Source organism: Fundulus heteroclitus, chromosome 12 (assembly GCF_011125445.2).
Source record: "Fundulus heteroclitus isolate FHET01 chromosome 12, MU-UCD_Fhet_4.1, whole genome shotgun sequence".
NCBI classification, from domain to species: domain Eukaryota; kingdom Metazoa; phylum Chordata; class Actinopteri; order Cyprinodontiformes; family Fundulidae; genus Fundulus; species Fundulus heteroclitus.
Genome location: NC_046372.1, coordinates 28,329,562 through 28,473,740, shown reverse-complemented (window position 1 = coordinate 28,473,740; position 144,179 = coordinate 28,329,562). Strand labels below are relative to the sequence as shown.

General features: G+C 39.0%; 5 protein-coding genes and 1 long non-coding RNA gene across 6 annotated transcripts; 2 read left to right on the top strand and 4 right to left on the bottom strand.

Moving 5' to 3' along the window:
- Positions 1-26,589: 26,589 nt before the first annotated feature.
- Positions 26,590-27,367, top strand: LOC118564710. Its single transcript, XR_004931998.1, has 3 exons — positions 26,590-26,620; positions 26,771-27,047; positions 27,337-27,367. It is a non-coding gene; the product is annotated as an uncharacterized LOC118564710 (long non-coding RNA).
- A 30,666-nt stretch (positions 27,368-58,033) lies between these two features.
- LOC105925501 (hyaluronan and proteoglycan link protein 1) lies at positions 58,034-71,703 on the top strand. The gene is made up of 5 exons (XM_021315815.2): positions 58,034-58,132; positions 58,201-58,327; positions 67,446-67,772; positions 69,867-70,169; positions 70,254-71,703. The coding sequence occupies exons 2-5, from the start codon at positions 58,240-58,242 to the stop codon at positions 70,541-70,543; spliced, it is 1,008 nt and encodes a 335-aa protein (XP_021171490.2). The 5' UTR covers positions 58,034-58,132; positions 58,201-58,239; the 3' UTR covers positions 70,544-71,703.
- Positions 71,704-74,426: 2,723 nt separating this feature from the next.
- LOC105925441 (versican core protein) lies at positions 74,427-87,069 on the bottom strand. Its single transcript, XM_036144397.1, has 8 exons — positions 84,566-87,069; positions 84,362-84,475; positions 84,164-84,277; positions 81,380-81,538; positions 81,043-81,125; positions 77,561-77,705; positions 75,528-75,710; positions 74,427-75,425 (listed from the first exon to the last, which is right to left on the bottom strand). The coding sequence occupies exons 1-8, from the start codon at positions 86,820-86,822 to the stop codon at positions 75,268-75,270; spliced, it is 3,213 nt and encodes a 1,070-aa protein (XP_036000290.1). The 5' UTR covers positions 86,823-87,069; the 3' UTR covers positions 74,427-75,267.
- Positions 87,070-92,749: 5,680 nt separating this feature from the next.
- LOC118564784 (mucin-5AC-like) lies at positions 92,750-96,527 on the bottom strand. The gene is made up of 4 exons (XM_036143855.1): positions 96,336-96,527; positions 93,314-94,895; positions 92,948-93,136; positions 92,750-92,795 (listed from the first exon to the last, which is right to left on the bottom strand). The coding sequence occupies exons 2-4, from the start codon at positions 94,630-94,632 to the stop codon at positions 92,750-92,752; spliced, it is 1,554 nt and encodes a 517-aa protein (XP_035999748.1). The 5' UTR covers positions 94,633-94,895; positions 96,336-96,527.
- A 3,184-nt stretch (positions 96,528-99,711) lies between these two features.
- On the bottom strand, positions 99,712-106,722 carry LOC118564783 (mucin-5AC-like). The gene is made up of 4 exons (XM_036143854.1): positions 105,954-106,722; positions 104,031-104,513; positions 100,784-102,590; positions 99,712-99,757 (listed from the first exon to the last, which is right to left on the bottom strand). The coding sequence occupies exons 1-4, from the start codon at positions 106,171-106,173 to the stop codon at positions 99,712-99,714; spliced, it is 2,556 nt and encodes an 851-aa protein (XP_035999747.1). The 5' UTR covers positions 106,174-106,722.
- A 9,210-nt stretch (positions 106,723-115,932) lies between these two features.
- On the bottom strand, positions 115,933-133,187 carry LOC118564782 (aggrecan core protein-like). The gene is made up of 8 exons (XM_036143853.1): positions 132,982-133,187; positions 131,718-131,781; positions 129,560-129,943; positions 127,488-127,662; positions 127,254-127,381; positions 124,980-125,273; positions 120,723-121,901; positions 115,933-115,952 (listed from the first exon to the last, which is right to left on the bottom strand). The coding sequence occupies exons 2-8, from the start codon at positions 131,779-131,781 to the stop codon at positions 115,933-115,935; spliced, it is 2,244 nt and encodes a 747-aa protein (XP_035999746.1). The 5' UTR covers positions 132,982-133,187.
- Positions 133,188-144,179: the final 10,992 nt, after the last annotated feature.

The following is a 144,179-nucleotide window of genomic DNA, read 5'->3' as shown; positions in this document are numbered from 1 at the left end:
GTCTTCTTTGTGAATGTTCCCCAGTTTAACAACCGACATTAAATTTCAAAAGAAGTGGCCATGAAATTTATCATTACTTTAGATAGAGAGAATGCATAAAATGCAAATACCAATAAAAATGTTTTACCAGTTCATTGCACGTGCAGTGCTTTTATATGGCTGGAGCTGGAGCTGGCTCCTCAATCTGAGTTCGTTTTCAGTTTGGACTGTGGAGCCAAACATATGCGTTGCATCCAAGTGTTGCTTCATGTCCCACACATAATTGGTAAATTCTCACCGCCTCCAGCCATGAATTGTGTATGTCTCTAAATGAGAAGCCAAAGACACTGCCTTATCAGCACTCTCCATATCTGGTGAGGGGAAAACATCAGAAATGTTGTTACATTCTTAACCCTGGTTTTTGTTCTTTTTTTCCCACATTTAAATCCTTTTGTTTTGTTGTAAGTAAAATCCCATAAAGACAAAATCTTGCTAAGCATTATCATCATTATTGTCATCCTGCCACTTTATCAGTGGTTATGTGAATAACCTTAATAAGTTGTCAATTGAGATACTTTTAAATTTGGTTTCTTAATTCTGAAAATCTGTAAAAAACAATGTATTGTCCTCCTAAAAACTTGGCAGTTAAAACTGAAGTCAATGTGTTTGCAAGGATGCTATTGAAATAACTAGAGGATGAAAAGACAGGGGAAATCAAACATCTGATCTTATCACTAACTCCATCTGGTCCTTCAGTCATGCTGAGCAGCTCAGTCAACGTTGGTGTTATCACTGCACACAAAAACACGCCCTTTCACTTATCACCCATACTTTCCAGCTCAGCGTCTCCTCATGCGCCAAGCTAAACCCCTCATCATCTAGTGTACTGGTGTGTGGCAGCATTTGAATAATGACTCATCTGTAAATACTTGAATATTTAGGTTGGAGTTTGTCTCTCTGCCTCACACTCTTGTGGGTGGTGTAGAAGTTAGCACACCGCCTTCTTGGAGTAAGAGTTGCCAAACTGGTGTGTCATAATGCTACCCATTTTTTTTCTTTGTCAGTTCTTAACAGCAATCCAGGTTCCACAGATGGCACATTTATATGCCTTTCACAAATCCTGCACACAATTGAAAAGCATGCCTCTTTGTTACAGAAAGTGTAAACCTGCACAAGTTTGAATTAAAAATGAAATTAGACAAATATGAAAGTACATAGATACTTAGTGTGCCTTGCAAAACCGTTAGCACACAAAAGTGCTATATAAATAAACTTGCCTTGCCTATTACGTTTTATGTTTTTTATGCTGCAACCACTAACTTCAATAATTCTCGATGGAGAAACACCAAATAGTGCATAATTGTTCACTAGATGCAAAATACTTTCTGCATTTGAATTAGTTTTACAAATAAACATCTGGAAAAAAGTTGTGTGAATATGTAATTCAAATCTATTCAATTTTATTTATATAGCACCAATTCACAACACGTCATCTCAAGGCACTTTGCAAAGCCAAATTCAATCAAATCATACAGATTGGTGGAAAAGTTTCCTATCTAAGGAAACCCAGTAGATTGCATAAAGTCTTGACAAGAAGTATTCATATGGAGCTAAACCAGTGACTGCTTGCATGGATATTGAAAAGAGATTTGGCATTGTAAAAGCAAACATTACAAAATTAAACATTGAAAAATCACTTGCAATGACATCAAAAAAGAGATTTGGCACTGAAAAACTAGACATTGAAAAGTCAAACATTGAAAATACAAATATTGAAAATATATACATTGAAAAGTCAAACATTGAAAAGTCAAACATTGTTAGAAAGTAAAAACTTATGATGCTATTCTCATTTTAGGCTGCAACTTTTTTTCAATGAGAGATGTTTTCATTGTCACTGCAGAGTTCCTTCGGCTATGATGTCACTACAAGCTGGCACTGTTTTGCTATCAGGTGTGATAGCAAAACAAAATTGAAGGCTCCTTCATTGGCCGTTTTTCCGGTACTCCTCATAAGTTTTTTTTCAGTAATATTATCTTCATTAGCTTATACAGCTAATGATTGTAGTGACATGAAAATAATACTCTTTTTTCCTATAGCAGCATAACTACATACATAGCCAAGGTTAACCTAAGCCACTCTAACTAAAAGCTTTGTCAAAAAGAGAAGTTTTAAGACTAGTCTTAAAAGTAGACAATAGCCCTATTTACACTACCCTTTTTTAACCGATCCATGCCAAGTCCGGACCGAGCTTGGATCAGTTAACCGTGCCGAGCTTGGTTCTTACGACCATTTACACATCACGCTAGCACAGTTCCTTGCCTCCTAGTGACGATCTGCGGTACTACTGCTCTATAGGATTGAAGGAGGGTATCAAGCAAATAAAATGCCGGCACCCATAACATTCAGGAAGTTATGCTTGGTTATATTTGTGATATTTTGTTGTTTCCTGAGAGTCAGGTGAAGAAGGCAACCTTTGGTAAATTTATTTGACAGAGTCGGCTTTTGGGAAGTGGATAAGACAAACGAACGTCTAATCAGGGCTTACAGATGCAGGAAACAACGACAGATGTTGAGGTTCATCACACTGCTAAGCAGAAGCATCACTGGAAATCGTGTGGCACGGTAGGGAAGCTAGTATTTTTATGAATGTCTGAAACCGCAAAATTAGTCAGCTGACTGTAAGGAGTTGACACGGTCTGCTCATGCGCTCTTTGTTATCAGAGAACAGAGCCACTGAAAAACGGGGCTAGAGTGTCTGCCTCACGGACCAAAGAGTCGGTTCCACAGGAGAGGAGCCTGATAGCTAAAGGATCTGCCTCCCATTCTACTTTTAGAGACTCTAGGAACCACCAGCAGACCTGCAGCCTGAGAGTGAAGTGCTCTGTGAAGGAAAGCTAAAATAAGAGAAATATGATCCCTCTTGTGGATTTTCATTAGAACTTTTGCTGCAGCATTTTGGATCAGCTGAAGGCTTCAAACTGCATTTTGTGGATTTCCTGATAGTAAAGAACTACAATAGCCCAACTTTGATGTAACAAATGCATGGAATAGTTTTTCAACATCGCTCTTGGTCCAAATATTTCAAATTCTGGCAATATTCCGGGGGTGAAAAAAGGAAACCCTGGAAACCTGTTTAATATGGGATTTAAATGACATGTCCTGGTCAAAAACAACACCAAGGTTTTTTACTTTATTACCAGAGGCCAAATTGATGCCATCCAGGTTAAGTGGTTGATTAAGAAGTTTATTTTTTCAGGACTATGGTCCAAAGATTACAAATTATGTCCTTACAAATTACAAAGTTAATTACAAATTAAAAATGACGAAAGCATTAAAAACATATTTTTATACATATTTATATATATTCAAAGGTTTAAGAATATTAGCGAGCAAATAGCATCATGAAGACCAAGCAATGCAGCAGACAGGTTAGGGATCACGTTGCAAAAAAATGTATGCAAAATGCAAAACCCTTTAAAGACATAATCATCTTCAACCAACCTGCCAGACCTGATGAGTACTTATTAGAAAACCACTGATAAAATCTCTTTGTTGCAGAGATTCCAAGCTCAGGTGGGAGAATCTGTCAACATGACAATTGTTAGTCATGCACACCACAAATGTGGCATTAATAGAAGAGCTGGTTCAAAAAAAGTAATTTTAAGATTTAAAATACATTAAGGTTTGTGGTTATAACATGACAAAATGTATACAGTTTAAGATTTGAAACGCTTTTGCAAGGCACCCTGAAACAGCAAATCATTGCAAAGACGTGCCTTTCTGTTTTTTTCCTTTTAGATCTTTTCCCCATTTCATTTAATTCAGTAAAGTTCTGCCCATGGACACACCCCCTGGGCGGGCAAAGGTTGCAGGGTTTAATTGCGCTGACATTCCAGGCAATTGTTCTTCCAATGTAAAGTTCTATAAGCATTGACATCACACACTAGACTTGAAAGTCATGCTCTGGTGAGGGTGAAACCCGATGAATAAATCCCACCACCAACCCCCGATAGAACAAAGTGGTGAGAGAGAAATCTGACATCAGGAGAGCAACAGTGTGACATCGACTGACCTGCGCATTGCAGAGAGTGACTTCATGGTTTAAGCAGGATATTGGATGGTGTGCTTATTGATGTGTGGTGGCACAAAGAAGCTCTTTGGTCTTTAGAGGGAAACGTTTCACAATCTGTGCTACTTAGGCTTATAGTTTAGGGTTGCAGCTAATGGAATAATGTATTTCCTACCCTGAGACAAATAAGTAACAAATAAGACCAAATAAATCAAGAGGAGAATAAACAAGTTTAATTTGCTCCCTATTGTAACTCATATTTTTCCATTATATGAATTGGGGCCTTGAACTCAGCATGACTGATGTCCAAAGAATCTCTTTGAAGCTAATTAATAAATATCCTGCCTGCTTGTTGCAGAAGGATCCCAACCGTGTTTTAAATCTTGCTTGTCCCCTATAACTGATCCAGTTTCTGCCACTCTAACCCACTGTCTGGCTCTCTGGCCTTTGGCGCAGTGTGTTCAATAATACAGAGCTAGGAGTCAGCAGCCATCCTGGAGCCGGAGACGGAATGGTCAGGATGAATTTATAATGTTCCTGAACATCATTTCACTCCTGCTTTGGAAAAAAAGGACAAGCAAGAGGTGGAGGAATGAGGCTGGGGAGAAAGGAAATCTGAAGCCTCAATGTCCCCCAAAAATGGAGTGAGTGAAAGCGGGAAATATATGGCTTTAGGTTAAAAAAAAAACATACTACTTTCTCCTGTGTGTCGTCCTGGTTCAATGGAGGGTGTCTATGAGGGTGCTTTTAAAATCAAGCCAACCGTGTACATTTAATATCATGGCCAAAAAGAAGTAATTTCCTCTTACGGGTGAGAGCGGGGGCTTTAGCTGGAGCTTGCTGACCTCACAGCTGGGTTGAGCAGCAGGGAAACTTTTCGGTAAAGAATGCTGAGCATTGCCTTATGCCTTTCCAAACTGACCAAAGACCCACAAGGCCTAATAAACACCATTATGCAGGATTTTCACAGCAGCAGACTGACTAATGGAATTTATAATCACCATGTTTTAACACTGTGGCAGGAGACGTGCACTTTCAGATACATTTGAATCAAACTGGTTTGCTAGCTCTGAATAAAAAGGTTTAATCAAGTTTTTTTGTGGATTTAGTAGTTTTGATTGATTTTCATAGGAGTAAAATAGCTCATTTATGAAATCTCAGCTCATTTTAATTTACTGAATAGCTGCGCCCAGCCCACTGGACCCATCTTAAAATAATTTATATTGCTCTAAATATCTAAATTCACTATTTTAGCCTCTCTTGCATTCATCTTAAACCTCCCTTCAATCTTCAAACACATATTACGTCCATCCTAGTCATCTATTCAAGCTCTCTTTCCCGTTCATTAACTCACTATAAGTCCTTTTTCATTCAGCTTATTGTTGCTCTTTTCAAATAAACTCATTAACTGGATCTTTTGTTGAGTGGTCTCTTTAGCCAGAACAACAACGTGATACAGTCCCAGCACGTCCCATGTTATATCTAAAATTTGTCCTGTGAAAGAATGAAAAGTCATCTTCTATCATATGAAAACAGTGAAAATAAAATTTTGTCTCAAAAGGCAAAGATCCATCCACGCTGTTAGTGTCAAGGTCACCTTTTTCCATCTTCTTGTTGGTAATAAAGTGGATTCAGGTAAAAGCTATTACCTCTTAAGAATTTTACTCATCAAGTCTAAAGTATTCAACGCTGGACAGCTGAAGGTAGAGATTTATTTTTCTTTTCAAAAACACAGATTTGTGAAATAAATCTTTATAGGTACTTCTGCTGTGTGGTTATGAAGGACTGGCTCTCATTTTTAAATTAAAGTGTAATTAATAAAAAGTTTATATTTTAGCTGAATAAAAAGTGGATCCGAGTTGTATCCTAGAATGTCAACTTTCGAAGAAGGAAAACTGGGAATGCAAACTATTATTCAGTAAGATGCTAAGCACCATTTGAGCATGATCTTTTTAATTTAAAGCTCTCACATTCAGAGGCGTTCGCCACCCGTAATAAACAGTTTGACAGATTCTAGAGTAAATACTTCCCAGGTGAAAAAGGGGCTTATGTTGCATTCCTTTTTGCCCGGGGGTCTGAAACTCACGAGTCGCCGATTACATCATCTTTGCCTTTTTGCCTTCCAGTTTCAAAGCAAAATGAACTTTTTTACAGTTGTAAAATGTTTCATATTTGTGACAGGCCACAGCCAAACCAGGAACAAGTCTCCCCAGGGCCGTTTTGAGTCATATACAGATTCTGAAAGAGTGGAATCTTAGCTTTCCAGATATATGAAACTTGTGAAAATCAACAAAGAATTGAAGAATATATGACCATTTGAATGTTGGCACTCTGCAAAGAAGATTATTGAGAAAACAGGCCTCAAAGTTTCTTTAGAATAAAAAAAAGCTGTTAATTTGAATTACTTTGCATACTTTGTTGCAACACCTCCCACCCCTTTAATACCTCTCAATAGAGGGTCCTGATCAACTCACAGCACTATTTTGTTGACGTAAAGATAATTTACAGCTCTGCATTAACATATTTGTTTTAGATATGTGCATGGAACAGACGTCTTTCAAGTATTCAAAAAATTGCAACACTAATTTTAACAGTAACACACACACACACACACACACACACACACACACACACACACACACAGTCAAACAGTTTAAGTTTTTTATTTATCTCTGCATGATTTTGAGTCAGCAAGTTACATGATTCACAATGGTATTGTTGCTTTTTAATTGCTTGTTCTGTTCAAAAAGCACTTTATGGACACTTTTTAACATAATATTACTCATTGCCATTACAATTAAAAAAACATCAAATGGAGCAATCTTATAGCAATATAGCAGCAAAAGAATACAAAAGAAAAGATTATCAATTTCTAGCTGAAAGACCACAGTTTAGGGATTGGTGATGTGCCTGTCTGCTGATTATGCAGATATGAATAGAGATGTGCACACCTATACACTATGTTTTCTGTAATATTTAGCTAAACATACGGATTAAAACGTGAGAAATATATATTTTTATGTATTGTGTTACATTGAAAACACATAATAATCTGCCAATTAAATCATGTTTTAATATTAAAAATGGAAGCTTGAATGATATATCGCTTTAATTTCAGTATGATGCATAGTTTCTTAATCTTCTCAAACTCACCCCATGTTCGATGAGTCCCATGTTCTCCCGCTCTCTTTTTGTGGCTAAATAATCCGCACATTTTCAGGAGAACGTTTGCGGTTCAAGACTGTGTCCAAAGTGTACAAATGCACCGGAACAAACTCTGCCGACCTGTTCCTACTTTTGCCATGGCAAAAGTAGGAATATTTGTTCCCTCATTAACAGACTGTATATTTAAGTTATAAATGTTTTAACAAAACTTTACCTCAATATTTCCTAGCTGCCCCTTTAGGTAAGAAGGAATTGAATGTATAAAAGGCAAAACAGAGGTGTAACCCTTGGCTCTCTGACAAAGTAGTAATCAGACTTACATTTTGGCCATTTTTTGAGCTGTTGTAAGCATTTAGATCAAAATGGATTGTGACAAACTTAACCTACTTTTTCATCTAGAAGTTAATTAAGAGTGTGACAGAGAAAGTAAGACAGAGGTGTAACATCATCACCTGAGGACCCTTATTGAGTTGACAAATGTTGTCATCATTTAGGGAGATTGTGTTTTTGTATTTAAGATAAAAAGAGGAAAAATAAAACACTTAGATGTTTCTGAAAGTGAAATTAACTCACACCCACTCATCTGAAGTTAGTAATGATAACACAATGTATCGCTACCTTTTTATTATTCCATAAACACCTATAATGAACAATCCTGGCATTGGAATTTAATTTAAATATTTTGTCACATCATATCTCAAAAACTGTGTTCTATCCTTGTGGTTAATGTTATTGTATTTTATATTAAGCTTCTTTAGATGTTATATAGTAGTTACTTTAGCAATGTATATATGTGTTATTATCACATATGAAACAAAAACTACAGCATCCACCGTCTGTACCCACTTATCCTTGAAGAGTTGTGAGGGGGCTGGCGACTATCTACAGCATTCATTGTAGACAGGTGAGAGGCCAGGCAGACCCTGGACAGGTTGCCAGCCCATCACAGGGCAACATATAGATAAAGAGGCCAAGCAGCCCTGCTCACAGACACTTGTACCAAGGGTCTATTTAGAGAAACCCAAACTTAACTTAACATTCATCTTTTTGGACTGAGTATGCCCAAGGAAACCCAACCATGCATAGGGAGGACATGCAAACTCTATACAGAAAGACCCCAGTTTGGGATTCAAACCCAGGACCTTCTTGCTGCTGGGCAACCAAACTACCAGCTGCTCCATTGTGCAGCCCTGAATTACAATAGGTCCCTTAAAATAGCATTTAGGTACAGTACTTGAGTAGAGTAGTATTATGGTGATTTTCATCACTGTCTTCTGGAAGGAAAAATCTGCTACATAAATCTGCATTTCTGAACTGCACTATTCAAAACACTGAGCCGCAGTTGAACCAACCAATAACAAAGAAAAAAAAAACATCTGAGGGTGTTTTTTTTTTAGTGTATGCCATCATACTCAGGCTTTCTTGCAGCATTGTTACAGCATGCACGCATCTGTATAATGATACACCCAAGTATAACATTATGCAATGCACCACATACTGGTTGTCTTCGGTGCGTTTGATAAGTGTACGCCCCCTCCAAAACCCCTTCCCTAGCAGCCTCTCTTTTGTTTATTTGCCTTTTTGATGTACTCTTATTTAGATTCTTATAAGAAAAGACACAAGCTGCAGGTGCCAAAGAACCTGTTTTGAGAGGGGTACTCCATATGCCTGCTCTTTCTTTAGGTTGGAAATAGAAAATGCATTAAGGTCAGGGGAGAGACACCGGTACATGCACATAATGAACATCCAGAGAGCACTGATGGCATCCACCTACACCTTCCAATCCACCTCTGCACTCAAACACATTGGGAGTTAGAGAGAGGTAAAAAGTGACATGATGTGTCCAATGCCCCCATCTGCTGTTCACTGCAACCCACTGCAACTTTTTTACAGTTTTTGTCTAACTATTGCTTATGCATGATTTTGGGCTCAACATTTTAAAACATTATACACAATTAGCAGAATCACACACAATATGCAGAACATCTCAGATCCTGTGCAAAATGAAAGACTTGTAAAAACTATAGACACATTTGTAAAAACCATATTATGTTACCATATGAAACACACACATTTCATTAGACTTAATTCTGTTTGAACCAGATACACCCTGCTGTGTTTAACTTAAAGCACTTTTAGCAATTCTACCTCTTAGTGATTAGATTACTGTAGAAGTTTACTGAGAAAGTAAAAATACATACCATGGTAAATTTGCCAAACACAACACAAAATAAGGCTGCAGACTATTGAAAATATGACTTATTTCTCTTCATATAACTAAAATCAGTCAAGATAGACAATCACAACAAAACATGCCCATACACTGTAAGCCCAGAAAATAGACAAATGAAAATACTGCACTACCGGTACAGGTTAAAAGTACTGAAGAGTAAAACAAGAAAAAAAAAATCTGAACAACATAAATTACAATAAATACTAAACATCTCTTCATCTGGATCTGGGCTGAGAATTCCATCAACATCGAAGACAATATCCTCATTGGCAAGACAATATGGGAAGAACTGTCTTGATGTCAATGATGGATCCATCTTTGCACAGCTGATAACTTTGGTCCTCTTCGTCTTTGATGACGTTCTCCTCCTGTTTCAGGTCTTTCTGTTCCTCTGTCATTATCTCCTGTTCGTCCTCCATGGATTCTCCCTCTCACCTTACTCTTCTTCCTCTGACTTCTTCCATTTAGGTTGAAAGCAGGTGAACTCACCTGCTGCAATTTTGTGGTGCTCAAACCTGACTGGTGTGTGTCTACAATAAAGCAATCATGTATTTACAGACTAGATGTGTGTTTTTAATCAACTGGCTCATTGGTGTGGAGATTTGTCAGTGGTTTGGAATTGTAAGAAAGAGACATCATGATATATTTCTGTGTCTAACATAGACAAAGTGTGTTTTGCAAATCACTGTGTGTATTGTTCTGCAAAAAGTGTGCGGCTGACTTTGTGTTTTGTAGCGGTGAGAATCTGGTCCATCGTTTTGCTCCTTGAGTGTAAGGTGTTGATAATTATGTAATTTGTTTTTTAGAGTTCATGCAATTGTAAAAAAAAAAAACTTTAAATGCAGACCAGGATGTATAAATAAATCTAACTAAAGATGTTTATTCAGTATTGTTAAGATTGAAAACCCGACTTAAAATATGCACCATTATTGCTCTGCAGAGGATTCCAGACATTTAGGAAATAACTTATCCTGAAAAGCTTTTTCTGAATTAATGTTATACAAGTAAAACATTGATTTATTATAAATATAAATTCAATGTTAATTTATTGGCTTCTGCAATAAATAAATAAATAAAAACAGAGTAGAGCTTCATATCAGTAAAGTGGAATATTATTGAAAGTTATTCAGTTTAGTAATTAAGTTCAAAAAGGGATTTACCACCATGAAAGTGGTATTTTTCTTCTGGGTTATGGATAATGGAAACTCAAATTCAGTTTGTCATAAATACATAATATTTCAGACCAGTAAATTAAGATCAGAAGTATCGTTTGTGTATCTATTCTGTATCTTTGATCAGATCAAAGATACAGAAATATCTCCCTCCTGAGAAGTATGTCCATGTACAGTACAGTATACTGTGGTGTAACTTGAAGCACAGACGTGGCAGTCCACAACATGTTAATCTCCATTAAACTCTTAATCATTATCTTTGTTTCAAAATCCTCTTAAAACTGTGGTTGTCCTGTTGCTTGGTCTACTTTTCCTATCATATTTTTCCTACCACATAACTTTCTTCTGATGTCTTGAATACAGCATTATGTAAGCAGCTGCCTTCTTTAGCAATGATCTTTTCTGGTTCAAACCATCACCCGTCAGGTCCAGAGTCATCCCCATAGTGGTGTAGGCCATAAAAAAATACTTCTGATGTAAAATCTCTGTTATCGGATCACTGCTATATTCATAACAGCAAATATTTGAGTTGTCATTAGCTATAAGGCAATGTCATCAAAATGAACAAAAAATGTTTTACATATAAAATTCAGTTTTTAACAACTCTATATAATATGAGTTTCAAGAAAGTAAGTTTTCAACAGGATTCTTATTTATTGAGATCCACATATAGACAAGTTATGTGATTTCTTAAGGATTTGCTGTTTTTCTGAGCATATAATCTGTACAGACAGCTCCACCTGCTGTTTAGATTTTATTCACAAGTTACAGGTTGAATGCCAAATGGGGCAGAGTAAAGCTTAATCTACTGGATCCAACTTTTTGTGGAGTGGTTTAATGTGTCATCTCCTTTACAAGTATGAATGGAGCAGCATCCTTTAATCCTTTCAACAAATAAAAGAATGATCCTCTTTGAGTGGGTTGACAAACATTTTCCACAATGGAGGACATCAGTTCTTAACACAAACATACACAGATCGCTTCATGGTCCATCTTTCATCTGCTATCTGTCTTTTTTTATGATCTCTTACATCTCAGTATGTTAATGTGAGAGTAGTCGCACTCCATTACCAAGAAGCAGAGACATTATCCCTGTGGTGACACCTATAACAGAACTGGCCATTACCAGACAAATGAGGGGGAGGGAAAAAGAGAAAACAAAATGAAATAAGGACTTGTTGACAGGAGTGATTGATGGCACTGTGGGGTTAATGTGACTTCAAATCATAGCTCAATAAGTCTGACAATAAACGTCTCAAGCATCTTTCTGAGTGGGTGAGAAAAGGAGGATGTCCAAGGCTAACAGTTCGATGTGTGTGTGTGTGTGTGTGTGTGTGTGTGTGTGTGTGTGTGTGTGTGTGTGTGTGTGTGTGTGTGTGTGTGTTTCCTACATGTTGACAAGCAAACCCAAAGTTTCTTTTCTGCAGCAATTATAAGTCCAATGTGGACTAGCAGAGCAAAAGACAAAAAAACTGCAGATTGCTTCCTGCTCTTATTTGGCATTTAACCCGATGGATGTCAGCTATTTTCTTCAAACCTTCAATCACTTGATAATGATTTTCTTCTACAAAAGCAAGTTAAATACAGCAAAAATCTCATATTCTACTTTAACTTTTCCAGCAAGAAGAATTTATGTGCACAGAGAAAGTAAATATCGACTCAAGCCTGCAGCTAGTCATGTTCACTCAATGTGTAATTTTCTGTCACCTTTGACCCGAGTTCCAGTCTGTTTGATGGGTCATGAACCCCGAGAAGTGTGGAATTTTACTGTTTCAGGAGGCGAACGTGCTTCTGACTGACGTCATCTGTAACTTAAACATATTGAAAGCTGTTACACAGTGACTAATTTCTGTGTTTAATATATAGAATCAATATTCAAGGAAAGCACCCTGAATCTAAAAGTTTATCAAAGCAGAGTAAATAGTTAGAAATCATCATATGGATGCCAGCAGGGTGGATAACAGCTGATGGTGTGTGTGTTTGAATATCCACAGGGTTGAGAGGGGTGGTTACCTGTTCATCTCGGGACAAATCAGTAGCGTCTACTTTACTCAGCAAAAACAACTTTCTTTGCGGGTGCTGATGTGTTTGATTATAAAGAGGTTCGAGCTTAAAATCTCTGTGCTGATCAAGCTTAAAATGCTGGTAATAGATGATTTCTTGGCACATCTCCACCTTAAACCATGACTCATTATTTTTCAAACGAAGGTATTTGATTGCATTGGGATTCTGTATTAATGAAAAAGATTGTCTATTAAATATAATTAGGTGAATTTATTTAATCATTTGTTAATGCTACACACCTCTGTCCTCAGTATGCAGCACCCAAGTTCAAAATGTTTGTGTGTGTGACTTTCGACCCTTAGATAACAGCAAGAGCATGAGGCCTTTCTTAAAAACTGTTCTGCATAATGCATCTTGTGCTTTGCTCTCTGATCTGCCAGATGTACATGCATGCAGAAGCAAATGTTAGTGTGGAAGCCAAGCATCATAAGAGCAGTTGAAGCTCAAGTTTAAAGTGTTATCATATTACTTTTTTTTTCTTGAGTTTGGCATGCTGCCAACTGATGAGGGAATACCAAAACAAGCAGTGAGGGAGTCATTTATTTAATGATCTACTGGTTTTCTGCTCATAGTTAAAAAAAAAAAAATCTGTTTAGGTTTTTGTGACAGAGATTGTTTTGGCAGTGTTCTACACACACACACACACACACACACACACACACACACACACACACACACACACACACACACACACACACATGGTACTGTATTGTAAATTTCAGTCCCAGGGAACTATTGTAGTCTTTGATGATAAGAGTGTTCACAGATGCTGTCTTTGTAAACAAAATAGAGCAGTTCTGCACAGTCACCCTGTCAAAGACCTGAAGCATAACCAACGATGATCCATGTAAGAATTCACTCAAAATAAAGATGGCACCGTTCTTGTCCCCTTAATCCGAGACCCATGGCGTGTACTGTATTCTCTTGTCACTCTCCACTTTTCTTCCAAATCATCTACAGACAAAAAAAAGTGCAAAGTGAAAAAAGGCCTTTTGACATTACAACCTAAACTAACAGAGCTGATAGCAGATGCAGTTTCTGTCTGCCTTTTTATTTATTTTTTCTCATCTCATTAAGTTGTTTCCAGAAAACTCTGCAGCTCTACAGTCCATGTAAATTCTAAAAACCAGAGCCCATCATCAGGAACACACATGGGAAATCAAATGCTACCCTGCAGTCTCTGCTGCTTCCTTCCTCGGTTTGAAAAATGTGTACAGGAGCCTCTCAACAATCTGAAATTACTCCCCTGAGTGGGCAGAGAAAAGGCAGTCAGCCAAAGCATGTCACCTGGATTCCTCTCAGTGTTCCCTCATTTGTCATGACTCTGCTGCAAGAGCCACGCACAGCGTTCAGAATTTCCATTTCTTTTTTTGTGGTACATCACAAAGTCTTTTTGCTAATGCACTTTCTTTTATTATGTTTAGAAACTGTTATGGTTGCTTTTCCAATTACTACTATAATGGGAAAAGTAGCACCAACAACTAGATAACCACAGCCTTAAAGGAACAATAAGTAATAATGACGCCTACTGGTCAAAATCGGAACAACACACACAAGGCCTTCAACAGATACCCGCCATTTACCCAACGGTCCTGCGGCTGTGAAACTCTGCTGAATTTTTACTAACACAGAATAGGTATATGATGTATCCTTTTCTATTTCTGGTCTGCTTCTCTTACTGGCTTCCATGTTTGCAGGCTGCTACTTTTTTGTCAAGATAAAACATCAAATGCAGCGCTGTGTAGGGAACCCTGGGAACTCTCAGGAACCAGAAAGAAAACACAGGCTGCTCTCTGAAACTAAGTAGTTCTGGACCGTACCTCTTGGTTTGAAAGGAGAAAAAACTAGACAAAGACATTGTTGATGGAGAGGACCGATTGTTTATAGCAAATGTTAATCCATCCTGGGTGACAAATGAAAATGATTTTGGCCACCATTTTGCTTATGTCTATCACGTCCATTCTGCTTTTGCTCACAAGCTTTTGTGTAGTTTTATATGTAAATAGCTAGATAAGTGATAGTTGGAGTTTATTGACTCAATTATTATAACTTTACAGTAAGATTATTGCATTGAGACATTCTGGTGTGATTTAAGGAAAAGTTGTTTATGTTTATTTATTTATATTTGTGTGGTGTTTTCTGATTGAGAATGCCAGTGTTAAAACTCATTCCCTCTCAAAATGGGAGGGAATGAATTATTTGCTCAAAAATACCACTCCTCATCCAGGCAGATATCAATCCATCCATCCATCCATCCATCCATCTATCCATCCATTTTCTTACTCGCTTTATCCCTCATGGGGTCGCGAGGGGTGCTGGTGCCTATCTCCAGCATTTCAATGGGCGAGAGGCGGGGTACAAGTCTGTCGCAGTACAGGCAGATACTGTATATTCAGAGCAAGAACTTACTTAGCCTGGAAATCTTTGGCTATTGATTCCTCAATGGTGTCCCAACTTGGTCATTACAATCCCAAATTCTTTGTTTTTTTAAGAAATGACTTTGGATATTTATTAATGGCCATTGATAATCAAACAGGGTGATGATAAGTAATAAGTAATTAGATTTCAGCCATAAAATCCCTTTCCTTAACTTTCTTATCATGAAGGCCATACACTACAAAATCTGGGGTTAGTTATTTTACCTGAACAAAAACAGAGTAACAATGTACACAGGAGGTACTTCACAGTTATTGGCTGGTTTATGGGCAAAGCATGTGTCTGATTTTCAACAGGTCTTATAAAGGGTATTTTGAAAGAATCAGTGAGAAAACAAAAAAAGCATACTGATCCTGTATGTAATCTGAAATGCTACTATATATTACAATCTTTAATTTTCAATATTTTTTTATTGCAACATACATTTCCAATTAAACCTGTCCTTGTTTTTCATGTAGTTATTTTTGGTACTCTTGTTGATTTGTACTGCTTTTAAAAAACGTTTTTACCCATTACCATTGTGCTGTGTTTTCCAAAGATCTGAAACTCTCAGTCGACATCCATGTTTCATAACACTCAGCAACAGCGATACGTGTGATTTTTATTTTCCTGTTCTTGTCCATCCAGGACAAACATATGCTAAAACCATGAATAAATCTATCAGTGTTTTTCCCCCACAGTTTTTTGTGAATCAGTTATGTATCAGTCATGCCTGCGTCTCTAAACCCAGCCAAGCTTTCTGTGGGTGTTTTGTTGGCTGTCACTCCTGCGATCCATCTTGTCTCCTCACCCAGCTGCTGATAGGCCACAAGTTACAGTGGGAATTTGCTCAAGGAATTACACGGGCGTTTAGGCCAGAATCCTTGACATATCAGTTGTGATGACATATCAGTTATGAAAGATGCATTCAAATGTTGTGTTCAGAACAACATTTTTAGGAGAGAACAAATTTATAACAGTCATCATTTTAAGATTTTGTAAATTAAAAGTAATTACTGCCATGTGCAGAAATGTATCACATGGGCTTGTCTTTTACAAAGAAAGAAAAAGAAAAGTAAAATTAAGCAATTTGGTGGGATAAGTGAAAAATGTAAAGCCTGTCAAATAATAAAAAAGTAAAACTAATTAATGTTTATCCAACATAAAATACAGGGTAGGTTTCTTACCATTGCTTCATAAAGCGATAAATCCAATAGAGAGGAGGACAGGGAATAATCAAATCATTACAAAACATTGGCTGCTTGAGTAATAAAGCCTAAAGGTATATAGCCATGTTATATGCTTCAAAAAAGACCAAAAACAAGTTTGGTCATGATTAAATAAGGTTATTTACACCAAGCCTTGATCCTGATAATGTTTTGATGATCCTTTTTGTGGACAGAAATAGCCCCGGCACCGGGCGCGATTGGCAGAACTATCATAATGCTGGTTTGATGAATTAATAAATCAAAATTAAGTAATGCCGTACCAAGCCTGACTCTGCAATACTTCACAGTAAAGCGGCAGCTCGGCATGATCAAAGACCAACAGTTATTAATTAAATAAATGATCTAACAGCAGCTTTAAGAGCTTCATATCAGAACATTTGCTCACATCAGTCAACTGTGTGGTAAAATCTGAGCAATCGGCAGGTTTAACATCCGCTTCAGTGAACACCAACATTCGTATTATATTCCCAGCAACATTTCATTGTTTTCCTTCTTATAATTATTTATGTTTTTGCGTTTTTTTCCCCCACTAGATGTTGGAACATTCTTCATTGTTTCGCATGGAGATGCTAATAGTCGTTAGCCGCTTCCTAGTTTTAACTCCTGCTGTGCATGTGCAGTACATACTTCCATTAAAATTGTAAATAAACACCAAAGGCTTTACTTACTAACAAATTGAGCAAAAACAAAGCATAAAACCCCCAAATAACAACTAGCAGGACGTGATAATCTTTCATAAAAACTTTGTATGCAACCAGAGTGAGCTACTGACGTTTAAATGTTAAAAAAGTCAAATAACTATGCACCTTTAACATCCTCTTCTATGTAAGCCTTTAGCGTTATTGGTCTGTAAGGACTGCAACATACATTATAAGGAACATGGCTGCCTGTCCCAGAACAGCAGGGAGGATGATGCATCTGCCATATTTTCACCTCTGAAACTCTAAAAATGTCACTGATGCATTTTATCACCATTCAAAGGGAATAAATGCATCTATTCTTTTTTTCTTTGTGTCTTATTTATGGATCCTTTGAGTAGCTATGTATCAGTCTTTTTCCACTTCATTTTGAGTGTTAAAAAAATTTAAGAAAAAGAAAGGTTAAATTTCTGTGAATCACATTGTTGTTCACTTTATTATTTTTAATATGTTGCAGGATATATGAAAGAAAATAAGTATTTAATTTTACACAAATATTCAGGTATGCAACTACCTAATACAATTCAAGACTTCAGCTTTCATGGCAGCACTTGTGGCGGGATGACTGACCTGGAACGACACATGCAATAGTTTTCCTTTGCTCTGTGTTTTGCATTATTTTCTCAATGTGCACAGGTTGGTTGAGAATACTGGCAGACCAGAGGCAGAGAGGTAACGAGAAATGTTTTAACGATGAAATAAAGAACTTACAGTTTATAGCTCAAAGAGAACAAGACAGGGAACCGGTGTTAGCATAACAGAAGAACCCAGCACAGAACAAAGGGAAATGAGGAGCCTAAACACTGATGCAAGGGTGGAGAATGACAGATGGACCAGGTGAGCTCAATCAGAGGGAATCCAGAACAGCTGTGGCAGAATGAAAGCAGGGAAACTTAGGGAGGGAGACTAAGGCCTTGTACAACATGTAGGTGGGTTTTCATAAAAAAGAAAATATCCCCCATATCATGTTTTAAAATAATACCATACACTCGGTTGCTTTTAGAAAAGTTTTCATCCACACAAACCTGTGTAAACCATTTTTTAAACATGGCAGGTGGGGCATTGTAGCAGCAAAGCTAAAACCAAAGTCAGCTTGTCAAAGTCCTTCAAAATAAAAGCAATGTTGAACAGCTTTGTGCCTGTGTAAAACATCTGACCTCCAAGCATTTTTCTCTTTTGCACTTAATCGTATTGGAGCAGCTGGGTTGTAAAAACAAATAAAAAAATAGCATCTGAACCAACTGTAATGTTTATAATTTTCCATGTATGCTTCAAATTTGATGTCTCCATACTGAGGTGAAAACAGGAAATGCTGTGCCAGCAGGGTAATGCCAGTTGGAAATAAATGACCAGAGATGCTGTAGGTTAGTGAGTTTGTCCAGTTTAAACTTGATTAGAGACGTGTTGTTAACAGTCAATTACAACAGCAACGTAAAAATCAGCCCCCTCTTTGACATCCGTTATTTTTACTCCACTGTATGGCCAAGTCTATAACAATGGCTGCACATTTGGCGTCAGCGCCTTCATGTCCCAGACCCTAAAACTCTGTCTTATGTACATATCCTCAACGAGTTTTTAGAAACCTCCACTTTGGCCGGAGTTTTGACAATCTTTAGTTTTTAAAGCGCCATTTACATGTGTATAAAAGGCCTAACCCTATAAAAATGTTTCCTTTTTTCCCCAGATATCCACAGCTGAGTGTGCACTAGGCCTAATTAATACAGAAAAACCAAAGGGTGCTGAACCAAACATAAACGACAACACTTGATAAAAAACAAAAATGCAACGAATAAGATGTGACCTAATCACAATAAAGATCATAGAAGAATAAACAGATTAAAATGACAATGATAAAACACAGACAAGATCAAAAAACAAACACAAATCAAAACCAAATGGACCAACACCAATGGATCATGACAGTAATTCTGTCGACAGTTAAAAATATCCTGAAATTATGTACATTACCAATAAGACTTCTCTATTACCCACGGGAAAAGGCACCATATTTATTTATTAGTATCTGAGAAAGTCGAGGCATTATTCTGTTATCTTTAGTTTTGCTATAGAAACACACATATATGGTAATAGTTAGGGGATGTTAATTTGATTTTAGATGATTTTAGGTGCCTCCTATAGCAATGAATGGAAGGCAAATTTCCACATAACAAGGCATCTTTCTAAAGTGTTACCAAAGATGTTTAATTATTTGTATTAATTTGGACATTCACTATGGAATGAGATACTCTTCAAAATAATTTACTCAATTCAATTCAATTCAATTTTATTTATATAGCGCCAAATCATGAAACATGTCATCTCAAGGCACTTTACAAAGTCAAGTTCAATCATATTATACAGATTGGGTCAGATTATACAGATTGGTCAAAAATGTCCTATATAAGGAAACCAGTTGATTGCATCAAAGTCCCGGCAAGCAGCATTCACTCCTCCTGAAGAAGCAGAGCCACAGGGAGAGTCGTCTGCATTGTACATGGCTTTGCAGCAATCCCTCATACTGAGCAAGCATGAAGCGACAGTGGGGAGAAAAACTCCCCATTAACAGGAAGGAAAACCTCCAGCAGAACCGGGCTCAGTATGACAGTTATCTGCCTCGACCGACTGGAGGTTACAGAAGACAGAGCAGAGACACAACAAGAGAGACAAAAAAGCACAGAAGCACACATTGATCCAGTAATCTGTTCTACATTAGATGGTAGTAGCAGATGAGCCGTCTTCTCTGGATGATGTCACAGTTAACAGAACGCCAGACCAGGTGTACCTACTATGAAGATAAAAGAGAGAGAACAGAAAGTTAAAGCAGAAATGACAACACATAATGCATAATTGTACACATACAGTTTTATACTGTATGTGTATGATTATTTCAACAGCAAGTTTTACATTTCCTATTGTACTTACTGCAGCAGTCAACAAGGGACAAAGTTGAACTTTGAGATAATCAAAAAGATGCTCTTCAAAGTAAGAGACTATGTTTAAACATGTTGCATTATCAGAGGATGACATTTCAAATAACCAATAAGCTGAAGCCAGCCATGAAAATGTTTTATTTATTTAGACTTTCAAAATCAAATGTACATATATTCTTCAGAATTAAAGGTAGAATCTGTGATATTTCCAGAAATGTAAGTAAGAAAAGTCCCATTTTACCTGCTCTTCTGCTCCTCAGGGAGATCATGTGAAAAAGTCTCCCAAATACACTCTGGTCTTATTTCCTTCCTCTGAGGCCTTGTGGGAGTGGTGGCCTAGTGGTTAGAGCACAGAGCTTTGGTCCCAGAGTTTCTGAGATCAACTCCCACAAGCTCCCATTCTGGGTCCCTGTGCAAGACCCTTAACCTCCAATTGCTCCCCAGGCACTGCACAGTGGCAGCCCACTGCTCCCCAAAGGGATGGGTTAAGATGCAGAAGTGAATTTCTCCATTGTGAGATCAATAAAATTCTTTTTTTTTTATCTTCTTCTCATAAAGTTGTAAGAGAGTTTGCTTCTTGCGACTCTTAGCCTTTTTCAAAGTATGTGGTGAGACCAGCTGAGCTACAATGGCTAACAACAAAGCTAACTGGATACATAAACACTAGAAATGCCCATGCGGAAACTACCAAGGAGCATGCACGCGCATTGGCGTTACATGAGTGCATCACAATTGGCATGTTGGACAACCAATAGATGAGCTAGAGCAGGGGTGTCAAACATACGGCCCGCGGGCCGAATCCGGCCCACCGAACAATTTAGTCCGGCCCTGTGGCTAAATGCATTATCATTATTAAAAATTTTCTCCCAGTGTCCTGTCTGGCAATGTGGCAATAAGAATTAACTTGTCTTATTGCCAAAAAGAGCTCATCAGATTTGACTTTCACAAGTGGAGCAGAACTGCTTTTGCCATAGTGCTCCGCTTGACTTATGAATGTAAATAGTTTTATTATGATTCACGTGGGGAATATCTCAAATGATATGGACACTACAATGGGAAAGTAGGAGAGGAAAGGAAGAACAAGAAGAAGAAAAACAAAAGGTGAAAGAAAGAGGAGATAAGAGGAAGAGAATGATGAAACAATTATTGAAAAAAACATGTACTTCGTTTAATTGAAAATATGCAGTTCCTATATTGTCCACGAGGGGCGCTGTGTTTAATTAGCAGATTAAGCTTCAGGCGTGGAAAAATTTAAATCACTTCTTAATTTTTATCTGTTTTATGTATTTTGTCATGTAGGACAGTGTTTTTAAGTTCCAAAAAATGTGAATAAATGTTTTTCAACATTGTATAATCACTGTGATCAGTTCTTATGCATAATGCACAAGTAAATGTTTAACTGAGTAAAAGTATTGTTGAAATTGCACATACTTTTCTTAAAAACGCTGAGGTTATTCATAATATATTGTGTAAAAGTGAAATTAATTTAATATAAAAATCAACAACAAGTCCACATTTATTAGTTCTATTTAATCTTGCAATGAGTTTACTCGTGTGGCCCTCTTGAGATCAGATTAAGCTGAATGCGGCCCCTCAACCAAAATGAGTTTGACACCCCTGAGCTAGAGGGATAAAATGCCTGCTTATTAATGCTATTCCATCAGCCCAGGTAAGATTTGACATCCATTTCCTTTCTTTCCATTTCCTTCCTTTTTCTTTTTTTTGTTTTACAACTGTCATTGCACATAAACACACACGCACACACACACACATACTATCAAATAACTTACAGCTTTAACTGTAAGTTAAAGCTGTCTTGGAAGCAGGGGCAGAAACTTTCACTCCACATGTTGTGCACAAAATCTAAATGAATCCACATGGCCTACATAGAATTCTGGTCTTAAATGGTTTAAGGGCCTTAAACAAGGCCGTCAAAGTAAAGCTTAAAGATTAGATTTAAAATAATAATTTTAGTCTTTCGTGGATAGAAGTACCAGGGATTGACAAGGCATTGAGCAGTTGCTGATTGTTTTTTTATGTATCCTTTAGAAGAAAACGATTAAACAAGGTTGGACCATACACACCAAGTGGCAGGCACCTTAAAAATGTCCTCAGTTTTTTTTCTTGTATTTGCAGAACAATTCTTCAATACAGTATAAAGATTTGACCGAATTTCAGTCAGTGGATGTCAGTAGCTTCAGTGGTGTAATATTGAACAATGTTTAGTGTGGTGACATTCGTGTTGACCTGGCAGCCCGAGATCTTGTTCAGAAGTCAGATAGCTCCAGTATATACATTAGTGATGCATGATAAATTATTTATGAGGAAATGACACAGCCGGCATGCTGCAATATGTATGAGAAAACCCCCAGGAGAGGCGACGGGAAAGATTTACGACGCACTTTTGGTGTGTGTCATTTTGGAAGATGGCATATTTGCACATTCAGAGCAGATTTACTGGAAAAACTGTGGGACAGGTATATGCTAAAAACATTTCAGTGCAAACAGCATTTACACATGTACAACTTTCTGTAAGTTTCAAAGTTTTAAAGATTTTGTACAAATTTAATAGTATGTACTTCTCTTACCTTTATCAGCATAATGTTGGGCTTTCTGTTTAGTGAAATGAAGCATCTAAATTAAAGGTCTGACAGTGAGATGGAACTCAATTTTAGGACATTTTAAACCCTTTTGAGTTCAGATGATATAAAGCATTTCTTATTTATCCTCACTAGTATAGAAGAAAAAATCATTAATATTTCTACATCTTTCCAACTAAAGTGGCCTTAATGAGAAATACCTGGTGGCTCATCCAGTGTCCAGTATCCGGCTAATTACTTCAAAGTCTGTATTTTCCAAATCCTGCAAATCCTGTTGTCTGCAGGCTGTGATTAAATGAGCATTATGAGCCCAGGTTATCAAAGAAGAAAGAAAAAAAAAAACAATCTACCTTTTTAGTGATGTTTCATTCCAAATTTGTATCATACGTTCTGCAACAAATTGTTGTGGCTCATTGTAGTCATACATTACATTTCCTTGTCTGAAATCCAGTCATGTATAAAAAAATGTGAAATGGAGAAAGTAAACACAAGGAAGCCAAGAACACAGTTAATGTTGCTAGAGAGTGATGACATTTGGTTTGAACCACAAACCCCAGGCATGAATGCTTAACCCAATGGCCAAACCAAGACACAAATAGAAATAGCAAAGCCAACAGCTCAAAATTTAATTCATAAAGGGAATAGTTATATCGTGATTTATCTAGTATAAGCTGCGATAGACTGGTGACCTGTCCAGGGTGTACCTCGTCTCTCACTCGTTGACAGCTGGAGATAGGCACCAGCACCCCTCGTGACCCCACAAGGGATAGACGTGCTAGAAAATGGATGGATGAATGGATGTTCACAGATTGGCATCAGAGGTGTTTCTCCCAACAACTTTGTCATGAAAATACCTTACTTCTTATAGTGAGCTGTGCCATCAATGTCTACATTACTTTTCTCCGCATAATCTGTCCATGTTGACCCTACTTGTTAGGGTTTAACTGCACCACACTAATGCCGCTCACACCACCTAAACATCTATAACATTAGGTTGAAGTTAAATTGCTGGGAATTTCAATTTTACCAGAGTAATTATTCTGCCCATTTGTAATGTCATGAACACCATGAAGAAAATGGTTGCTGCAGTTTATAGAAGAAGAGAGGAATTTGGTGAATGCTTATTTTGCAAGCTGATTTGAATAAATTTCTCATTTCCTTTCAGAGCAGTGAAAACAAAGAGGAAACAACATATTCTGTATTTTTTCTGTATTGGTAAGAAATAAAAAAAGGTATTTGAATCATGGGACATTTGGTGGAAAAGAAGCTAAAGTGACTAAAGATTCACTTCAAGCTAATGCTACACGTGTGGTTGTTGAAAGGAGAATGATGGCATCTGCAGTCAAATGTTCAATCTTTCATTGATCTCATTTGACTCAGAGACTAAGGAAAAATAATGTTGGTACAACTCATTATTATGGATAAACATGCAGGAGGAAAGTTTGCAAAATAGGGTTATTTATTTATTCAATAACTCAATCCACATTCATAAAATGTTTTATACTAACAGATGACATATAAGAAATTAAAACCACAGCAAAATAAGTATTTTCTCATCTGATTATATATATGGTCTCAAACAACACCCACAGTCCCCCTGGAGGTCTGGCTGTTAACTTTGTTCTAGTTATGTCAGAAGTTATTGAATGCACTGTGTTGTTTCCTCTTTGCTTTATTTTAGGTTCTTACTTCCTTTAAATCCAGAAATTATGAAAGATAATGTTCCTATTTTGCCAAATGTGGTCACATATCCATTCGACATTTTCTCGTTAAAATTGTCCTTTTTGTCAAGAAAACAATTTGTTCTCCAAAAATCTTATGGAATTTCCAGATGGTAAAGGTACAGACTTTACTTCAAAGTAGTAACGTCCATACCATACCATATGGTATGTTAACACTCAAATATGATAGTGCTTATGCAGTTTAGAGGATAGGTCTTAAAGGTTTTTGTTTGCTTCAGAAAACTGTGTTTTAACATAACTCAATTACATCAGAATTTGATAAAACGTAGATTGAGGCTTTGTTCACACTAGAGGGAAATGCGACACAACTCTTGTCTTTCTCACAGCAGTGTCAACGACCCAATTCCAATCTTTTCACCCCCCAAAAAATGCCCCACTCACTCCAGACCATCTCGTCTCATCTCTTATGTACTGCTGCCATGAATCCTACCAGTTCCTGTGTGATCAGTCAGCTGGGCTCTGTGTCTAAGTTCATGTGCAGTCCCACTGATGTTTGGTTCCAGTGTCTGTGTGCTGCTCTAGTCTGCTTTGCTCCTTGGGAGATCCAGCTGTTTGCTCTGCCTGTCCTGGTGGTTCCTTAAGTGTCATTTACACTGGTCAGTACCTGCCTTCATCCCGTGTCTGGTTGGTCAACGCCTGCATCTTCTGTTTCCCTGCCTGCCTGATCTGCCAGAGCTCTACTCACTTTCCCAAAAAACCTTTTCAACGTACTCTGTGTTGGCTGAATTACGGGTTCACATCTACAAACGTGGTCTTAATATTATCAGCTCCTGTTCCAAAACAGCATACTAATAAGAAGAAATGTCAGCCAATATCCATGTTTTTTTTTATTACAAAACCTAACTGAACACTTCTAGAAACAATTACAGGGGTTGGACAATGAAACTGAAACACCTCTCATTTTAGTGTGGGAGGTTTCATGGCTAAATTGGACCAGCCTGGTGGCCAATCTTCATCAATTGCACATTGAACCAATAAGAGCAGAGTGTGAAGGTCCAATTAGCAGGGTAAGAGCACAGTTTTTCTCAAAATATTGCAATGCACACAACATTATGGGTGACATACCAGAGTTCAAAAGAGGACAAATTGTTGGTGCACGTCTTGCTGGCGCATCTGTGACCAAGACAGCAAGTCTTTGTGATGTATCAAGAGCCACGGTATCCAGGGTAATGTCAGCATACCACCAAGAAGGACGAACCGCATCCAACAGGATTATCTGTGGACGCAAGAGGAAGCTGTCTGAAAGGGATGTTCGGGTGCTAACCTGGATTGTATACAAAAAACATAAAACCACGGCTCCCCAAATTACGGCAGAATTAAATGTGCACCTCAACTCTCCTGTTTCCACCAAAATTGTCCGTCGGGAGCTCCACAGGGTCAATATCCACGGCCAGGCTGCTATAGCCAAACCTTTGGCTATAGCAGCCTGGCCGTGCCAAACGTCGGTTTCAATGGTGCAAGGAGTGCAAATCTTGGGCTGTGGACAATTTGAAACATGTATTGTTCTCTGATGAGTCCACCTTTACTGTTTTCCCCACATCCGGGAGAGTTACGGTGTGGAGAAGCCCCAAAGAAGCGTACCACCCAGACTGTTGCATGCCCAGAGTGAAGCATGGGAGTGGATCAGTGATGGTTTGGGCTGCCATATCATGGCATTCCCTTGGCCCCATACTTGTGCTAGATGGGCGCGTCACTGCCAAGGACTACCGAACCATTCTGGAGGACCATGTGCATCCAATGGTTCAAACATTGTATCCTGAAGGAGGTGCCGTGTATCAGGATGACAATGCACCAATACACAGAGCAAGAATGATGAAAGATTGGTTTGATGAACATGAAAGTGAAGTTGAACATCTCCCATGGCTTGCATAGTCACCAGATCTAAATATTATTGAGCCACTTTGGGGTGTTTTGGAGGAGCGAGTCAGGAAACATTTTCCTCCACCAGCATCACGTCGTGACCTGACCACTATCCTGCAAGACGAATGGCTTAAAATCCCTCTGACCACTGTGCAGGACTTGTATATGTCATTCCCAAGACGAATTGACGCTGTCGCCAACCTTGCACTCAAAATATCATTTATAAATTTTCCTCGAGCACAAAACGGTCTCTGCTCGCACAAAACAGCCTCTGCTCGAATACGAAACAATCCCACTACCGCTGCGGTAAATTTGAGCCAAAAGTCACGTGATGCATTGAGTTGTTGTTGTTGTTCAGACTTCCCGACAGCAGGGGGCGCACCCAAAAGAAACTGAAACGCGCCGGTTTGGCTAAAGAAGAAAAACGTGTTATCACAGCTAACAGCATTAGCACCCCACAGGTAACTTTCAAAGCTTTCCCGGTGAAAAAGGAATAGCTCACTGATAGATCATGTAAAGGCACTGTTTAGTTTTATCTCTGATCTAAAAATGCTGTGTAACGGACTTTTGAAATATAACGTATTTAAACCATGATTTAACTCTCCTTTCAGAATTCAACGTGTTTGGAGAGACGTGTGGTGCGCAGGAACAAACATATACAACAATGTGCTGCACTCAGGAGAGGACAACAGTTTGCTTGAGCTGTCAAACATGTTAGATAACTTCTGTTGTCACTATTTATTTATCCCAAGACTACAACTAAGTTTTCACACCATCAGCAGTGGCTGAGATGACCATTCACTCAGAACTGAGAGGAATCTGACACTCAGTCAGTTATGGGAGATGGGAAGCATCCAGCATGGTGTAGTAGAACCAGAAATCACACAGGTAAGATGGATTTTTTTTGTGCGTGCTATTATACAGTTTCTCACAATGCATATATTTCAAACCAGAAATGAATTTATCTGATCATTCCAATACAACAAAACATCGAATACATCAGAGAGGTGGCATTGAAACTGTTTTCTTTGAAATGTGTTTATTATTAAAATAATTAATGGATTTTGGAGTCTTTTTTTCAATCCTTAGCTCCATGAATTAAATTATATTCAGTAAGTTGTAGCAACACAATCATGGCCTCTTTTTTATTCTCTATATATCTCCATCTTTCTTACAGGGACTCTGCCTGCCTCATATTGACAGTGGACTGCTGGATGACCCACACTGTGGGGTCACTATTCCTGAAACTGGCAATGTGTTGAGCCCCGAACAACTGGTAGCACTGAGGGCAGCCATGGATGCACTGGGACATTCTGAATCACACGGTTCAGATACATATATATATATATATATATATATATATATATATATATATATATATATATATATATATATATATGTTGCTACTGTCCAGTATGACCAACACTTTACGAGTTTAATCTTATTTTGGTTACCATTGTTGCAAAGGGTTTTCAAGTAATAAAATCTAGCCAGGGAAATCTAACTAAGTTAGTGTATTCACTGAATAAAAATGTAGAATTGCTAGGATTGTGATAGTAAATGTGTAAGGTACTGTATAAACCTTTTGAAAATGCTGAGGTTATTTTTACTAAAACTGAGGATGCAATCATTGTGAGACAATTAAACAGTCCTTTATTTTCCACATTGCATAATAAACATACCCTTTGATAAACTCTTCATTTCCAATTCTTACCAATATTAATCAAAGTGAATACACCTTTTTCACAAGGATTGCTTTTATTGTTGAAATTAAGACTGAAAGAACTCCATTAATTCTCCAGGTTTTTCCCAGTAAACAATCCATGTATTAACAATAAAACGGGCTGTATTAAAAAAAACTGGCTGATGAAATGGATGAAGCCAAAAACAGGACTATGAAAAACAATTTCTGCATGTAAGACTGTCAGGAAATTTAGAACAATCTCAAACCTGGCCTTTTTTTTCCTAACCCTTTTTTTTTTAGCCTAAACGGCTCCACTAAGAGCTATGAAGGACATGCTGCAACAGTTACTGATCAAAGTAGTTAATACTGGGAACTAAAACGGTTACATATTAAGTTATTTCTTAACAAGCCCAACTCCTCGTGTGTTTAAAGATTCCATCAAATCCTGAATTGTTCAAGTCTTGGTAGTCTCGTGATGGAAGTCGACCTGGTAGACTACCAGAGTTTATGTAGGAGCCTTCCATCCAGCCCAGAACTTTGATGGCCTTCACCTCATCAGTGGGTGCTGGAAAACAGATATGTGTTATTGTTATGTAAAGGATAATACTGTTAAAGAAAAAAATAAATCACCACATCGATGAAAACAAACTTTTCAAGAAAATATCTGCTCATGTGGCTAATTCCAGCTGTGGTTTTTCCCATGGCCAAACCAATTTTATTAAGTGCACAACACATATTTGCAATTGGGCACAGATGACCTCATTTTTACTTTGAAGAAATTAAGGAGTTAGAAAGGTAGTGAGATATAATCTAGATCTGCTGCTATATGCTTTACTTGTAACATTCATATTTATGTTAGAAAACGCAATTTTTAATTAATTTCCTTACCAATTTTCATATAATCAATATCCACTCGTTGCAATTATTTTAAATTCATTAAGAATTCGTTTTGCACATAAGCATACATGCATTAAATAAATTACCAAATCCAAACACCAATTTAGATTTACACCAATAAGAACAATAGACAGTCATTTGAAAACAACACAAAAACCACATGATAATCTGTTAACAATGCATTTATCTGGGTATCCACTCAGGTACTATTTATTTGACATAGCACAGCAAAGGAGAAGCCAACCACAGTGGCTGCATTACAAAGCAAAAGTTGTTTTAGCATGGCGTTCAACCTAAGGCAAGCTTTCATGTTATTTGCTCTAAAAAGTAACATGGTCCCTTACTGTAACATAGCAGGGCCTTTAACTGAAATCTTACATCATCTATCACCATAGTGAGCTATTACTTTTTCACCGGGAAAGCTTTGAAAGTTACCTGTGGGGTGCTAATGCTGTTAGCTGTGATATCACGTTTTTCTTCTTTAGCCAAACCGGCGCATTTCAGTTTCTTTCGGGTGCGCCCCCTGCTGTCGGGAAGTCTGAACAACAACAACAACTCAATGCATCACGTGACTTTTGGCACAAATTTACCGCAGCGGTAGTGGGATTGTTTCGTACTCGAGCAGAGGCTGTTTTGTGCGAGCAGAGACCGTTTTGTGCTCGAGGAAAACTTATAAATGATATTTTGAGTGCAAGGTTGGCGAACAGTTTGCCAAACAATTTTTTTGTGTGAAACATATCTTTTTGTGAGCAAACAAGTTTTGTTTGTGTGCAAAACTTTTTTTTGTGTGCAACGTTTTGGCAGAAATTTATCTCCATACCCAACACCATACTAATGAATTATTGTGGTCTAAACCAGGTGTTTCAGTTTCATTGTCCAACCCCTGTACATTCACCATTACTTCCGCAAACAGTGCGCTGCTCTGAGATGTCTCCTTCTGTTATCAGAGCATACAGGACGATTGGCGGTCTTGAACCGTTCGGACAGCAGTATGGTGGCAGTCGCGTTTAATAGAAATATTAACGGCCCACCTTAGCAAATAAATCAAAACTGAGCATCAAGACCTGCTGTGTGAACATAGCAAATGATTAATTTTTGTACTTTAAAGATTTTCAGTTTTCACAAAAGTTAAATACAAAAAAAAGGAACATAAAACAAATAACATAGTTTAAAAAGTGCATGTGCATTCAGCAGTGTTGTAGTACTCGAGTCCGAGACTCGAACTCGAGTCCGAGTCATTAGCTAAATTTAGAGACTCGTGACTTGACTTGGACTTGAGCACTGATGACTCGAACTTGGACTCGGACTCCTACATTCAGATCATTCTGACTCGAAGATTGAGAAAAAGACTCGACTTTTTTTTATATCATTAGGCTATAATTTTAATATGTCATTAGAATATTATTTGGTGTATGATTTTAATATCTAAATGTCGTACCGCGCACGTGACGTCACCATCTCATGAGCAACGCCCCTTGCCGCTAAGGAAGGGCAAACAGTGTGAGAGCGCTCGTAGCAACCAGCCGTTACACGTGCAGCAGATACAACGATATGACCGACTTTACAGCTGTTAAACTTTCACAAGAGGATGTCCAGGCGCCCAGTTTGATGGTAGAACTGTGGAACAACATACCAACGTTCAGCTCAAACGATGGCTTGAGTGTCGAGGGCTCGGGAAGACTGGGAAACGGGCTGAGTTGATAGAAAGGTAAGTCGATGTCTTTCTCCTGCTCGGTGTTCATGGCGTGATCGGCCGTTTTTTTTTTTCTGTTTGTAGTCACCGTCCAGGAATCGGTATAAATTTTCCAGCCCGCCGAACAATTTAGTCCGGCCCGGTGGCCAAATGCATTATCATTATCCAACGGCTGTATCTCCTCGCTGCATCGACCGATATGCATCAGATTTGTTGTGAGTCATGGGGGAACGCTGCCGAACGCGTTTGTGGGAATCGCCCGGTGGACGGGCGAGGAAAATGCGTGACAGCATCTGCGGTGGCGGGCGGCCGGCGGTGCGCGAACCCCGCCCGCCGGCCGGCACCGCGGCGGTGTGCGAACCCCGCCCGCCGGCCGGCACCGCGGCGGTGGCCAATAGGCCGGAGTGCGCTTGGCTGCGAGGGCCGATCGACGCCGCTTGCGGCTTTAACATCCTTCATATGCGGCCTATCAGCGTACCTCGAGTCGCTGTTGCACGTTCCATAACAACAATGTTTAAAAAACATGGTTAGGAGACGTCTTAGACTTGGAAAAAGCGGTAGTTTTACCGAGTAAAACCAAGGGTAACTACAGCGAAAGAGTTATTAGTGCAATGGAATGTTACTGCTTCATGTCATACATCACACGTCAATAGTGACTCGACTCGGACTCGACTCGGATGAGTAGTGGACTCGACTCGGACTCGACTCGGATTTTTTTTTTAATGACTTGGACTTGACTCGGACTTGAACACTGGTGACTCGAACCTGGACTCGGACTCGAGGCATAGTGACTTGACTACAACACTGGCATTCAGTACCTGTCATCCACCCCTGGTGTTAACAGGCGGAATTCAGGGCAAATACTAAAGAGTTCATTGTCCTGATGGCCTGAGGAAAGAAGCTCTTCGACTGTCTGGATGTTCTGGCCTGGATACTCTACAGCGTCTAGAGGGCAGGAGCACAAAAAGGCTTTGGGAGACGTAAAAGGGGTCCAGCATGATATTTGTAGCCTTACTGATACATCTGTCTTTATGAATGTCAGCCAGGGTAGGAAAAGGGGCCCTGATCTTTTTTATGTATCGAGCAACAAATAAATCTCATTCAATATTAATCTTTAAGGGAATTTATTGTAAAGGGCAGAATCAGAGAAAGTTGAATGTTTGCAAATATCCAAACATCCAAACACAGCTTAGTTATACTATTCACGAGCTTCAAATGGAAAAATGCAATGTTTAGGAAAAATCCACAGTAATTAAAGTGAGAGACAAAGAATTGTCTGACAATACATGAGTTTTTCATTAGCTTGCAACTTATATAGTAATGTGATGGTGAACAAAGAAAAGCAATAAACTTGCAAGAGCTGCTGGTGAATTGTAATATTCAATTTGTAAAAAGATACTAGTACCACTGGAGACTGTTTATATTACAGACATGAGAATTAAGTGGTATAAAACATTCATTTGTAACCCCTAATGCTGCTACTTGCTGAAGCCTTATCAGAACTACATCCCCCATGGAGCAATATTACAATAACTATCTCATGTTGCTGTTAGAGGCTTTGAGATTTTGGAAACATGTGGGACTCCTCAAAGATAAGTGATACCAAATGTTTTAGCCTACCGAGTTTGGTAACAATGGAGCAGTGTTGAGGTAAATCACTCACAGAAGTGCGTCAGAGATCCCTTTTTCCCCTTTCTTAAGCATCCTGAAGAAAAGTTTAAAGAATAGCTGCATAAAAGGATTTGTCCATGTGTTCATTTCCTTGTGAGACATGTCTGAATCATTGGAAATATATAAAAAATGTCAAACCAATAGCTTCAGACAGTAGCTAAATGTAATTAATTTGTATCTACTTTTCTCAAAACAAATCATAATGTGGTTACATTTTTATTCCCCGATATATTTTAAAAATTAATAATCAAAGAACCGAGTTTGCTTAAGTGTTTCACCTCATTCTTAACTGAAAACAGGGTATGACTACCACAAGTAAAAGAGTGGATAATATTGACAAACCGCTGGGTTGAGGTTTGCTGAGATCTGCGTTGCTCAGTATATTTGAGTTTTCTTCAAGGTTATTCAACAATGTTAAGATGGATCTGGATTAGACAGATACAACTGTGAGGTCAGTCCCTGCTAAATCACTTTAATGCTCAACAGTACAGGAGAGTCCCAGACTCTCCCCTCAGCTGCTGTGAAAACAAGTATCCTTTCTCTCACTGCTGTAGATGGAAAAAAATTAAAAACATGTGTTATCTAGACTAGCTTACCACAACCTGATATAAAGAAAATCTCCAGGCTTGTTTGTGTAAATTTGTTTTGTTGAAGTAGAGAGGTAATAAAAAAGATAAATCCTTTCTCTTGTTTCATTCTAACTTTAAGTACAAATATGCAAGTCTGTAAGATGTAAAACCTTAGAGTAATTTCCAGCCATAGATGACAGATTTGAGACCGAAAGAAATTTATAAACGGACTTCAATGCTTTGGTTTTTAGCAGTAAATTCTACTTGTAATTCCAAAAAAAAGTAAAAAACAAAGCAACTGGACTTGTTTTCCGTAGTTTGAAGACGTTTTGCTTCCTTTCCAGGAAGCTTTCTCAATTCAAAAAGGTCTGGTGTAATGTGGATTATCAAGCTTTATACTACTGCCCAACAAAGACCCTGTAATGGCTTAGATAACATGCAAATTTAACAGAAACAGGTCCACCCCTTAGTAATGGAAAGTCGTTAAAGTCATTATTGGCATGGCATGCAGGAACGATGCCCTGATCACCCATATTAGGGTGAGAATTGAGGTGATGATTGGCCGGAATTAATCCTATACCTGTATTACAGGTTTTTGAGAGTTGGAACCTAAGGCCTCCTCCTGTGTTTAATGTTGTTTTTTCTCTCTTAACGTAGATGGCTTCCTTCACACCCCTTTCAAACCATCTGTCTTCTTTGTCCAAAATCTGAAAATTTTGGTTCTCAAAAGAGTGTCCTTTGTCCTTAAGGTGTAGGTGGACAATAGAGTCTTGTCCTGAGGAGGTAGCTCTCCTGTGTTGAGCCATTGGTCTGTGGAGAGGTTGTTTGGTTTCTCCAATATAAAGATCAGAACATTCCTCACTGCAATAAACTGCACACACCACTCCGCTCATCTTAGGTTTGGGGGTTTTGTCCTTGGGATGCACCAGCCTCTGTCTGAGGGCCCTGTTTGGTTTGCAATGTACTGGGATTTTGTGTTTGGGGAAAATTCTCTTGAGTTTTTCAGAAACTCCAGCAACATATGGGATGACAATGTTTTTGCGTTTATTCTTCTCACCATTATGTTCTGCAGCGGGTCTTTTGGATTTTCTTGCTGATTTGACACAAGCCCAGTTAGGGTACCCACAGGTTTGGAGGGTATATTTGATGGGTTTCTGTTCTTTGTGCTTCCCTTCTGTTTTAGTAGTGACATGCTCGTCCTGGTGTTGTAAGGTTCTGATGACAGAACGTTTGTGCTCCAGTGGGTGGTGTGAGTCAAAAAGAAGATATTGGTCTGTGTGTGTGGGTTTCCTATACACTTCAATGTTGAGGTTTCCATCTCCTTCCATGTTCACCAAACAGTCGAGAAAATTATTTATTATTGTCGTTGGCATCCTCTCTGGTAAACTTGATGTTGTTGTCCACCGAGTTGATGTGTCTTGTGAAAGCTTTCACTTCTTTTAACTGGATTTTGACAAAGGTGTCGTCCACATTTCTAAACCAGTGGCTTGGTGGTGTTCCTCTTAAGGTTCCCAAAGCTCTCTTTTCCATTTCTTCCATGTAAAGATTGGCTGCAATTGGTGACACTGGAGATCCCATGGCACAACCATGCTTCTGTCTGTAATGATTTTCTGAATGGATTACATGCTAGTTTGGAGAAATGTAACTTTATTACAGAACACTTATTTTCAACCTTTAAACAAAAATATCTGTTAGCAATATTTCAGTGACGCTAACAAATGGGGAAGTGTTAATGAAGACATTCTGAATGCATTACAAGACCAACAGAGTTCACAGGCACAGCTTTTTGGTATGAATGCACCCTCATCAACCATTGATTAAATCATGAGAGGAAAGTTTCAACTGGTGTGAAGAAAGCTTCAAAGCACCCAGGAAAGTGTCAAAGGGTTCAGCTAAGGTGTTGGGGCAGAGCCAGTGCAGCATTTGCTGGGGCAGAGTTTCTGGAAGCAAAGTGTGATGACTTGGATCTTGACCTGGTGTTAAAATGGGCAGCAAAAAGACACTTCTCTCATAGTAAAACTATCAAAGACAGACTTGCTTCATCAGGAAATAACAGGATTGGACCAGAGAGGACTTGAGAAGAGTTTCTTTAGTTTTTTATCTAAACAGGAGGTCCCTTTCATACTGTTTAGGACAGCTGAAAAAGGTGGACAACACCACGAGTTCGTTGTCCTGAGACGGTTCATTGGTTGGGTTGGCTTTTTTTTTTCCAAAGAAGCGAGTTCACTCACACTTTTACACAAAAACATTTCACAAATAAAGAAAAATCCTCAAAAGAGCAACATTGTTCACAAGTGAAGAAACCATTAGGCGATGAACAACGTTTTCACCTGCCCAGTGAAACACCATGTCACAATCAGAATAAAAAGAAATTCCCTTTCAAAATTTGTGATCCAAACATTGAAATTTTGATTTTAAGCTTATCACCAAAGATAAGTAAGTGAGCTTGATTATCAACCTTGCTTAGACCTTGCTTAGAAGCATCGGTGGATTTATGTAATTATTTTTTAAAGTTCTTTGTTGAAAACGTTATTGCCAACAGGGGCTCTGATTATCCCTCCTGATTTAATTATGACTTTCAATATCACTTTTAACCACTAGATGTCAGGACTGTTCTTGGTCACATGGTGAAGCTAGAATGTATATATGAAGAGGAAGAAATGTTTAAAGGAATCCAAGGTGTAGCAAACAAAGCGGTGTCGAGTAAGACATTTTCCCTTCTCTTCTTAACGGAATACAACATGGTGTCAGGAGTGAAGTGAGCGGAGTAAGTCAATACAAAGCAAGAGGCATGGATGCTTTGAAGCCACCGGAAAATTTTAAGCTGATTGGCAATGTTGACAGCAGTTGGCGGAACTTTAAGCAACAGTTTCTCCTGTACTGTACATGGCAGCCATGGGACTGGATGCAAAGCCAGACAGCAGCAAGGTAGCACTACTGCTGACCATAGCAGGTCCTCAAGCCATAGATGTGTACAACACATTTGCTTTTGATAATGACAAGGACAAAGACAAGTTGGATAAAATGCTTGACTATTTTGATGCACACTATTCGGCAAAGAAAAATTAAACATATGAGAGATATGTGTTTCGCTCTCATGTGCAACAGCAGCATGAATCTTTTGATGGCTTTACAACTGATCTTAAGCTGAAAGCTCAGACATGCAAGGTTGGCACACTGAAAGACTCCATGATTCGTGACCAGATAGTGCTTAGTGTGGAGGACAAGCAGATCAGAAAAAGGCTGTTGAGAGAAACAGAGATTATCTTGGAAGGCACTATAAAGATTTGCCAAGCCAGCGAGCTTTCCCCGGATGCACCTGAGAACTTTCAACAAAGTGGACAATGGACCAACTGGTGCAAGTGGAATTGTAGCAGTTGGTGTAGTTTCTAGCAAGTAAACAAAATCGGCATGTGCAGCGCTTGGATGATCAGATGTTCAGCTGCAAGCTTTGCGGCAATCGACATAAACTGAAGCAATGTTCTCTCAGTTGAGAATTTCAACTGATAAGGAAACACCTGATCATGGCTGATGCACTGTCACGAGCGCCCCTTAAGGACACTGTGAGTACTACTGCAGATGAGGTGGAAATCTATGTAAACATGGTGTATGCAGCTTTACCTGTCTCTAATGCAAAATTTAGACAGAAAGTAGCTGAAACAAGAGATGCAGAGCTACTGCGTGTGATTTATCACATGGAAAATGGATGGCCAGCAGAATCATGTACATTGTTCTACCACATCAGAGGTGAGTTGAGCTATGTGGATGGACTACTGCTGAAACAAAACAGAATTGTCATTCTATAAAGCTTGCAGCAAGACATTCTCAATAGAATACATGGAGGTCATCTTGGTGTTGAAAAATGCAAAAGAAGGGTGAGAGAAACAGTCTTCTGGCCAGGGATAAACAGAGACATTGAGAGAGTGATAGGAAATGCGAAAACACGGAAACAGGCAAACTAAAGAGCCCTGATTATTACGGATAGGCCTATGGCACCATGGCATAAAGTAGGGATGGACTTGTTTCATCTTCAAGGCAAATATTATTTGGCTGTCATTGACTATTACTGTAACTTTCCTGAAATGGCTTTACTGTTAAGTTCATTGTCAACCTGTGTAATAATTATACATACAAAATCCATTTTTGCCAGGCATGGCTTTCCATACTCGGTTGTAAGTGATAATGGTTAATGTTTTCGTAGCCAGGAGAGCAAGAGGTTTGCAGACCATTGTGGATTTGAGCACATTACATCAGGTCCACTCTATCCCCAATCAAATGGGAAGGCTGAAAAAGGAGTGCACAATCTGAAACAGCAATTAACAGCTTTGCTCAGTTATCGAGCATCCTCAATGCAGTGTGGATTGTCACCTGGAGAATTGTTCAACAGAAAATGTAGCGAAAGCTAAGATCCCTAAAGATTAAACAAAAATGCGTATGACAAAACAGCTAAACAGCTTCTGCCTCTCACCAGCCATGACACTACCAGGATTGAAGATCATGGTGGATGGATGTCTAAAGTTACTGTTCTTCAAGAAGTTGCGCAGCGATCTTTCACAGTAAGAACTGAGGAAGAGAAAATCATAAGATGTAACAGATGTAGTTTGCTTAAAACACAGGAAACTGTTAAAGAAATTGAAGGGAGGAGTGTGGGAGCGAACCCAGCCTGGGTTTCTATTGTTGTATGTGGTGTGGGAGTTGTTTGAATGGTAGTGTTGGGGTGGGTTTAATTCAATTTCTTTCCCCGTTGGGGAGGTGGGCAGGGGATGCTTGAAGGGCTCTGTGTCTGGCTCCTTGTCTCGGTCCGAGTTCATGCCGGCTCTCGGTGCTGGTTCCATCTGGTGAACAGGGATCTGCATGGTTCAGGCAGGCTGGCTGACCAAAGGTCCGGAGGGCGGGCGGGTGGGTTGGAGTGGTGGTATTAGTCTCAGTTTGCTGTTGGCTCTCGGAACCTGCCACTGACTCTGACCCCAATTTTACTATATATCTTAGGAACTTTCATTTATAACATTTTCTCAACATACATATATGTAGGGCATTAATTGGGGCACTAGTGGGTAAAAAATGGCGCTCTACACACCAAGAGGAATCCTACCTAATCTGGATGGACAGTCTATTGTTGTATAACAAGACCCTTCGCAGAGTTAGAGCAGTATATCTATTCGTACTGAGCTATTTCAAAATGCCATCTCAAGGACACTTATATATACCTTAAAGGAGCAATAAGACAAATTTCATGATTTGTAGATATAAAGAAGATATAATTTATATTTGTAGATATAAAGTTTTCAGAAGAACGAAAGGTAATATTTCAGATGGACTATGGTATGAGGTCACACACCATCTCTCTGTGTTCTTCCCCAATCTCTTGTTTACATAGCCGTGCTGGCTGTACATGAACAGTTGCTAGTTAGCACATAGCCCCTCCGTACCCACAAAATGCCAATGCCAGAGCGGTGTTGTGTATAGCACAAGATGAGCACGCCCAGTGGATCAAACTGTTCTCTTGCTAACAGCATTATAAAGTTATGAGTTACTTACATCTTCACTAGCCCGGTTCATCCAAAAGGTGATGCTGTTTTGCTGTGTATTTATCCTTGTAAATATGCGCATACGAGACAGCAGGTAAGAAGGTGAGGATAAATGGGTGCCAGGTTGCAGCTAGAGTGGAGGTAGGGAGAGGCGTGGCTTAATACACATCTTGTTTTGGTCTACATATAGTGCTCAAGCCCCACCTTTTGGTGAAAAATCACTTAATGCTCTTTTAAGTTCATATCCAATAAAATGGAGTTATCCAATTCTTCTACTACTGGTAAGAGTTCTGTTGTTTTCCATGTTTTACATCATTAAACAAATTATATTATCTGTCGTAAGTAACCTGAGTATATGGAAATGTGGTAAATATTTCCAAGAGGAGCCAGACCACTCATCCAGGTAGTTACAAAAGAAGCCAGAACATCTGAAGCATTACAAGCTGCATTTGTCTCAGCAAAGCCAAATGTTCATGATTCAATAATAAAACGAGATTGTGACAAAATGACAGCCAGGTAGTTTTGGTTTCAAGACCAAAACTACCACTGATCGAATAGAACACAGACATTCAATTAAAATTTACCATAAAGCATCTTAATGAGTCCCAAGACAATTGAAACAATATTCTGTTTAAAAAAATAACTTTTTTAAAGCTCTGTCTCCTGCTAAAACTATGGTTTCACAACCTTGCAAGCTGCAGTTTTCTTTCTTCTCTATAACATAATTGAAGTAAGTTAGATTACATAATTAAAATCTTTCTACCACCATTGTGTCACATTTTAATCCATAGCAGTGAAGTGACATCAGCACTGGGTTAAAAGTGAAGAAACAGATAATTGTAATATTTATACCAGATTGTTGGTTCCACTTACTCTTTGAATTGACTTCATAACCAACACTTGAATTTGCCACAGAATTTTGTCAAGAATGTCTCTGGTGGACCTTGCCATAGTACAACGTTTTGGGCCAGACCTCAAATATTTAATGGCTGTCACGACTTCCCATGTCTGGGAGATTGCTCTGCTTGATGGCAGAAATGAAGAGCCAGATCATTGGGAACTGGTGGATGGGGAAAAACCGGTGAAGAAAGTGAGAGGAAACAACTGCTGGAGGCGGTATGCTTGGAAGATTTCTCTGTGGGAATATGAAAAGTTACATACTTAACTGGTCTGGATATTATTGCTGGACAAATCCTGGATCAGAGTTGTGCCATGTAGATTGTTACACTTTGGAAAGATGTGACCTTACTTTCTAAAATAATAAATTAAAAAACACTGAGAAGCAGCCATTTGTCTGCCTTACATTTTTGAATAAATATTAGTGGAAGAACATTATTTTCATTGGTGTTTTGAAAGTAGACAAAACCACATTGTACAGTATAGGTCGGTGAGTGTTGCTGAACATGGGAAGGAAGTAATTGTGACCAATTTAAAGGTTTCCATTAAACCCACATGTTGCTTGTGCTTGAATCCAAGGGGACCTCACTAGAAAACAGAAGCAGCTGGGCACTGTCCTATGACACAATCCCTGAGTCCATTTAAGAGTTAGGAGACTGTGTGTGTGTGTGTGTGTGTGTGTGTGTGTGTGTGTGTGTGTGTGTGTGTGTGTGTGTGTGTGGTGGGGTGCCTTCCTGTCTGGGTTGTTTCTTGCCTTAGAAATGTGGGGTGGTCCTGATCCTGAAATGTCGACCCCCATAGTTCACCACTATTCTCAGCACAAGGACAAACTAAATGCTGTTTAAACAATGTTTATACTTTGCATGAGAACAGACAGAAGGTTTATATATATCTACAGCGACATAAAGAGTATTTATGTGCTGATACCCACAAAAACAAACCATTCCAAACAGTGCTTACTCATTCATTAGGGAGGATATATTTGAGATATCCTGCTGAACACTGAGTTACTATTCTTCCCTTGAACATTAACACGTCAAAACTGTTTATGAACACTTTACAGGGAGTAGTATTCCTTCAAGATCATTATACTTTCTGAATCAGTGACCTCCAGCCAGTATGTTTAACTTTAGAGTGACAACAACCTCACAGCATATACATTAAGAAATGTACTGGTGAAGTATTAGTTTTAAACCTGCAAAGACAGAAACTTTGTATTGCACATTCTGTTAATATAGGGCTTTCCAAAGTAATATAAAATTTGTACCCCTTTTCCTGCTACTTAGGATGGTATTAATTTCTTATGTCATGTGCTTTTTTCTACTTTGAATTGCAAATGTCTTAAATTCTTTCCAGTGAAGAATCCCAATATGTAAAATAGCATGTCTTGCGTGGGAATTTAAACCAACATGTGGCTTGGAGAGAGACAGAAAAGGGTGGATGATTACTTAGGCAGTGCTGGGGGATTAATAGGGTTTACAACCCTCACTCCATCCAAGGATTATTCCCTGTCAAACAGGGGTCTGTTCAGTAGGATCGAGAAGAGGATGGAACAAATCCATTCTTCTCCCACTTCTTCTCCCTTTTCACACTGCTTACAATCCACACAAAGGATCCTCTGTGAGAGAAGATGGTGTGTGGCAGTGGTAGGGGGTTGGGCAGGGAGTTGGTTCTAGAGGGGCCTGTTATAGATGGTATTGCACTGCTAAGCAAATAATATACCAGTGACGCGCACCTCCTAAGCCATTGAAAATAACTTCTCAGACAGTTTGTTTTAAGGTTCAAAATTTAGGAATGTCTAACGGACTCAGAATATGATTCACTAATTTCACCTAGCATCTTACAAATACGCATTCATTTTTGCTCACATGATTTCAGCTATACCAACACATTTTATATAGTACTGAGATCGGTGCTTGAGATCATTACTTTAAAAAAGTTGAATATGTTGTCCTTCAGTCACTCTGTAACCAATTTTATTGTGTGTTTAGGGTCTTTGGCCATTCAAAAGATCCTTTTCAGTCAAACATTAATTTCGCTGGCTGATGATTTTACTACAATATTTTTTAAATATGGCTTAAACAATGATCATTATGGGCACATGCTTAAATTGTTGTTTCATCAAATCACAGGTCTTCAATTCACAAAGCCTTTGTCTCTGTTTACATTTTCAAACTGTAATTTAACTTTTTATGCTACTTTTTGGGTAATGACCTAGTCTATGTGTTGCCTTTTAGACTTTGCCAATACAGGAGTCATGCCTCTGTGGACTGTGGATAACAGTCTTGCCAGCTCCAGCCAGCATCTTCACGTGATCTTTTGCTTTAGTTTTGTTTTTATATATTAACACATTTCACACTAAAGTTAAAGTAATTTCTTGGACAAAGAGCTGTCTTCTCCAGTAACAGTATGATGGCTGGACATTTCACTGGTGCATATACTTAAGATATAATTATTTAAACAGTTGAGCATGAAACCTTTAGGCATTGGAAAATTGTAGCCAAGGATGAACCAGACTTTGAACCAGGTTTGCAGTAATCTTTATGACATATTGGATGATTTTTATATGATGTCACACAAGGGAGCAGTGTGTTAACAGGTATCCATCCATAGCTGTGCCTCCATTTTGTTCAGATATTTCTCTAGGAAATTTGACATTAATGATTTGAATAAATCACAATGAAAGCAAAACACCACATAAAGATACTTTCTGGTGCTGTAAAGATTTGAGCATCATCAGGTATGTGCACAGACTTTTTTGGGGGGCAGGTGCTCATAACCCCCCAAAAAATTTTTTTTTTATTAAACTTTTATTTAACCTGATAAAAGACCTGTTGAGATCAAGAGCTCTTACACAACAGACACCTGGCTCAGAAAGGTAGCAGCAGTGGTCACAGTGGACTATGATTATTTTGTTTGGAATAACAAAATAACCATTAAAAAATATAAAGTGTGAGCAATTTGATGTTTTCTTGGCAAAAGTTAATATTTTATGTAAAAGCCTTACTCTCTATCTTAACACTATCAATACACATCTAATCAAATTGGGTAGCTCACATTATCAAACTGAATTCATGCATGAATAGCAGGAGGAAAAACTGACGGAACAAGACCATAACGCCTCTTAAAGTGTACTTTACCCCGATGTAAAAGCAAAATGTCAGCCCCAGACAAATTTAGAAAAATGCCACCAAAGTGGGTGGTTCCAAAAAACACATGGCTAAGTGTCGGGATGAGCGATGGGGTGGGGGTTAAAGGTGGCAGAGCTACTGATGTCAGTATTTCTGGGTGATGTCACAATATCTTTTAAACCAATACCAATATTGTTTAAAAATTCAATGCAAGACACTTGTTAAACCTCAGAAGAGCACCACATAGAACATTTTAGACACAAAAGCTGGATTTGAACAAATATGCAGTCATTTGTCAAAAATAATGACCGAGATATGTAGACAGTACTTTAAGACACCCATGATAACAATTAGCAGGAAGTAATTTAATTTGGGGTTGAGTTATTATTTAATAACCAAACAATATGTTAAATAATTATCAAAAACATTGTAGCATAAAACTTATCAAGATTGGGCTCTGGTAAATTGAATTAACATAAATCATTCAATATACTGTATAAAATATGTAGGAGACGAGACTCTGTACTGTGGTGAAGGGAGCAAGTTTGTTCAGGATTGTAGCATACTTTTCAGCAATTTTAAAGCAGGGCTATGGCAAGCAGTAGAAAAAACAAACAACTTCTTTGCGGTTCAGATGGAAAACTCCTGCGTCTGGACCGGAGTCTCCAAATAGCAAACCCCTGTCAGATCTCATATCTCATTTTATGAAAAGGTAAACATTTTTAGGGGGATAATTCTTAGCACCAGTGTGACCAAATGGTGTCAACTAAGATAGTTATTGCCTGTAAACGTATATCAAATTTCTAAAAGAAAACAGGTTTTCTCCTGCCCTTCATCATGTTAACAGCAACAAATTGTAAAATGTTGTCTTTTTTCATTTACATCAGTTAATTCATAAACATTGAGTTTTTACAGTTATAAAATGGAGCCAATTAAATTAAATGGCTACAAGAACTAAAATACACTGTGACATGTTAATGTTGGCTTTGGTTTTGTTTGAAAGGTTCTGCTACGATCTAAATATTTGTCAAGGCTGTCCTCAGCAGAACTCTGCTTTGTGTAGAGGATTATCATCAGTTTCCACAATTCTTGGCTGACTGAATGGGTTTTATGCCTAATCAAATAAAAATGAAGGATCTGGTGTTGAGTAATTACAGATCTTGAGTAAATACAGGTCTTGAGATATGGCTAGTTTTTTTAAGCTTTTTGTCATTCTGTATGTAGTTATTCCATCAGTTCTAACTTCTATTTATGTTGCACAGCCCTTCACATTAAGCCCCCAATAAAATATAGTTTTACACTTTTACTGTATGGCGGATTGGGAGATACCAGCAGTATTTTACTTTAAGAATAACTTGCTCCTCCAGCTACACTGTGATGAAACCTCTCTGCAACGGATGATGTACTGATTATTCACACCACCCCTCTTAACGCAGATTACGTGTCATCCTTACAGGACTTCCACCTTTTAAAACAAAATCTGATTTTGCGTTTTTGTAATTTTTGGGATCAATCTTATTGTGTTTTTTAAATTTTTTATTTGTTTTTTTTGCTGCACTTTTGTGTAAGGACAGCATCTGTTTCCAATATGAAAACAACTGTAAAATAAGCTTGCTTTCTTCCTAAACTAGAAGCAGATTTGTTTTTTAAAGTCTGTGATGTATCCGTTTATGCACTTTCATAAAAAGAGCATAATGGTGTTTCTTAGCTGTGTGCCAAATACAAACATCATAGTAGAAGCTTAATTTGATTTCTGTTATTCACAATGCCAGGTGGCTGAGGGACTCCACCCGTGTCCTTGGATGAATCTCCTGTTGGGAGCCTGAAGTCTGTCCAAACTGCACGATTTTCTAACGGCATCTTAAATCTGTCAAAACCAAAAGGAACAGGAGACTTTATGTGTGCTTCTGGGTTAATCATTATATTGTTACGGGTAAAATAATACACCATCTACACATCAGTCTACCCAGTATTTCTTTAGGCTTAGTCCTTTAAGATCTCAATTGTAATTGGATATTATAATACTCTCTATCTACTTTGAACCACTGTCTGGCATTTACTTATAGTCTATCACTACAATCTGGTATACCTAATCTATTTGAAATATCTCTCTCCCTCTCTCTCTCTTTCTCTCTCTCACTAAACATATATCTATGTATAGATATATATAGATATAGCTGCAGATATACATACTCTTACAGGCTATAAAAGGAAGCTAAAATGACTTTTAACAAGTCACTCTATTAAACTTAACAGTTTTTGCACTTTTACCAGAAGAAAACTCATTGCAGGTCGGTTTCCCCATTAATGATCTCTGCTGAGCACACTCATTTCTCAGTGCAACTGTAAATTTCTCTCTCTGGGCCATTGTGGGCTATAAAAGCAACCCAAAGGGAAATGTGTGGGCTTTGAAAACATACAGCAATTACATCAAGTTTCCATGGATCCCTTCTGTTTTTCTTTATGTACAGTATCTTGCAGAGTATTCATATTTATTTAAGTTGTTTAAACTTTTGTCAGTAGCTTATGAGATATGCCAACCCAAATTAGAGCATAATGGTAAAAAGAGAAGAAACTGGAAATGTTGTTTTATTCTTTTTCCAATAAAAATTGAAGGTTTGGCAGACATTGGTATCATTTGCTCCTATTTTCCTGAATAATTGATTGCCACCAGTTGCTCACAGAAATAACTTAGAAGCAAAAAGAGTCTACCTGTGTGTATTTCATTCTCAGTAGCAGTCCTCTCAAAACCTCCATAGCTTTTTAGCGTGAACAAACAGCATCACATAATCCAAAGGTCAAAGTAGACAGGTCTGAGACAAAGTTTTGGAGAAGTTTAAAGCCGAGTTAGGTTATATAAAAGAATACAGTGTGGCACAAATGCAAATTTCTCAAGACATGATCATCTGACTAAACTTGGCTATGCAAGGAAAACATTATTGACGAAGGAGCCAGAAGGCTCAATAAACTGGAGGGGCTACAGAGATCCTCAGCTCAGAAAAGGAGAGTCTGCTGAGAGGAAAACTATTAGTCGTGCCTTTCAGTTATCTGGCCCGTATGGCTGAATTATATTCAGTCCAATTTAATTTTATTGATATAGCGTCAATTTACAACACATGTCACCTAAAGGGACTTTGAAAAGTCAATTCAATCAAATCATCCAAACATATTGGTTATAAAGTTTTCAATCTAAGGAAACCTAGAAGATTGCATTGATTCATTGACTGGCAGCATTTAGTCTTCTTAATAGCATGTGTTGCCACAGTGGACAGGCGCTTGCATTGTGTCATCTTAAATCTGTCAAATTAACAGTAATCCCTCACAGCGAGCATGCATGCAGCGATAGTGGAGACAGCTGAGTGACAAGAAGAAAGAATGTCATGTTTAAATTTTCCACAAGTCATGCAGAAACATGGTAGCCATGGAGAAGAAGATTTTTCTGGTCAGATTTGGTTAGACCAATAATAAACACAATGACTTACATGGAAAATGTAGTGGCATGATAAAAAAATAAAGCTGCAATCACTTTGAACATACTCACCACTGAAATATAGTGATGACAGTCTCATGCTGTGGAGATTCTTTCCTCCAGTAGGGTCATAAAAGTTGGCCGTATTTGACGGGAAAATGGATGAAGCTAAATGCAGGAGAAATTGTCAAAGAAAACCTGCAAGAGGTTGTGAAAAACTAGAGACTGGGAGAATAACCTTCCAGGAGGACAATGACTGTAAGGATGAAGTTGGACTTACTTTGGAATAGTTTAGATGAAAGCATATTAATGTTCTCTAATGCTACAGTCAAATTCTATAGCTAAATCCTGTGTATCCAGTTTTACAAATGAATGTTCTACATTCAATCCGAATGAGCTTGAGCTAAGATTTGCAAAGATGAATAGACAAACTTTTTAGTTTTTAGATAAGCGAAGGTCGTACATACATGGAAATCTTGTTCCATAATGTGTTGTGTCAGTGAGGTTGAATACAATGGCACATCTTTAGATTTTTATTTGTAAGCATTTTTAATCATGCATCAATTTGCTTTCACTTCAAGATTGTATGGCACTTCGTGTTGGTCGTACAATTTCAGTAGAGACAGAAGACAGTATGTGGTGGTAAAGTGACAAACTCTAATAAAGGCCAAAGGGTGTAAATACCTTTCCAATGAACTGCGTTACCAACCACGGTACTCTACTTACGGTACTCTACTTAGTATTAAAAAGAATGTTCCTTTACAGGTTAGACCACAGCAACTTTAAATCCATTTTAACTCAATTTACAGCTGAAACAGTAAATGGGCTTAATTCATGAAGTGCTTTTCTAGTCATACTAACCACTCAGAGCACTTTAGACTCTAGTCACTTTCACTCAATCGCATTCACAGTCATACACTGATGCTCATATCAGTAGTCAACTTGGGGTTAAGTGCCTTACCCAGGGGCACATCAACATGTGACAGGTAGGATAGCTAGAATTGAACACACAACCTCCCGATTGCTAGATGACAAGTCTACCCACTAATCCACAGTTGTTAGAAACAACTTACATCAGAGAATAATAAAAAATTAAAAGAAACATGAGGAAAGGCAATTCCAAGTAACATCACTTCAGTCTGAATAGGTTAAGTAACCATCTTTCCCATTTAGACATTTTTGTTTCCAAGTATTACTCCAATAGCTAACCTTTCATAGGTCAAATAATATAGCTCACATAGGAGTTGAAACCTAGTCCATTCATGTCTGTGAGACATGACTCACAAAATGTACATTGTAATAACTAATTAAAGTATCATTGGTGTGTGTGTTTTCAATTAGTTTCCAGTCTCTCTGCTTTTTGTAAGAGCCAAGAACCTCTACGGTCTCCATTGTGGAGTGGCTTGAAGAGGTGAAGAAAGCTTTTTCTGGCTAACAAATGTCTATACAGTCGCTCAATGTGTCAATGTGGAACAACCACCTTTGAAGACAAAGAATAATATTACCAGATTTTCATAAAGTGCTTGATTGCTCCAGTCGTGTTATGGAGGTGATTCTTTCTCCACTCCTTGCAGCTGTGGCTGACTTGGAGTCATACGCCCACGTGCCCCCTGGTGAGAGCTTGGCTGCGAGCAGCAAAAACCAAGACCAAAGCCAGATGGTGGCAGGGAGGAACATGGTGTGACTTAAAAACACATGTTTATGACAGCACAATTCACGTTTTGAGTTATCTAATAGAAAACTTTTAAAGATATGCCTACATACTTAAGCTGACTACGAGTTTATGAGCTAAGCTTTCACTGTTTTACTTTTATGTAGAGTTATAGTAATTACATGGTTAGATTTATGATATAATCCACTTGCTGTGGTTATACAGTTGTCAGAGAAACTTTGGCAGACTGCTAGAATCTCATGAAATCTGAGTGCTCACAAGAGAATGTATTTTTGCCAGACTTCAAGCTGCCCATCTGAGGCCACAACACAAATCTGGGGCCATTTAGTATTCTGTTGGTAAGGGTTTGACTTGAGGAATCTTGGATTGTTTCAAAAACGGTTATCAAAAAAAAAACAAAAAAAAAAACAACAGAGCTCTACGCCTGCGGGATGGAGACCATCAACCTGATAAACAAGAAAATTAAGACACTTGTATCTTTATCATGCTTGTCTCACCAAAATAATTCAAGTTTTGGACATAATGCGATCTTTAGTACATTCTTTGAGTCAAAACCTTTCCATGTTGGAGAGCGTTATTAGTTAAAATTAGAGTAGCATGATCCACATTACTCAAAGTGCAGGACTCAAATGTTCCGTTACTGTAGGTATCTTGGATGCTTTACTGATTAATTATCTCCTAGGCTAGCCCAGGCTGTCAGTTCAGGTGGATGACATGCTTTCATTTGCAGTTTTGCCATAATCTTTTCATTTTCAAATCAATGACTGAACAGTACTCATCTAAGTAAAATCTGTATGGCTTTCTAAATCATTTTTTAACTTAATCCTGCTTTAATCTTTTCCACAACCTTGTTCTTCCTCAGTCTGGTGTGCTCCTTGGTCTTCATGATGCTGTTTTTGCCCTAATGTTCTCTAACAAACCCTAATCCTTTACAGAACAGCTGTAATTATAAAGAAATGAAACTGCACACAGGTTTACTGCCAAGCCAAATGAAGCCAACTTTATTCATAAAGCACTTTAACAAGAGCAGGCACGGACTAAAGTGGTTGACAAAAAGAATGATTAAAATAAATAAAAACATTAACATTTAAAACAAATAAAATGATTAAAAGTAGATATAAATAATCTAAGTAAAAGTAGCAACATGAAAATACAACACAGATGAGAAGAAAGTAAAAATGTATTAACATTAAAATGTGTATTGAAAAAGTCTATTAAAGAGGCTTTTTTATAATTTGCAGCAGCGTAGTGTTCCATAATTTGGGAGCTGCAAGGGCCAAACCTCGATCTCCCATGAGCTTTAGCCGTATCCTTGGTACCTCCGACCACAGCTGGTCAGCTGATCTGAGGGACTGAGAAGAGGTGTGGAGGTGCAGTAGCTCAGGGAGGTAGGGAGGGGCAAGACCATTTAAAAACTTAAAAACAAATGTAACTATTTTAAAAAGAACTTTAAAATGAACAGTAAACCAGTGCAGAGAGGACAAAATGGGAGTAATGTGCTCTCTCCACCACGTTCCAGTTAAAAGCTGAGCAGCCGCTTTTTGCACCAACTGAAGTGTGGTAAGCATGACGTACTCCAAGATACACATAAACTAATCCAGCTGAGATGTATCAAAGGCGTTTGACAAGAGGCTTGTTATGTTGGCCACTTATTTTGGCCACATGAAAAAAGCTGGATTTCACTACTAGAAAGATGAGCCCATCCAGTTTAAAATCACCATCCATTTTAAAACCAAAGTTTGTGACAACTGGCAGACTGACAGTCTGCCAAGCATCCCACATCTATGTGAGAAGAGGACCCACCAGTGACGTTAGAACCAAAAAATCATCACTTTAGTCTTATTTTCATTGAAAGTCAAAAAGTTAAAAGTCATCCATGCTTTTAATTCCACAACACATTTATTTCATCTTTGTCTGCAGTACTCACTGTAATGTTAAGCTGACTTTTGGAGGGAGCTCTACATTTTTTTTGAGCTATAAGAGGAAAGGGGGCTGATTACAAATGCATGCCATACTCAAGATTTTGTGTTTGTAAAAACAATTAAAACTAGTTATCAATTTTCTTCCACTTCACAATTATGCAGTTCTTTGTATTAGTCTATGACATAAAATACAAAGATTTCATTGATGATAGCTGTAAAATGACAGGTGAAATTTTTGAAGGGGATTATATTTAATCAATGCATGGATACCAAAATCTTTACACAGTTGGAAAAAAAAAACTAAAGTAATCATTTTTGGACCAATGGAGGATAGATCTAGAGTTAGCTTCAGTTGCTTTAGCTAGTTACCACTGATCAGGCCCGAAATCTGGGTGTAGTGATGGACTCCGATCCGAACCTTCAAACGCATCTAAGGACAATTACAAGGTCGGCCTTCTATCACCTTATGAACATTTTCAGGGTTAAATAACTAATGTTTCAGCAGGATCTGGAAAAAATAATCCATGCATTTGTCTTTAGTTGAATCGATTACTGCAACGCGGTTTTTACAGGTCTGCCTAAAAAGTCAATCAGACAGCTGCAGCTGATCCAGAACATTGCTGCCAGTGTCCTTACTAAGATTAAAGTCCTTACACTGGTTCCCTGTATCTCAGAGAACAGACTTTAAAATACTTTTATTAGTCTATAAATCCCTGAATGGTGTACCACCAAAATGCATCACAGACTTGTTATCGGTGTATCAACCCTCCAGATCCCTCAGGTCTTCTGGCTCAAATCTACTCTGCATACTCAGAATCAGAACCAGACATGGAGAAGCAGCATTTAGTTTTTATGCTCCACTTATCCGGAACAAACTCCCAGAATATTATTAAAATGCTGAAACCTTGAGTTCTTTTAAATCAAGTTTAAAAACCTTTTTGTTTACAGTTGCCATTAAATGTTAATGTTGAAGTTTGTAGTCCAACTAGTCTTATATCTTAACCTACTGCTACTATTACATTGCAATGTTCTTTCATATGTAATGTTTTGTTTTCCTATGTTCTGTTCATTTACGGCACTTTGAATTGTCCTGTTACTGAAATGTGCTAAACAAATAAACTTCCTTTGCCTTGCCTTGGGTTAATATGAATGGTATACATACGTATCCTATCCAACAAGAATATTGCACCTATTTTGACACCACTGACAAGAAACAGCATTAAGTGAAAAAATAAAAGACAGAAATTGTTGGACATGATTGTAAAGATTTGCTAAATTGCCTACACCTATTCCCCTTTGTATTTATGTGTCTCAGCCCTAAATTGGATAACATATTTTGACAACCAAACACAGAATTATTCTGACTCAGCCTGACTCTGTGGAGCTCTTTCAAATCCAGATCCAATGACAGAACATTTAATTTAAAATGTAAATGATAAATTGTTTTACTTCCTACAAAGGAATAATATGACAATGATGGGTCCACAGCACACCAGTTACATGGAGTCTGATCTACTAAGCTCACTTGGTGTCTAATTCCACTAAGACCATGCAATGTCATATTTGTTCAGTTTGATGTCTCATTAGCAGGAACAAAGAGCACTCCATTTCATCCTGAGATATGTTTCCACGTTCATTTACATATAGTTCTGTTGCTTTCAATGAGAAACACATGTTGGGCGGTTTCTAAAGTGAATGTGTTTAACATCCGATGACTTGCGCTTTTTCAGTTTTGACCTTTTCCTGTCCACTGCTATGGGGAAGTTTATATATGAGGTCTCCCAAGGCTCCTGACAGTCACTTTTCAGATGCTACACAGAGTCCTCAACATTCAAGGCCCCAAAGTGCTGATCTATGTTAACAAGAATTATACCACCTGGTCAGTGGCTGGGACCTCAGCCAGCACAAAGCCAGCTGTGAATGTGCTCATGGCCTTGAGACTTGGCCCCAGCGAAACAGACATACGTCAGAGTCTCACATTGGGAAAGATCTGCTCAGATTTGCATAACCTTAAGCATATTGTGTTGTATTGGAAAGGCATAAATAATGTTACCTCTTGGTTTGTAAGTCGTTTTCTTCCTTTTTTTGACCCACCTGCATATTATGTATGTTGTTTATGTTTGTAGATCTGAGGAAAACGTTTAATGTGTTTAATGGATAATTCCTGATATTGTGGATAAGGGTATCCACAATAAGGCACAACACAGGAACAATGTTAAAGTTATGTGAAAATGTTTGGTGGTACATGGACCTAAAATCTTTGATCATAAAGATTTTTTGCTGCTTGTTTAGTCTTAGTGTTATGAACTTTTTGGGATTTGAACTTAACCTTTTGGACACACTGTCCCTATCCCTGCCACCGAATTTCCTGAAGGACAGCTGCTGCACCTGCGACTTCCTGGCTGACCACCAGAGGGTTCTCTGCTGCTCTCGTCCAGATGGTTCCTGAATAGCCCTTTGGACACTGAAACCTATATAAATGCCATTCAGGCAAACTCAAAGCAGTTTGAAGCCTAATGGTTAGTTTTTGCACCTCTTCAAGCCAACACATTGATATTTCATCCCAATTTACTTCCATTTTGTACCCATAAACAAACAATCTAATTTCCATGTACTTTACCATTTTCATGATTTATGGAGAAAAAGATCCTCAAAATAGTTGTAATGTATACTTTGATTGTAGTATTTGCAATATATCCTTCTTAAATAGCATGTGTTGCACCCTAGTTCAATTAAAACCATTTTACTCCCTATTTGGAGCTGTCAGCTCTTGACATATGAGTGATCATGACCCCTATTCAAACCAGAATAACTGGGAGAACCTATCTCCTGCTGCTAGATATCCATTTCAGTCACATGAACAGATTTCCTTTTAGCACACTATGAGCGTTCTATTAAAAAAGACAAATTTAAATATTTGGTTGTCAATGCAATTAAAACATATCCAACGGCTGGATACAGATTGGTTCATCGCCAGTATCAAATCTCTTTTGGAAGATGATTCCATTTAGCACCCATGAAAATCTAGCATGATATGTCCAAAACCAACTGATAAATTTAGGCACAGCCCTTTGAAAGGGTGTGGTATGGTAATCTTTGTTTGTTAATTTATCTTTTATTTAGTGCCAATGTAGGTGCTAATCATTTTTGCCCCTTAGCACTTTCTAAATTTCTTGCTGTTTAGATCATTTCTTACCATACTCTTTGGGTATGAAATGAAGCAATCATCAACTGGAAGCTTTGTACCAACTATGGGTCCATCACCAACAGCCATGGGGCTGTTTTAGACCCCCCCCCCCCCCCCCCCCGACCATTTACTCAAAGTATTATTAAAGGGAATTACTTTGTAATGAATAAAATTAAGAATAGCTACCAGTGGATGCAATATTAACACCACATAGGTGTGAAAGTGGGTGAATAGACCAGCGTGCCTCAGGGTTCTCAACCGTTTACTTCCAGTTCGATTAATTAGGACTGCTTTATTTGTTCATTTCAGATTGTTACCATGCCTTGTTAGCTGTTTAGATATGTGGAAAAAAACACTGTTTACTACGCCATGGAAGAAGAATATGTGTATGTATATATATATATATATATATATATATATATATATATATATATATATATATATATATATATATATATATATATATATATATATATACATGAATAAGAAGACAATGGAAGCATTGTCTTCTGCTTATTCCCAAAATGGTTGCATGGAATAACATGTCCATGAAGAAAACCCAGAAACCGCTCTCTCCTGTAAATTATCCAGCTCATACTGCAGTATCTCAAGAGGATCTCGGTGAGAATGGATATATACTTCCTTATGCATATGTCTCTGCTGTGCCTTGATATCTTTTTGATGTTCCTCTGGGAGGCTTTCGAGAGGCATCCCAAACAGATGCCTGAACCATCATGTATCTAAGGCTGAGCCCAATCACCCTACAAAAAAAAAAGCTTTTTTCATATGTTTATTACCAAAATCTCATTCTTTTGGTCATAACCAGCTTGGGGTTTTTGTCTATGAAGCAGACACCCTCTCTTCTTTTGAGAGTAGGCTTTTTGATGAAGCGTACAGTTAATCTGAGGTTATCCTGAGCTATCTCTGTAGTTATGCTTATATGGGCTTTTGCTGCTGAAGAACATAATGACCACTTTTCCACATTTTGTCACATTGTCCTACTACTGTCCAATTGTGCATTATTTACTGTTATTTCAGCTTTAAACGTTATGTTCTCTCTCTGTTTCAGCCATTCTTTTGAGCTGTGACAGCTTCCTGAGAGGGGGAATTAAAGGACCTACAACTCTATAGAAACTACTGAATCAGAGCATCTGTGTTTCTTTTTTGTGTGTTTGCCCTGTCTTCTGATACGGACATTAGATTGCAGCGTATGACTGCTGAGACTAAGCCAGGTTCTGCTGGAGGTTTATTCCCATTAAAGGGGATTTTCAGACTAAGAACAATTCAAATATCATACGGAAAGAGGAGATCATATGTTGTTTTACCTCACCTGGAACTGGGGGATAAGGGCACTATCCTGGAGACAAGCCAGGGTGGCCCTCGATGGTCAACCTTCAGTCTTGGTGCTAGGCTACTCACAGCTCTAAATGAGAGATAGTGACACATCTATGTGGCCCCACCACATGCATATGAGGTGAGTGAGAGCTGTGGTATAGAATTGCTGATTCTAGATGTCTGAATCCAACTTTTGGGACAAAAAAAAAACAATGTAAAAAACAAATCTAGCTAACTGTTCACTCAGCTTGTCTGTGTCTCTCAGTCCCATGGTGTACTTTATTTCTCATTTTGAATAAATGAATCTGACCAGGGCTGTCAGATGGGCTTGTTAGCATTTGGGTGGGCTAATGACCAAAGCATTATCTAACATTTCACCACTCCCATTCAATTAAAAGAAAACTGAGAATGTGGGATCTGGGCTAAAACCCCACTAAGACACAAACTAAACTCTCTCCAAACACATGAGCTCAATGTAAGATTAATTTGCCAAACTCCTTCATGTTGAATAACAATGGTTATTGTTATGCACAAAATAGAAATTGGTTGGTGGGTGACCAACCATTATTGGGCCTGATATATTCTGATAAAGATCCTCCTATGTTGCATGCTTTAAAAATGTATTTTATCACAATACTTTAAAGCAGTATGCAATTCTTGCTGCACTGCTTTTGACATCCTTTGATGATCCAGACCCAGTGCAGTAGGTGATTACAGCGGCGTTTTAATCTTGTGCTCTTTTGGACAAAATCTTGCATCAGTCTCCCATCAGAATTATGCATAATCATTGTTCAGCCCTGTATGCCGGACATGTGGCAGTCTTGTTCAGTTGTTGCTTTGATTGGTCCCTTTGGTTTTGGCCCCTTACCTAGGATTTGTGGATTTAACCTGTAAGTTGGGATGTACATGTTTATGGGAAATGGATCATGGATCATGGCCCACCATGAATTGTCCTGTCATCTCATCTGCTCTGGGATCAAAGTACTGACAGATGGGCCAGAGGATAGATAGACTAAAAGAAAAAGAAAAAAAACATCTCCCAAATGTAATAACTTCAGTATGGAGCTGTAATAACTCCAGTATGGTGGAGTGCAGAGAGGCAAAACCAGTATTCTGTTCCATTTGGAGCCTTGTTTTCTTTCAGAGACCACTGCATAGGCTGACAAAATCTTTAGCCAAGACCACATAAGCCATATAAGTCCAAGTTCTACCTTCCCTGAGCTCCCTTCCTTGAGCAATGGATGTCCTTGCTTCTGCTCCACAGCATCAAAAGAGACAAAGGGAAACATGGTCATATCATTTACAATTACTGTAGTGATTGTGGCTCCAAGCAGACTTTTCTGAATATGTTCTTGGTCCCAGGTAATCATGATTAAAGCTGGAGGGAGAAGAAAGAAAGGGGAATGAAGTAAACATAATGAAAGAAGCAAAAGAGTTTAAGAAAACGGTTTAACTTTCAAGTAATTTTTATGACACCCTTATTCTTAAAAGGTTTCAGTGTAGCTATATTTTTATTAGTAAGACCAAACAGATGCAGAATCAGAGTGTGTTACATTTGCCACTGTTGTATACACAATCAAGGTTCTTAACTATGGTTGCTCTTAGCCATCTAATAAAGCTTCTTGCATATATATATATATATATATATATATATATATATATATATATATATATATATATATATATATATATATATATATATATATATATATGTATATATTCAATTAAATTTTATCTATAAAAGCGCCGATTCATGAAACATGTCTTCTCAAGGCACTTTCCAAAGTCAAATTCAATCAGATTACATTGATTGGTAAAAAATATTTCCTATCTAAGGGAACCTAGTTGATTGCATCAAAGTCTTGACAAGCAGCATTCACTCCTGAAGAAGCGTAGAGCTACAGGGAGAGTCATCTGCATTGTCCATGGCTTTGCAGCAATCCCTCATACTGAGCAAGCATGAAGCGACAGTGGAAAAAAAAAACTCTCTTTTAGCGGGAAGGAAAAACCTCCAGCAGAACTGGGCTCAGTATGAACGGTCATCTGCCTCGACCGACTGGGGGTTAGAGAAGACAGAGCAGAGACACAACAAGAGAGACAAAAAAGCACAGAAGCACACATTGATCCAGTAATCTGTTCTACATTAGATGGTAATAGCGGGTGATCTGTCTTCTCTGGATGATGTCACAGCTAACAGAACGCCAGACCAGGTATACCTACTATGAAGAAAAAAAGAGAGAGAACAAAAAGTTAAAAGCTGAAATGACGACAAGCAATGCAAAATATGAGAACAGTAGAAGAACTCGGCAGAGTGAGGAAAATAGGCCCTAATGTCCTCCAGTAGCCTAAGCCTATAGCAGCATAACTATAGAAGTAGCTCAGTGTAACATAAGCCACTCTAACTATAAGCTTTGTCAAAAAGGAAAGTTATAAGCCTATCTTAAAAGTAGACGGGGTTTCTGCCTCACAGACCAAAACTGGGAGTTGGTTCCACAGGAGAGGAGCCTGTTAGCTAAAGGATCTGCCTCCCATTCCACTTTTAGAGACTCTAGGAACCACCAGCAGACCTGCAGTCTGAGAGCGAAGTGCTCTGTTAGGAACATACGGGGTAATCAGAGCTCTGATATATGATGGAGCTTGATTATTAAGGGCTCCAAAGGACAGACTGTTGTTTTTATAAGAATACCATATTAGCGAGAATATACCCAACATATGTAGCCAAACCTGAGCCATGTGATACCACAAGCATCCATGTTGTCCCAAAGGACCCAACTGTGTGATAAAAGTGGGTGAGATTGGTCAAACTAAAAGGAATTCACCTTTCCTTTTGTGTCTTCATACAGAAAAGAATCATAATTAGGACTGTTTGACTAAATTTTGTGAAAACCTATTGTCACTTAACTGATAAAGATTTAACCATTAAAACTCTCGACAATGTGAATATTGTTCATATCTGTAAATAAATTTCTGCCTCAAGGAGGAGCCATGGTGGGTCCCTTCTTATACAGAGTAAAATGCAATATGCAGGAAAGTAAAAAAAAAAAGAAAAAAAAAAGGGAAACGAATTGTAGGCACTATACATTTTTAGACTTTGGTGGTTCTTTAGGACTGCAAGTGTTTGCGACTTCCTGTAACACAGCAAATGTTGCAGTAAAGCAGTTTGTTTTTGTACCTAATTCTATGCAGTGAGTTCTCCGCTTACAGCACAAACCTGTCACTTAAAGATGGTAGAAAAGCACAATTAATGTGCTCTTAGTAATTTAAAAGCAGTATTGCTCTGCTTGATATTTCATTCTTTGTCAGTATCAGTGGAGTTAACAAATGAGCTAAATGTGCAGGATTCAGTTTCTTCAGGTCATCCTCCCAACCTTTAAAAGAGGAAGGTCGATTGGTTATGATATTATTCCATGAAAGTCTGAAAGTTGATACTCCCACATATTCCAACTCCTATTTCTTTAAAAAAAACTGAACTGGTATGTGTATGTATGTGTAAATAATGAATGCAAACTATTAAGGATTATATGATTAAGGTGGAGTGCTTTCCTTTCTTAATATGGTGAGAGAGAGAAAAAAAAGTTGATTTCAATATCACCTAACAACAAATCTTTTCAAAACATAATTACTAAAAGTTAGTGTTGCACAGATACCGATACCAGTATCGGACGGGCCCAGATCCAGCACTAAAATGGTGGTATCGGTATCGGCAAGTACCAACAAATAGGGAACCGATACCATTTTGATGTTTGTATGTCACTTGAACGCAGCCTTCTCTCTCCCGACTAGTATTATACATGTTATTTAAATTCATGAAAGTTGCACTATTATGGCATTTGAGAGCCAAAAATGTATTAAACTATTGTCACCGACTCCAGGTAGGCAATAAAAAGTTCTACTACCCTCAGTAGTATACAGTTCTTCATATACACACACACATAAATTTCAAAGTAATGGTATCGGTATCAGCCAATACTGCACAGCCAGGTATCGGGTATCGGTATTGGGGCCAAAAATGGCATCGGCGCAACACTACTAAAAGTTCATAATCTGGCATGCCAGTTGCTCTGGACCATTTTCTGCTGGTTAACTTTCCAATCTGTAGCTGTCTCTCTATTTCTCCCAGGGGGAGAGGAGGGGATTTTTTTTCATGCAAGAAGTGCCAAAAGGGAGCCGGTAAAGAGCTGTGCACGGTGATGGGCTGAGGGGAGGAGGAGTGGTCTCTACCATGCTAGGCCACAATAAAAGGCATTTGTCTGGACCTCTGAGGAGCCCAAAATTTCCAGTAGCACTACAGGCAGCTTCTGCACAAAAAGAAAGATAGGTAGATAAAATAACTTTCAGCAAATTAGATTTTTGACTGTAAATTTTAAGTTTCTATTTCTTTTTCAGGACAGTTTTCACTTGCAAATAGAGGGAAATAGAGAGAAAATGATAAGTCTGCTGTGCATCACAATAATCTCCCTGACTCTCGCTGGCAGTACATACTGTCAATCGGCAAGTCCTTCCTCTCTTACAGGTGAGTTAATTCTGATATAAAAATTTCTTCCAATTCAATTACTTCAGTTTTAATGTATCTCTTTCATGTATGCATGTGTTTATGCAAGTTTGTATATAAAGAGGAAGTGCAGGAGGATGAGCTGTGCAAGCAATTTGATTTAACTGGTACCACAGTATAAGTATGAGTAACAATGTGTTCATTGTAGAAGTGTGTAACAGATTAGTCTCTGGGGTAACCCACACACCCAGACATTCTGTGACTCACCATTGATGACTCAGTGACTTGCATACAGACCACCATAGTATCCAGTGGCTGGTGAATAAATCACACTGTCATTCACTGCAACTAACTGTTCACTCTGCTGCAAGGACATTTCACTACTGATTTTCACTAATACTACTAATACCAGATGTTGTACCTTAAATAGTTCATAATTAGGTCATAATTTCATTACAGTCTGAAAAAGGGACTATTGGAGGTTGTTCTTTTTGGTGGTTTAAATGCTAAACTGCAAAAGCATGACCTTTTGTGTTGGTTTTCATTTTAACATAATTTTACTCTGTTGCAGAAAAATCAATGAATCAATAGATAAATTAATTCATTAACCCATTTATTCTAAAGATGTGTCTGTGAAAGTTTTCAGAAAATAACAGTGGATTAAATGTACATTTCTATGAGGGATTTGAGCATTTTTCTGACTATTTCACTTCATAATGCATGCCATGGTGGTTCAATCCATGGTTGAAAAATGGTTCTTCTGTGGGTACTAACTGGAAGTACAAAGGGACAAAATGGCAACATGCAAGCATGTAACAGGAGTACAAAATGGCAGGGGGTGAATTAACCCATGGCCATATAAATAACATTGCCAGAGATCCCATCCAAAATAGTCTGTCAGAATTTCCAATTCAGACCAGTTTGCCAGATGACACTTTGATTTTACTGCTGTAACCCTGAGTGCTGAGTTACAAAGCCCTATACATCTACTGCTGTTGAGCAAGGAAAAACTGGGCAAACCAGATAACCCCTTTTTTATATGGCTGAGTTATATTTAATGCCTTTTCAGCAGCCCAGCAAGCTGACTCAGTAGAGGTAAAAGTAGGGGTTTCTCAGTGTTTGTCTTCCAAGCAGCAGAGGAGACAGCCTCCCTGTCGGGAAAGGGGTTATACACTGTAAGGGGATTAAACTTTTTTCATGCACTCATTGAAATTTCCCTCACAGTCCCATGATGTCATAACAGCGTGTGCATGATCCTATGTGCACCTAAACATTATTAGATTAAATTTGTTCATCTGAAGCCAGCTCAGGGAGTATGCTGTGGACCGTTTTTTTCATAGTAAGAGCCCCTTGTCTGTTCATTGGGGTGTTGCCTGCTTCCTCACACCCTCTGACTCACTCTAACATTGGGATCTTTTGGAAAGGAGCCATAGCAACAGGCAGCCTGACAAGAGTAGAGTGAAGATTAACGACCCACAGCCAAATGTATAGAGCCTGGCGTTGAACGGCAGCCAGATGACTATGTCTTTTCCTGTGAGGTAATAGTCTGGTAAGTCTAATGCTTACTGTGGCTGTTGGTTACCAAGCCGGGGCCCAGTGGCTCGAGTTTGGTGGGAAAAAAGGGGCTTGGCTGAAAGTGGGTTACGGTCGGGTTGAAATTGTTTTTAGGCTCAGAAATGAGATGTTGATGGAACCACATTTGATGTTCCGCATTCGTTTTCGTTTGAATGTAGTGAAATTCAACAACTAACAGCTGTTGACTGCACATGTGAGCTGATGATTGCATCCCTCTGCTGAGATGATCACTCACTTTGTGCACAGAGACACGTTGTGTTTGTGCTTGCCCTGCAGGAAAGGACACAGGAAACACTTTATTGAAATTAGTGTGGGGGAGTGGGCCTTCTGTGTTTGTCCCAGCTGTGCTTGTTAATCCTTTCTCCGCACTGACACAAATGGGCCAGCGGCAGAGAAAAGTAAAGCTCTGGGATGTTGTAAGCCATCTCCTGAGTTTCTTCTCTGACCGTAGGGTGTGGCAAACTGCACACACTCTCATATAAACAAAGATATGTTTGATCTGCAAACTTGGGTGCTTTCTCAGAGGGGGAATTTGGGCCTGATTTGGTCATTCTACTGCAAAATCCAAATATTGCACCTTTGGAATATAGCAAAAAGATTCGATTTGGAACTTAGCAGCACCAGTAATGTAGCGTTTAGTGTTGCAAAGAAACAGATGGTTCCAATTATGTGCTAATGCAACCTTTTTTACAGAGTGAGAGATTTGTGCTTGGTAATAAAATGGGAGCTGGTCTTGGCTGTTTTATTCTTTGATGGATATACTCACTTAGTTCTTTGCTGCGTCTTTATCAGTAATTGCATAAACAACTGGTTTGTGCTGTTAGACCACACATTTCTCTCAGAAATTAAACAATTTAGGACTATCACTGACTTAAGAGAGTTAGGTATAATGTGTGTTGGAAAAAAGAATGGCTCGCCTTCCGCTGCAAAAAAGAAGGTACACCCTTACAGTGCTTTACAAGCAAAACGTGCTTCACGTGATCGGGGCAACATTCTCTGCAGGGGTGACTTCAGTAGCAGCAGAGAGTGTGGAATTACTTTTAACGTCCCCGTCTCCTTCCATCTGCTACCACCGCCTCAAAGGCATTACAGCCTTCAACCTTCCGCTTGAATTAGCACAATGGGGAAAATAAGGATTGATACACGTCAAGGTTTTTCTCAGTAAATATTGTTCTGATAAGGACTACTGACATGAGTTTCAAACCAGATGTCAGTAACGACTAAGGTTTTCAAAACATACAAATAAATCAATACAAGTGAAGTCTATAAATTAAGGTATATGTACAGAAGTGGACAGATATAGAGAATAAAGAATGAAAACACTTACTGAAATGTATTTGATATCTCACCTGTAAAATGTCTTGAGATGAATGCGAAAGATGTCATGTGCCTGGCTAAAATGCGTTTTAGACCCATTTTTCATAAATAGCCTTCAAATCCCGAGGGTGCTAAATTACTCTTTTATCTTTGAACTTCTGTCCTGTGATGTACATAGAAGTTTGATTGAGAGGTCCATTTTGACATCTATATTTTCTTTTATGCTAATTGGGTTTTCTTGGCTGTATGTTCAGAATCAGAGCCGGTCCATGCATAAGCAAACTGATCCACTTCTTAGGGCCACCAAACCATCAGGGACCTCCCATAAATGCTTGAATTTCAACACAGGTCATAGAGCTAACATTTCTATATTTCCTTATTGAATGAAAATACTATTCAATTGGTGATTTGAATATTGATAAATTAAAATATTTTTAATTGTTTAAAATATAAATTCAAAATTTAAAGGAACTGGCAAGTTTATGTTGTAAAAGAGCAAAGAATAAGCTCCATTATTAAGTTACTGTGCTAACTTACAATCTGATGCCCTAAGTTTAATCGTTTCTTTGTGTTTGAGCTCAGTTTGTTCACAACTACATCTCAGCAAAAAAACAACCAAATATTTATTATAACTTTTAAGTGTTGCCAGTTAAACTTGTTGGATTCTTGCCCAGATCCCACCAAAATCTGTATTGATGTTCGGTAAGTGGTGTTGATGTTCCTAACAGGAAGATGGGCCCAAAATCAAATGGTCAACAACCCCCCCCCCCCCCCCCCCCCCCCCCCCTCAAATTGGATCTCATTTAACCAGACAGATGTTTATGTTGAAATTATATGGTTTCCACATTGGGATTATTTACCCAATGTTATTAATGTAAACATTCAGAAATTTAGAAATTAATCTGTAACATCACCTTTGGATTCTTCTTGTGTAATACCTTGGTAGTAAAACATCTTTTTACGTGCAATAAACTGGGACTAACCCAGCTGATATTAATTTTCACTGATATAGGATAGGTTTTTTACATACTGACAGATTTCAGGTGATTTCCTTATATTGTGTGTCATTTGCAGCTTCCTTTTTCTGTGTTTAATACTTAATCCCTTTCCCAGTCCCATTTATTAAACCTAATCATTTGAACTATCTATTATGTTTGCATTACTTATGAGAATGTCATGTTAAGAGCTCCATTATAAATGCATTTACTTAGAAATAAATGCTTTTTCCACTGGTATCCTTCAAAGGGACTTTTAAATGTGCATGTTTTCAGTACAATATGTCTCAGGGCCCTGACTAAGCTTCACATTGATGCGACTATCATGCTCCTTGCATCTTATGTTTCAGACTTACAAACCAGATGCAAAAGCTGGTTTTCTGATTTGAACTGAACAGTGTGCTTCTTTGTCTGCTCTTTTTTTCATCAAGTCTTGAAAATGTCTTGGCAGTAAAGTTAGTGGTGAAGTGATGCAAACTAGCATCATGTTTTGGTAGAGCTTTAATGAGCCAGTTAGTCACTCTGGATTGTTCAAGGTTCAGTCACTCCACATGCCACTGCTACCAATGCAGAGAATTTATGAGGTAGGAGGAGTTGAGTCATTTCTACCTTACAAAAAAGCCAACAGCGATCCTCATCCAACTTGTAAACATTGCACGTCTTTGAAAAACATCAGTAATAAGCAGCTGCAAGAAGGCTCTTAGCTCATAAAATGCTTGCCTTCTTGCTGAGTATTTGCAGTTTGGTAAAAGAAGCATTCACTGGTAAACAGAAGTGGGTTGAGTAACCAAAAATTGTACTCAAGGAAGAGTAGCACTACTTACATATTTTTACTCAAGTAAAAATAAAAAGTAGTCAGAAAAGAAATTACTCAAGACTACTCAAATATTGAGTAACTAATCATAACAGCTGATCATTTAATATTTAAAAAAAAAAAAAATGTAATCAGGTGAACAAAAATATAAGGTTACATGCAAATTCTGGTATTTTAAAAACAGAAATGAAAAAATATGCAAAGAATAACATAATTGTAAAATAACAAATTCAGGCAGAACAAACTTTTCTAAATACCTTTTTTTAACATAAAATTAAACTTGAAATTATTACTTACAGCAATTAAGGTATATACACTATGTTAGAACAGTGCAAACTGTATCCCAGGACAATATCCACTGTTTACTGTACACTTATTTGACATCCAAATGGCTCAATGAGCTCAGCAGATTGCAAATAACATTAAAACAACAAAGCTCATGTACAAATAAGAAGTCTCACCTTAACATAAACTCTAGGTTTTTGTCTCTTTGGTGCATTATTGGTTCAAACAAGTATGTCCTTTATTCACAAAGTCGCTTGCAGTGGGTAGAGTAGCCAGATTTTTTTCTCAACTAAGAGGAGTGATACTTAGTAATAATTTGCCTCAAGGAAAAATAAAAAGTACAGTGCTGTAAAACTACTCCTAAAAGTATATTTTATTCAAAAAACTTACTCAATTATATATGTAACAGAGTAAATGTAACTAGTCACTGCCCACCTCTGCTGGTAAACCCAAATTTAGGATTGAAAAAAAGGTTAAAATGTGTATAGTTGGATTTTATTTGTCAGCAGTACCCGTACTTGACATTTGTCAAGTTTCATTTAATACTGAAGACCATAGATTTTACTTTAGTATTATTGGACTGAAATATGTTGGGGAATTGGGATAAATTATATCTCCTTAAACTTCAAGGAACAGGACTGAAATTCAGGACACAAACCAGGTCAGAACAAAGAATAAAACAGATAAGGTAAAGAAAAGAAGCTTCAGGATACTGTGGTCACTGATTCGAAAAATTGGATTTTTGAATTTCCAAGCCAGATTAACCAATTTAATTAGAGACAATATACAGATAAATTCAGACAACCTTAATATTTATGCACACACACAAAAAGAAACATTCACACTGGCCATCTGGCCAGCATCTGTCGCTATTAAAAACTATGATGAATTTGGACTTACACACAAAAAAAACTCGAACAAACCCAAAAGGGAATGGGAATGCAGAAAAATCAAAAGTCAGACAAATTCTATGAGAGTAGGGATGGGATGATCACTTTGTATGTCATAATTTATGTTTACTGTGTCTACACTTTTTTCTGCAATTTTGTTGGAGGCAGCGCTATTAGCAAGTAACCACGGCTATAATGAATGGAAGCAGAGTACAAAAAATAATAAAAACATTTCTGCACCTCCAGCTTATTACACCTAAAGGTTATCTGCTTCACTCCAACTAGTTTACTATGCATACTAACCATGGATAATAAAATATCATCAACATACAGCTCAACCAGATTGTGAATATAATGCATTCATTCAAGCCAGAAATAGTAATTATTGAAGGAAATTGTTTTAAGGAAAAAGTATGAAAGAATGGAGTTAGGCTTAATGGTGGTTTAAATCCCAAATGTTAAACATCTGTTGTACTTTGGTGACTTAGTTTTGTTAGAGGACAAGGTATGTTGGCCTTGGTCCAACATACAATGCTAAAGCAATAATTGGACCGACACGTATACCCTTTTTGACTAAGAGAGAGGGAGAACATACAAGGGAAGGAAGGTTAATGAGACCAAGATGAAACATATCAAGGCTGCATAACAGTCATAAAGCCGAGAAATAAAAGCAAATCTTAACATAAGACATCAGAAGCTAGTTTCAAATAAAACGACAATGCAGAAAAACTTGGATTAGGGTTGTATTGGACGTTTATTCCCTGTCACTCAGTTCTGCATGTGTGTGTACGGTGAGAAAAGTTTATGAATTGAGCAGATGAATTAAGAAGGCAGAGAGCCAGTGGCTTCTTTTCTTTCCTGTAATGTCCAGGAGGAAACAGTTCATTTTGCTGTGAAGAGCCAGTGCGACAGTGTTCCAGACATGGTTCTGGTAAGAAACGTTAAGATAGATTCTGGCATCATCATAATGGAAGCAGAGAACAAAACTAATCAGATGCAGACAAGATTTTCTCTGTTTATGAGTGAGTGTGTGTGTGTGTGAGATTTTGGAGCAAAGCAGAGGGTGGGTTCACAGGGGGACGATGGTGGGAAGAAAGTGAACCATCTTTCCAGAAAAAAGTTGAACGCACAAACTCTGCTGTTTTGTATATCACAGATCCATAAAGCTAAATAAACAATTTTCAATTATCACAATTATTACAGCATGCACAGATGTAGAATCTTTCTTAGATTTGCAAGGCTTAATGTTACGGACTTACTAAACTTGATGTGCACGTATTTGTTTGGGGTAAAATCAGAAGTCCGCTACATCTGTTCATCCATGGCTCGTAAGTTCTTGGGTCAGCCCAATACTTGCTGGCTGGGGGCTTCTTACGTCAGCAAGCCCTGTGAGGCCTAAACAGCGAGGCCAAGGAGATGATGGGGACCCATGGTGAGACAACCATGACCTACGATTTGGAGCTTTAACGGTGGCATTGATTGGACAGCAAGGATTTAGAAGCAGTGCTCCAAGGAAAGGATTTCTGTTCTTCATTAGATATTTGATACACTTAACACAACTCAGATGGAGTGCATGAAAGTAAAGCTTTTCATTTTGAAAGTCAGTGCAGATGAACCAAATGTTTGCAATTGCCAAAACTGACAGCCTCGGGAAGGAGACTGAAGCAGAGGATGGATTACAAGGCTGCAAACTGCCTGATGCCCAGTGTAACTTTTATTGAACCACACTCCAGAATCGGATACTTTTTTGCGAGATAAAACTTTTGAATATAGCAACATACTTTGTGCTTCTGTAAATTTATATTTCCACAGTTGACGGTGCATGTACATTGCAATGTGAATATTTTTCTCTTGAACCTTTCCAAGTTTTGTCATGTTACAACCACAGACGTCAATGTATTTTATTCAAATTTTATATACCTGACAAAAACAAGTGCATTATTGTAAAATGGGGGGAAGATGAGAATGCTAAGCTTTTGATTTAATATTTTGTAAGTCTTTTGGGTTATGTCTTTACATTAAACTTTAAACATTTAGACACAGTGTTTGCCCATTCTTCTTTTCAACGTAGCTCGAGTTAAGTAAGATTTGATGGGGAACATCTGTGAACATCAGTTTTCAAGTCTTGCACCAGTTATTGGACTGAGAGCTGGACTTTAGGGCCAACCATTCTTATATGTAAATATGCTTTGAACTAACCAATTACACTGACTTGTCCTGTCTCAACTCCTTTGCAGCCTCTAACAGGTCTTCCTCCAGATTTTTTTTCTTTAGCCCCATCCATTTTCCACCTAACTTTAACCTGTTTCCCTTTCCTTACTGAAGAGAAGCATCCACAAGGTATAATGCTTCCACCACTATGTTGGTGATGGGATGGGTTAGGGTTAACAAACACAAACTTTGACTTCTTACAGCTTTCTTTTATCAATAGGCATGTTTCCAACCATGTTTTATGCGCATTTTGGAGTATCATGTTGGAAAAGGTAAATGCAAAATGCAAAATTAAAAATAACTTCCTCGTTTTCGTAAAAATGTTTTTACGCTCGCATGGTTTTCTGCTTTTCTGAAAAGAGAGTTCCTGTGCAAAACGGGAGATGGAATACATTTTTGACGAAATTACGCTTTGTGTAGCCTGGTCAATTCACACCCAAACAGTGGATGGAAACACTTCTAATTCACATTTTCTTTTTTGTCTTTCTTTTTTTTTATGACATTTTAAAAGTTTGTTCAAAATTTGCATGACAACTGGATGGAAACATAGCTAATGGCTTTCTTTTTCTTACTCTTTTGAGCTGTAAATCCTTGTATCTCAGTCATACTAAATGACCATGGGCTGCCTGACTGCTTAGCTAATTAAAGTTGCACTTGCACAGCCTTTCAATTTAGCTGGATGGCCATCTTTTGATAGGTTTGAAAGGTTGTCACATACACTCAAGAAGCACATTTTTTAACAGTGCTTCTTGAGAAGCTTAAACTTCCTCATAGGTTGAACCCGATCTGTCTTTTGTTGTTCTTAATTTCACAATGTTTATGAATGCTCTCTTAAAAGCCTCTGAGGCTTCATAGCTGAATTTACACACAGATGGTGTCTGTTTATTAATTAGGTGATACTTGAGGCAACTGGATGCAATAAATTATTGATAGGGGTTTCAGACGAAGGGGATCAGAACAGACATGCATTGCAAACGTTACATTTTTTAAGATAATGTTGAAGCTGTGACAGTAAAAAGTAACATTAATTATGTTTTTTTTCTGTTTTCTAGTCAAGACTGAACTTGGTGGAAATGCCACCCTTCCATGCAGACTTGGGTCATTAGAGGACCTTTTCTTTGGGAAAGTTACATGGATCAAAGTTGCTAAAGATGAATCAGAAAATGAGGATGTGCTTGTAGATATGGGTTTACACAAAAGGACCTATGGAAACTTCGAGAATCGGGCCTCTTTGGTGGACTTAGATGTTGGTGATGCCTCCTTGGTGTTAACTGAAGTCTCCATGGAAGACATGGGAAGGTACCGGTGTGAGATCATTGATGGGATGGACGACATCGTACAAGAAGTCATCTTAGAGGTAGAAAACGGTCTCACTGAAGGTAAATACTGTTTTAGCAACACAATAAATTCACTTAAGCACCGGTAAACCATTGACTGTAAATTGTTTATAATGTTTGTCCAGAATCTGGATTTACGACTAACTATAAAGTCGACATTTTTTCTTGGTTTTGGTTTTCATAAAAGACTGGAATACATTAAAAATATTAAATACACTTGCTGTAAATGCTGTGCTCCATTTGAACTTGAAGTCAAAGTTTCACAGGCTTTAAGCTTGATAAACCTACTGGAATTAACCTGAATTTGGAATACTCAGTTGGAAAGTTAGAGGTTTAGCACGAACCCTCAATATGGCTGCCTCACATATAAACAAAAATTAAAACTGCACTAACTATGTCAGCACTTCTGTCAGTTTATTTGTCATCAAGTCAGAAGCTTTAGACAATAATGTAAAGCTAACCTTGCCTGCAAGTTGAATACTTGTGGTAATTGTGTTTTCACAAACATACAATAATCCATTGTGTTCCACTCAACAAGTAACTACTGCTAAAAGGGTCAGCCAATCATGTTGCAGTATTATGGTTTAAGGCAGGACATACCGCTGTGAGGAAAGCAAGTGCTGTCGAACCCACACCCAAACCAAACTATTCATGGCAGCTCAGGAGGACGCACATGTAACTATTGCATCTGTTTTGTGAGAAACTATGAATTCATCTTTGAAAGAAGAGCAAGAAATGCCTTGACTAGCTTACCTTGTAGTGTTAACTTATGGCGCCTGCTGCTTACAACATTGATACTGTGATTGACTAAAACCAACCTTTGGTAGGTTGGCACTAGGTGTCACTTCACCCAATCAGCTCTGCGAGTACTGCTGAATGTCCCTCCTTTCCCCAAACGGATTCAGTGGGAGCAGACAGATTGATAATGTGTAGAATGTGCTACACATTTTCAATGTAGCCTGCCACATTACTGTAAAGTTTTCATTAATAAGAATTAATGTTTAGATGCACAGCATCCAAAGTAATCTTATTTTTTACAATCTGCATTGCCATTAATAGTTAGCATAGTCATACTTAGCATAATAAAGAATAATTCCCACTGCAACATTTGATGTGTTCAATTTGGACTCTGAATTTTGGTTTTCCAACTGAAAAACCAGAATCCAATGTGGCTGCACTGCACATAAAATGTTCCGGTAACAAGCTAATGTACTTCTACCAGTGTACACAGTAAAGTATCAACACAAAAAAGCAAAATCCATTTTAACTGAAGTTACCATCCTTGCACTTTGTTTCAGCTCACACAGCGTTAGGAAAGCAACATAATAATTATACCTCTAAAGTGCAGTTACACATGCAACTTCATGGCACACTTACTTCCTCCTTCAGAAATGATCCAAGTCTAAGATATCCCTTAGTGGTTTGGCAGTGTGTGGTTGGTACAGTTATTCAATACACATTTACTATAAACTGTAAATGTAAAAAATATCCCTTTTGCTGCCCTTCCAGTGCAAAAAGATAGATGAAGGCCAATACTATTCTACTCCAAACAAAGTCAATTGCTCACAAACACAGCATGAGCAAAAAAAAACTAAAGGCTTTCTTTCATTAACCAAGCAGCTAAATCTTAACCTGAGCTAAATCTATCTTTGACCTATCAAAGTATAATAGAAGCACTGAAAGCATTGGAGGCACCATGGCGAACCCAACATGCACATTTTGAATGAAGCACTTTTAAATATTTTTCAATTATTTAATACTTTGCTATCTATGGCTTGTCACAAAGACAAATTCTTTTAACTTCATCAGTTTGCTGTACCAATTCTAATATTCTATTTTCCAGAATTTAGGATCCCGTACATTTATCAACTGATGGATATTAATATTCGGTACTTCAGATGCCCTAATGCATAACTGATTGCTGTTTGAAAAGCTTTCAAGCATTATTTGAGAAAAAGGGTTCATAAAATAATAAGATTTGACACAACTGTGGATTTGAGAACTATTTTGTGACATTAACTCTTCCTGGTTAGTCTGTGAGTCTACTAAAAAGTGTACATGAACATGAAGGATTAACAAAATACAGATTAATCTAGGTTAGACATGTTTGGCTAAAGCATGTTCTGTGTCATTCAGGTGTTGTATTCCCATACTTTCCCCATCATGGGCGCTACAACATGAATTTTGACGATGCTGTGCAGACCTGTGCCAGCCAAGATGCTGCAGTTGCCTCCTATGATCAGCTGCTGGAGGCCTGGAAAGATGGTCTGGACTGGTGCAATGCTGGCTGGCTGAGTGACGGCACAGTTCAGTATCCCATCACCAAACCCAGACACCCCTGTGGTGGCGCCAACAGCAGTCCTGGTCTCAGAAGCTACGGACGCAGAAACAAGCAGATGAGCCGCTTTGATGTGTTCTGCTATGCTTCCAAACTCAAGGGTACATTTTTTTATTAAAACTATTTTATAATTTTATATTTTCAGATAGTATTTTGTTTTAATTTGTTGCTTTCTGTGCTATCAGGTCATTTCTATTGGTTGGTCCAACCGGACAGGCTGAGCTATGACGAGGCTGTGCAGGCGTGTCGCGACGACAACGCAGAGATCGCAAAGGTTGGCCACATATATGCTGCCTGGAAGCTTGAGGCCTACGATCGCTGCGACGCCGGCTGGTTGGCTGATGGAAGTGTCCGCTACCCTATCTCCAGGCCCCGCAAAAATTGCAGTCCGACAGAGGCTGCAGTGCGCTTTGTTGGATTTCCAGACAAAAAGGTTAAGTCTTATGGCGTCTACTGCTTCAGAGCTGACCAGTGAGAGTATAAAAAAAACACATAGGGAAAATATAGCCACCAAAGAGCAACAGCAACAGCCATAAAAAATCAACAATTGAGCATGTGAGCTTTGTATTTTGACCAGTTGAAATGTGTTATCTTGCTGATGCTAAAATAGCTCTCATATAAGGGTCATAGGATGCGAATCAACTTGCAATAAACTACAAAATATAAATAGCGATTAGTGTTTGTTTTTTTTTTCAGCTGTGCACTCTTTGTTAAGACTAGTAAAGGGCATAAGTGGGATTGACGTGGCTGAGACAATAATTTAGGGAACAGCTAACATCTAAGTTTAGTTTGTCTTCCAGAAATTTGGGGTTTGACTGCAATTACTCTCATAGAATGTGTGCTGCTTTCAAATGTGTCTTTGTTCAATGCTATTTTTGATTTTTATAAGCATACATATCAACTAAAACAAACTGATTTCAATGTAATATCAGATGTCAACTTGAACTATTAGTATGCACACATTATAGTGCAAGAAGAAACCACATGGATTCATTGCCAGTGTAGAAACGTTTTTTTACTGTTCATATACAAATATGTATCTCCTAAACTGCAAAAAGATATCTTTGAACACAAAAGCTGTGAGCAACTGCAAAGAGAATTGAAGGAAAATACTTCATTTGTTTTTTTTTTTTTGCATTTCAGTTTGATTAGCTAAAACTACGAATGTCTGAAATACGTTATGTTTAAACCTTATGCATTGTTTCTTTGTTCTAACATGAAGATTTCACTTTTTTGACAAGTTTGTCACAATGTTGTCACATTGTTTCTTTGAACGAAATAGTACAAATTGTGTTCTCATACTTGCAATGTTTTCTTTTTTATTATGTTAAGATTTGTCATTTTCTTTTCTCCTCCTTTGATCTGATATACAACTAAACTTAAAACTCCTAAAGAAGTGATAATTATAGTAATCAGTAGTCATTAAAATTTGTAGTTGTTTGTTATCAAAACTAATTAAAATGTTTAGCTATTTTTTGATAACTTGTTATAACTTTGATCACTGACATTTGGTACCTACCGTAATTTGTATTTGTCCACAGTTCTGTATACAAAATATCAAGGTATTTTTGCATGATACCATGTATCTTTTTTTACAATGATGCAATAAAAAATAAAAAATGCAACTGTCAAAAATGCTTTCTTCATTGTTTTCTTTGTAGAAAATAAATTATCACCATGTTTTATCTGAGAATACAGATGAAAATATAATAACAATAATGATAATAATGATATTTTATTTCAGGGATGTTTTTTAAGTTACAAATAAAAATACAAAAAGTGGTGTTAATTTGTATTTAGCCCATTTCACTGTGATGGCACTTAAGAAAATCTAGTACCAAAAACTGAACTTCTTTGCCTATAAGCAAATAGCTACTGTATCTGGGTAAGAAAATCCAATAGAACAAATCACAATAGCATCTTCACATATAGGGCAGAAAACGTCACTTGTGACAGAAGGATGTTCATCACAGCAGAATCCTTGTTTGCTCACTTTGCACATGAAAGGTTTGGAAACAAGCAGCCAGCACTGCACGAGACAGATCCTCTGGCTTTTATGAACAGCTTTACACACTCCTCCACAGGTACTTTCACCTGGTTTACAATGTATTTACAATCTGCTGCAACAACAGTTATTTAACATACCTCTGAATGATGTTTACACTATCTGCTTACTTTGATCATTTTGCAATCCATCCTTTATCCGCTGTTGATTCGTAGTGCTGTCTTTTTGGTGACCAATGAATAAGAAAAGGCCACTGACAGGCTGAGGTTAGACTGTCCCTTGTCTGAAGCTGGTTAAAACAGATCAGCTGAGATCAATAAAAATACATTTCATAGCGTAGAATAACCTCTCCAAAATGTAACTGAATGAAAAGTAGTCACGGCAATCTTAATAGGTGGTGGTCAACAAAACCACAGCGGCCCACTCGTTCACTCTACTCCTGATACTCAAGCAGGTGGGTTACTATGTCCAATTACAAAATCTCCTCCTATATTTAGTTGACCATATTGGTAAAAGAAAAATAGGACAATTATAACAATTCTAAACCCAAACAAATGATTATCAGATAAATTACTTTAATCTAATGTATGGCTCCCACGCTAACCCTTTTATTTAGTTTGATTTGATCAGATTTCAGCAAACCTGCTGATACAAAGATTCCCATTAACTATATACATGGCAAACATGCATACAGAAATGTTATCATGAATGACACAATAATGTATCTTTACTTGCCTCTAATGTTGGTGTTGCCTGTCAACACCAAGAAGGCAGGGAAAGGCTGCGTGCCTGTCCTTTCTAAAAAAAAAAATTAAAAGATTGATATACCGCAGCAAGACCTTCACAGGCTGAGAGGCTCTTGGATTTTCCACAACGACATCTGCATTTCATGAGTCCAGATTGCCATACTGACACTCCCTGGGGTAGCTAGGGGAAGTCTTTGATCACAAGTCAAGTCGTGTTTAGCAGCAAACTACAATCTTCCAGTGATGAACATCAGTTCTGATAGCTTCTGAAAAGTTTGCATCGACAAGTTTAATGGTATTTATTCAGTAGCGGTGAGCTGCAGCTAAAAAGTACTTTTATATCAGAGGGCAGAAACAACTGCTTAAATATAATGATGTCCAAATGCATGTCTTCCCCTCTAAGGTGGTTCTGATTCCTTTGTGTATAATAGTATAGAGTGCAGCATAGATTTGCACTGTTTGAAATACAATTTGATTTTAAAGACACTGAAATGCTGTAAAAACTACCATTGATGTTCTTTGAGTCATACAAAATGTAACTCCCTTAGCGCATGTGTCCCATACTGTGTGGGTAAGTGTGCTGTGCAAGAGAAGAAGCAGAAGGATTTCATTGAAATAGCACTACCTGCTGGTAAAACCCCAGCAGGCACAGGGTCTGTCTGATCCGCTCTACAAGAACGCAGCGAAGAACTGTAAGACAGCTGATCCCAACAATGGTGAACAGTATTGAAAGAACCAAACAAAAAAACTTAAATGTCTATATATTTATTTGGTTCTTTGGTGGGTTAAAGCAGGAAAAACAAATTCCTCTCTCAAAAATCAAAATCAAAAGGATCCCATACATTCACATTGTAAAGTAGTAGAAAAAAATAAACAAGCTGTTATATAAATATAAAATAGTATGTGCACAGTAGGGCAAAACACACCACAACATTCACAAATGGACAAAATAAAACAACATATCACCAACAGTTTTTGCCATGAGACATAACAACACATGTGTACAAATATTTTGTCAATATTACACAACACATTTATTGCTTATGTTGCCCTCCATATCCCTTGGTCCAGTCGTAGTAAAGGTTGTTAAAGAACATGTAAACTAACTATATTGCATAAAGGGAGTACATTTTTATTTTTATTGCATCAGGTTTTGACATTTTGAGTGTGTCTTGTTTTCTCTTAAGTATACAGAAACACACACATATGAAGAGCACTGCTGGGACCAGTGACATCAACACATTTTGCTTGTCAGTATAAAACACACAAGGAGATAAAAAAGCAGCTTGAAAATAAATTATTTGCATCTCTTCCACCCTAAAAGCTTTAGTGTTCAAGTCTCTGAGTGTTTCACAAAAATACATTCTCCCAATGGCTGATTTGTTGTAAAGCTGTGAAGAGCAGTAAAAAAAAAAAAAAAAAAAATCAAAGAAAACGCTTAAAAAAAAGAAACATTTTAAGATTAAACAAAACTAAAACGTGAAAGAAAGACTCCTTGGCGTGTTACCGTTAACAGCATAACAGTAATGTAAACATGCTGCACCAAAGGATTGTGAGCTGCATAGAAAAATTCAGGCCGCTTGAGATACATGTGCTGTTTTTTTTTTTTTGTTTGTTTGTTTTATATTTTGGAACAAGACATCAGTCTCTATCTGTGTTTTAATGTTTCATCAATAAGTACTTAGTGAGGAATCTTTCAAAAATGGATCATACAAAAGGGAGCTCAATAACATTTGAAAGCACAGGAGATACATATGTCTTGACAAATGTTTTCCCTGCTGAGAACTGCGCTATTTGCTGTCATTGTCAGTGAGAAAGTGTTCAAATACTTTCCAAGCCTTTTCGGTCTCTAATGCATTGTATTCATCATCAGCCCTTTTTGCAAGAGTTAGAACTGATCAGAACTGATCACATGTAATGGATTTCAATAAAATATAAGGACTTATATTTATATATCTAAATGTGTCTATGTATTCCAGCATTAAATTGGAAAAGAAAAGAAATTATTTAATTGTGACATGAGCTTTATCATTTAAAATTCTTTCTGTATATATGGAACACTTGCATTGACTTTAAATAGCACAGTTGGTGTAAAGATGCATCCGACAGCAATGATGAATGTTTCAAATTATCATCAACCAATAAAGAATATAAAAAATCTTCTGCTTAGAACAAAATAAAACAAGAGAACTCATTGCGTTTCCAGAAGCCAGCTGAAAGAGTTTGTCTCACTGTGAGTGTAGTAGTCTCTCTTGAAACGAAACGTAAAGTAAAAACATTTCAAAGGCACTTCATAAGATTCTGTCATCACCCACAGTGCAATAAACTTGCAGGTTATCCTCTTGGTTTTCTAGATGAGCTTCTTTTAGCGCTTTGTTAAATGTGCTTTTTTTTCTGGTCCTCATTTCTTACAACCATTGAGCGAGCATTCTGAATCTCACTTCAAAATCATTGCTTTCTTCTCTTATGTACAGTTCTGTCTCTCCTTCCCCTGTAGCGCTGATAATGGTGCCGCAGGGTCTCATCCTGCCATTTTCTGAAATTATTGACACTGTAGAGAGTATGGGGTTGGTGTCTCCTCATGAAGGACCTTTGATAGCTCGATGCTGAAAGGAGAAACAAACGTCTTTAATGTCTGGGAAATAAGAGAATTTTATAAATGTTGAGCAAAATGTTTATTTTGTAGGAGCAATAGCTGCTGTACTTACGGTTTATACAGCTGATTTTAGGCGTATCCCATCGTCCATCGCCACGGCAGCGGATGGTTGGAAGATGCCTCTGAATGAAGCCTCTTCGACACTGGTACCTCACCAGCGAGTCGATTTCATACCGCTCTCGTTTTCTACCAAAGGTGCGCGCGTTTTCAACCACAGGGGGCTGGCTACAGGCCACTGTGAAATACAAAAGATAACATAGAAATGTATACATGAAAAATATTTAAGAATATTTGCTTGCACATGGCCTATGCAAATAATAACAATGTCTCAGAAACTGATATATACTAAGCGCTGCATTCCACTGGTCAGCTGCTTAAGGAAGGTTCCAGCACTTTTTGAATCACAAGGAAACTAAAGGAGCACAATCCATCACTTTTACCAACATAATATATAGCTACTGCAGTTGATAGCCTGACTAATTAGCTGGCTAATTTCAACTTGTTAGACTCTCTGTGTTAGTCTACAAGGTGTAAAAGGTCACAAAAGAATCATAATATATGATGACACACAAAAAAAGCTACTACTCAATATAGTATTTATTTATATTTATTTTCTATACATTTTCAGATTAAAATAATTCTTATGATATTGATAAAATACTATAGAGTTTTTAATAGTGCATCTCAGCAAGCTGGAATAGTATTGAACAGGTAATTTATTTCTACAATTTCATACAAAAACGTGAGATTCACTATACACAGTGATACAGCTCAAATGTTTGTGTTAATTTTGAATAACAAATAATGAAAATGCCCCATTTAGTGTCTCAGAAAATGGGAACATTACATAAAAAGCATTTTTAATACAGAAACATTAAAACATGGAGATGTTATGATCCACACAATCATGAGTAAGGCTGTTGACTAGATAGTTATGCAGCAGACAGTCATTAACACATGTGGATGGTAAGCCACAAAAGGTTATTGCTAAAGAAGCTGGTTGTTAACAGAGTGCAGCGTACAAGCACATCAATTGAAAGCTGGAAGGAAGACATGCGGTAGACAAGAGTTTAGGCGATAGTCACAATGTATGAACTGCCAGTGGAATCAGTGCTCCAACAGCCATCACACAATGACAGATCCACGCCACGGGCTACAGTAGATGAATTCCTTATGTTAAGCCACTACTGTACCAGAAACAAAGTCATTGGCATCTAACTTAGGCTAAGTAGAAAAAAGTCTGGACTGTTGCTCAGTGACCCATAATTCTCTTTTCAGGTTTAAAGTACGTTTTACAGCTCCTTTTGAAATCAAGATCCCAGACTGTAAAGGAAGAGTAAGGAGGCACGGAAATAACGTTGCTCAAGATCCAGTGTGAAGTTTTAACAGGCCGTTAAAACTAGAGGAGTCATGTCATCTGCTGGTGTTGGTCCACTGTCCAGAGTCAGTGCAGCCATATGCCAGCAAATTGTAGAGCACTTAATGCTTCTATCTGCTGAGTAGCTTTATGGAGATGCTAATTTCATTCATCAGCAGATCTTAGTAGCTTGCTTCACTGTCAAATATACCTAATTTAATGACCATTGTATCACTGTGTTTGACTGTGTTTGACCTAAACCCTACAGGTATTTATGACATGTTGTCAAGAGGAAATTACAAGAGATCAGACCCAACAATGTAGACAAGCTGACAGCCACTATTGAAGCACCCGGAGCTTCTTTAACTCTCCAGCAGAGGACAGGCCGATCGTCTCTATGGGACTCAGCATTGATGGAATAACTCATGAAATATGACCAACTACGACCACGTACAATGCTTGAATGTTTTGGGAGATGACAAGTAAAGCTGAAAAGATTAATAGTTGCAGGAAGGTTAATTATAAGTTTTCTGTCTTGAATAAAAACACACTAGATAATATTATACATTATTTTTAACATGTCTGTGCAAATTCCCATATATCCGGGTCATTACTACATCAAACAGGCTTAAATCAGAGGCAACCAAACTTTCACTCACTTCTTTCTGATAATTATGGTTGACATTTTTTGTGTAAGTTGTGTGATATGAAAAGCTTTCTTTTATTACCTGTGCCTTTTTTGCATGTGAACGTTAGGTGGTAGTTGCAAGGGACGTCGTTCCACTGGCCGTCCTCATGCCAAATCATCACTACACAGTCTTCTCCAGATGAAAAGAAGCTATCAGGCTGGTTGGGTCTCCAGTTTTCATATTGCTGAAAATAGAGCAAAGAATATCACGTGATGCTTTTGTGTTTTTTTCTGGTCTCATTTTAACCTCCCAGTATCTACAAGTCAAACATAGTATCTTCAAGTCAGTACAAATGATTTTTGCAAACAGTGTGTGGACTTATATACTTGGTGATGGCATACATTTTTGTTACAAATTCATGGCGGGGGGTTGTTCTGCTGTACTGTTCATGGAGAGATCATGAGGTTGTTAAACATATCCCCTATCTAAACTTATGAGAACCAGCAGGCTTGTTTAATTAGACACACAGCTTGATACCCACCAAACTTGCAGATGTGCTATTACGACCACGCATACACACTCTTCATTATCAAAGACTGCTTCCTGAGCAGCAGTTTAGCATCAGTGCAATTTAATTAATGTCCACAAGAGGGAGAAGCTGGATCTCTGTGTGAAAACTCAGTAACAATCCCAGCAAAACATCTGAATGAGCCTCCTAGACTCAGCAGAACTAGAATGTGGTAAAGGAATGTCTAATAATTTCCTAAATTAGCCTTAAAATTGTTTGTTTTACAAGTCCTGTACTTCGGTACAATATTTAGAAAAGATTCATATGTCATTCTCAACTGAAATATCCCCCACAGCCGAAAATCATCCCATTATGATTTCACTTTATCTCCACAGCATGTTTTGTATCCTTGTTATTGCACGGTGCATGTTTTTGTGAACTCTTGTCATCAGGCAGTTTGCATCACTATATGATTAAAGTGTACCACTGCCAACAAAAAGCAATTCACGTACATATGAGCTTCCATGCAGCATACACACAGCTGCGAAGCTGTGGGCCATTCAGGCTGCAGTCGATGCTAACTGTAGTCTGTCAGCGTGTTCTAGGTTCAAACACTTTCTTCAAAGCTGTGACCCCCCTCCACCCTCTCATACACACTCTCCTGCCATCATGCCTCTAGGCTCCAGTGCTCTGTCATTATGGTTAACAAACATACCCTGACTTCCTGCTCTAATCACCTCAACCCAACAAATGGTTGACCCCTCAACTGCCTGACAAGTCTGTGTCTCAATGAGAATATTCAAAGAAACTCTCTGACCCCATCTAAACACGCATTCAGATATTTCAACAAGTGTCTTTTATGTGCTGTTTTTTGTTAGCCTTAACAGATTTTCTCAATGGTTTTCACCAGTAAATGCTACTTGACAGTTTAAAATCATCTTATTTATTTGGATTCAGCTGAGCTGACCACCCACCTAAACCCCCGGGGTGATTTTAGAGACAGTGTTTTTTTTTTTTTTTTTTTTCTCCACAAGCTAAAGCTGAGCACAGGTGCTGTCCATCTGTGTGTCTGTTTGGAGGCCCTTCCCCCATGTGACTGCCTGCTGGCTGGGTTTTCTCAGGAGGCAGGGTGGATAAAGAGGGACCGTAAAAGTCCACTCCTGCCAGACCCCTCCGCACAACGTCATTCACAACCTCATCACCTCTAAATTGGTCTGTGCTTATCTGCTAACCCCCAGGCTTTATTTCGGCTTCCTCTTTACCGTTCTTCTGGGGAGATCATCATATCAGTTCATACAACACGGATGGAGACTGTAATTGGGCCTTATTCTGTCAGGTGAGGAGCGTATTCAGGAGCAACAAGCATCACAGTAAACATGCACTTAAAATGTCTTGCAAAACGTATTCATACCCCTTGCATAAATTTTGGAATTTAAAAAACACAAACTTCGGTGTGCTTTGGTAAATTGTTTGTGACCGCCCAATCTAAAGTAGCACACATATTTTTGCAGACTAAAATCATAAAAGTGTAGTGAAATTTATAGCGCCCAAAGCTAATATAGCCACATTTCAGTCAAATTTTAGGTCAAAATAAATCTGCAAAAAATTTTAATGGTGCTCTCATCTGACCTCAGTGCAATCTTCCAAATGTTTGCTGGGTCTCCTACTTGCCCTATGGCAAACTGCAAATGGGGCTGCTTTTTTGCTTTGTTTGTGGGCTTTATTCCAGCAACTCTTGTATAAAATCCAGATGGGTTGAGTGCATAGATTTTTTGTATATTACAAAGTTGTTTTTAATTTTTGCCATCTATCATCAAATAGATGTTGGTCTGGACTTTGACTGAGCCACGGCAACACATTGAAATGTTCTGACCTTAACATTCCATGATGCCTATGGCTGTAGGTTTAGGGTTGCTGTCTTGCTAGAAAGTGATCCTCTGCTCTGGTTTCAAATTATTTGCAGCCTCTGGTTTTCTTCCAGGGTTGCCCTGTATTTAGCTCCATCTATCCTCCCATCAACTCTGACCAGTGTCCCTTTCCGTTTTAAAGAAAAACATCCCCACAGCATGATGCTGCCATCACCACGATTTGCTGTGGGGTGTGTGCAAGGTGAGGTGCAGTGTTATTTTCTGCAACACATAACATTTTGCAATTAAGCATGTGGCTGCTTCTCTAAATAAAGTTCTCCTTCGCCAGGCTGCCAATTTAGGTGAATAGCCATGTCTCTTCAGGTTTGTCATAGTACCATAATCTTTCTTTTCTTGGGGAATAATTTGAACATGGCTCTCCAAAGCTTGGGCCATTGTTTTACAACCTAATCCTGCTTTAAACTTCTCCTCAACTTTATCCCTGACCTATCTGCGATGTTCCATGGTTTTCACAATGTTGAGAAGGATGCTCTCTAGTAAACCTCTTAGTCATTCAACAGAGCAGCTTTATTTATACTGAGACTACACTGCACAAACATGAAAAACATTTAATTTTTAGGTTAATGAAGAAAATTGCCTCACTGGATTTTATTTAGGGGTATCAGCATAAACAGGGATGAACATAAGTTATATTTTTATATATTTTTCCCCCATTTCTATTTGTGAAAAAACTTAGAAAATGATGTACAATTTTTCTTCAACTTTACAACTATCTACACCTTTGTAAGTATTTACTACATAAATTCCTAAAAAAAAAAAAAACTATGTGGGGTTTGTGATTGTAATTCACAAAATTTAAAATATTTAAAACACAGTAATGCAAGGCACCATGTAAGCTGTTTTCTAAAACCCGCGTTCATGAAAGATGAACGCGTCACTGAAGCGACTGATTTCCACACAGTGGACTAACAATCACAGAGTGATTTAGCGGTGCCCTACAGCCTGCTCTACATCAGCTTTACTGCCAGAGTAATCACAGGGGCGGAGGGGTACAAGGCGGAGGACAGTGCGTCATGAGAAAATCACCAGAGCTCACTTAAAGGAGCAACTCTCCCTAGATGACCACATCCGTCATCTCCATCACTTCCAAATATTTACACTGCCATGCTTGGGGAGACCAATATACACTAAAAACAGCATCTTACCACAGGGCTGCCATCAGTCCAGCGGAAGTCGTTGTCAAACATCTTATCATTCAGACCAACCCACTGGTAGTCTTGTCCAAGACCTGCCATTTAGGACAGAGAAAAGCTGATGACATTCCTCTTTTATCTTCCCCTCATTTTCAGACTGTGCAGTTACAAGAAGTAAATGAGAAATCAAAGAAATCACAGGCATTTTTACTCTCTGAATCATTTCCCCGGAACTGTTTGTCCCACTATTATTTTGATTTTTGCATCAAATAACAGCTACTATCACGATGAAGCACATCATATTCCTGTACTTATTAGGCATTATCTACAAGAACAATTATTTGCTCACGGTTGACATATCGTTGCTCCTCATGGGAAAGAATGCTGGTGAGATGAGCTCCCTGTATGCGGCACTCTCGCTCTGCGGCGTCCCAGCCTTTCCTCTGGGGGAAGAACTTGTAACAATGGCCCTGGAACTTGTGCCAACCAAACTCGCAAGTTTCAGTGTCTGACAGAAAAGAAAATGAGATTGAGTATTAGTGTGCAAGAATTTTAAGAAGTATTATTTAACTGTGTCTTTCAACCAAACATCAATCACTCTCATTACTGTTTGTATATAAAACAAAAATAATCTCTCCTATGCAGTAGTAAAAGGAAATGCAAAACAAAATATTCCAATAAAGCATCAAAAACCTCACATAAAGAGAAACATGCATAATATTTGATTTCTCTCACAGCATTTCTTTTCAAATCATAGGCAGAAAAACTACAAAAAACAAATCATGATTACAACTTAAACTCAACAGTATGCTAGTGTCGCATGAATTAGTGAGTTATGGACATATTCAATTCATGTAAAACTAAAGAAGTAAGTATTAAAATGTATCTTGTTCCTTCGCAAAGTATCTTACCAGTTTCCTCTTGTTTTACTGCTTTTCATTCATTTTGGAAAATTGACACTGATTGTTTCTATTTACCATGATAGAGGGGAATCTTTTGTATTCTTCTCCTGACTGATACCTTTTCCTTTACCATTTCCAATTGCTTGTTTATAACCTCTGCAAATTCTGGTCTCAGCTAAAGGAATCAAAAGACTAAATGCCAAGAAATCCCTTCTTTGACAGATGAATACTATTTCATGCTTATCGGTTTCAGTACAACTGATGACAGCTGTAAACTCAAGACCAAACGCTCAAATTAAATGAAAAGGTCCTTGAGAGAAAGTTAAGTTTATGAGTCTCCACAATTACTTTATGCAACCAGATTAGCCAACTTTTTTGGGTATTTTTGAATTCCCTCCCCCAAGAGATTTGTTTCTTTTTCAATTAAATTCTACAGGATATGACACACATTAAAGGTGGAAAAGGTTTGGCGATCATGATCTAAACTATTTAAGTCCCAAAAACTGATCCCTCGCACCCCAGTCACAGACTATTTCAGTCACTTCCCTCTGGCAGGAGGTTGTGGTCCATCAGGACCACAGCCTCACACCACAAGAACAGTTTTTTCCCATCTGCTACCGGCCTTATGAACAAGGCCAAGAGCCAACCGGGAAACTGGACACTGTCTCTCTCTTCCGTTCAGGACTTACAAGCTTCTGCGTTACACTGACGCACAGTCTGCTGAGTTTATACAGCTTCCGTGTATATATCCTTTTTACTTCTTATTTCACTGTATTCTTAGTTTTTTGTCTGCACCATCAACACCAAGTCAAATTCCTTGTAAGTGCAAACCTACTTGGTGAGTAAACTTGATTCTGATTCTGATACAGCTGTTTTGGGTACATTACATGGGTGGAAATCTCAGAGGAATCCGTACAAAATTTAGGGTGTTGGCTAGCTAAAAAATAGGCCATACGCGCTTTTTGTTTCCTTTGAACAGGATGCATTATAAAGATTTACATTAAAACCCAGCTAATACTCAGTAGCTTTAAAATAATTTTTAAGTCTAAATGCCCAATACTGATGTATTAGGGTGTCAATGACCAATGAACCAATTAGTGTTCTGAAAAAACATAAATCATCCTCTCCAAAATTCATAATTCAGAAAAATCACCCAGTAAGCCATGAACAGATAAGCATGTAAAGTGCTTAACGGGATTCAATGCCAGAAAAAAAAAAATATTTTTGAAAGAAAAGGAAATTATTATTTGTAGTTACAATACTGATGTAATGACTAATCTTTGTGTTGATAACAAAAGACCAGGGGGCTTGTTGTAAGTAGGAAATGTTAAAATTAAAACTTCTTGAGACTTTTTTTAAGAAGGATGTAAAGTCCTGTCCAAAGTCTGAACCAGTAATATGTAAAGATAACTAAATACTGCTTGCTATTATAATCACATGGTCTGGTCGTTGTGACACTTAAAATTCTAATGTCAGAGACAAAGGAACAAACTTATCAAGTATTGATTGGTGCACAGTTATCTTGCAAGGACACAGCATGTTGTTTAACGCAGAAAAAAAGAGAACATGAGGAGTAGAAACTATGCACGTCACATCTTTGCTTGAACTTTGTAATGATTGGACAAGCCTCTTATTTCTTTAAAAAAGAGCTACTTGAATTGTTACTGTATACTTTATGTGCTTTACAGTTTGTCTTCATGATAATTTACTCTTTTTTCCTGCATCATGGTCCCTTCTCCAATTCACATTAGAAATGTTGGTCTTCTCACACAAGACAATTTTTAGGGTACACAAACAAAAGAAATCTATTATTTAGATCAATTAATGGACTATTTTGAATTAACATGTCTGGGTGTATATATAAAGCTTAAAGCTCTTCAAATAATATTATACACAACAAACCTTGAGGCAGTGCTTCAATGAGAAAAAGGGGATTGTGATGATAAGATAAAAAGGGGTGTTTTGTCACTCAGTTAATCCCCAAACAAGATGTAAAACAGTCCTTAGGTCAGTGACATGTCTAGAATCAGACTGACTAGCTTTTCTGATTAATTTAGATGGACTTAGGTGCAAGAGTAGATTAAGTTCCAAAATATGACATTAAAAGAGTGTTAAAATGTGCTGTGCTAAATGCTTTAACAAATCATGTCATGTTAACCTCAGTCTAAACAGTAATATGAGAAAACCTAGACAGAGAAAAGGGTTTGAGATACACACTCTTATAAGCTTACCTTCCTCACAGTAAAGCCCAGAGTAGCTTGGGAGACACACACATGTGAAGGAATTCAAACTATCGACACATGTGCCTCCATTATGGCATGGGTTCGATTGACACTCATCAATGTCTGTGGAAAAACATAGCCAATACATAGTAGTCAAATTTTTCAGTTTATGTGATACAATATATCCAGTATTAATCGACATCATACCTGTTTCACACTGCTGACCAGTGTAACCAGGAGAACAGTTACATGAATAGATGCTGCCTCTCTTGAAGCAAGACCCTCCATTTAGACAAGGGTTGTTTTCACAAGAATAAATTCCTGTTGAGTAAAAAATATTAACACTTAGTAAGAGCACTGATCATTAAGACTTTGCTGTATTTCATAAAAAAGACCTTGAATAAAACATACCAGGAATGTCCACAGGCTCGCCAACCACTGTGTGGCCCTGGTCCAGTCTTATTGGGGCAGAGGTGGTTGTTTCTTGTCCTTCTACTGATGTGTCTCTTCCATTAAGGGATAAAGATGTTGATATTTCACTTTGCTGTTCTTCTTCTTTCTCAGAAAAGGATGGCTGTTGGGTAGCTAAAGTTCTAACCAACTCTAGCTGGTTCTGTGCTTGTGTCGTAGATGTTATTGGGAGTTTTCCATGGTTACTCATGATAGTTTGAGTATCACCTTTACTGATGTCAGTGACTGTTCTTCCTAAGTTGCTTTCAAGATCAACAGTCTCCATCTTTGACGTTGATGTTGTATTTACCTTTATTTCTTCTGGAAACAATGGTTTATTTTTAATGTTGGGAATCTCTAGTCCCTTTGTAATCTTCTGGTCTACTGATACACCATCAGAACTGGATGACATAGTTTGATGGCTGGCTGTCTCGTTTTGTTTAATTGTGCTCAAGTTAGACAGCAAATCATTTTTGGTTAACAGCAGCTTAGTGGTGATGTTCTCAGCTTCATCCCCATCAACGTTATCTGTACCTGCTGCCATGCTGATCTTTGAGCTGTTGACGCTTTGAGAACTATTTTCAGAGCTGGAAACTGAAACAACATTGACGGGACTCATTGTCGGAGCTTTTTGAGCTTCTGAGATCACAGGTGGTATAGTTTTCTCTCCTCCAGTAATGCCCATTAGTGGCTCCAAAGGCTCATTTGTAGATGCTTTGGAAACTAATAGCGTGGAAATAACCACAGCACTATTGTTCAGTTTGGGGGTTTCATTGTGTTGAGGAGCAGATTCAACAAAGTTAGGGTTTTCTGCATCATAGTCTGGGGTTGGATAATCATTGCCAATGTAAAAACTACCATGTGGAGATCGTGGTATTCCAACATTTGCATCAGGAGATAGATTTGGCAGGACTGTCACATTACTTTCCAAATCAGAACCTGCCTTGGTCAGAGAATAATCACCAGAATGAAAAGTGTTTGATTCTGCACCCTCACTTTTTTCATGACTTACAGACATAGGGTGAATTGTTGATTGTGAATCTTCAGTGGAAGGATCTGGTTTGGGGCCATGTATCTTGGTTATCTCTGATCTCACTTGTTCATATGACTTTTGAGAAGTTGTTACAGGGGAAACAGTTGTGTGGAATTGTATTATATAGTCAGGTAAAGCTGAAGCTGAAATGTCTTTGGGAGTAGGGCCAAAGGATACATGTTTACCTGAAGCTTCAGTTGCTGAAGATTTATTATCATCCAATAGTTTTCCACTAGATGGCCATGGGATTTTACCAATCATGCCATGAATTGTAGGTGTTTCTGATATATATGATGTAGTAAGTGATTTGTTTTGTTTAGTTTCAGCAGAAACAGTATTTTGGGCTGTGTGTACACTCAGTAATTCCTTAGAGTTTGAATGTACGGACTCTGTGGTTGTTTTAGTCGCTGACAATGACAAAAAGCCAATTTTTTTACTCAACGTAGAAACACCTTCAAAGGGGGATAATGTTGAAGTGAGTGGGGGATAGTTTAAAGATCCTAACATAAAGGAAGAATGGGTGGCTGAAACTGGTTCTGCAGTTACTTGTGAGTTAGTTAAAAAAAGAGCACTGAACGATCCTGAGCTATCGGGTTCTTCTTTTAAGCCCACCTCATGTGTCATTGTGCCTGTTGATGTACTGTCAGGAGTTTCTGAACCACGGTCTGGACTATGCATTTCCTTATGCACGGACATTGATGAAACTGAGCTAACAGTACTGCTCAAAGAAAATTCAGCTGGCTTCTCAGTCACAGTAGTGGGAGATGTCCCCAATTCCAAATATAATTTTAAGGGGGAGAGGGTAAATGTGGCATTAGCAGCATCATCAGTATCAGTAGCAGTAGCAGTAGCATCTGCATCGATGTTGAGAGAATATTTTGTTTTGGGTTTCATGAAAGGATTTGAATCTGATCCAAATCTTGATGATTCTTCCTCTGTCTCAACTGTTTCCGCCTCATCTGTTGCAATGTAAAAATCCCTCTGAGATGCTGTGGTAAATTCAATAGACTTTGTATCTGATGAGGTTGTACTTTTTACAGGGAAAGGGAATTTAAGAGAGGATTGCTGAGTCACTGTTTGCATTTCCATGGGAGTTTCATCTATGTCCCCAGATGCGTCGTCTTCTGGACTTTCCACGTCAGCAGAATCATCATTTTCTAACTCATACACTGAAGGTATTACCATTTTATTGGTGTAAGAAAAAGAGAAAGTATCTGTGAATGATCGTGTTGTGAGATCAATTGATGGCTGGGATGAGGCCTTTGATGTTTCAATATGAGATGAGGATGCTGTCAGTATTGGTCTTAATCTGCCAGCAACTAAACTAGTTCCAGCATGTGTTTTAGGCTCCTCTGTGGTAAGAACTGATTGAGTTTTTGACGGGAAAGAACTGTAAATTACTGGAATTTCATATTCCACAGAGGTTTTATGAGGTACTGATGTTGGTTTTGCTGTGCTGCTGAGTAATACATCTGGGGTAACAGCACTTTTTAAAACATCTCTTGTTTCAGATGTGTATGATGCTGACAATAAAGGTGACTTTGTACTTAGCGTTGGATAATCTGCTGTTGTCTTTTCAGTCACATCAGAGAGTGTTTGCCCTGAGGTTTCTCCAGCTGGGACAATGAGAGGGGCAGTTGTCTCGAGTTCAATATGTGATCCATTGGTTGACGTGACAGACTCTGCCACTGTAGATTTTTGATCCAACTCTTCATACTCATCATGTGGAATAGTAGATGATGACACAGATGGAGTAATTGGAGTACCTGTTAAAGGGTTTACAGGTTTACCCTCAGAGACTGGAGAAACTGAATGATCTTGTGCAGCAGAAGATAAGAGTGTGTCAGCTGTTTGAGGATCCTCTGTGGAAAGAAGTGACTGAGTTTCTGACGGGACCGGACTGTATTTAGCTGAAATTTCATATTCCACAGAGGTTGTCTGGACATACATAGTTTGTGTCTGGGAAGAAGAGCCTGTTCTATCTATGGTTGAAATGGTGGATTTCCCAGTTCCTTGCGAAACAGACGGTAGAGGGGAGGATGTATATTGTTCTGGTGCTCTTGAACTGCCCTCAAACAGATGTGTAGTAACAACATGTTCTGTTTCAGGAGACACAGGGGTTGATTTCACTTCACCATAGTCTGATGAAGCTGTGAAGACAGTTGTTTTTGAAGTCTCACTTTTGACAGATGTATCTGATGTTGGGATGGAAGGAGACCCTGTAAACAGTGTTGGGGATGTTGTGGCAACGGTTACAAATGTCTTGTCAGTAAAATCAGTAGAACCTTCTCCGGAACCTGCGGCCTCTGTGCTTATTAGGACTGCTATTGCTTCAGGAGACATCCTTGTCTCGTTAATGTGAACAGATGAAGATGTTCCTGTACCAACAGAGACTGTTGTGAATGTGTCTGGAGTTTGGTATCCTGTAGAGCTTTTCTCAACTGGAGAATTGGCAGAAGAACTTCCTGTTCTGGCTGTGACTGTGGAAAGTGAAGGTGTCATTGTTTGACCTGTTTGGATACTGTAAAGATCCTCAAGGTGGATGGGCTGTTGTCTTCTCTGTGCTGAACAATGAGGACCCTGTAGGAGATGCAATGTGTATGCTAGATGTTTCCCTTGTGGGTTGACTTGTCCTCTCGTTGTCTGTTATTGGAGATGCTGAACCTTCCTCTGACACTGGCGACTTTTCCTCGAAACCAACAGTGGTAAATGTCTGATGTGCTTTGGGGGACACTGATTTTGGTTCCTCTGTGCTGTGGAGTGCTGAAGAGGAAGTAATAGCTGTTTTTGAAGTATCAGTGATATCAGCTTTTCTTGATGTTGACACTGATGAAGACAGGATATTAAAAGCAGAGGAGCCAGTTGTATCTTTGGTGACAGGTGTTTCTGTAGACGTAGTGATGTTTTCATCAGAAATATCCTCCTCTGTGCTCACGAAGGTTGATGATGCTTCAGGGGATATTGTTGCTGTTGTTGTGTCAATGCTATACAGGGTTGAAGATGTACCGATGACAGTAACAGTGGATGCAAACTGTGCTGTACTTATGGTTCCAGAACTGCCCTCTTCTTCAGTAGTGAGAGGATATGCCCCTGCCTTTTCAGTAGTGAATGAAACTGAAGGGGTTATTTTCTCTTCAGTGGAATATGTATCAACTTGCTCTGCTGTTGTTGTCTCTGTACTAATTAATGAGGAACCACTTGGAGATGTCATCGTTTTTCTGGACATTTCACTGGGGTGTTCACTGGTATATTGATCTGTGCTCCCTTTAGCTGTCCTGGCAGATACTGAGGTATCCACGGATGTTGCAGATTCTTCATGAGCATGGGTTGTGGTAAGAGTCTGTTCTGTTTTATGAGGTACTGATGTTGGTTTCGCTGTGCTGCTGAGTAATACATCTGGGGTAACAGCACTTTTTGAAACATCTCTTGTTTCAGATGTGTATGATGCTGACAATAAAGGTGACTTTGTACTTAGTGTTGTATAATCTGCTGTTGTCTTTTCAGTCACATCAGAGGGTGTGTGCCCTGAGGTTTCTGCCGTTGGGACAATGAGAGGGGCAGTTGTCTCAAGTTCACTATGTGATCCATTGGTTGACGTGACAGACTCTGCCACTGTAGATTTTTGATCCAACTCTTCATACTCATCATGTGGAATAGTAGATGATGACATGGATGGAGTAATTGGAGTTCCTGTAAAAGGGTTTACAGGTTTACCCTCAGAGACTGAAGAAACTGAATGATCTTGTGCAGCAGAAGATAAGAGTGTGTCAGCTGTTTGAGGATCCTCTGTGGAAAGAAGTGACTGAGTTTCTGACGGGACCGGACTGTATTTAGCTGAAATTTCATATTCCACAGAGGTTGTCTGGACATACATAGTTTGTGTCTGGGAAGAAGAGCCTGTTCTATCTATGGTTGAAATGGTGGTTTTCCCAGTTCCTTGCGAAACAGACGGTAGAGGGGAGGATGTAGATTGTTCTGGTGCTCTTGAACTGCCCTCAAACAGATGTGTAGTAACAACATGTTCTGTTTCAGGAGACACAGGGGTTGATTTCACTTCACCATAGTCTGATGAAGCTGTGAAGACAGTTGTTTTTGAAGTCTCACTTTTGACAGATGTATCTGATGTTGGGATGGAAGGAGACCCTGTAAACAGTGTTGGGGATGCTGTGGCAACGGTCACAAATGTCTTGTCAGTAAAATCAGTAGAACCTTCTCCGGAACCTGCGGCCTCTGTGCTTATTAGGACTGCTATTGCTTCAGGAGACATCCTTGTCTCGTTAATGTGAACAGATGAAGATGTTCCTGTACCAACAGAGACTGTTGTGAATGTGTCTGGAGTTTGGTATCCTGTAGAGCTTTTCTCAACTGGAGAACTGGCAGAAGAACTTCCTGTTCTGGCTGTGACTGTGGAAAGTGAAGGTGTCATTGTTTGACCTGTTTGGATACTGTAAAGATCCTCAGGTGGATGGGCTGTTGTCTTCTCTGTGCTGAACAATGAGGACCCTGTAGGAGATGCAATGCGTATGCTAGATGTTTCCCTTGTGGGTTGACTTGTCCTCTCGTTGTCTGTTATTGGAGATGCTGAACCTTCCTCTGACACTGGCGACTTTTCCTCGAAACCAACAGTGGTAAATGTCTGATGTGCTTTGGGGGACACTGATTTTGGTTCCTCTGTGCTGTGGAGTGCTGAAGAGGAAGTAATAGCTGTTTTTGAAGTATCAGTGATATCAGCTTTTCTTGATGTTGACACTGATGAAGACAGGATATTAAAAGCAGAGGAGCCAGTTGTATCTTTGGTGACAGGTGTTTCTGTAGACGTAGTGATGTTTTCATCAGAAATATCCTCCTCTGTGCTCACGAAGGTTGATGATGCTTCAGGGGATATTGTTGCTGTTGTTGTGTCAATGCTATACAGGGTTGAAGATGTACCGATGACAGTAACAGTGGATGCAAACTGTGCTGTACTTATGGTTCCAGAACTGCCCTCTTCTTCAGTAGTGAGAGGATATGCCCCTGCCTTTTCAGTAGTGAATGAAACTGAAGGGGTTATTTTCTCTTCAGTGGAATATGTATCAACTTGCTCTGCTGTTGTTGTCTCTGTACTAATTAATGAGGAACCACTTGGAGATGTCATCGTTTTTCTGGACATTTCACTGGGGTGTTCACTGGTATATTGATCTGTGCTCCCTTTAGCTGTCCTGGCAGATACTGAGGTATCCACGGATGTTGCAGATTCTTCATGAGCATGGGTTGTGGTAAGAGTCTGTTCTGTTTTATGAGGTACTGATGTTGGTTTCGCTGTGCTGCTGAGTAATACATCTGGGGTAACAGCACTTTTTGAAACATCTCTTGTTTCAGATGTGTATGATGCTGACAATAAAGGTGACTTTGTACTTAGTGTTGTATAATCTGCTGTTGTCTTTTCAGTCACATCAGAGGGTGTGTGCCCTGAGGTTTCTGCCGTTGGGACAATGAGAGGGGCAGTTGTCTCAAGTTCACTATGTGATCCATTGGTTGACGTGACAGACTCTGCCACTGTAGATTTTTGATCCAACTCTTCATACTCATCATGTGGAATAGTAGATGATGACATGGATGGAGTAATTGGAGTTCCTGTAAAAGGGTTTACAGGTTTACCCTCAGAGACTGAAGAAACTGAATGATCTTGTGCAGCAGAAGATAAGAGTGTGTCAGCTGTTTGAGGATCCTCTGTGGAAAGAAGTGACTGAGTTTCTGACGGGACCGGACTGTATTTAGCTGAAATTTCATATTCCACAGAGGTTGTCTGGACATACATAGTTTGTGTCTGGGAAGAAGAGCCTGTTCTATCTATGGTTGAAATGGTGGTTTTCCCAGTTCCTTGCGAAACAGACGGTAGAGGGGAGGATGTAGATTGTTCTGGTGCTCTTGAACTGCCCTCAAACAGATGTGTAGTAACAACATGTTCTGTTTCAGGAGACACAGGGGTTGATTTCACTTCACCATAGTCTGATGAAGCTGTGAAGACAGTTGTTTTTGAAGTCTCACTTTTGACAGATGTATCTGATGTTGGGATGGAAGGAGACCCTGTAAACAGTGTTGGGGATGCTGTGGCAACGGTCACAAATGTCTTGTCAGTAAAATCAGTAGAACCTTCTCCGGAACCTGCGGCCTCTGTGCTTATTAGGACTGCTATTGCTTCAGGAGACATCCTTGTCTCGTTAATGTGAACAGATGAAGATGTTCCTGTACCAACAGAGACTGTTGTGAATGTGTCTGGAGTTTGGTATCCTGTAGAGCTTTTCTCAACTGGAGAACTGGCAGAAGAACTTCCTGTTCTGGCTGTGACTGTGGAAAGTGAAGGTGTCATTGTTTGACCTGTTTGGATACTGTAAAGATCCTCAGGTGGATGGGCTGTTGTCTTCTCTGTGCTGAACAATGAGGACCCTGTAGGAGATGCAATGTGTATGCTAGATGTTTCCCTTGTGGGTTGACTTGTCCTCTCGTTGTCTGTTATTGGAGATGCTGAACCTTCCTCTGACACTGGCGACTTTTCCTCGAAACCAACAGTGGTAAATGTCTGATGTGCTTTGGGGGACACTGATTTTGGTTCCTCTGTGCTGTGGAGTGCTGAAGAGGAAGTAATAGCTGTTTTTGAAGTATCAGTGATATCAGCTTTTCTTGATGTTGACACTGATGAAGACAGGATATTAAAAGCAGAGGAGCCAGTTGTATCTTTGGTGACAGGTGTTTCTGTAGACGTAGTGATGTTTTCATCAGAAATATCCTCCTCTGTGCTCACGAAGGTTGATGATGCTTCAGGGGATATTGTTGCTGTTGTTGTGTCAATGCTATACAGGGTTGAAGATGTACCGATGACAGTAACAGTGGATGCAAACTGTGCTGTACTTATGGTTCCAGAACTGCCCTCTTCTTCAGTAGTGAGAGGATATGCCCCTGCCTTTTCAGTAGTGAATGAAACTGAAGGGGTTATTTTCTCTTCAGTGGAATATGTATCAACTTGCTCTGCTGTTGTTGTCTCTGTACTAATTAATGAGGAACCACTTGGAGATGTCATCGTTTTTCTGGACATTTCACTGGGGTGTTCACTGGTATATTGATCTGTGCTCCCTTTAGCTGTCCTGGCAGATACTGAGGTATCCACGGATGTTGCAGATTCTTCATGAGCATGGGTTGTGGTAAGAGTCTGTTCTGTTTTATGAGGTACTGATGTTGGTTTCGCTGTGCTGCTGAGTAATACATCTGGGGTAACAGCACTTTTTGAAACATCTCTTGTTTCAGATGTGTATGATGCTGACAATAAAGGTGACTTTGTACTTAGTGTTGTATAATCTGCTGTTGTCTTTTCAGTCACATCAGAGGGTGTGTGCCCTGAGGTTTCTGCCGTTGGGACAATGAGAGGGGCAGTTGTCTCAAGTTCACTATGTGATCCATTGGTTGACGTGACAGACTCTGCCACTGTAGATTTTTGATCCAACTCTTCATACTCATCATGTGGAATAGTAGATGATGACATGGATGGAGTAATTGGAGTTCCTGTAAAAGGGTTTACAGGTTTACCCTCAGAGACTGAAGAAACTGAATGATCTTGTGCAGCAGAAGATAAGAGTGTGTCAGCTGTTTGAGGATCCTCTGTGGAAAGAAGTGACTGAGTTTCTGACGGGACCGGACTGTATTTAGCTGAAATTTCATATTCCACAGAGGTTGTCTGGACATACATAGTTTGTGTCTGGGAAGAAGAGCCTGTTCTATCTATGGTTGAAATGGTGGTTTTCCCAGTTCCTTGCGAAACAGACGGTAGAGGGGAGGATGTAGATTGTTCTGGTGCTCTTGAACTGCCCTCAAACAGATGTGTAGTAACAACATGTTCTGTTTCAGGAGACACAGGGGTTGATTTCACTTCACCATAGTCTGATGAAGCTGTGAAGACAGTTGTTTTTGAAGTCTCACTTTTGACAGATGTATCTGATGTTGGGATGGAAGGAGACCCTGTAAACAGTGTTGGGGATGCTGTGGCAACGGTCACAAATGTCTTGTCAGTAAAATCAGTAGAACCTTCTCCGGAACCTGCGGCCTCTGTGCTTATTAGGACTGCTATTGCTTCAGGAGACATCCTTGTCTCGTTAATGTGAACAGATGAAGATGTTCCTGTACCAACAGAGACTGTTGTGAATGTGTCTGGAGTTTGGTATCCTGTAGAGCTTTTCTCAACTGGAGAACTGGCAGAAGAACTTCCTGTTCTGGCTGTGACTGTGGAAAGTGAAGGTGTCATTGTTTGACCTGTTTGGATACTGTAAAGATCCTCAGGTGGATGGGCTGTTGTCTTCTCTGTGCTGAACAATGAGGACCCTGTAGGAGATGCAATGTGTATGCTAGATGTTTCCCTTGTGGGTTGACTTGTCCTCTCGTTGTCTGTTATTGGAGATGCTGAACCTTCCTCTGACACTGGCGACTTTTCCTCGAAACCAACAGTGGTAAATGTCTGATGTGCTTTGGGGGACACTGATTTTGGTTCCTCTGTGCTGTGGAGTGCTGAAGAGGAAGTAATAGCTGTTTTTGAAGTATCAGTGATATCAGCTTTTCTTGATGTTGACACTGATGAAGACAGGATATTAAAAGCAGAGGAGCCAGTTGTATCTTTGGTGACAGGTGTTTCTGTAGACGTAGTGATGTTTTCATCAGAAATATCCTCCTCTGTGCTCACGAAGGTTGATGATGCTTCAGGGGATATTGTTGCTGTTGTTGTGTCAATGCTATACAGGGTTGAAGATGTACCGATGACAGTAACAGTGGATGCAAACTGTGCTGTACTTATGGTTCCAGAACTGCCCTCTTCTTCAGTAGTGAGAGGATATGCCCCTGCCTTTTCAGTAGTGAATGAAACTGAAGGGGTTATTTTCTCTTCAGTGGAATATGTATCAACTTGCTCTGCTGTTGTTGTCTCTGTACTAATTAATGAGGAACCACTTGGAGATGTCATCGTTTTTCTGGACATTTCACTGGGGTGTTCACTGGTATATTGATCTGTGCTCCCTTTAGCTGTCCTGGCAGATACTGAGGTATCCACGGATGTTGCAGATTCTTCATGAGCATGGGTTGTGGTAAGAGTCTGTTCTGTTTTATGAGGTACTGATGTTGGTTTCGCTGTGCTGCTGAGTAATACATCTGGGGTAACAGCACTTTTTGAAACATCTCTTGTTTCAGATGTGTATGATGCTGACAATAAAGGTGACTTTGTACTTAGTGTTGTATAATCTGCTGTTGTCTTTTCAGTCACATCAGAGGGTGTGTGCCCTGAGGTTTCTGCCGTTGGGACAATGAGAGGGGCAGTTGTCTCAAGTTCACTATGTGATCCATTGGTTGACGTGACAGACTCTGCCACTGTAGATTTTTGATCCAACTCTTCATACTCATCATGTGGAATAGTAGATGATGACATGGATGGAGTAATTGGAGTTCCTGTAAAAGGGTTTACAGGTTTACCCTCAGAGACTGAAGAAACTGAATGATCTTGTGCAGCAGAAGATAAGAGTGTGTCAGCTGTTTGAGGATCCTCTGTGGAAAGAAGTGACTGAGTTTCTGACGGGACCGGACTGTATTTAGCTGAAATTTCATATTCCACAGAGGTTGTCTGGACATACATAGTTTGTGTCTGGGAAGAAGAGCCTGTTCTATCTATGGTTGAAATGGTGGTTTTCCCAGTTCCTTGCGAAACAGACGGTAGAGGGGAGGATGTAGATTGTTCTGGTGCTCTTGAACTGCCCTCAAACAGATGTGTAGTAACAACATGTTCTGTTTCAGGAGACACAGGGGTTGATTTCACTTCACCATAGTCTGATGAAGCTGTGAAGACAGTTGTTTTTGAAGTCTCACTTTTGACAGATGTATCTGATGTTGGGATGGAAGGAGACCCTGTAAACAGTGTTGGGGATGCTGTGGCAACGGTCACAAATGTCTTGTCAGTAAAATCAGTAGAACCTTCTCCGGAACCTGCGGCCTCTGTGCTTATTAGGACTGCTATTGCTTCAGGAGACATCCTTGTCTCGTTAATGTGAACAGATGAAGATGTTCCTGTACCAACAGAGACTGTTGTGAATGTGTCTGGAGTTTGGTATCCTGTAGAGCTTTTCTCAACTGGAGAACTGGCAGAAGAACTTCCTGTTCTGGCTGTGACTGTGGAAAGTGAAGGTGTCATTGTTTGACCTGTTTGGATACTGTAAAGATCCTCAGGTGGATGGGCTGTTGTCTTCTCTGTGCTGAACAATGAGGACCCTGTAGGAGATGCAATGTGTATGCTAGATGTTTCCCTTGTGGGTTGACTTGTCCTCTCGTTGTCTGTTATTGGAGATGCTGAACCTTCCTCTGACACTGGCGACTTTTCCTCGAAACCAACAGTGGTAAATGTCTGATGTGCTTTGGGGGACACTGATTTTGGTTCCTCTGTGCTGTGGAGTGCTGAAGAGGAAGTAATAGCTGTTTTTGAAGTATCAGTGATATCAGCTTTTCTTGATGTTGACACTGATGAAGACAGGATATTAAAAGCAGAGGAGCCAGTTGTATCTTTGGTGACAGGTGTTTCTGTAGACGTAGTGATGTTTTCATCAGAAATATCCTCCTCTGTGCTCACGAAGGTTGATGATGCTTCAGGGGATATTGTTGCTGTTGTTGTGTCAATGCTATACAGGGTTGAAGATGTACCGATGACAGTAACAGTGGATGCAAACTGTGCTGTACTTATGGTTCCAGAACTGCCCTCTTCTTCAGTAGTGAGAGGATATGCCCCTGCCTTTTCAGTAGTGAATGAAACTGAAGGGGTTATTTTCTCTTCAGTGGAATATGTATCAACTTGCTCTGCTGTTGTTGTCTCTGTACTAATTAATGAGGAACCACTTGGAGGATGTCATCGTTTTTCTGGACATTTCACTGGGGTGTTCACTGGTATATTGATCTGTGCTCCCTTTAGCTGTCCTGGCAGATACTGAGGTATCCACGGATGTTGCAGATTCTTCATGAGCATGGGTTGTGGTAAGAGTCTGTTCTGTTTTATGAGGTACTGATGTTGGTTTCGCTGTGCTGCTGAGTAATACATCTGGGGTAACAGCACTTTTTGAAACATCTCTTGTTTCAGATGTGTATGATGCTGACAATAAAGGTGACTTTGTACTTAGTGTTGTATAATCTGCTGTTGTCTTTTCAGTCACATCAGAGGGTGTGTGCCCTGAGGTTTCTGCCGTTGGGACAATGAGAGGGGCAGTTGTCTCAAGTTCACTATGTGATCCATTGGTTGACGTGACAGACTCTGCCACTGTAGATTTTTGATCCAACTCTTCATACTCATCATGTGGAATAGTAGATGATGACATGGATGGAGTAATTGGAGTTCCTGTAAAAGGGTTTACAGGTTTACCCTCAGAGACTGAAGAAACTGAATGATCTTGTGCAGCAGAAGATAAGAGTGTGTCAGCTGTTTGAGGATCCTCTGTGGAAAGAAGTGACTGAGTTTCTGACGGGACCGGACTGTATTTAGCTGAAATTTCATATTCCACAGAGGTTGTCTGGACATACATAGTTTGTGTCTGGGAAGAAGAGCCTGTTCTATCTATGGTTGAAATGGTGGTTTTCCCAGTTCCTTGCGAAACAGACGGTAGAGGGGAGGATGTAGATTGTTCTGGTGCTCTTGAACTGCCCTCAAACAGATGTGTAGTAACAACATGTTCTGTTTCAGGAGACACAGGGGTTGATTTCACTTCACCATAGTCTGATGAAGCTGTGAAGACAGTTGTTTTTGAAGTCTCACTTTTGACAGATGTATCTGATGTTGGGATGGAAGGAGACCCTGTAAACAGTGTTGGGGATGCTGTGGCAACGGTCACAAATGTCTTGTCAGTAAAATCAGTAGAACCTTCTCCGGAACCTGCGGCCTCTGTGCTTATTAGGACTGCTATTGCTTCAGGAGACATCCTTGTCTCGTTAATGTGAACAGATGAAGATGTTCCTGTACCAACAGAGACTGTTGTGAATGTGTCTGGAGTTTGGTATCCTGTAGAGCTTTTCTCAACTGGAGAACTGGCAGAAGAACTTCCTGTTCTGGCTGTGACTGTGGAAAGTGAAGGTGTCATTGTTTGACCTGTTTGGATACTGTAAAGATCCTCAGGTGGATGGGCTGTTGTCTTCTCTGTGCTGAACAATGAGGACCCTGTAGGAGATGCAATGTGTATGCTAGATGTTTCCCTTGTGGGTTGACTTGTCCTCTCGTTGTCTGTTATTGGAGATGCTGAACCTTCCTCTGACACTGGCGACTTTTCCTCGAAACCAACAGTGGTAAATGTCTGATGTGCTTTGGGGGACACTGATTTTGGTTCCTCTGTGCTGTGGAGTGCTGAAGAGGAAGTAATAGCTGTTTTTGAAGTATCAGTGATATCAGCTTTTCTTGATGTTGACACTGATGAAGACAGGATATTAAAAGCAGAGGAGCCAGTTGTATCTTTGGTGACAGGTGTTTCTGTAGACGTAGTGATGTTTTCATCAGAAATATCCTCCTCTGTGCTCACGAAGGTTGATGATGCTTCAGGGGATATTGTTGCTGTTGTTGTGTCAATGCTATACAGGGTTGAAGATGTACCGATGACAGTAACAGTGGATGCAAACTGTGCTGTACTTATGGTTCCAGAACTGCCCTCTTCTTCAGTAGTGAGAGGATATGCCCCTGCCTTTTCAGTAGTGAATGAAACTGAAGGGGTTATTCTCTCTTCAGTGGAATATGTATCAACTTGCTCTGCTGTTGTTGTCTCTGTACTAATTAATGAGGAACCACTTGGAGGATGTCATCGTTTTTCTGGACATTTCACTGGGGTGTTCACTGGTATATTGATCTGTGCTCCCTTTAGCTGTCCTGGCAGATACTGAGGTATCCACGGATGTTGCAGATTCTTCATGAGCATGGGTTGTGGTAAGAGTCTGTTCTGTTTTATGAGGTACTGATGTTGGTTTCGCTGTGCTGCTGAGTAATACATCTGGGGTAACAGCACTTTTTGAAACATCTCTTGTTTCAGATGTGTATGATGCTGACAATAAAGGTGACTTTGTACTTAGTGTTGTATAATCTGCTGTTGTCTTTTCAGTCACATCAGAGGGTGTGTGCCCTGAGGTTTCTGCCGTTGGGACAATGAGAGGGGCAGTTGTCTCAAGTTCACTATGTGATCCATTGGTTGACGTGACAGACTCTGCCACTGTAGATTTTTGATCCAACTCTTCATACTCATCATGTGGAATAGTAGATGATGACATGGATGGAGTAATTGGAGTTCCTGTAAAAGGGTTTACAGGTTTACCCTCAGAGACTGAAGAAACTGAATGATCTTGTGCAGCAGAAGATAAGAGTGTGTCAGCTGTTTGAGGATCCTCTGTGGAAAGAAGTGACTGAGTTTCTGACGGGACCGGACTGTATTTAGCTGAAATTTCATATTCCACAGAGGTTGTCTGGACATACATAGTTTGTGTCTGGGAAGAAGAGCCTGTTCTATCTATGGTTGAAATGGTGGTTTTCCCAGTTCCTTGCGAAACAGACGGTAGAGGGGAGGATGTAGATTGTTCTGGTGCTCTTGAACTGCCCTCAAACAGATGTGTAGTAACAACATGTTCTGTTTCAGGAGACACAGGGGTTGATTTCACTTCACCATAGTCTGATGAAGCTGTGAAGACAGTTGTTTTTGAAGTCTCACTTTTGACAGATGTATCTGATGTTGGGATGGAAGGAGACCCTGTAAACAGTGTTGGGGATGCTGTGGCAACGGTCACAAATGTCTTGTCAGTAAAATCAGTAGAACCTTCTCCGGAACCTGCGGCCTCTGTGCTTATTAGGACTGCTATTGCTTCAGGAGACATCCTTGTCTCGTTAATGTGAACAGATGAAGATGTTCCTGTACCAACAGAGACTGTTGTGAATGTGTCTGGAGTTTGGTATCCTGTAGAGCTTTTCTCAACTGGAGAACTGGCAGAAGAACTTCCTGTTCTGGCTGTGACTGTGGAAAGTGAAGGTGTCATTGTTTGACCTGTTTGGATACTGTAAAGATCCTCAGGTGGATGGGCTGTTGTCTTCTCTGTGCTGAACAATGAGGACCCTGTAGGAGATGCAATGTGTATGCTAGATGTTTCCCTTGTGGGTTGACTTGTCCTCTCGTTGTCTGTTATTGGAGATGCTGAACCTTCCTCTGACACTGGCGACCTTTTCCTCGAAACCAACAGTGGTAAATGTCTGATGTGCTTTGGGGGACACTGATTTTGGTTCCTCTGTGCTGTGGAGTGCTGAAGAGGAAGTAATAGCTGTTTTTGAAGTATCAGTGATATCAGCTTTTCTTGATGTTGACACTGATGAAGACAGGATATTAAAAGCAGAGGAGCCAGTTGTATCTTTGGTGACAGGTGTTTCTGTAGACGTAGTGATGTTTTCATCAGAAATATCCTCCTCTGTGCTCACGAAGGTTGATGATGCTTCAGGGGATATTGTTGCTGTTGTTGTGTCAATGCTATACAGGGTTGAAGATGTACCGATGACAGTAACAGTGGATGCAAACTGTGCTGTACTTATGGTTCCAGAACTGCCCTCTTCTTCAGTAGTGAGAGGATATGCCCCTGCCTTTTCAGTAGTGAATGAAACTGAAGGGGTTATTCTCTCTTCAGTGGAATATGTATCAACTTGCTCTGCTGTTGTTGTCTCTGTACTAATTAATGAGGAACCACTTGGAGATGTCATCGTTTTTCTGGACATTTCACTGGGGTGTTCACTGGTATATTGATCTGTGCTCCCTTTAGCTGTCCTGGCAGATACTGAGGTATCCACGGATGTTGCAGATTCTTCATGAGCATGGGTTGTGGTAAGAGTCTGTTCTGTTTTATGAGGTACTGATGTTGGTTTCGCTGTGCTGCTGAGTAATACATCTGGGGTAACAGCACTTTTTGAAACATCTCTTGTTTCAGATGTGTATGATGCTGACAATAAAGGTGACTTTGTACTTAGTGTTGTATAATCTGCTGTTGTCTTTTCAGTCACATCAGAGGGTGTGTGCCCTGAGGTTTCTGCCGTTGGGACAATGAGAGGGGCAGTTGTCTCAAGTTCACTATGTGATCCATTGGTTGACGTGACAGACTCTGCCACTGTAGATTTTTGATCCAACTCTTCATACTCATCATGTGGAATAGTAGATGATGACATGGATGGAGTAATTGGAGTTCCTGTAAAAGGGTTTACAGGTTTACCCTCAGAGACTGAAGAAACTGAATGATCTTGTGCAGCAGAAGATAAGAGTGTGTCAGCTGTTTGAGGATCCTCTGTGGAAAGAAGTGACTGAGTTTCTGACGGGACCGGACTGTATTTAGCTGAAATTTCATATTCCACAGAGGTTGTCTGGACATACATAGTTTGTGTCTGGGAAGAAGAGCCTGTTCTATCTATGGTTGAAATGGTGGTTTTCCCAGTTCCTTGCGAAACAGACGGTAGAGGGGAGGATGTAGATTGTTCTGGTGCTCTTGAACTGCCCTCAAACAGATGTGTAGTAACAACATGTTCTGTTTCAGGAGACACAGGGGTTGATTTCACTTCACCATAGTCTGATGAAGCTGTGAAGACAGTTGTTTTTGAAGTCTCACTTTTGACAGATGTATCTGATGTTGGGATGGAAGGAGACCCTGTAAACAGTGTTGGGGATGCTGTGGCAACGGTCACAAATGTCTTGTCAGTAAAATCAGTAGAACCTTCTCCGGAACCTGCGGCCTCTGTGCTTATTAGGACTGCTATTGCTTCAGGAGACATCCTTGTCTCGTTAATGTGAACAGATGAAGATGTTCCTGTACCAACAGAGACTGTTGTGAATGTGTCTGGAGTTTGGTATCCTGTAGAGCTTTTCTCAACTGGAGAACTGGCAGAAGAACTTCCTGTTCTGGCTGTGACTGTGGAAAGTGAAGGTGTCATTGTTTGACCTGTTTGGATACTGTAAAGATCCTCAGGTGGATGGGCTGTTGTCTTCTCTGTGCTGAACAATGAGGACCCTGTAGGAGATGCAATGTGTATGCTAGATGTTTCCCTTGTGGGTTGACTTGTCCTCTCGTTGTCTGTTATTGGAGATGCTGAACCTTCCTCTGACACTGGCGACTTTTCCTCGAAACCAACAGTGGTAAATGTCTGATGTGCTTTGGGGGACACTGATTTTGGTTCCTCTGTGCTGTGGAGTGCTGAAGAGGAAGTAATAGCTGTTTTTGAAGTATCAGTGATATCAGCTTTTCTTGATGTTGACACTGATGAAGACAGGATATTAAAAGCAGAGGAGCCAGTTGTATCTTTGGTGACAGGTGTTTCTGTAGACGTAGTGATGTTTTCATCAGAAATATCCTCCTCTGTGCTCACGAAGGTTGATGATGCTTCAGGGGATATTGTTGCTGTTGTTGTGTCAATGCTATACAGGGTTGAAGATGTACCGATGACAGTAACAGTGGATGCAAACTGTGCTGTACTTATGGTTCCAGAACTGCCCTCTTCTTCAGTAGTGAGAGGATATGCCCCTGCCTTTTCAGTAGTGAATGAAACTGAAGGGGTTATTCTCTCTTCAGTGGAATATGTATCAACTTGCTCTGCTGTTGTTGTCTCTGTACTAATTAATGAGGAACCACTTGGAGATGTCATCGTTTTTCTGGACATTTCACTGGGGTGTTCACTGGTATATTGATCTGTGCTCCCTTTAGCTGTCCTGGCAGATACTGAGGTATCCACGGATGTTGCAGATTCTTCATGAGCATGGGTTGTGGTAAGAGTCTGTTCTGTTTTATGAGGTACTGATGTTGGTTTCGCTGTGCTGCTGAGTAATACATCTGGGGTAACAGCACTTTTTGAAACATCTCTTGTTTCAGATGTGTATGATGCTGACAATAAAGGTGACTTTGTACTTAGTGTTGTATAATCTGCTGTTGTCTTTTCAGTCACATCAGAGGGTGTGTGCCCTGAGGTTTCTGCCGTTGGGACAATGAGAGGGGCAGTTGTCTCAAGTTCACTATGTGATCCATTGGTTGACGTGACAGACTCTGCCACTGTAGATTTTTGATCCAACTCTTCATACTCATCATGTGGAATAGTAGATGATGACATGGATGGAGTAATTGGAGTTCCTGTAAAAGGGTTTACAGGTTTACCCTCAGAGACTGAAGAAACTGAATGATCTTGTGCAGCAGAAGATAAGAGTGTGTCAGCTGTTTGAGGATCCTCTGTGGAAAGAAGTGACTGAGTTTCTGACGGGACCGGACTGTATTTAGCTGAAATTTCATATTCCACAGAGGTTGTCTGGACATACATAGTTTGTGTCTGGGAAGAAGAGCCTGTTCTATCTATGGTTGAAATGGTGGTTTTCCCAGTTCCTTGCGAAACAGACGGTAGAGGGGAGGATGTAGATTGTTCTGGTGCTCTTGAACTGCCCTCAAACAGATGTGTAGTAACAACATGTTCTGTTTCAGGAGACACAGGGGTTGATTTCACTTCACCATAGTCTGATGAAGCTGTGAAGACAGTTGTTTTTGAAGTCTCACTTTTGACAGATGTATCTGATGTTGGGATGGAAGGAGACCCTGTAAACAGTGTTGGGGATGCTGTGGCAACGGTCACAAATGTCTTGTCAGTAAAATCAGTAGAACCTTCTCCGGAACCTGCGGCCTCTGTGCTTATTAGGACTGCTATTGCTTCAGGAGACATCCTTGTCTCGTTAATGTGAACAGATGAAGATGTTCCTGTACCAACAGAGACTGTTGTGAATGTGTCTGGAGTTTGGTATCCTGTAGAGCTTTTCTCAACTGGAGAACTGGCAGAAGAACTTCCTGTTCTGGCTGTGACTGTGGAAAGTGAAGGTGTCATTGTTTGACCTGTTTGGATACTGTAAAGATCCTCAGGTGGATGGGCTGTTGTCTTCTCTGTGCTGAACAATGAGGACCCTGTAGGAGATGCAATGTGTATGCTAGATGTTTCCCTTGTGGGTTGACTTGTCCTCTCGTTGTCTGTTATTGGAGATGCTGAACCTTCCTCTGACACTGGCGACTTTTCCTCGAAACCAACAGTGGTAAATGTCTGATGTGCTTTGGGGGACACTGATTTTGGTTCCTCTGTGCTGTGGAGTGCTGAAGAGGAAGTAATAGCTGTTTTTGAAGTATCAGTGATATCAGCTTTTCTTGATGTTGACACTGATGAAGACAGGATATTAAAAGCAGAGGAGCCAGTTGTATCTTTGGTGACAGGTGTTTCTGTAGACGTAGTGATGTTTTCATCAGAAATATCCTCCTCTGTGCTCACGAAGGTTGATGATGCTTCAGGGGATATTGTTGCTGTTGTTGTGTCAATGCTATACAGGGTTGAAGATGTACCGATGACAGTAACAGTGGATGCAAACTGTGCTGTACTTATGGTTCCAGAACTGCCCTCTTCTTCAGTAGTGAGAGGATATGCCCCTGCCTTTTCAGTAGTGAATGAAACTGAAGGGGTTATTTTCTCTTCAGTGGAATATGTATCAACTTGCTCTGCTGTTGTTGTCTCTGTACTAATTAATGAGGAACCACTTGGAGATGTCATCGTTTTTCTGGACATTTCACTGGGGTGTTCACTGGTATATTGATCTGTGCTCCCTTTAGCTGTCCTGGCAGATACTGAGGTATCCACGGATGTTGCAGATTCTTCATGAGCATGGGTTGTGGTAAGAGTCTGTTCTGTTTTATGAGGTACTGATGTTGGTTTCGCTGTGCTGCTGAGTAATACATCTGGGGTAACAGCACTTTTTGAAACATCTCTTGTTTCAGATGTGTATGATGCTGACAATAAAGGTGACTTTGTACTTAGTGTTGTATAATCTGCTGTTGTCTTTTCAGTCACATCAGAGGGTGTTTGCCCTGAGGTTTCTGCCGTTGGGACAATGAGAGGGGCAGTTGTCTCAAGTTCACTATGTGATCCATTGGTTGACGTGACAGACTCTGCCACTGTAGATTTTTGATCCAACTCTTCATACTCATCATGTGGAATAGTAGATGATGACATGGATGGAGTAATTGGAGTTCCTGTAAAAGGGTTTACAGGTTTACCCTCAGAGACTGAAGAAACTGAATGATCTTGTGCAGCAGAAGATAAGAGTGTGTCAGCTGTTTGAGGATCCTCTGTGGAAAGAAGTGACTGAGTTTCTGACGGGACCGGACTGTATTTAGCTGAAATTTCATATTCCACAGAGGTTGTCTGGACATACATAGTTTGTGTCTGGGAAGAAGAGCCTGTTCTATCTATGGTTGAAATGGTGGTTTTCCCAGTTCCTTGCGAAACAGACGGTAGAGGGGAGGATGTAGATTGTTCTGGTGCTCTTGAACTGCCCTCAAACAGATGTGTAGTAACAACATGTTCTGTTTCAGGAGACACAGGGGTTGATTTCACTTCACCATAGTCTGATGAAGCTGTGAAGACAGTTGTTTTTGAAGTCTCACTTTTGACAGATGTATCTGATGTTGGGATGGAAGGAGACCCTGTAAACAGTGTTGGGGATGCTGTGGCAACGGTCACAAATGTCTTGTCAGTAAAATCAGTAGAACCTTCTCCGGAACCTGCGGCCTCTGTGCTTATTAGGACTGCTATTGCTTCAGGAGACATCCTTGTCTCGTTAATGTGAACAGATGAAGATGTTCCTGTACCAACAGAGACTGTTGTGAATGTGTCTGGAGTTTGGTATCCTGTAGAGCTTTTCTCAACTGGAGAACTGGCAGAAGAACTTCCTGTTCTGGCTGTGACTGTGGAAAGTGAAGGTGTCATTGTTTGACCTGTTTGGATACTGTAAAGATCCTCAGGTGGATGGGCTGTTGTCTTCTCTGTGCTGAACAATGAGGACCCTGTAGGAGATGCAATGTGTATGCTAGATGTTTCCCTTGTGGGTTGACTTGTCCTCTCGTTGTCTGTTATTGGAGATGCTGAACCTTCCTCTGACACTGGCGACTTTTCCTCGAAACCAACAGTGGTAAATGTCTGATGTGCTTTGGGGGACACTGATTTTGGTTCCTCTGTGCTGTGGAGTGCTGAAGAGGAAGTAATAGCTGTTTTTGAAATATCAGTGATATCAGCTTTTCTTGATGTTGACACTGATGAAGACAGGATATTAAAAGCAGAGGAGCCAGTTGTATCTTTGGTGACAGGTGTTTCTGTAGACGTAGTGATGTTTTCATCAGAAATATCCTCCTCTGTGCTCACGAAGGTTGATGATGCTTCAGGGGATATTGTTGCTGTTGTTGTGTCAATGCTATACAGGGTTGAAGATGTACCGATGACAGTAACAGTGGATGCAAACTGTGCTGTACTTATGGTTCCAGAACTGCCCTCTTCTTCAGTAGTGAGAGGATATGCCCCTGCCTTTTCAGTAGTGAATGAAACTGAAGGGGTTATTCTCTCTTCAGTGGAATATGTATCAACTTGCTCTGCTGTTGTTGTCTCTGTACTAATTAATGAGGAACCACTTGGAGGTGTCATCGTTTTTCTGGACATTTCACTGGGGTGTTCACTGGTATATTGATCTGTGCTCCCTTTAGCTGTCCTGGCAGATACTGAGGTATCCACGGATGTTGCAGATTCTTCATGAGCATGGGTTGTGGTAAGAGTCTGTTCTGTTTTATGAGGTACTGATGTTGGTTTCGCTGTGCTGCTGAGTAATACATCTGGGGTAAGAGCACTTTTTGAAACATCTCTTGTTTCAGATGTGTATGATGCTGACAATAAAGGTGACTTTGTACTTAGTGTTGTATAATCTGCTGTTGTCTTTTCAGTCACATCAGAGGGTGTTTGCCCTGAGGTTTCTGCCGTTGGGACAATGAGAGGGGCAGTTGTCTCGAGTTCAATATGTGATCCATTGGTTGACTTGACAGACTCTGCCACTGCAGATTTTTGATCCAACTCTTCATACTCATCATGTGGAATAGTAGATGATGACACGGATGGAGTAATTGGAGTTCCTGTTAAAGGGTTTACAGGTTTACCCTCAGAGACTGGAGAAACTGAATGATCTTGTGCAGCAGAAGATAAGAGTGTGTCCGCTGTTTGAGGATCCTCTGTGGAAAGAAGTGACTGAGTTTCTGACGGGACCGGACTGTATTTAGCTGAAATTTCATATTCCACAGAGGTTGTCTGGACATACATAGTTTGTGTCTGGGAAGAAGAGCCTGTTCTATCTATGGTTGAAATGGTGGTTTTCCCAGTTCCTTGCGAAACAGACGGTAGAGGGGAGGATGTAGATTGTTCTGGTGCTCTTGAACTGCCCTCAAACAGATGTGTAGTAACAACATGTTCTGTTTCAGGAGACACAGGGGTTGATTTCACTTCACCATAGTCTGATGAAGCTGAGAAGACAGTTGTTTTTGAAGTCTCACTTTTTGCTGCTGTGGAATAATTGTCTTTCTCCGATATGACATAAGATTGTTCCTTTTTATCTGTAAAATAATGAATGGGGACAGTTGTCTGTTCTTTTGGGATACTGTAATACTTCTCATCCGGAAAGGGGGATATTTCTCTGCTGAACAATGAGGATCCTGCAGGAGATAATGTCGATGCAGCGTTCCTATCACCACTCTCAGGGGAAGAAGTAGATACAGTTTCTAATTTTGATTTTATAAAGTCTTTAGGAGCCTCTGTGGCAAATATAATTGTTGTTCCCTCTCTTTCTTTTCCTAGGTTTTTGTCTGTATACAGCTTAGTAGAAGAAATAACAGAGGATTTGTCCCCAGTTTGCACTATCTGAGTCACTGTTGAGTCATATTTGACATATATGGGTGTCCTCCCTGACTCGCCCATAAATCCAGATGTGGTGTTAATGGAAAGCCTTTTCATATCGGTCTCAGTTTGTGTTTCCGCAGTTGTTTTGGTGATAAGTGGTTCAGCTGGTGTGGCTCTAGGAACCAAGACAGTTGTATTTGTTCCAGCTAGGTCAGTTGTTTGTGTTACTTTTGAAACAGACTTGTCCTCCTCTGTGGTAGGTGGCTTGTTTGTTGAGTCTTTGTTTTGAAGGTGCTTTGTAGTCAGTTTATCCTCTTTGAGAGAACCATTTGACTCAGTTATGGTGGCTATAGTATGGCTATAGATTAACACACCAGGAACTTCAGTAGATGTTACTGTTGTTATATCTGTTTCTACAGATTTGATGGCACTAACATTCATTAGATCAGTCACATTAGAATCAAAGTATGTTGTTATTTTATCACTACTCCCAGGAGCTGTCACATTGAAGAAAATGTGGGTACCTCCGGTGTCTTTTCCGTCTTCCTTTATAAAGCTCATAGCCGGAATGATGGGCTGAGCTGTTTGCAGAACTCCTCTCAAAAGGACCGGCTCACCATCAGCTATTGATGGGATTGGAAGGTCTGGCACAAGTGGCACAGTTGGAGATTGGGAATCTTGCAACTGTACTTCCTGTTCAGCTGCATTAGAAAGGGAAAATAAGGACAAGTTTTAGAGCAAAACTTTGCAAAGGATTTGATTAAAAGAAGTTGAAGTATGAAAGACAATATGTATTCCATGTGGATTAGAGAGCCCATATATAATATTCATATGAAAGCCAAGCACAAGGACACTTTTAGAAAATGTAAAACAAAAATTTCTATTCAAAATATCACGTTATTGCTACCCCATTGTGGTAACTTTAGACTTTTGCATTGGAGTTGTAAAGTAAAGATTTAAGTAGTGTTACCGCTTAATGCTGGTATTTGGTTTGTTTCAGGGTTGAGCTGCTTATTCTTACATTGGCTAGTTATAATTTTGATTCTAAGAGCTGTAAGAAGTATGAACTAATTTATTTTTTCCCTGCTTTAATTTTGTAATAAAATGTAGCAAACATTGAGCATTCTGCCAGTTTCTAAGTTGAGGCAGTAGTTGTGAATCAGACTGAAAATTAGCGGATTTCATGATTTATCTGAATGTTAAAGTAATTTATTTATTGAAAATAAAATTGCTCAATAATATTAGAGACACTAAAGATTAGGGCGCTGGAGCACACATTACAAAAAGGCCCCACTTTGATGAATTGAGGGGTTTTCTTTTCATAAAAACACCACTTTTAAGACAGTAAGGATAGGTTTGTAAAATTCACATGGAGAATTTAAAAGATGCCACCAAAGAAGCAAATGACAAAGAAAGTTGATGAACAAACTCTGGAAGCTTCCAGGAGTGGCTTACTAAAAGAGCTAACAGCTAGTCCCTCACTAGAAAGTGCAGCTATTCTCTGTCTGTGGCAGTACGGCAGTAAAGTAGCAGAGTGTACATCCTGCTGACGGTGCTAACCAACCCTGACCCTGTGTGCTAAAAACCAAGATACACAACTACTGTGTTAAGACGCTCATTATGGAACTTGCAGCACAACAATCTCCCCTGGTGTACCAAGGCCAGCGCATCCATAGTTTTCTGGATTTGCTGGCTGAAATTATTAAAGAGCCTCCACCACTGTTCCCTCGAAGATGTGCGCATGCACAATCTCACAATGCATTTGGGTTCAGCGCACACGGCATGTCTATGCAACACAGAAAATAAAACCCAAGCAGAGCTGTAAATAAAATAATAATATTTTTTGCAATTCTGGTGAGTTGGTGTTCCACAGTCCCACCCTGTGTGTGCCAGGTGCTGATTGGAGTGCACCACTGATTGATGGATGGGGCAGACGCCTTTAAAGTTTTGGCTTTGGGCTTCTTTTTTTTCTAAAGTCACCTATAAATTCTGTGAGTCGCGGGTTGCAGTGTACTTTTGCGCATGTTTCTGAAAGTGAAGTCGCTTATTTGTTTAATCTGATTCAATCTGTATAATCTAATTGAACTTGACTTTGGAAAGTGCCTTGAGATGACATGTATCATGAACTGGCGCTATATAAATAAAATTTAATTGAATTGAATTGAATTGTTTGGGCTTTAAAATAAGTGACGATAAACAAGTTACAAAATAGACCCGATTCCACTGCCATGCTACAGACACTGTGAGTATATCCTTCCGCCTCTTCTCGTTCACACATTCCCATCACTAAATGCCTCATCACCAGCTGGAGCGCAGTTTATGGTTGCAAAACCTGCCGATAACTGCTGAAAGTAGATTATGCGGTGCAGATCCCCATTTTGAGCAGAGATTGGTTGTGGAGATGCGTTTTTACATGCTGATAACGTTGCAGCAACCCAACCCATAACCCATACTTTAATGCTTAGTAATATGTTGTCTCTGTATTTGACAAACTAAGTCTGAATCAAATTGCCAAATGTACCTTAGAGTTACAGAGTGTCAGCACATGAAAGAAGCTGTACAAAACAGTTCTCCTTCAAGGGTATTAAGCTCCTGCCCCAGTTGCAAACAAAGTGTAAGACACAAATAACCTGGAAATTATTGTTAGTGTGTACAGAAAGATCAGGATTAGATGTGTGTGTGTGAGAGAGAAATACATTTAATTTAATAAAATGAACAATAAAACTTGCATCTTCATTAAAATGTAAAATTTATTGATTTCTACATTAATCATGTCTGTCCTTCTTCAAGAGCCAAAAAAAGGTATTTTGGCATGAAAACACGTTTTTATTTACACATTCATTTACACATTGTGTAAACATCATGGAGTTATAATTAATGGTTTAGCTTCTTTGGAACAAACACATGAATTTGCGTGGCGCAGTGGCTGTGCCCAGGAACAAAAATCTCATTTAATTTTTTTTGGGGGTGACAATAAACAGCTAAATTGGAGGGAGCAAGTCCAGTGGGGGTGCACGTGGGGCAAAAAGCTCTCTCCCTTGCTCTTTCCTGCACCTTTGCAACTTTTCTTGTGGGGTTGAGGCCTCAGCATGTTGAATAATGTTATTAAAAGTAATAATAGTAATTTTAGCATTATTCTTTACTAGTGCATATTTTAGGTACCTGTTCAACCAGTAATGTCAACAATAGTATTAGGTGCAAGGTAGCAATGGTCAACCTTTATGATTACATCTAACATTAATTTGCATCCTCTAATTTTCACTATAGTCCATCAAAGTAGTTTCAGAAGAATCTGAAACTCAAAGTTCCAAAACCATAAAGGAAAAGCCCGCCTGAGTTGACTAGGCAAACCCTAAACCCAGTCATGCCAGAGCCCAGAGTGGCAGGAAAATGAGTGACGAGGCAGTGTGAGAATGAGTAATGAATAAGTGGGGAAAATATGCGAAAAAATATTATATAGAGTGAGAGAAAGAGAGCGCACTAAAAGGCTGGATCTGACATCAGATGGGCAAAGTGTGAAATATGTGCTACCGGGCAATTTTAATTCTGCATGCTAATACCAAGAAGCACAAAATAAATGGCTCATTTCTCTTTAATGAGGCTAAGAAACATGGATGTATGGGTGTCACTGCACCAAAACACGACACAAAACAAATAAATTAGCTAAAAATGCTCTTTTCTTTTGATAGGAGTTTAAGAGTATGTTATTCAAATAATTTCAGTTATTCAAAATTTTATGATGAAGTTGTTTAGCACACTTTTGCTGTTGCTTAAGTACAATGCCATAATAAATGAATACATTTGTAATATTCACAAGCAACCCCTTTTTTGCAATGTGGTGGGTTGCCCATTGGGCTTGTTTTTGTAGAACCGATAGCTTGTTCCTCTCACTACATCTGGCAACACTAGTAATTGTATATCTGCACCGGTCAAGTTCATGTTTGGGGACAAACAAACCAATGTAACAACAAAGGGATATGTTCTGCATTATAAATAACATTTTACATATAGGAGAGGTCTACACCCTTCAAAACACAGAGGCCTTATACTAAAATATAAAAGCAATCAATAAAGATATGTATCATTCTGACAAAGTCATTGTCTAAATTAATTATCAAAAAACATGATGCTGAGCAACAGCAGAAAAACTGATGGTCCATACGTCACCTAATTTGTGACATTTCTGACAAATGCTGTCAAATGTACAGGGCAAGATGGCCAAGTAAAAGAGAACTGTAGTTGTGAATAAATCTAACACTAAGGTCCTGCTTTCACTGAATTATTTATCAGAGGCCACCAGATGTACAAATTGCAATGAGTTGTGGGCAGTGGTGTCAAAAGTACACACATTTGTTACTTAAGTAGAAGTATAGATACTGCAGTTTAAAAACACTCTGGTAAAAGTTGAAGTATCAACTTGACCTCTTTACTCAAGTAAAAGTGAAAAAGTATGTGCTCCAAAAACTACTTAAAGTATAAAAGTATAAAGTAACCTTTAAAAAATGCCACTATATGAATTGAAAGCTTAATTTAAACACTGATTAGTTCTACATGTGGCCCAAGACATAACATATTCATTAACCCATTAGTCAATGACAAAGTCACTCAAGGAGCATGTTCTCTCTCAAACTTTATTGGAATTCAATTCCAAACAGAGATAATATTCAAGCCTGCAGAACTGCCAGAACATAAACGTGTGAGTTTCATCAAATACCTAAAGTAAACTATACCCTTTGGTGCAAAAACATTCTATGTAGTTTGTAGACAGAGAGAGAGAGAGAGAGAGAGAGAGAGAGAGAGAGAGAGAGAGAGAGAGAGAGAGCGAGAGAATAGCTATAGAATAGCTAACCAATGAGTGTTTGCGTTATATGACTCATCCAATTACACTAGTTCTCACTAGGTGTGGATGGCGCCAATGATCTGCATTGGATGCCGCACATTACGTGAAATAAATATTTATAAATATTAAACTGAAGCCAAGAGTAACGAGTAACGTTTGTTTTAAAAATGTAAGGAATAGAAAGTACAGATACTTGTGTGAAAATGTAATGAGTAGAAGTCAGAAGTAGGAAGAAAAATAAGTAATGGAGTAAAGTATAGATACCTAAAAAGTGTACTTAAGTACAGTAACGAAGTATTTGTACTTCGTTACTTGACACCTCTGGTTGTGGGTGGTTTGCAGGACCAAAGTGTAGATAGGAACTGGGGAGCATGATGTGAAGAACTATTTAATAACAACAAAGCTTAAAGTAAGGCACGAGGAGAACAGGGCATGAAGCACAGACGGAAAAGCAGGCAGTACAATGGAGGGAGTAATGAGGAAATATGGGGATGTTACTGGGAGCATCCAGCGGGTAACATTGAGGAATAGGAACAGGAATAATCTAGAATACACAGGGAACAGAATACAGGAAATAAGTATGAAACTAATCCTAAAGGAATGACCTAATAACCGAGCATTTAACAAATAATAATGAAAACTGAATATGGGCAAGAACAGACAGAGGTAAACAAACAACGAAGAAACTGTGAACACAAACATAAATGAATACCATGACCTTACACCTAAGGGTCATAAGACAAAAGAACAAATCCATTAATACACATGACTTTACAACTTCTTCCTCCTTCACTCTCCCTCTTTTACCCTCAGTCCCATCGCCTCATCTCTGTTTCCACAAATGACAGTGTAGAAAGATTATCAGTTTCAACAGAAAACACCTGCAGTCGCTCAGCCATGCTGGAAGACACCTGTTCCAAATGCAGGTCAAGCCTGGGAACTCAGACAATTTGGCGGCCTTACTGACCCACTTAAACACATACTTGTTGCACATCTAAACAAGCACACACATGTGTGAAAGAGACTCCTACAACGCTTTCCCCTGGTCTCTCTTCTTTTTGCACCATCAACCATCTCCAAAGTGTCCAGACACCCACCAACATATAAAAAGGGCCTAGTGACGTATTATGACCATAAAAGGAAAACACAATAAACCATCTATTAGTCTTCGAATAAAACAATATACGGCTAGCATCTGTCCTAATAGTCTTTACTTAGTCCTTTTTGAGCTTGAAAAAAACCTTGCACTGGGTACAAACACCAAACATAAACCGTGATACATATCAATGGACACAAACATTGTGCCAGCTGCCTACAGTATCACAGAACTATCAAAAACAAGATTTCGACAGCTGACAAAGCTACTGTGAGATCCAGTAGACCGTCTTGCAATGTCTTGCAGTAAAGTGACCGCTCGGCATGGTCAAAGACAAACCCGATTCACAGGGCTAAGGTAACCCTTAACCTCTTTCTTTTTGCCCCTCCACTAGGCGTTGCTGACTCACTTGGCTCCATCAGACATATTTACATAGACACCTCATTAAGCGCTGAATCACATGTCAACATTGTCATCATATTGGAGGTGGCATAGCGATTTGGAGGAGCTGCCTCATTCATGTGGTGCATGGAATTGTACCAACCAATTCACAGTACAAACCAGACATACTGGCATTACCTTTCACAGGTAAGAATGAACATATAGTAATGATTGTATTTATTAATTTTAACATCATTATAACATGAAATGTTTTTGGGCGAGCCCAAAACATTTGGGCTCCATTTCTAATTGTGTGCATTCGCAATATCGTACCTCCAGTCACTTGGTCTTGTTATTGTAAACATAGAGAAAAGCAGTTCATTTAATAACAAATACAGCAAAAATAAAGTGTAAAACAACTAAATAAAATATAATATAGTAATTCTATATTATATTATATTATATATATATATATATATATATATATATATATATATATATATATATATATATATATATATATATATATATATATATATACTATACTGTAATAATTAATGTGCAATAACCAAGGTGCAATAATCTATTTAATACACTGTCCTACAACCCGTGCAATAATCCTGATGTAGTGACTTCTGCTATCACCACCTGAACATAAGTCAGCCCACATGTATGTATGTATGTACAAATGTATACAATGTATATGCACATACATACGCGTAGGTGCGTATGTAAGTAGGCGCATAGATATATGTATATATTTAAGTATATAGATATGTTTATATATATATAGACCACTAAGAATGTAAATGAGACATCATATGCCCATTCCTATTTCCTTTTTTTATATTTTTTGGTATTCTTTCTGATCCATTGTATATATGAAGATTCACTGTATATAACTGAATGCACCTTCCCTACTCTGAACCTTCTTGTATGAGCCGATGTGACGAGTGAATTTCTCCATTGTGAGATCAATAAAGACTATCTTATCTTATCTTATATATATATAGTATAATATATTATACTATTACATAGTAATACAAATATTATTTGTATTTTTGTTTTATTTATGTTTTTATTTACGATGATAATTTTTATTCTTTACTGTATCTCACATATTTCTTTAAAGTGTTAATGTCACAAACAAGATGTGGGACTGGGTTTAAAGTCCACACCTCCGGGAAGTGTTTCCCTCTTCCTTTTCTAGGCCAGTTCAAAAACAATCCTTGCAGTAGGGCGGGCAAAATCGAGTAGGGCCGGTGTTAAAAAGAGTATAGATTAGTCTATTATAATGACTACATGTGTGTCTTTAATTTATATAACCTTATGGTTATGATTTTTTGAACAGCGGGCCACAAAAGTGGTGGACTCCCATCCCATGACCCATGGCTCCTGGTGGTATTTTGGAGCTGGCTGTGGGTAATGAGGGCTGCACTTGACTCTGGTGAGCATCCCAGGTTCTGGGATGCCCACTGACAAATAATCCAAATGGTTGAAGGTCATAATAAATGTAAGTTACTATTACGTCAATATGGTCTACCTACTTTGATGCTGGAGCAAATCTGGACTTAATATAATCAATAAAGCAATTAGGAAAACGTCTTGAAACATCCTTTTATAGAACAAAACTGTCCTGACATATAGGCAACCAGCTTCTCAATATGGTATGCCTGAAATTCCATTACAGGATACGTGCAAAGAATTTATTTGGAGGTGGAATGACCTAACTGCTTGCTAACAGCAGAACTAAACATTTGGTCAAACTAAAAAGAAGCTTGTCCAACAGAGAATATGTGAGTTGACATGTTATTTTTCAAAATGCCCAATATCTTTCACAAAATGTATCAGAATCAGTTTGCCAAGGGTTAGTAGGGTTAGTTTGGAACTGAAATTCAAACACAGTGAGAATGTACTATTGGTTTTGTGAAATACTTTGTGACATTTGTGTTTGACATGCCTCAAAGCATCAATAATTCAAGAAGTTACAATAATCCAAATAAAGATTTTGTAAACAGTGTATTTAGCTGTTAGATTTTAAATACCCATACTAGAGTCTGTTGTGTTACCATGAAGACAGACAGCATGCTTCTTGCAATGCCACCACAGTATTTTCCGCAAGCTATTCCCACACACACACTGGGAGGGCAGGAAGGGACCCAGAAAGTCTCAGCCGATCTCATGAGGTAGCAGTAAAAGTCGCTATAATCACCTGCTTTGGTCAGGCAGCCTCCAGCTGTCCTGACAAAAAAGGGCAGGGACTGTGAGTTAACGATGACATCATCTCATGAGTTGGTGTCCAGTCTAAGATGAAGACTGGCGTCTGTGTTTACTGCACGTACTGGAGTAGACTGCCAACACACTTGTGCTTTGCCAGTTTGGCTCTCGGTCAGATGGTCACACTTAGTTAAAAGAGTAATGTAAATGCACACTAGCAGTTCAAAAACACAAAATAATACCAGGCGTGTTTGACTTTTGTAGTGTACAACTCTTTCACATACTGTACCACACAGTGAAGTATAAATCATTGCACTTAATCAGCCTGGCCTAGCACCTACTATAAGTTTATTTATTACTTTATGATTTATTTTATGGAACGGAGCCTTTCTGTGTGTAGTTTGCATGCTATCCTTAGCAGATATAGTGGGGGGGGGGGGACAACGGGGTTGGCGTCTGTCTGCGGTGGCCACTTAGCTGAGGGGTGGAAAGGAGAATCACATCATGAATGTGCCATTTGAACAACATGCAGCAATTGCATGATGTTGTCCTGTCAATAGGAAACAAAAATTCAGAGGAATGTTTCAAACACATTTTTGAATCTCTAGTATGACATGACGAAATAATGAAGTTCTGAAGACAAATTGGGTAGAATCCAGTACAAGCCAGGTGTGCTGGTGTATCAGTCATTAACTCTAAATGTAAAGAGTTTAAAGCCAACAAAATCTGAACAGGCGAGAGAGACTTAGGCCAAGAAGAAAATGCTTCTGATTTGCTAAAATAATGAATCTTTAGAATATTTTCATTCGTAGAAATTTTTATGTAGAGCAACCAAATATCCCTTTTGCAGTATAACTTTAGCTATAAAGTCATAGTGTATTTACCATTCTTAAAAAAGGAATAAAAACTGACAGTTCACATAGGTTTATCTTATTAAAATAAGACTGATCTTTTTTAACTGGGTCTTATTTTCTCCTCGTGTATGCACGGGCTCTCTCCAGGTACTCCAAGTCCAAAGAACATGATTGTTAGGTTAAACTATGAATTACACTTTATTTTAAAGAACTGGACAACCATTCACACACTTTAGTTTAAGTGTGTGAATGGTTGTCTATCTTGTGTGTCTCTGTGTTGCCCTCTGTTTCAGGGGCGACCTCACCCAATGATTGTAAAGAGGAAATATGATAATGAAGGGATGAATTCGATAGGGTTGGGCAATAATTCAGTAACAATATATATCGATTGATAGACGTATATCAGGGAAAAAAAGAAGTCAATAAAAAGTTCAATAGTTTTCCTTCCTTTTGCATCCTCGCCTATCATGTAGGCATTACATCCTCCCAACCAATCACAAACTCAGACCCAGGAACACTCTGTCACTAAGCTCCGCCCCTTCAAAGAGTTCCAAGAGCACGTGTTCTTTTTTCTTTTTTTTTAAAATGTGCAGTTTTGGTAAAAGTTGGTTAAATGAATGGTTAAGTTTGAATTCAGTGTTTGTGTCTATAAATAGGTCACTAAGGAACAGCGTAAAATGGCCAGGGCTGCACTTAAAATATATGTTCTGATTTTCTTGATAATTATCGATACTGATCAATGTGATTTATGTTTTATCAATATGCTTTATTTCTATATCATCCAGCCCTAGAATTAGACAAATACTTTTTTTTTGGTATATTTCATTAACAACAAAAACCTCACACAATTTCACAAGAACTCAGCCTTAGTTTGATTAAAAACTAAGGCTGGTGGTGGTGTTGTAGTTCTGACATCAGCAGTGTTTTGGGGGCTGCAGTTAATTTACTGGTGATTGATCAAAACTGAAGTAGAGTTCTTGGCTGCTGATCCACAGATTATCACTCTGTAAATGTTCTTCTCAGAAAATAACATGCAGGAGTGGCTACACACCAAGGGCTGAAACATTTAAACTTGATGTGTTTCTGTGGCTTTTTATTTATTCCCTGTGTTTTCTAACAATGAATGGCAATATCCTCCAAGAGACAAATGCTCTAGGTATTGCAGATTTGACACAGAGAGCTGACAAAGTGACAAAGAGGGGTAAGAGGGGAAAGTGGCTGCCTGCTATAAAGCCCTCATTTAAAACCAGTCAAGGTTGCATATTGGATCAGAAAATTGATCTGCTTACAAGACACAGTCTAAAACACCTCCTAATCTGTTTATAAGTTTCTGTTTTATTCATTCAAACTAAACGGTTTAAAATCATTACATTATCTTAGTAAACTAAAAACATTTCTGGATTATAAATCAATACATATTCTGTACAGGTCATTGATTTTATCAATGAACTGTAGCCATTACAGTTTATTGATAAAAGTGAGCCATTAGGATGTTTTATAAGGCTGGTCTATCACGACCACACTAATCCATTATTCATTCATTCTTGCTTGCTAAAATTATCAGATCTGGTATAATTTCAAACCTCACAGTCAATGCATAAAGCCAGAAATAAAGGCCAGAAATAAAGAGCTATCAGACGACATACACAATTTTGTCTAGAGAGCAGGAGGGTATAATTACAGGAATAACCTAAATTTCAAAGTCTTATGTGCTCAGACAAATATGAAAAGAATGAGCATTTTAATAAATGGTGTGAAGATCTGGAACAAACTCAGCATTTAATTAAAGCAATGTCCAAGCATAAGACTGTTTGGGAAAAGGCTCAAACTGGTTTTCTTAAAAAGATATGAGATGGAAGAAGAGCAATGGAACACCAATGGGCACTTTTAGCCATTGTTGTCCAATTATTGTGATCGTGTGGGCTATGGGCAGTAGGAAATAAATGTCCGAACGTAGATGTGTATAGGCACACGTGAATGTGTACACGTATGTTTATAATGTACAGTATATTGATTTATTTGCTTATTTAATGGACTGTAAATAGTATGGACTCATAAGTAAAGAAGGAATCAGGAATATAATTGGTGTTAAGGACTATAGAAAGGAGAAGGGATATGATTAAATAACTTTCCCTTCTTCATACCCCTTTTCAGACATAATCACAAAGCTCTATATATATATATATATATATATATATATATATATATATATATATATATATATATGTATATTGGGGTGTGACATTACATAAAAAATGTAATTTCCCATGGGTTTTGCCCTTTAAGACTATTGCTAGTGGGTTAAAGGCAAAGCAGGACATAGTCTTTGCCTCTTTTCAAGTGTTTGGACCACAAACATGAAACATCTGGTTGTAGAACAATTTCAAACTCAGCCTTCGGCATATGTGTAATTACGCACCTATTGAGGCACCCTGCATAATAGAGGAGAAATAATGTCTGGTCAGGGCGGAGGCTAAGATGACAAACCTGTTGCTGTGAAAGGTTAATATGGACTGCAACAGTTTAGAGGAGGCGGAGTGGACCAGAAGGGGAAGAACTCAGCAGCTGGATAATGTGTAATTACGCAGCGCAATCTCTGCATGCTTGAAGTGCCGCTAACCTTGCCTGCAAGATGAGTTCTTGCTGTATTTGTGCAGTCACAAACACATGAGAACTAGAGTGGTATTCATTATCAATCTGGCTGGACAGGTTAAAGTGGCGCAGCAGAGGGGGAAAATGTCTGACCACCGGGAGGCTTGATGGAACTCAGCCATAGTGACCAATAAGACTATTGGCCTACATAGATTAACGAAAAATACAAAGAAGAGAGCAAAAAGGACAAAAGAAAAGGAAAGGTTCTGTTGTCGTTATGTTGTTGAACCATTTTTGTAGAACTTGTGCTCGCAAACCAAACATATATTCCTCCTTTTTACAAACTATGTACTGTAATATTTTGTTTAATAAAAGAAAAAAGCAGAAGTTAATAAAAAAAAAACGGATCCATATGTGCGCAGCGCCAATCCAAGCTGTGCCTGGGACATGCAAAATAATGAGCACACGTTAAATAAACATATTTGCATCCACTTTTCCCAGAATGTTCAAACTTTGCACTGAAACACCATGCCGTGTGTATTCATTGAGGCAAACATAAATGGACAGCACATCTCTGTGCTATTTTGTGCTTCCTGGATCTCATTGCACATGTTAGTAAAGACGATGTGTGCCTTATTGCGCGTGTTGTCAGATTTTGGAGGCACATAAAGGTTTTTGTAATAGTATCGGCAAGAATTGAAAACTACTTCCACCCCTGATTATAATGCACTATGAACTACTTCCAATAGCGTTCTGCCAAATGGGAACAAGTGCAGCCCATAAGACAGCTGGAAAGGCTCAAACAACATGACACAGGAGTCTGCAGTATGCGTCCAATGTCAGAAGACATTGATCTGATGAGACATAATGACGTCTGTGGGAGACATTTCCAGTACACAAAAACTCCACCCAACAATTCACAAGGCCCAAAGCATCTACTGCTATGATGCCGTCACCAAAACCCTCGGGAAACCCTGGATATCATTTGCCATCATTTTAAACAGACAAAACGAAATTGGGGGCAAAAAAGGGGCCTCCTCATTACTTTACTGTGTGCTAGAACAACATAGAAACAAATCTCCTCAACTTGACAGATCATATATAAATCGCATCTCTGTGCAAACAACTTGCATATGTGCAAGCAAGTGTAACTTTCCGTATTCCACAATAAGAAAAAAAATCCCTTTTAGTAGACGCAAAACAATCCATTTAGAAGGTTACTTAAACCAATCCATGTTCTGACATTTAGTCATCCAAGTCAAAGGCAACCTTGGCAAACATTGTATTGCATCAGTTTTGTAACCGCATCCTCCTTATTTGTACTCTAATACTCAAAGATGATTCTTACCTGAAGTATTCTGAATCTCCAAGCTTGTTTGCTTGAACTGATCTTCAGTGACCGCTGAAGTTGCAGCTGTGACTATGCCGGTTACGTCTGATGCCGTAGGTGAGACTGAAATAATCTTTGCCCCATCGTTTGCTTCTGTGTCCTCCTCTGTCAGGGTTTCTGCAGAATGGGTGTGCTCAGTTGTTGACAATGTCACATCTTCAGCTAAGGTGCTGCTTTCAGTCTGGATGCTAACAGTCACATTAGCGTTTATCTCTGTCTTTTGTGTAGTTTGTGTTTCAATGTCAAAAACCTCTGTTGTGTCTGTGGTGCCCGTCTCATTTCCCGGCACAGTGTTGAGCCCAGGGGGAGGGCCAGTTGTTGTGGGGGGCGTTGGTTCAGAGGTAGAAGCAGCAGCAGCAGCAGAAGTAGGGACGCTGCTGATTGAGCTGGATGAGAACACTTGAAACGGTTGCGCAGGTGGGGGAGCCTGGAGAAGAAGATCAGTAACAATCCCATCATAGTCTGGGACTGGTGTTGATGCTAATCCAGGAGCTGCAATGGATGGTGTTGATTCAGAGAAAACAAACGTTTCTTTGCTGTCCCATTCAGTTGATTCTGTAGGGATATCTGTGATATCAGAGGTAATATCTGTAGCAATCCTGTGGGTCACAACAGTTTTCTCTGTTTTTCCCTCTGCAAACCTGGCCGCTGTACTTAAAGAATCATCTGGCAGAAGTACATCAGGTTGGATTGTGCTGATTTTAATCACAGAGCTGGCATCTGGATCTTCAATGGATATGGTGGAACCAGTGCTATCTGTTGTCATTTGCATTTCAGTGATCACGTCCCCACGGGAAGGAACAGATTCAAAGCTGTCCAGTGTAAAGTAATTTATGTCAAACTCTCCTGGCTGTGTCATGACATCAATCTCATCAGGATCCTCTTTGATTGTCGGTGCAATGGTTGTGATTAATAGATCTTCTTGGTCGGAAGGAGTGGGCCGAGGTGGGGTCATGCTGGTAGAGAACATTGATGTAACATCTGTGGAAACATCATAATGTGTAGACTCCGCTGCCTCTTCTGTTGTGCCTGATGATGTGCTGATAACACTGGTGGATCTGGTGGTGGTGGTGGTGGTGGTGACTTCTTGTACAGACATATCCACAAGAAACATCTGGTTGAACGTGTCTCTCCCTCCTAAACAACAGCACAAACGCAAAATTATAGAAAATATTAATGATTTGGGGGAAAACCTGCAAGCAATGCATTTGTATGAAGTTAATGTGTGAATTATCTCTATACATGTATGTCCTACAGATGTAACAATGACGTGATTAGCATTTCTAAGATTAAAACTTGCATCTAAGAAGACAATTTTTCATTTCACCGAGCAAAATTGAATGCTTCACATTTAAAACGTGCAAAACTGTTTCAACATTTACTTTATTTAGGGTCGTGAAGGAGGGTTAAGCTTACAGTTTTGCTGTGATGCCTTTTCAGTTGGTTAGAGATAAAAATGTATGTTTCCTAGAAACTTTAGCACACGCAACGGCCTCTCCTAACTCCCACTGCTGTTTACACCAGCTTTAAAAAGAATCCTCAATTTTTTTAAAGATGCAAAGCTAATTGCTAATTGCTCTGAGCTCTAACTTTTATCAGTTTAATGATCTTACGTTTATACATGACAAACTGGGATATTCCATGGCTAGTGAGGTCATTGTTTGTTCTTTTTTATATATGTGCCCTTTGAACGTTTCTCCAAACATTTCCTGATCTGCCTAAAAGGGTTCCAATGATTCTAACGGAGGATTTTAGTTGTATATAAACTTGAAGAGATCAAGTCCTGTGGTTTTGTTACAGTTTCTCACTCTTTGCCATTACTTCTGTTCCTGTGGTCCACCTGTCTTTTATCACTGCTGCATTTTTTTGTTTGGCTGAGTGAAGGGTTACAAGTACCTTATCTCATGAGTTTATCATGAGAATTTAGACGATAAGTAATTTTAGGTCATAAATGACATCCAAAAGGGGGTCCTCTTCATTTCTGTTCCACTGTGCTCTTTTATTCACATAGACTAATAAAAAGCTAATTCCACCCTTGGTGGCACTGAGAGATTTCATAAAAGGCAGCTGTTGACCATTACGTAGTAGGCCTTTGCTCATGAAACTACAGCAGGCCTAAATGTGACATAAGGAGTGAGACACACTTTTTCCGTCATAGGAAAATGAGGGTCTGCTCTCAGGAGTACTGCATTATATCACTGACGCATTTGAACTGTTGCTGTTATAGAGGCCCTTGCTTCTTTCAGCCAAATTCAAAGACTATTCAGCAAACAATCATCTCTTTTTTCCCATTACACGCAGCTACCCTTCCCATGTATTTGTGTTTAGCTTAAGTGACAATGGTTTAGATAATATTTTTCCTCCCGAGATCGTACTGCAGGCTGTAAAGAAAGAAAGGATGGAGTCCCACCAAAAGGGGGTACTTAAAGAGCACTTACACCAAGGTGTAAATACAACTTGGCTGAGAGAGCTGACATGACATACACAGAGCAGGAGGTGAGTGAGGCATGTTTGCGTGCACTCTGAACTCCGTGGGGACTTATCACTGCGAGAGTCAGCATGGCCCAGGGGTAGAAAATGACCAGGCGGTGGTCAGCTTATCTGTCCAGTCTCTCATTTGTAAAGATGGAAAGGCCATGTCAGAGGTCACCAAGGATGACTGAATTTAGAAGTCCAGCAGTAGCTTTTGTCCATTATCCAAACGTCTGCTCAGATAAGTACAAGTGAGAATGACAGAAGCAAAACTGACAGCGGAAATAAGAGTTGAAAGATGCGAGGGGAGGCGGGGCAGATAGTGTGTCTAAAAGGGCTGCAGTATTAGGCACTTTTACAGCCTTTCTAAGGCATTACTATTATCTGTTATTAGGTCTTACCCTGGGGATACTGACACAAGCACAGTTGGACGGTTTCATATAATTCTGCTAACATTTAGGATACCAAGAAGAGATCCGGTCCTGAGATTTCCTCTCAAATCAGTATGGTTTGTAAGGGGAAAAAAGCAAATTTCTTTATAAATCTAGGCCCTTCTTGACCTAACCAATTTACCCTTTGGGTTTTCATCAAGTTCAATAATTCATTTATATTCATTATGACTATGATTACAGCTAAATAAATACACAACCTTAATGTAAATACTATCTAAAGATGTTGACTTTTTAAAGGAAAAAGAAACCTTAATCAGGACAACAGGAAGTCATTAAGTGTAACAAATTAAAGTGACTATTCCTCGACCTCAACTCTTGAAAAATATAATCGGTTATTATTTGTCAATTAGGAAATAAATCTGGGTAATTGCAGTCCTATGGTGGTACATGCAAGTGCTAGACTGCACTATGATCTACAACAAATGGCACAATGCCTTTTAAAAATTCATCAATCTATTTCCCTTCTGTTGTTGCTAAAACTCTAATTTAAATACCAGGCACAAAAACAAAAGTGGTGAAGAAAACAAATAATAGGATAAATATTTTCTGCTCAGTTTAGCATGAGAGAATGTGTATAATGGTGTATACGTTGTTAAACGTGTAGGAAGGTGGAAGTGAATAAAAGGACCTGAGTTCTTAGCATTTAGGCTTCGGTCTTGCTTGGAAACGTTATCTGCCCACACTGTTGGGAAGTATTTCATCAAGCTTTTTTAGATTTGGGGATTATATAATAATTACTCAGCTACTTTGAGATGTAATTCTTTTAAAAACTGAAAAGCAAAACTTGTTTGCTTTTGCTTTTGTCTTCGAGATGTAGAAAAAAAATGTAAGCACAATTATCCCGTGTTGTTCACTTAACTTTGAAGATAAGTTAAGAATACTTCTCTGGCACTTCATTTGAGGTTTTATAATTGAAATGAAAGTACTAACTTGCAATGTTGCTCTTTATTGTCTTCCTGAAAGATCCAAGACAATCCTGCTATCCCATTCGTCTTCATAAAATAACCATCAAGAGCCCAACTATTTTATTAGCCCATCCTCAAACATAGAGTATAGTATATAATATAAAGTATATGTATGTCCTCAGTTAGCTGTGTGTGGTATGAGCTCTCAGGTTAGTTGGTCCTTTACAGCAAAAAGCATGAACCCAGCAAAAAAAACAGGAGGGGTGTAGAGCTGAGGATCTCGCTGAGATAATTCTTAGGCATACATGCCTAGTGTTAAATTTGATTGTTCAGTAGCTAAGGCATGTCCTGCACATTTCAAGAATTCATGTCAACCTGTTCTTTACCTTTAAAACAATAAGCTCCAAACTTCCTGGAAGGTTCTGGAAAGCAGGTCTGGTTTCTGTAGCGATACAGCGTCCTGACGCCCATCTGGCCTCCGCCACAGGGAATTCTGGGCTGGACAACAGGGTGCCGCACGCTGCCATCCGAGAGCCAGCCGTAGTCACATCTGTCAAGTCCCATTCTCCACGCCGCGTGGAGTTGACCAGTGGATGCCAGGACAGCATGGTGCTTTTTGCACTCTTCAATGGCCTCCAAAAATGTTAGCTTACGGGCCGTAGGAGCGTAAAAGACTTCACCTGAGTAGGAAAAAGGCATAAATGAAGTCTTCAGAGAAGCAAAGCACACAACTTAGTATCCAACCTAAAGACTGCTTTAAACACGAATTAAAACAAAACCGCTTTGTTGTTACAGTGCTGGTTAGTCATAATGTTTTGTTTAATTCAGCTGATTGACGAAGACCATAAATATAAAATGTCGAACATATTAACATTTTTCTCAGTAAATATATTTCTAACAAAGCTTTGACAGCCAATTCACACCACATGATCCAGGCATACAAAAAAAACCCAACACAAATAAGTCTATAGATTAAACTATGTGTGATAAAATGAATTAACAGAAGGAATACTTGATGAAAACAAATGGGACTTTGAAAGGTAAAAGAAAGAGAAATAACTGCTGTTATATGTCAGTATTTAAAATCCAGTCCTGTTACCTATCAGTGCCAATTAAAACTAGCTAATCTTGTTCTAAATAATGGCCTGCAAAAGGTTTATATGCAGTATCAAGGTTTTGAGCAAGATGCATCTAATAATGGGTGAAAGTAAAGATCTCTTTCAAGATTTTCTCAACTTTATAGTTGCTAAACATCTTGATGCATTTCTAAACTTCTGAAAGTGTCAGTAATCACCACAGGGGTCTAAATCATAAGCAACAATTCTGTTAGAGGAGTGCATATACTATTCAATTCCAGAAAGAGCTCAAATAAACAGGTAAACATTTTTATTCAGGAAAACTATCATGATGTACAAATTTCAAAAGAGCTCTCTGCTAGCTCCTTGTATAAGACTCCACTGCTGAAGAAAAAGCATGCTGAAGCACCATTAAAGCTTCTGCAGAACATATTGATGAGCTAATGACAAATTTGAATCTAGCCAGATTAGACTAAATTTAACCAGGGACGTCAATGAAAACTCTTGGCCGTGTGTTGGGGACACACAGCCACACAGGTGGTTTAAGACAAAATAAATGAAACTTCTGGAAAGGCCCGATCAATCAATCAATCGGTCTTAGTCCAATAAAAAATCTTTTGAATGGACAGGATCAGAGCACACAGAAAAGGCCCCCTAAAAACTCCAAGTTCTAAAGACAGACTGTGTAAAAGAAGTTTCAGTAAGCATGTTCCAATACTCTTTACCTGTGCCATTCCACTTTATTACACATTATGTTTGTTTTTTTGTTTTTTGTTTGTTTTTTTGTATGTGTGGATCGCTTCGGTTGCTACTGACATCTGGTGTGAAATATATTTATAGTGATAAACTATGATTTCGACACTTATTTTCCTCAAATGTTATCTGAGCCTTTATTTTCTGTCTTAAAGAGAAAGTGCATGGTTTAATTTATTACCAAATCAGAGCAGAAACCACAGCCTCTGGCCATTTTTTATGGGTTTTGGACAGCATTCAAAAGACAATATCAACAATAATCTGGAGCTAATAAATAAAAGAGGGTGTGGTTTATTCATGCATGTACTGATAATATGTGTGTTATGCAGCTTTATCGGCAGATCTGAACTGTCAAAACTGTTTGTTCAACATCTGTTTGCAGATATCCTAACATTAAATATTGTGAGCTCTAAACATTGCCCTAAACAAAGCCCAGATAAGTAGGGCAAATGTTGAGAGGTGGCTGGAATTTAAATGTGACAACAGGGATATTAATCATCATAAAATACTGTAGTGCAGTTTAGTCCAGTAACAGCAATAGACCGAACTGGTCAGTGAATAGACAGGAAAAAAAAGACTGAGCACTGCCAAAGACAGTTAAAGATCTAATTATCACATTTTTGTTGGGGACTTTTCAAAAACCACTAAAGCCATTATTTCAAGTCAAATTATTAGAAGCTTCAGCTTTCACAAAATGCAAGGCTGGTTTGTGCAACATAGTTCCTATAAACAATTAAGTTTCTAGCATTACTGCTTTTTAGTGGTGGTAAAAGCTATTTCACCTGAAGCGTCTGAAGTCTCACAGTCTCAAAACTACACTACATTACTTACCATCAAGTTTGTCAACGTAACAGTAGACATCATAGGTGTCCAAAGGATTTCTGACTCCATATGACCTAATACCAGGGGTCATTTTAAGATTTCCAAGGCAGCCGTTTCTTGGTCTAGTAATTGGGTATCTGTACAAAAAGAGCCAGTATTCAGTATTATCACGTCGTTGTCATTTATAGGTACTGTATATGTACACCATATAAATAAACTGTAGTGTTGAGTGCTGGAGCTGACCTCACTGTCTGGTCAGCGATCCACCCAGCGTCGCACTGGTCAAATCCGTCGTCATACGCTGCTTTCAGCTGAGCGTAGGTCGCTATGGTTGCTCCAATATCTTTGCAAGTTTGGACAGCTTTCTCGTAATTCAACGTATACCTGCTGGTGTTTGCTCGATAATGAAATACAACACCTGGCAATAAAAAAAAGTTAGAAGAAGAAGAAAGAACCATTCAAAGATCGAAGATAATCAAGTATTTCACACACAGTTGAAGACATTCATCTGTAATGCATTAGCATAAATCCAGGGTGGTAAATTCTGGCAAGTTTCTTGTAAAGCGCTCTCCACGGGTGAAATAAATGAGCCTCTCAGCGTCTTTGGAAATGAGGAGGTTTGCAATGAGCCGAGAGGATATGTGAAATACTCACACTGTTCACCACAAATGAACAAGATAACTGCATGTGATGCCATGGCCCTGAAATCCCCATATTTGTGGACGATAAACAGGCGCTTCAGATTTGATTGATAGTCTCAATTAACATTGCAGATTGTTGGAAAGGAGGTCAGGCAGATTGTAAACCAAAACTATCCCAGTTCCCCCACCCATACAGTGTCGCCCATATTACTTCCCTGAAATCATGTAAAAAGAAAACAACTGAACTAGGTGAAGACTCGTGAGCTTGTGTCCCACATTGGCGCATTACTTTTTCAAAATAGTGAAACAAACTGCTTGTTTGACAGTGCCGTCAAAGCTCCAGTTAGAAAACAAAAATAACACAAGGTGGCATACAATATCACAGATAATCATCCAGTGATGTATCCCAAAGCTGGTATGCAACATGTGGAAGGCTGCCTATATTTAATGTCTAACTGTTTACTGGGTTGGACTGATGAGGACCATAAAGGTAAAACACTGCAGCTCTCACATTATTTCCATGTTACACCCACAACTTTTAATTTATTTCATAGGGAATTCCTCACAAAGTAACAACTAATTATAGAGAAAAAATGTCACTTGACATTTTTTATACAAGTTTAATTCTGATAACTGTGGCGTACATTTGAGTTCATCCTCCTAAGTCAGAAACGTGTGCACGTCTTTAGAAGCTTGATGGATAGAACATGGAACATTTTTCTATGAGAGGTTCAAAGCTTGGGATATTCTTTTCTAAAGCTCCTTCAAACTTCTCCACACATTTCCCCCTGTCCTGTCTGCTGTGTTACTTGGTCTTTATGATGCTGTTTGTTCCCCCCAATCTTCTCTAACAAACTTCTGAGCCTTCACAGAACAACGAGGAAACCTCCATCCACCCAGCCATCAAAATTCCTTCTCTGATCTAAGATCTGGTGATGGAGGCAAACGGTCCAGGAGAGAAACCCAGACATCCCTCTCCTCAGTGACATCCTCCAGCTCATTCTGGGGGATCCCAAAGCCTGATGGGATATACAGTATATATAGTCCCTCCAACGAGTTCTGGGTCTTCTCCAGGGTCTCCTACCAGTGGGAGGCGCCAGGAAGGTCCCCAAATGGAGGCACCCAGGAGGCATCCTGATCAAATGCCCAAACTACCTCAACTGAGAAAACATACTTAGAAGAAAGTTAACTATATTCATTAATTAAAATTCTAAGGCCAATGTATTGCTCTGGATTTTGTTTGGTGCTATCAGGATTTAAATGGCAGAAAAGGTTTTTAAAACAATGCATTGTTTTCTTTTGACTCCACAAACAGGTTCTTTGTTACCCTGTGACCTAAAAACCTATTGAAATACTTTGTTTTGGAGTTGAAATGTCCCCAAATGTGTAAATGTTCAAATGTGATTTTTTTTTCATGGACAAGGCCTTAAATTCTCTTTTAAATCTTTTTAAGGAGGGCCCTCTAAAGCAAGAACTGAAAGCTGTTGTTACTTCTCAGTAACTACTAGGCAGCTGCAGCTATCAAAGCTTGGCTCTCACATCCTCTTTACATTGCTATCATCACTTGTACTCCATTTCTCTCTTATTTCTCTCTTTCAGCAATCCACCTCTGCAAATTTCATAAATGTCATCTAATTCCACAATGATATAAGGAGGAAACTGTGAACATCTTACCGCTGACATCAAGGTTTACAGTATCATGGGTGTCTTCAATGCCATATGTGACCTCACAACTGTAAGTGCCAGCATCACTAGCACGCAGCTTGACCATTGTCAAGGAGGCGTCGCCAACATCCTCAGGGTGGCTGGGCACTGACACACGGTTCCTGTAGCTGGAGCCTATCTTGATGACCCCGTTTTGGGCAACCAGCACTGTAGACTTTTCCTGCCCGTTCATTTTGGTCCATTTGATCCGTAAGTAATCTTTGCCATAATTGGCCGCTTCATTTGTACCGATGACTGGCGCTGATGTTGGGATTGTGGAGAAGAAGCAGGGAAGATTTACCTTCCCCGAGAGGGACCCAGAGATTGGTTCGATCACTGATAATGCGTTTGGTGCTGAAAGGCAAAAAAAAAAAAGACAAAACAGTTAAATGCTGTTCTTAAATGCATTTTTCACCCACCACCCTATTTATAATCTTTGTGTACTCTTCCCCCAGCATATTCAAGAAGACACTTTACACAGCCTGGCTCATTAACACTGAAAGGGTGTGACAACTACGCCCAGCCTAATAAAAAAAAAAAAAAACACATGCATCATGTTTTGAAAGTGACTCTTGGAAAGTTAAACCTCATCTTTAAAATGATGGGTGTGGGAACAAATTCCCCACTGAATGCAGGGCATGTACAACGTGTTTGTATGGAGTTGAAGTAAGCGTTTAGAACAGTGAAGAGAGTCATGGTTGAATCACTTGATGTTACACCTCTGCTTAATTATCTGCATCTAATGCTCCCTCTTAGACAGTTATATTGCAAATGTTCAGAAAATAGTGTTAGCGTTAATAGCCATATGCTGACATTTACATTATTTTAAGATGGTAGTGTCCAGGGGGGTTCTAGACAGGGGCCAACAGGGGCCAGTGCCACTGGAGAACTGGTCCTGGCCCCTGTTATGGCCCCTAAAGAGATGACATTAAATACATTTCTTACGATTATATTGGCAAAGAAATCGGAGCTGATTTGTCTTTTGGACCAATTTAATTTTTTACCTTTACAGTTTTACTCAACAAGCAATAATTTAAAAATTAAGCTGCAGTTAAAGAGCCACAAGTGGCTCTTCGGCTCACCTGTTATATTAAATGATGAAATATTGCCCTGTTTTGTTTTGTTTTCCAATCATTTGTTGTGTTGCCCCCCTTCCCCCCTCCCCCCTCATTTGTAGAACACATCCTCTTCTTTAGAAAAAATACAAAGATGATTTTTGGGGGAAACAAATATATTTTAAGATAGGCAAGCCCATAAAACTTTGAGGTCAATGTGAGGCTAAACATCCAACATCTAACTTTTGTGTGTAGTGCCCCAAAACTCTAGCTAGTGGACATAACATCATCCTAAATCTGACCCTGGCAACATGTAAGGTGTTAACTATTCGCAATCATTTAACAGAACCTCACTTCAAACATTATGAATTATCCTGTTAAGTGAGTAATCCTCCGAGCTCCGTATGAACTCAACAATGCATCCACAGCATTGAAATCAGATTTATTTTCAGTGTTAACATGCACAATCTCCTGTTTAACTCCCATGTGAAGACATTTTACAATGTGAAGCAAATCGCAGACACAAATCAATAGCAGTAGGTTGGATCACTCAAAGCTCAACCAAAACCAAACCAAATTACCATTTTCTTCTTTTTGGGGAAGGTTTTTGAGGGGGAGGAAAAGAAAGAGTTGCCATTCACAGGGAACAATGTAGAGAATGTCTAGGAAACACTGGTGAAGCTGCCCTAGAGGCATAGGTATGCTTTAACAGGAGGCCTTATTAGCATGTGTAATGAAAACAGCTGTTCCGTCTGCAGACCAGGAGCTCCGTCTAATTGAAAGGTGTTCATAGCTAGGGTGGCATGGGGGCTGAAGCGACCCCGTGTATAAACCACAGTACTCATGTAACTTTCCCCTTTAATCAGCGATACAAATTGAAACGCTGAAGACTTGTCAGCTTGCTGCATAAATTATAAGTGTAGACCCACAGATAAATGGGCCTAGTTTCAAAACACACACTTGAGAAGAAAGGGTTTTAAACTAAATCCAAGATCAAAATATATAAAAGAAACAAACAGAAAAAGGGGGAAGAGCAACAGAGGAGTTCCCAAGAGAGAGAAAAGGAGACTCACCAGTTGCATATGCTGCATCACAGAGATAGTATAACCACAGGATATGCTTGATATTTAGAATCATCTGAAAAAGGAAAAGGTTATATTAGGAAACAATGTCTAAATAGATAACGTTTATTTTCAGAAGCATCTTAAATTAAAGTGATTTAAATAGCTATTACACTTTTTAAACACTCAAAAATAAAATAATTGTAGTGAAGTATGCACATTTTATTTTCCTTATATAGCAAGAACATGAAAAGCATCATTTTTGAAAGATCACATTGACTCCGAAATATTCTACCAAGCTGATTTTGTGTATGTGTGTTGTTTAATCCAGGGAGTTGAGTCAGCACGATATTTGCTGCTATATAATGACACAATCTCATGTTTCCACTGAACATGTGGGTGGTGGAGCTGAGAGGTAAAACTTCCTGTGGGGTCAAACCGGGAGTTTTTTTTTTTTTTTTTTTTTTAAGACAGGAGGACAGGAGCAGCAAGCCCTCATTAGCACCCCACTGTATAAACACAAGGGGTTGGGTCTCAATAGGAGCTGAAAACTGTGGGAACCCCCCATCTAACCGCAATTAGCAAGGACTCATCACAACTAAATCATCATCAGCAAATAGCATCATCAAGAGTGATCGCAATCCCGTGTGTGCGCAATCAAGAATAAACTGAAGAAAAGAGTTCTAGCCCTGGCTTCGGAAAATAAAATAAGTATTATTTATTAAACAATGGGCTGTCAGCTGATGAGCTGGTTGAACTTGTCTTTCTATGAAATCTTAATAAGAGTAATTCAAAGGAGATCTCCTACTGCAGCATCACCCATGGTTCCAGATTTTAGGAGTCTGATGCCCCGCTCGGACCGTGGACGCTCCTCACTGTGAAAGATAAGCGCCTATACTGCCGACATCATTGGTTCAGGGACTGATTGCACGTCTGCCAGCGTGCCCTTTTCACGACAATGACTACTTTAATGTCAAATAAAAAAAAGATAAACGTGTGAATGATAAAACGTCATGAAACTGGATGACCTGATGTTCTAAACTTGCTGTCCTTAAAACAGCAGCGGGACAGAAGTTATCTAAGGACATTGCGCATCACTGGGTACATTTGCAAACTGATAAGTGGGTTCACACTCGGTGATTTGCTTTAATCAGGAATATATTATTACAACATAGTGTTACATCTTTAGAAAACATTCAACAGTGATATGAGGAGCCACATTTTCTCACACTTCGCTTCGGGGAAAGTATAAAAATAGAAGCAAAAAAATACTTACGTTTAAATTAGTTTTATTCCATTAAACAAAAGAAATCGGTTAAATAAACTAAACTGAGCTGATCCCAACGCGCCACATGCGTGCGTTAAACAGAGCCTGGATAGGTCCACTCCAAATTGAGGCAGCAGAACTTTTTTTTTTCTTCTTCCCGGTGAGCCTGACTCCTCTCTAGATGATGCGCCGTCCTACTCCAGCGTGGTTTTGGATCTGTGCGCATCGGCAGAATCCCGTGAAATGTTGGCAAGAAACAAGTTCAATTTTGCCTAAGCCACGCTGTTATTTCGTCAGAGAGGAGGAGCCCATTTAAAAGTGAATGAGACACCTTGTGGAGGAGGGAAAAGTATCCAATTGACCATGTGCAGGAGAGGAAGCGGCTTCTCACTCAGACTGATGTGGCACAAATGGTGTCTTCTGCCGTTTACTGCCTTCATGAAGTGGGCGCATTTCACCCCGAGCATGCAAGTGGCATGAAATTATTCAAATCAAACATTGTTGTTTTTATATGCTTATTTAAACTTCCGAAATGGATCGCCGGGCATGGCGCATATAAACAACTTATGCTGAAGATCTCACAGCGATGCCACTTGGAAAGCCCAGCAGTCATAACCAAAGGGTGTGCAGTGTAAACAGGGTGGTGCAGACATTTCCCTGGTTGAATTTCGAGTCATAACATTCTGTTTGTTCCAATGACACAATCCTAAGGATTTTCTGGCCATCCCACAGGACCACCACCAACACTGGCTACCCTGCGATGCACAAAATACCAGATCCATTTTATTTACAATAGCGCAACAGCCTGTAAACCAGGAACGTGTTTATCATTTTATCAGCTCAGGGAAACCTCCTGCTTCACGGTCTAGTGAATCACTGGAAACTCTGCGCTCGGCTTTTCCAATAGGGGTCTGGTGGGGCGTGAGGGGGGTTGGACCACCGTTTATCACACTCTCAATGACTGGCTATTAAACATGTAGGAGGGCTCATCCCAGAAATCTATGTGGTTCTGATAGAGTGTCTATGAGATGGAAAAGTTAGAAAGGATGGCGAATGAGCTGAATGCCATCCACACCCCATGTTGGGGTTCATTTTGGGACATTTTATAACTAAAATTGGGGCCAATCCAGTGGTAAATAGTTACTTGTGTTGTCTAAATCCCGGATTTCAGCTTTTCCGCTTAAAAGTACTTTATAGAAAAGGTGAGCTAAAACATTCGGGTATGTCTCAGTGAATTTGAATATACCAGTTAAAAAAAAAACTTTTGAAAATAGCAATCTTTAAGCAGGCATTATTCAAATCTTTCAATTAAGCCCACAACTCTGTATTATTTTTTTTATTCTAATCTTCTAAGAAATGTAATATATTCTCTTCATTAGCTGTAAGTAAATAATTCTAATTAACACAAAAATGCTTGAAAACATCAGCCTGGGTGAAAATATTTAATATATTTGTGTATCACTTAGTGAGTTGAATTAGTGGAAAAATTTACTTTTCAATACGATTCTAGTTTATTGAGATGCAAAAAGAAAGAAATTAATAAACAGTACATGAAAAACACTAAAAACATACTACAACATTTATTTGCATTTTTTCACTCACATACAGCCATATATTAAAATTCTTGAACTTCATCAAATTTGTCCAGGTAAAGCTTCACGTCACTCAACTTCTAATACTGGATGTCAAGGTGTGATCATGTTTAAAGGTGATATGAATATTGTATTAATTATATATATATATATATATATATATATATATATATATATATATATATATATATATATATATATATATATATATATATATATATATATATTGGTCTGTTTTTGTTTCATTTAGCACAGAGAAAAATGTTGGAAATCGGACTTAGCCAATGGGATGAAGGAATTGGAAAGTCAGCCTATTTGATGAAACCTGACAACTTTTTAATCACATTTATACATGAAGCTCAGGATAAAAATAAAACATATCCGTCACTGGCAAGTTGAACAAGGTTCATATTGCTTTTATGCAAATGCACTCATTGGTGAGATGGCACCCCCTGCTTTCAACTGAGAATAGCCAAACAATGGGTGTCCAAACTGTGGATTGAGGTCCGGTTGGTGGCCCCTGGGCTGATTTTGTGTGCCCCTAATTGCAATTCAAGAATGATATGGCCCATCAGCACAGGTTTTTGATGAAGATGGAGACTTTTTTAAATAGAGCAAAATTATAACAAACTAGTTAAAATCTTCTTACGATTAAAAATGTTAGGTACAACACAAAGTATTTGTCTTTTTATAAACAAACATTTTACATTCTATTTAATTTCACTGTAAACACGGCAACATCCATCCAATGACTTTTACTTAAAAGTTGTTTGTTTTTTGTTTTTTTAATTTTCCAATTGTGTCCATCCACTGGTGTTGTTTGTTTTGATCTCCACCTGTTTTCATTTTGATCAACTTCTTGTTAGGTCTAACCTTATTCAATTCTTCGGTGTTCATTATTGTTGGTATGGTGTAGCACCCTTTTTTTGTATTTTTCAATTACTTCTATCAGACACATCCCCAAGTTTTATTTATTTTTTGTTATTGTTTCTGCTCATCTTTATGTGTCACTCTACTCTGCCAGCTGCTCCACATCTCTCCTGATTACTCTGCTTTCTCTCTGCCTCAGCTTCAACTCATTCTCTCTTATAGACCAGTTCACGCGTGACGTCACGAGCTACATCCGCGCTACATCCGGGTCACGCTGGTAGGCAAAAACAGTACTGTTTTTGCCTACCAGCGAGATAAACGGGTGAATTTGAGCGTACTGTTAGTTTATTTTTGGAATCCAAACAATGCCTTGTTGTGCAAACAATGCCTCTGTGTGCAATGCCGGTTGCACACAGAGGCATTCCAAATCATCGGTTGTACGTTTCTTTCGTATACTGAAGGACGAAGAAAGAAGTGGATCATTTCAATGAAAAGGACGCAGGCAGACAATCCCAATCGACTGTGGGAGCCATCATACCACGACAGAATTTGCAGTCTACAGTCTCCGGTAAATACAACTTAATTTGTAATTAATTAACAATGACTAGTGTCCGGCACTAGTCATTGTTCTACTTAAATAATTATATAAATAAAAAATTTGAATATATACTTAAGTCAAGACGTAAACGTTAATTTCGTAATAGTATACGTACATGTACAATGTATGCAAACCCTCTGGCATGAGTCGGTGAAAAGGATTAATAAGACAAAAACACCAAAATAATCCTTTGTGAACAATGTTTTTTTTAACCTACCGGTGGAGGGTCTTCCTCTTTGCTGAGGCGCTGTCTGTGTCCGACTCCGCTTTCGTATATTACACAAACATGTCTGAACATGTCCGGATATGAAATAATTGTAGCCGTCTAGTGATTCCATGGCTTTAATGCTCTCTCGTGTGTACTGGCCTGCGTGTTTATAAGGCAGCTGTGTATGTCGCCGTACAGGACACTTGGCCAGCATTTCACAGACTCGCTCCATCCCTTCAGGCTTTTGCTTTATGGAACTGGCAATCGGATACCGTCAACCATCAAATTACTCCTATAACAATCTTGTGATACATGATCTAAAGAACAAAAATACGTCGAGAACTCGTCAGTTTCTTTGTTTGCATCCGTCATTGTGTTCGCCTTTTGCCTACCTGTCAAGTGCGTATGCGCGAATAACCCGAATCAAAACAATAACAATGGACTGGTCTATTAACTCTTCTGGTTTGTCCCTCATTTCTCGCCTGTGCTTCAATGTATCCATACTCACCGGGTTTCTTTGCTCTCCATTGGTTCCTTCCGTCGACTTCATGCATCTCTGTTGCTCCGTGTTTACCCTGCTTCCAATGCTACTACTGTCACCTCGTATGCAGGACTTTTTGCTTTTAAATCATTAAACCAACATTCAGATTTTTGTTTGCTCTGCATCTGAGTCTTCATACCAAAAATACTTTGCTTAGTTAATGATTAATTAATATGGCAAATGCGCTTTTTAAAGTTTTGCATCTACAGAAAAAACAACTTTTTACTTAATTTCGCTCATAGTTTTGGAGCATGTAACTCAATGTGTAAAACATCTCAGCTTTATGTGTAACCATGGAAGCCCTGTTGCCTTGAAGCAGCTATAAATCACTGAGTCAAAGACCTAGTGAAAGAGCGTTTGATCCTGGTGATCTGCTGTGCAGACCCCAAGATGACCCACGTATCACATGACCTATTAAGGTGGTCTGCATCCGGCCCCATGCAACCACTGACAGGATAAAAGGAACATTTAACTTCTTCAGCTTAAAGAGGATGTCTCTTAGAAATCAGACATTTTAAAAGCAATAGCTGTGCTGTTATTCTTTTTTTTTTTCCTTTACTGGTAAAATTCAGGTTGGACCTCCCAGATCAGAACAAACAAAGAAAACCTGCATTTAATCCATATGTTTGTTCCGGTATAAATACACAGAAGACAACCAACTGGCACATATCAAGATTACTAAATTACTCTTCAGAGCTTTACCAGAAGAAAGGTAAATTATTAAATAATGGTGAGGAAAAGGTTGTATAATTGAAGTGTCAAACAAAACCCAAAGTGGTGACACAGGGAGAGAAAAAACAGCTTGCAGTGATTTCCTGGGGTCCGGGGAAAACGAGTTTGTGGGGGTGTGTTTTTGTGAGTTGGCTCCCTGTTTAGAGCAGAACATGTGGGAAAATGAAGCCGCCTCTGGACAGACGTGAACCTTGATCCTCTGAAGTCAAGTGAGGAGGTCCAGACCACAGCAGCTGATGCCTGCGTTTTAGGTAAAGGTCAAAGGAGGACAGCAATGATACAGGAACTGAATTTATTCATGTTATTCAGATCGCTACACATATCTTTTTTAATCACTTTATTTTAAAAGTCTTGTTTTAATTATGTTAGCATTTACACAGGAAACATCTAGAATGCATCCCTTATTTTCTCTTTATAAATATATTTAGATGGTTTAGATAAAGCTTGTCATCTAAACAAAGACATGTCAGGAAGTGTTTTATATAATTTTTTTCTTTTTTGTAAATTTTTATTTAACAGTGATCGAATGCATCCTCCAGGAAACAACTATCTCTGCCTTCATACCTGTAGTGACATCAACAAGCACAAGGAAACTGATCATAGATTTTTTTGTCTTCAAATGCTGGATTTAAATACAAAGTTAGCTATTTATATTCTGCTTGGCTGCAGCGAATCATTTGGGCCTTATGTGAGAACATTGCATGGATTTAAAGAAATCTGACAACAATAAAACATGAGTGGTTTTTAAAGTGGGCAAATACAATTAGCCCTGTCTTAATAGTTAAGCCCCACCATACAGTGCAGCCTGTACCACTGCCATCATTCATTATCAAGAGAAATCCAATCAGTGTATATATCCAATGATATGAACATCGATAAACTATAAAATATGTAGGCCTTTTCATTTCTTTTCAAAAGGAAAATGATCGTGGCATCAAAGTATTTAAACTGTATTTCACAGAGACAACAAAAATGAGACAAAATATTTAATATGCCACTTTATGGCTGCTATAAACAATAGAAACAATTCAGTGGGAAAATATCTACCACTGTAAGAAGGATTGAACGAGTCAAGATTTATTTTTCATTCATGAATGGACTAGCAAAATCTGCTTTGAATAACAAAAATAAGCTGTTTGATTTTGGAACACATGAGCACAAAACACTGCTACAGACAATAATCAGGACAAAAAGACATGACAATGATGGCAGTGCCATAAAAGTGGCAGTAAAAGAGACGTATGCACACACATGCACAATGAAATACTAGCATAACTAGGGAAATAGAAGGAAATGTTTTGCACAGCTTTAAAATCTATTTAAAGCTGGAGCCTCTCTGTCATTTATAGTCAGGATGTTTCATCTAATTGGAGCTGATATACAAAAAAAAAAACATCTACTATAGTTTTTAAATATGTGCTTAAGATTTACTTTACCCTCAATTCCAAGGCCATGTAAAGTGTTGTGTACATATCAGGATCCGAAAGTATTTTTTTATGCTCAATATAAAAGGTACAAGTGGTTTTCGTCCTGGCCGTGGAACACTGGACCAGCTCTATACCCTCAGCAGGATTCTTGAGGGGGCATGGGAGTTTGCCCAAGTAGTCTACATGTGTTTTGTGGATCTGGAGAAGGCATTCGACCGTGTCCCCCGAGGGATCCTGTGGGGGGTACTTCGGGAGTATGGAGCACCGGGCCCTTTAATAAGGGCTGTCAGGTCTCTGTACGACCGGTGTCAGAGTCTGGTCCGTATAGCCGGCAGTAAGTCGGACTCGTTTCCGGTGAGAGTTGGACTCCGCCAAGGTTGCCCTTTGTCACCGATTCTGTTCATAACGTTTATGGACAGAATTTCTAGGCGCAGCCAAGGTGTTGAGGGGATCCGTTTTGGTGGCCTTAGGATTGCGTCTCTACTATTCGTGGATGACGTGGTCCTATTGGCTTCATCAGGGCGTGATCTACAGCTCTCACTGGAGCGGTTCGCAGCCAAGTGCGAAGCGGCCGGGATGAAAATCAGTGCCTCCAAATCCGAGACCATGGTCTTAAGCCGGAAAAGGGTAGAGTGTCTTCTCCGGGTTGGGGAGGATGTACTGTACCCAGAGGAGGAGATCAAATATCTTGGGGTCTTGTTTACGAATGAGGAGAAGATGGAGCGGGAGATCGATAGGCGGATTGGTGCAGCGTCTGCTGTGAAGTGGGCGCTGTACCGATCCGTTGTGGTGAAGAGAGAGCTGAGCCAAAAGGTGAAGTTCTCGATTTACCGGTCGATCTACGTTCCTACCCTCATCTATGGTCACGAGCTTTGGGTCATGACCGACAAGAATAATCCAATAATGTCAAACTTCTCTTGAATATAATTATTATTTACTTTAGTATCAACCAACAAAAAAATCAACAAGATATTACAACTCTCTCACAAATATGGAAACTTATACATGTACAGTGCTTTGAAATTATAGATTGTAACAGTAGGCCTATAAATAAAATGTTTTAACCATCCATTCATCAGTTTATCTACTGCATGTTATCTTATCTGTTTGTCTGTGATAAACTAAAGTACAGTTTCTATCAACCATGCTAAAAATTGTATCTTACAAAAAACAAAACAAAAGAATCAAATGTTCTTATAGTGATGTTGGATCCAACAAACTTTTATATTTATAATTTGGATTTTTTTTTTTATTTATACTTTTATTCAACATTACTATAGTACAATTAAAAAAAACATTATTGGTGTTTACAAGTTTTGGGGGGTTTTTTTTTGGGGGGGGGGGACAAGATTATTACCACCATATCACAGTTTTTATTGATTTCTTTGGCCTTAAAGAAACTGGGATTCATTCAGTTTTCATCATCACTATCCCAGTAGAACAGAAGACACCTCATGCAAATATTTGAACTCTTTCTCATAGGATTGACACAATTTACTCACACTTTTGCAAAACAGTTCAAGTGTTACCCCGACCTCTCATTGAATGTGGTGCAGATTGTGGTCCTGATCCAGTTGCGGTTTGCCGAGAACCCCCGCTCACACTTCTCCTTGGGAAACAGTGGCCAGCTGCGACTCCGGCTGCGGAAATGTCGCTGGCGGGAACAGAAGTTCATGTGGTCCTTTCTGTTGCTATCCCTCAAAAATTATATAAAAACAGCTATGGTGTTCATTTAGGTCAAAACACATTATCCGTGCACTTCAATATCCTATTTCATCCTCCAAAACCCACCGTTTCCTCGTGTTTCTACTTTGTCATTTTGTTTGCACTAGTCAAGCTGGTAAGTTGGTGGTGTGATTTGATTCTGAAATTCACCAGAGCTTTTTCCTGTGTAGCATCCGATGTTTCCTGTTTAGCTCGTGAAATTCAGGAGCTTGATCCGGTAACCGCTGTGGCGTCCGGTCAAACGTCCAGATTTTTTTGCAGCAGCACACACAGCCTCGGTAACCGGACCCGCAACTGCATGCAACTGATGTGAGTTGACACATTGTTTTTTTTTTTTTTGGGGGGGGGGTTTCTTGTGTGCACTGCATTCATTGTGAGCCCAGGGCATTCAAGCAGTCCAAACTCCATATTTTAAGCTAGGGTAACCAAACAGACATCACTTATTCCTAACTATTGGAAGCCACCTAGATCATCATGAAATCACTGAAGTACCTGTTTGATACTCTTTCACACAAATCATCAATTAACATTCAGTCTGCGGCCCTTAAAATGTGCCACATCCGGGTTGTTCTTTACCAGCATGAATGGAGAGAGAGTAAGAGTAAGAGGTAGAGGAGTCCATGTGCAAGGTGGATGGATTGGAAGGGCTCAAGTTTCAGAAGAAATTCTGGCAACTGTTATTGATCATGTTATCAATCATGGACTTTCTAAGAATACAACCTGTTCTAAACTGAAATGCTGTTTCATCCATTGTCAGAATGTTTTCACAGGGGATTCATGATGTGGCGTTCCACTTCTCTTGACCTTGTCAATAAGTGGTTTTCAGTACTCCCTCGTATGATGATACAGTTCCAATTTTTTTAATCGCATAGAGGAGTTCTACGGTGGCTGGTGATGGAATATTTATGCTAATCATCACTATAAACAGATATGTTTGGTGAATGCAGTGACTGCTGCTGTCTAAGACAAGTGGAATGTCATGGTTGGATAAGGTATGTATAAGAAAATTGCGCCCAATGCAAAATTATTTTCAGGCTCAAAAAAAGACCAAGTAAATACTATCAGGACAAACTCTTGGTGAATATTTAAGATGAATCTATGTTTTTTTTTGTGTGTATTCTTCTTATGGTCAAAATATGCGGCCCCTTTGAAGCCATATCTGCTATTAATGGAATTGTATATGATGGTAGGATCTCATTCCACACTCAGAAACTCTTGGAAAACAAAATACTTTATAATAAAACAAAAATAGACACAGTGCAACGATTGAAGTGAAAACAGTCTGTTGCAGAAAACATGCAACAGAGCACAAATAAGGTGAGCGAAACAAGAAATTTTTTGTGAAAGTACTGAGAAAGAAAATGGCACAATACAATTCAATGAATATAACACACGTTTGGCTATTAGCAAAATGGGAAGATGTGTGAAAATTATACCAGCAAAACAAGAATGATAACAAAAAGTAACAAAGCGTTGAAAAACATAATTAAAGAAGACAAGATTAAATAAAGAAGACAAAAGAAAATCAAATACACTCAACCAACAAACAACACAAAAACATAAAAAACAATGAATACTTTCAAAAATGAATCTGAGTCATATTCCCTTCCTTAACTCTCCAGACAAGGGTTATGAGACTATGGGTTATTGAGCCAGCACCCAATGTGCAACACAAATGAAAAAAAAAACCTTTGTGGATAGCTTGATAACCTTTTGGTCTTACACCAAGAGGAAGTCCAGTAATGTAAAGTGTAAAGTAAATGTGAAGTCATGTCAAGTATTCTCAGCCATGAGAAAAAATCAAGTCAGACGCAAAATCATTTTGTTTTTTTCTTGGCTCCAATTTTCAGAATACCATTTTAAACTGATGCATAAAGCTTGGTGTTTGTCGTTTACTGATATCTCAGGGTTGCACACTAAAGCTAAGCTGTTACTGTAGATCACTGCCTTTTTAGAAGCAAAATAGTGTCCCAACCCAAAACACTGGCAAACATTATTGCACAATTTATTTAAGTTATCATTTAAGTGACATAAATAATACTACTCTTTAAAAGCCTAATAAAATCTTATGTTGGATACATTCAGTCAGATATACTCGATGCTCCTGATCACTATGTCCCTCTGAGAGCTATCATTATCATATACTTCATGTTCTACTGCCTTCCTCTTCAAATTTGCTCAGCCTTTAGGTTAATGCAAAGAATTAGACAATCAGTGAGCACCAACAGCTATAAGAGAAACCACTTGGTTTTTGTGTTGATCAAAAGGATATTTTAACGAGCACTTCGGAACAGAGGGGGTTACTCTTTTCCACTGGCTATTCAAAACCATTGAAGCGAGAAGGCCATGATTGGGGATTTGTACGTTATTCAGACAACAAAAGAAGCTTTGAATGGAGTTATCTCTAGTGTCAGTATGAGTGACAACTTGTGTGAGGGCACCCAACTACTTCACTTACAGGAGCATAGCGATAAATTAGAATATTACTGAAAAGTCTATTTATTTATATAAAATATTTAACTAGTAATATACAATACCTATTACAAGGTAATAAGTACAATTTTGGATGAGTGTGGCTCATAGCTAATAAAAACCCGAGATTTAGTCAGAATATGTTAGTTAGAATATGAGACTGATATGAACAATTTTATATTTATGACTATATATTAATGGAAAAGACTGGTGGTCTGCCAGTTGTCCTGCAGACAGTCACTGAGACCCTGCACAAGGAGGGTATGGCTCAAAAGTGCCTTAGTAAAGAAGATTGCTGTTCAGAGTGCTGTTATCAAGTCTAATAATGGAAAATTAAGTGGAAGGAAAATGTATAATACAAAAAAACATACACAAGCAACAGGGATGACCACATAATTGTGAAGTAAACCCACTCAAGAGTTTGTGAGAGATTATTATGACAATAGAATGTTACATTATTCACACTACCCTAGAAAATTAACATTTAAAGCTGGAATCATGACTACTTCCAGATTGTCCTTTCATTCGTGATTTAAACACATTTCTTGCACCTCACAATCAACTAAAAAGCCCTGACACAAAATGAGGGCTGACGTAAACCGTAACCACATGGAACTGTAAGGAGAAATATGGGATTGTGGAATGAGTATGACGTAGCATGGAGCAAAAAGAATGCAGCTGCAGCAATTTGAGTGTGTTTCTGCACATAAAGGGAGACGTCATATCTCCCAATGTCGGTCGGGTCTGAGAAATCTGTTAATCCACAGACTCTGATGCAGATAAGGAATTGCTAAGGATGGACCACACAACAACTTTGTGTGTATGTAAAGCACTGCATACATTTGAACAGACGGTCTTGATGAGGTTTGTGGACCAGAGCTGTGCGGGTGAGAGGAATTATGAGTGTGACCAGGGTGCCATTTGCATCCCTCTGAATGATTTCATGCAGCACCCGACCTCAATGGAGCACATCTGGCCTGCATGCACAGGTGGTTGATGCAGAGGGACCCTTTCTTTATCTTATAGGGTGACATTTTTATAG

What these genes read in the sequence shown, in the direction of transcription:
- LOC105925501 (XM_021315815.2), top strand. Translation starts at nt 58,240, where the DNA reads ATGATAAGTCTGCTGTGCATCACAATAATCTCCCTGACTCTCGCTGGC. An exon ending in AGAAAACGGTCTCACTGAAG is followed by an intron (nt 67,773 to 69,866) that starts GTAAATACTGTT and finishes TGTGTCATTCAG; the next exon opens with GTGTTGTATTCCCATACTTT. An exon ending in CTATGCTTCCAAACTCAAGG is followed by an intron (nt 70,170 to 70,253) that starts GTACATTTTTTT and finishes CTGTGCTATCAG; the next exon opens with GTCATTTCTATTGGTTGGTC.
- LOC105925441 (XM_036144397.1), bottom strand. Translation starts at nt 86,822, where the DNA reads ATGGTAATACCTTCAGTGTATGAGTTAGAAAATGATGATTCTGCTGAC. An exon ending in CGAGCCTGTGGACATTCCTG is followed by an intron (nt 84,476 to 84,565) that starts GTATGTTTTATT and finishes TTTACTCAACAG; the next exon opens with GAATTTATTCTTGTGAAAAC. An exon ending in GGACTGATGGCAGCCCTGTG is followed by an intron (nt 77,706 to 81,042) that starts GTAAGATGCTGT and finishes CTCTATTTTCAG; the next exon opens with CAATATGAAAACTGGAGACC.
- LOC118564784 (XM_036143855.1), bottom strand. Translation starts at nt 94,632, where the DNA reads ATGTCCAGAAAAACGATGACATCTCCAAGTGGTTCCTCATTAATTAGT. An exon ending in GAATATGAAATTTCAGCTAA is followed by an intron (nt 93,137 to 93,313) that starts ATACAGTCCGGT and finishes ATCATCTACTAT; the next exon opens with TCCACATGATGAGTATGAAG. An exon ending in TATACAACACTAAGTACAAA is followed by an intron (nt 92,796 to 92,947) that starts GTCACCTTTATT and finishes ATGCTCATGAAG; the next exon opens with AATCTGCAACATCCGTGGAT.
- LOC118564783 (XM_036143854.1), bottom strand. Translation starts at nt 106,173, where the DNA reads ATGTCCAGAAAAACGATGACACCTCCAAGTGGTTCCTCATTAATTAGT. An exon ending in ATCCACTGTTACTGTCATCG is followed by an intron (nt 104,514 to 105,953) that starts GTACATCTTCAA and finishes AAAAGACAACAG; the next exon opens with CAGATTATACAACACTAAGT. An exon ending in CAAAAATCTACAGTGGCAGA is followed by an intron (nt 99,758 to 100,783) that starts GTCTGTCACGTC and finishes CATCTCCTACAG; the next exon opens with GGTCCTCATTGTTCAGCACA.
- LOC118564782 (XM_036143853.1), bottom strand. Translation starts at nt 131,781, where the DNA reads ATGATTCTAAATATCAAGCATATCCTGTGGTTATACTATCTCTGTGAT. An exon ending in TGTAAACCTTGATGTCAGCG is followed by an intron (nt 127,663 to 129,559) that starts GTAAGATGTTCA and finishes TTTTATTGCCAG; the next exon opens with GTGTTGTATTTCATTATCGA. An exon ending in TTACGTTGACAAACTTGATG is followed by an intron (nt 125,274 to 127,253) that starts GTAAGTAATGTA and finishes TTTCCTACTCAG; the next exon opens with GTGAAGTCTTTTACGCTCCT.